General features: G+C 44.2%; 3 protein-coding genes across 3 annotated transcripts; 1 reads left to right on the top strand and 2 right to left on the bottom strand.

Moving 5' to 3' along the window:
* The first annotated feature begins 30479 nt into the window (after nt 1–30479).
* FGF23 (fibroblast growth factor 23) lies at nt 30480–40824 on the top strand. The gene is made up of 3 exons (XM_026502646.3): nt 30480–31084; nt 36956–37059; nt 38418–40824. The coding sequence occupies exons 1-3, from the start codon at nt 30688–30690 to the stop codon at nt 38853–38855; spliced, it is 939 nt and encodes a 312-aa protein (XP_026358431.3). The 5' UTR covers nt 30480–30687; the 3' UTR covers nt 38856–40824.
* A 10071-nt stretch (nt 40825–50895) lies between these two features.
* TIGAR (TP53 induced glycolysis regulatory phosphatase) lies at nt 50896–80136 on the bottom strand. Its single transcript, XM_026502647.4, has 6 exons — nt 79678–80136; nt 70314–70351; nt 66406–66524; nt 57477–57554; nt 53851–53961; nt 50896–52965 (listed from the first exon to the last, which is right to left on the bottom strand). Exons 1-6 carry the CDS (start codon nt 80124–80126, stop codon nt 52534–52536), a joined length of 1227 nt encoding a protein of 408 aa, XP_026358432.2. The 5' UTR covers nt 80127–80136; the 3' UTR covers nt 50896–52533.
* Nucleotides 80137–93644: 13508 nt separating this feature from the next.
* On the bottom strand, nt 93645–123039 carry CCND2 (cyclin D2). Its single transcript, XM_026502648.4, has 5 exons — nt 122547–123039; nt 120514–120729; nt 117715–117874; nt 108398–108546; nt 93645–99040 (listed from the first exon to the last, which is right to left on the bottom strand). Exons 1-5 carry the CDS (start codon nt 122739–122741, stop codon nt 98891–98893), a joined length of 870 nt encoding a protein of 289 aa, XP_026358433.1. The 5' UTR covers nt 122742–123039; the 3' UTR covers nt 93645–98890.
* Nucleotides 123040–144179: the final 21140 nt, after the last annotated feature.

Genomic DNA, 144179 nt, shown 5'->3' with positions numbered 1-144179 from the left:
AGATGAACATAGGGGACAGAAAAATAGAGAAAGAAAGAGAAAAGGAAGCAAAGTATAAGAGACTCTTAACTATAGAGAACAAACTGAGGATTGATGGAAGGAGGTGGGTGGGGGATGGGCTATATGGGTGATGGGTATCAAGGAAGGCACTTGTGATGAGCACTGGTGTTATATGTAAGTGATGAATCACTAAATTTTACAGCTGAAACCAATTTTACTCTATGTGTTAACTAACTAGAATTTAAATAAAAACTTGAAATTAAAAAAACAAACAAACAGTTGAGGGGTGCCTGGGTGGTTCAGTCAGTTAAGCATCTACCTTCAGCTCAGGTCATGATCTCAGGGTCCTGGGATCGAGCCCCATGTCAGGCTCCCTGCTCAGTGGGAAGTCTGCTTCTCCCTCTTGCTCTACCCTTCCACCCCGCTCATGCTCTGTATGTCTCTCTCTCCTCTCTCAATAAATAAATAAAATTAAAAAAAAAAAGTTGACCTGGCACAGCACTTTTATAAAAAGCAGGCATCCAGTAAAGATTGTTGGGTGGATACATGATTGGATGGACTAGAGAATTATTCCTGAAGGTTCCCTGTTTGCTTGGCTAACAAGTGAATTACCAAATCTTTTTAAAGCTGAGTATGCTTTCCTGCGCATGCCCCTCCCCAGACTCACAAGAAGCGTATTCATGTGTACATCCCGCATGTAAAAAAGAACTTAGGCACCAGATGCCCCAGGTTTAAATTGAGGCCCTCCAAATTTTTTAAAAAAAGCATCCTCGTCCATCCTCAGTTCTACAACATTTCTACACGATCCCTTCAGAGTTCCTTACAAACTAGAAGGAATAATTGCAATACACAGTCAGCTATCCATTGGTCAGAGCGCTAAAATCTGAATGTTACTGCTACATGAGACCACAGAGATCATCTGGGTCTGAGGTTATCAACGGGGCAACACATGAGATTCTTGTGGGGCTTTTACAGGATGCCGATGCTTAGGTTCCACATGAGTCATTCCCTCCTGAATCATTTGTCTGAGGTACAGGCTGGGCGGTTCTAGTCTACAACTACCAGGTGATACAATGTACACCTGGGTAGAAGAGAAACAATCTCTGCTGGCCCCCTCCTTTTACAGGTGACAAAATTGAGGCCCAGAGGGGATATATAATTTATGATCATTTCTAACTAACTATATGGGGACTACACTGCTTTTTAGACCTCATAAGAAATACATCTGGTTTCCATGTGTGAGCCTCTGAGGAGTGTCCTGGTGCTGCCCCCAATATTCCCTATAATTCTCATAATGAGCTTAAACTTCCTCTTTGAACTTAAAGCAGTGCCGGCACCCTCCTTCCCTTTCACTATTTTCCTCTCCATGCAGCCTCAAGCTAAATACTACCCTTAATCTTCTAGAGCCCTCTGCAAGTGGAGGGGAGGAAAGAATTAGCACCAGTCATAATTTAATAAATGCAAATAAATTGCAAGCGTTCAACATATCCCATCTTCACTGGTACAACAAATTCCATCCCAAGTGTCAAAGGTTGCAGCGAAGTGTGGTCTACAATTGCTTAGTTCAACATTTGAGGCTTTCTTAGGAGTCAGTACAGATGGTTACATGATATTTACACTTGACTATTCTTCTTAAGATGACCAGGATGACCAAATCTCTCAGAAAATGGTTAAATTGGTGGGTTATGCACAGAAGACAACTTCTTTTTTTTTTTTAAAGATTTTATTTATTTATTCGACAGAGATAGAGACAGCCAGCGAGAGAGGAAACACAAGCAGGGGAAGTGGGAGAGGAAGAAGCAGGCTCATAGCGGAGGAGCCTGATGTGGGGCTCGATCCCATAACGCCGGGATCACGCCCTGAGCCGAAGGCAGATGCTTAACCGCTGTGCCACCCAGGCACCCCCAGAAGACAACTTCTTGAACAATCTGAACTAAACCCAACAGCCCATGTTAACCAAACTCTAACAAAATGACTTTCTTTCACTCAGACCTCACTAAATTAAATGAACTGGTTCTCTTTGTTGGTCTCGATCATGTTTATTTCCGTAGAAAACCTCTTCACATCAGGAGATGTGTGCTCTAAAGAGTAACCGCTAGGATTTTCTTAAAGCATTCCCAAACTTTTGCACACAAGATTCCTCAAGTTTCTACTTTTCCATATGACCCATATCAGCCTCTCCTCATTAGCACAGAAATAGAGAATTTATAACTAGTCAAGCTTCTCAGTGTGACATTCAAGGCCTCCGGATATTGTCTCTCTTTGCTTCAATCCTCATGATTTAGGCCCTTCCGGACTTCCAAAGATTCTTGGAATCTGAACCATACTCTGGGGTACACTGCTGACGAGTAGGGGTGGGAAGAGAAGGAGAAATTTGGGGTAAGGGAAAGCGTGGGTGGTCTGCAGGCCACCTGGCCTCTGCACCTTTGCATGGTTCCGTTTCCCAGGACAATTGTATCTGTGCCTGGACAAAAACATTTTCTGAGAAATGATCATCATTGCTGTCCTCCTTCCTGGACCAACTTTGGCAAATGCTAGCCGGAAACAAGTCTTTTCTACTCTTTACCGGAATGGTATCCTTGTTGCTGTTTCTGGAATTCCCATGCTATTGATGCCTTGTCCTCTCCTTACCATAAAGAAAGGAGAGTCTCACTCATTAGACTGCATCCACTCATTTAGTCCATTCATGTAGTAAACATTCATTATGTGCCTTCTGTCTGCTCAGGCCAGTGTCATACTGCGGAGGGAATATAGTTACTGTAGAATGAGAATTAATAGAAATATGACCTATCCTCTAATGGTGATCAGCCTCAACCAGGAAGACAACACAAATGGGGAGATACAAGGGGACCACTTCCAGGAGACAACTTAGTGCAAACCAGTGTCACCCTATGTAGTAGCTATCTTCATGTAAAGTGCATCCAAAATAATTTTTGTGCCAAAAAATGTATTATAAGCACACTAAGTAAACTTTCTTTTTTAAAGTTTATGAGGAACGATGCTCAACCAATCCTAGAGAACAGTTGTATCAAATTCTGAAAGTTAAAATTCCATGATTCTTTGAAGTCACCTGAAATCTTGCCCTAAGTTTAAAGACTTAAAAAAAATATAAGAAGAAAAAGGCAAGGCTATGATATGATCAAAGCCTGCAAACTAATTCGGCATAAGTGGGGCAAATATAGACTTTATATAACAAACCTCAAAATATTAAAAATGTAAACTCCTTTCTCAAAAGTTATAAAAGTTCTAGAAAGTTATAAAATAAATAAGTGCCATCATTTTTTATGCAGATGATAAATTTATAGAACTCATTATTACCAAATGTTAATATAGACTGATATTCTGGTTAAGGTTGGGAAAGAAATTTAAATAAATGAATGCATGAATTATCATATGGGCTTATTTGGGGTTCCTGACATTTGAGGCTAACAGCCAAAAGAATAATATATCTTGGCCTAGGTTCTACTCCTTGCTGTGACTCTAATCAGCTCTGAAAATATCGACAAGTCATTTCCCCTCTGGGCCCACCTGAAAAATGAGGGACTGGACTGGATGTTCTCCAAGTCCCTTCCTTCTCCACTGTTCTGAGAAACCATCTTTTGGAGCCGCTGGAGAAAACAGGATACAGGGCTAAATGCCCATGGGTCAGATGCAACAGGGTAATTCTGGCCTACGGAAAAGACACCTATGGTAAATTCCTTTGTAACAAATTCATCTGTTATCTGTTATCTCTATATGGGTTTCTGTATGCTTGCTCATAATTGCTTTTACATATACAAGCCCTGAGAGGTTATGGAATCTGTGAGTGGTTGCAGGGACCCAGGTTAATCTAGGGGACATCATCTTTGGGATGAATCGTCTCTAAGTTTTGGAAGGTGAGCCAGGTGATGAAAACTGAGACTAGCAACATGTGCCCAGCAGTCATTCCGGTCACTGGCTGAAGCCAATGAGTACCAACACCGCCTAGGAATAGCCAGCATATGCAGCAACTTACGTGATGTGATCCAGGGTGGGTCAGAAACTACTCTGGGCTCCCCTCCTCCAATAAAAAATACCCTTCCTGCCAACCTGCTTGAAAACCGCTCTACCTGTGGACCTCTTGTTACAAGACAATAATTGCATTTTTGTTTAGGAAAATCTGAATCAAGGTTTTGTGTCACTATGTGTTGGATTTAACTTACCTCTTAGCAAACTCATGTCCAGGTTCTGTGGGATCAGAGGACCTCCTTTTTAGCCCCATTGCCCCCATAGTCCTTGGTAGTCCTGTCTGTATCACTGGGACTAGCTAGCAGTTAGTGGCTCGGTGGAGTAAAACAACCAGGTTCTAAAGTCAGAAATAATCCAGCAAGTTTATTAAACTAACTAAGCTTCAGTTTCCTCATCAGCAAAGCAGGAATTGTGATCTCGATTTTGTATGATTATTGTAAGAATTCAGTGTGATAATACAGACAAAATATCTGGTACATAGAAAGTAAGTAGTAGTATTATTGCTATACGTGGGGAGGTGTTTGCATGACCATAGAGGTCTGCTGGAGATAGATCCTTGGTATGAAAAAATGAATTTTCAAAGGCCACATCTAAGATGGCCATGGGAGCAGGTGCCCAGCTTTCTGTAACCGTAAGTTCAGAGGTGTGGGAATTGCTCTAGGGATTAAAAATATCATGGCTCTTCCTAGCCAAGACTAGGGTTTCTCGGGCAATACAGTTCCCTTAACATTTAGTAGACTCCCATCAGTTTGCTTCTGGTCAGTTCCATGCCTTATTAAATATGGGTCAAAGAATTTCTCTGGATGTGGTCTTTGAGACTCCTCATCTATGGCCTTTGTGCTCTGCCCATCACCCTGCACCAGAGTGTAAAGACCTCTGCCTGAGAGCAATCCAAATCATAGCCTCAGCCAGGGTGTCCTCACCACGAAGCTGAACTTGCCCACAACCTGTCCAGAGTGTTAGGTAAAGGAGTTTAAAGGAAGGTGTTTGGGAGAGGACCGCCCAAGAAGGTTTTTCTGGGCCTCACTATCTCCTGAAGATAAGATCCCTGCCTCATTCTCTGCTTTCAGATGGGAATAAGCAGTAAACTTGTCTCTTTCTTATAGAATTCACTAAAGGCCACAAAAAATCACTGATACACCAGTATACTGAATTTTCCCCATTCCTATGCCCTCAGGGGTCACTTACTTACTACCCCAAGGTTCTACTGAAGAGTGTCAGTTAATTCACAGCACATAGGGTCTCCAGCTTCCCAGGATGGAACAGCAAGAATCTTGATTCTCACTGCCTGTGGCCACATCTCCTCAACTCACCCATTCCTCATTTGAGGGCACCTCTACTTCCTCATGCCACATTCTGTTGATACACCATCTCTAACTCAATGCTTATCTCCCACAATGAGGGCAGACTCGACACTTGGCCCATGAGTCACCAGCTCTGTCTGCATGGTGTCCCTTGGCTACGCCATCTAACATGTACCAGCTTTCTCCTCGGGCTGGTTGAAAAATAGTTGTAGCAGGACGCCTGATTGGCTCAGTCGGTTAAGCGTCTACCTTCGGCTCAGGTCATGATCCCCGGGTTCTGGGATGGAGTCCCTCATCAGGCTTCCTGCTCAAGCAGCTTGCTTCTCCCTCTGCTTGCCTGTCCCCCTGTTTGTGTGCTCTCGCTCTCTGACAAAAAGATAAATAAAATCTTTAAAAAGAAAAGAAAAGAAAAGAAAAGAAAAGAAAAGAAAAGAAAAGAAAAGAAAAGAAAAGAAAAGAAAAGAAAAGAAAACAGTTGTAGCATTTCCTAATGCCACGTGCAGACATGTTACATTTTTCCTCTGTTGTTCTTTGGGATCAAGAATTTTCCTCAAGCCTGCCAGCAGGCTCTCCTAATGCCTCATTGGTCAAACTGGGCTCTGTTACTGGTAAGGGCAATTGGGATCACCATGGAAGCTTTCCAAGTGTGGCTGGGGTCTTCTAGGGTCCCTCAGATCCTTCTAGGGGGTCCGTGAGGCCAAAACTGTTTTCACAACAACATTGCCTTTGTCTGTCCCAGTCCCTCACAGTGGAGTTTTACAGACTCCATTCTGTAGGAGAACATGATGGACTGAATGCAGAAGCAGATATCCAGCTGTCTTTTAGTAAGCCAGACATTAAAAAGAGAGCTGCAAAAATGTGAAACAATGCCGCTCAATTTGAGATTTTTTTTTTTTTTGGTTTTGGAAAATACAGTTATTTTCATTAAAATATGCTGATTATGTTAAAGTATAATGGGCTTGTTACTATTATCTTTAATTGGAAATGGTTTTTAAATTCCTCAGTTTTAGTGTCAAAAACAATAAGTATCAATAGATAAAACCCACATAGATAAAAAAAAAACTTTTGGGGTTCCTCAATCATTTTTTAAGAGCAGAAAAGTGTCCTGAGACCAAAAAGTTTAGGAACCAGCATCCACTGAGGCTGGAATGGGGTCAGCATCCCCTGAAGGTCCAGGGCTGCACAGAGGGAGGTGCAAATGTGAACAAATTCAGAGTTGTGTCAGAAAGAAGTAAAGGGGAGAATAACCGACAGTATCCATTACAACACACAATATTTTTGAACTAAACTGACAAGACCAAGGGCTCCCCCAAGGTCACCCATAAGTTCTGCTGGAGTCTGAACATAAAACCAGGACTTCTGATCACTAGTCAGAATTAGCCGGACCTCTGAATGCTATTATTTCTGCTAAGCCCCATTACTTTCTTGCAATAGGGCAGAAAAAAGGGTGAGAAATCCTCGTGAGTTTAGAGCAAGTTGGGCACGCTCATAAAATGCCCTGTATAGCTGGTGTGGCCTTTCCTGAGAACAATTTGGAAATACTCATTAGGAGCTTTGAAAGTGTTTATACCCTTTAACCCAGTAGGAATCTACACAAAGGAAATGATCAGAAATGTGAATGGCGTCTACGTGCAAGGAGAGTCATCAAAATGTTATCTTTAATAATGGAAACAACCTGAATGTCCAACAAAATGGGAATACTTAAGTAAATTCTGATAAAGCTGCTGGCTGTTTGTAGTGGTTTACTCTCGAGGTGGGAATACTCATAAACATGAATGTTTTACAAGCATGTGTTATTTTGGTGATCATGAAAATAATACAGATAAAAAATAACTATGATTTTGAAAAACTTTTAATAACATGGGAAAACACAATATACTATTAAGGAAAAAAGCATGGCACAATACTAAATATATAATATAACAGCATTTATATATGTGTGGAAAACTGCAGGAAGGAAGCATTCCATAATGTTAACATTTGTCTTTATCTCTGGAATGTAAGATCATCAATGATTTTGCTCTCTATTTTTTCCTGAATCTTCCAAAGGTCTAGAACGAGAGCGTTTTCTTCTTTTGTAATCATGGGAGAAATTAAGATTGTTATACAAATAGATTGGTGCGGAAAGAGGAAATGAGAATGTAGCAAAGTCAAACATCACCGCTTCCCAGGCAAGGGCAAGAAGGAAGGAGCAGTCTGTGGCTCACCGATGGCAGGCACTCTTGGTTGCCTTTGCTATTGAACCCAGTTTTGCGTGGGCCAGCAATGTGCCCAGCTCCAGGCAAAATACTTGCTCAGCCTTTCTGTAGCCAGAAATGGTCATGTGACCTGTCTCCTGCCAATGAGACATGAGCAGAATTCTACCCAGGTCTGTGGGAAGCTACCCCTTCTGTTTCCCTTTTCTTCCTGCCTTGAAGATGTAAGGATGCTGGAGGTAGAGCAGCATGTCTCAAGGAGAGGAATCACAGTCATGTCAGCCCTGCTGTTGAGCTGCTGAACCATACCAGCAAACACATATCTACGGATGTCTAATGATGTGACGAGAATACCCCATTCTGTGTTGGAGCCACTGTGGTTGGGTTTTCTGTTCATTGTAGCCAAACTCATTCTTAAAACACCATGATGCAGGAATGTTGGGAAGAGTAAGCAAGACCATGTATATGAAAGTTTTTTACATCGTAAAATTCTACCACATCCCAGAAATAAGGACAACCATTGACAACAGCTAGTGAAAAAAAAAAAAAAAAACAAGAAACAAAATTCTCAGGACAGTTTTTGGGCATCTTATGAGTCAAGTATCTGAATGATTGGGTAGATTAAGTCTACTTTAAAAGTAGCTGTTTCAAGGGCGCCTGGGTGGCTCAGTCGGTTAAGCATCTGCCTTCAGCTCAAGTCATGATCCCAGTGTAGGGCTCCTTGCTCAGTGGGGAGACCCCTTCTCCCTCTCCCTCTGCCTGCTGCTCCCCCTGCTTGTGCTCTCTCGGTGTGTCAAATGAATAAATAAAATCTTTGAAAAATAAAATAATAGTAGCTGTTTCATATAAACACACCTAGTCCGTGTGCACTCCCCGCAATTGAATCTAAACATCTTGCTAACCATGTGTGTACATAAGACACTTCTTTTGGGACCATCAGTTTCTCCATCTAAAATGCCTAGATAACCACTAAAATCCCATTAGCGCTCAGGTATTTGGTTTTAATTCTGCTCCCAAATCCCTTGTACAGGCAGCCTTGGCCCAGCAGGGTCAAAGGAAGCAGCTGCACTGCAGAATGAGCACAAATTCTAGACCTTTCAGGACAGTTTCTCTCTCCCAGTAAATACGTTCAGTCAGCTCATACAGTTCAGACAATGTGTCTTGATTTCATGCTTCAAATACTGTCACCATAAACATAGGACATTTCTACAGTAACATACTGTCTTGTGCATAACTCAAATGTTAAGTGTACTATGGGTCTGTTAAAAATGCTATTATTAGAAACAGTGATGGGGGTGAAGGAGGGCACTTGCTATGATGAGCACCGGTGATGTACAGAAGTGTTGAATCACTATATTATACACCTGAAATTACTATTACACTGTGTTAACTAACTGGAACTTAAATAAAAACTTTTAAAAATGCTCTTATTAAAAACAAACGCCTTCCCAACCCCATCCCCTGCTTTCATTCTCTTTAGTATTCTGAGATAAGCCGATATTTCCAAAAAACAGTTCCTAAAAACTAATGAAGAAGAAGCTCAGGCTTTCAATTCTGCCTGAGCTGATTGCCTCCCAGATCTTGGATCCCCTGGGCCTTGCCTTATTCCACATCCTGTCTGAGACCATCTCAGGAGAGGCTCAAGAGCTGGAATGACTCCACAGCACCTTCCTGTGTCCCACCTCTCAGCTCCTGGGTGTCTCCCTGGGAACAATGTCACCCTACAGTGCACTCTTAGACCCTCCCAGGTAAATATCCTGCCATCTCCATGGCCACGTCTAAGAACAACAGCAACAATCTATATAAATAAAACTAACTTCTGCTTCTTGTTTCCACATTCTGTAAAAATGCCTGAAAAGATTTCTTTTTAACCAAATTTAGGGTGTTTGGGGATGGTATGACTTAAAATACCATACATGGGTGGCGTCTGGGTGGCTCAGTCTGTTAAGCGTCTGCCTTCAGCTCAGGTCATAATCCCAGAGTCCTGGGATCAAGCCCCGCATTGGGCTCCCTGCTCAGTGGGAAGTCTATTTCTCCCTCTCCCTCTGCCCCTCTGCCCACTTGTTCTCTCTCTCTCAAATAAATAAAGTCTTTTAAAAATTAAAAAATAAATAAAATACCATATGTGGGACTTTTCTTATTGTCCTTGAATTGTTGCTAACACCCAAAACTAAAATCAAGAGGCTCCAAGAATCCTCACACTTGAAAGAAATCTGCCAACGAATTGACGCCAAAGGTCCCCAAGCACAAGGCTTCTAAAAGGCTAGCAAAGCAGTCCTGACTCCTGCTGTCATTATCCCTTCACCTCCTCACCTGTCAACATAGCACAAAGTCAACTGGGGAGGAAGGTGTACTGGCCACCAGCCTCTCAGAGAGGGCAAGGTGCACATAGAGAGAGCAGAGGAAGACCCAGCAACTGAAGGTCCATGGAAGAGCTCATAGGTCAGTGAGGTACAGGAAACTGGGACAGCAGTTGGGCTGAGGGATGCAACCTCCTACCCAGAGAAAAGGGAGACCAGATTTATCATTGAAAGGTAAGCACTCAGGGACAGAGGTGAAGCTGACCATCATTCCAACAACCACACCTACTCCATGGAGGCCACCATGCCACTAAGTATTCTAGCAATAAACAGACCCAGAGCAAACTAGAGGAAAGTCAGGGACACCAGCCACTATCTACATGCAGCACAACACACAGGAAGACCTTTGCCCCAGGAGCTAAGAGGGCACTGAGGCACAGTTAGGAAGAAAACACAACCCAAGGAAAAGAAGGCAATCCTTCACAAGTGTTTCACACTAAAAAACAACCTAAAGAGAACATGAACTCCGTAAAAACAAGAACTTAAAGATGAGATGATATAAAGAAAAAATAGAATAAGACAAAAAGAGAAGACAAGAGATTGTAGAGCTAAGAAAACACAGAAGCAAAGCAAGATCACTGCAAAACTAATAAATAGATAAAAAACAGAACAGATAGACTACATACGGAAGTATTTGTTACTGGAAAGGCTTGAGCTGGTGTCAGTGAATAAAGAAAACAGAGATAAGAACTAACAGCAACTATAGAGAAAATAAGATACATGAAGGAAGGTGAAAGACAACTCAACATAAGACTTTCGTTGTCCCTGGGGTAGAGAAGGCAAGAAATGAAGTTGAAGTAATAAAGATACAATAGAAGAATTTTCCTTGAAGTGGTGGAAGAATCAAACCTGCAGACTGAAAGAGTACATTGATTCCAGGAAAAACTGATGCACAAACTTCAACACCAAAATATGTCCTGTCCGCTTATTAAACTTGAAGAATTCTCACACCACCTGAAGATGCTATGAAATGTTAAATTGATGGAGCATAAGAATCAACAACAGTTAAACAGTTTCTGACACTTAGAAAGTTCTTCTGAATCAAACTCCAGGCATAAAAAAACAATTCACCCACAAGGAGCAAAAAAGTTGAGCTGACCTCAGACTTCCAAGAGCAATATTTAATGCCAGAGAATAGTGGTTCAATATTTACAATGTTTGAGGAAAATAAAATGGTTTCCAAAATTATAACCTCCAAGAAGCCACTTCATATAAAGGCCAACACCCAGAATTTCTCCATCCTGATAAAACTTAGGTAGACAGGGGCGCCTGGGTGGCACAGTCGTTAAGCATCTGCCTTTGGCTCAGGGCGTGATCCTGGCGTTATGGGATCGAGCCCCACATCAAGCTCCTCCGCTGGGAGCCTGCTTCTTCCTCTCCCACTCCCCTTGCTTGTGTTCCCTCTCGCGCTGGCTGTCTCTACCTCTGTCAAATAAATAAATAAAATCTTTTTTAAAAAGAACTTAGGTAGACAGTACTCAGGAACTTCACTTGGCGGGGGGGGTGACTATTTTAATATAATTGTATATATTAAAATATTAATCCAAATAACAATTCAGGAAAGGAGAAACAGCTGAAAAAGTCCTGGAGGTAAGCAGCGAAACGGTTAGATATGAATGAAGATTAAACAATCATAGAAATGATTACACAACAAATTTGGACAATGTGAACTTTGACAAATTTTTGATAAATTTTGACAACTTAAAATTAATGATATACTTAACAAAATTAAGGAGTGATAAGGAGAGAGCAGACATGTGAGAAATACTAATTATTTTCTTATTATTCAATTTATTTTCTAGCATTTACCCAATCAAAACTAAATAAAATCAGTATCCCGAAAACACATAAGCAATATTCCAACCTCTTAATGTTTTTCATAATATACTCATAATCTATCTTCTTAAATGTGGAAGGATTTTATCAAAACAGTATCTTTTGTGCAAATGACACATTTAACTGAAGTTTACCAATGTCTTCAGTTTCACTTCCATTTCTTCTTTTTCTTCTGTTAAATCAAAGGAATATCTAATTAAAACATTTCTGCTTAAAAAATAGAATATATGGGACACCTGGGTGGTTCAGTTGGCTAAGCATCTGACTTAGGCTCAGGTTTTGATCCTGGGGTCCCAGGATCGAACTCTGTGTCAGGGTCCCTGCTCGGTGGGGAGTCTGCTTGTCCCTCTCCTCTGCCCTCCCACTCAGTTTGCAAGCCCTCTCTCTCTCTCTCTTTCTAATAAATAAATAAAATCTTTAAAAACTAGAATATATGGCATGATCCCATTTTTATAAAAGTACTTCTGCTAACAATTCTACCTACTCTTCTGTCCATAACGATTCTCATATATATGCCTGGAATAGAGTTCATTGATATCGATTGGTGGTGGGTTGTTGGTTTTTTTACTTTGTGCTTTTTACTTTATTTTCTTAAATAATTATGAGTAACTTATTTTCGCAAAACAAAAAAATCAAGAAAGATCAGAACAACACATCAAGTTGTTATCAAATAATTACTTACATTCGGAGAGATTATGGATACTTTTAAACTCCGTCCTTTTCTATAGTGTCCAAAGTTGCTCATCTTTCAGATCACAGTATAGCCATCATCACTTCCTCCTGGTTATTCACTGACCCCTCCCTATTCACTTGTCCCTGATTATTCACTGAGCCTTATTCACTGACCCATTGCCACACCTTCTCTTGGGTCTGTGCTCTATGCCCAGCGCAACATTTATCCCACTTTAATGATACAAGTAAAATTGTCTTTCTTCTCTGCCAACACTAGCTATTTGAGAGTAGATGCCACGTCTGTCATTTTTTTTACTCATAAAGTATCATATAGCAACTCCACTCAATAAATATTTGTTACATAAATTTACACCCTGAAGTTGTATCACAGAAGAAATACAAAAGGAGCACACAGCAACTGCTTTTTATATTCTAAATTGACTCCTTTGCTTTTGCCAAACTTATCAAGCTCTAAGTCACATGGACATTTTAATGAGGAAATCATTTTTTAAAGACTTCTTCTTTAGGGGCGCCTGGGTAGTGCAGTCGTTACACGTCTGCCTTCGGCTCAGGGCGTGATCCCGGCGTTCCGGGATCGAGTCCCACATCAGGCTTCTCCTCTGGAAGCCTGCTTCTTTCTCTCCCACTCCCCCTGCTTGTGTTCCCTCTCTCGCTGGCTGTCTCTCTGTCACATAAATAAATAAAATCTTAAAAAAAAAAGTTTAAAGACTTATTCTTTAGAGCAATTTTAGGTTTACACCAAAATTGAAGGAAAGGTACAGAAATTGTCCATAGATTGTTCATGATCAACTCCCCCTACGAGAGTGGTATATTTGTTACAACCGATGAATCTACATTGATACACCATAATCACCCGAAGTCCAGAGTTTACATCAGGGTTCACTCTTGGTGTTGTAGATCCCATAGGTTTGGACAAACATATCAAATGACTTATATCCATCATTATAGTATCATACAGAGTATTTTCACTGCCCTAAAAATCCTCTGTGCTCTGCCTGTTTATCCCTCTCCCTACCCGCCACCCCAAACCCTAACAATCTGAGCTTTTTACTGTCTCCCCAGGTTTGGCTTTTCCAGAATGTCATATCGTTGAAATCATACAGTATGTAGCCTTTCCAGATTGACTTCTTTCACTTAGTAAAATATATATCTAAAAGTCCCTCCATGTCTCTTCATGCCTTGATAGCACATTTATTTTTAGCATTGGCTCATAGCTCATTGCCTCGATATACCACAGTTTATCCATTCACTTATGAAGGACATCTTGGTTGCTTCCACGTTCTGGCAATTATGAATAAAGTTGCCATAGACATCCGTATGAAGGTTTTTGTGTGAACATAAGCTTTCAACACTTTTGGATAAATACCAAGGAGCATGATCACTGGATCACATGGTAAGAGTATGTTTAGTTGTGTAAGAAACCGCCAAACTGTCTTCCAACGTGGCTGTGCCATGTTGCATAAAATAAGAATTCCTGGGGCGCCTGGGTGGCACAGCAGTTAAGCGTCTGCCTTCGGCTCAGGGCGTGATCCCGGCGTTACAGGATCGAGCCCCACGGCAGGCTCCTCCACTATGAGCCTGCTTCTTCCTCTCCCCGCCCCTCTGCTTGTGTTCCCTCTCTCGCTGGCTGTCTCTCTCTCTGTCAAATAAATAAGTAAAATCTTTAAAAAAAAAAAAAAAGAATTCCTGCTCCACCACATCCTCACCAGCACTGGATGTTGTCTGAATTTTGTTCATTCTAGTAGGTGTGTAGTGGCATCTCATTGTTGTTTTAATTTGTATTTCCCTGATGATAGATGATGTGGACCATCTTATTTTTTTTAATTGTGATATAATGGACGTGTAACATTGTGTTATATATGTCAGGTATCCAACATAATGATTCGATATTTGTATACAGTACAAAATAATCACCATAATAATTCTAGTTAACATTCTTCACGGTACATTGCTACAAAAAAATTTTTTCTTTTCATGAGAACTTTTATGGAGCATCTTTTTGAATACTTATTTGCCATTTTGTATATCATCTCTGGTAATGTGTATGTTCAGGTCTTATGATCATTTTTTAAATTGTTTATTTTTTTACTAAGAAGTTTTAAGAGCTTTTCGCATATTTTGTGTAACAGTTCTTTATCAGATGGGTCTTTTACTCTTTTTTTAAATTTAAAATCAATTAATTAACATATAGTGTATTATTAGTTTTGGAGGTAGAGTTTAGGGATTCATCAGTTGCATATAACACTCAGTGCTCATTACCTCACGTGCCCTCTTTAATGCCTATCACCTAGTTACCCCATCCTCCCACCCACCTCCCCCCCAGCAACCCTCGGGTTGTTTCCTAGAGTTAAGAGTCTCTTACGGTTTGTCTCCCTCTCTGATTTTTGCCTTATTTTATTTTTCCTTTCCTTCCCCTATGTTCATCTGTTTTGTTTCTTAAATATCAGGTGTGTCTTTTGCAAATATTTTCTCCGAGTTTGTGATGCGTCTTTGTCTTTCTCAGAGCAGAATTTCGTTTTAATGAAGTTCAATTATTTCTTTTATGGATCATGCCTCTGGTGTTGTATTTAAAGTCATCACATACCCAAGGTCATCTAGATTTTCTCCTATGCTATCTTCTAGGAGTATGATAGTTTTGTAGAAGAAATAGTTTTTCAAGTTTTTTTATTTGAATATAGGTGGCACACAATGTTACATGTGTTTCAGGTGTACAACATAATGATTCAACTTCTCTCCATAATGCTCTGCTCATCACAAACATAGCTACCATCTATCACCAATAAACACCATGACAGTATCCCTAATTATATTCCCCATGCTATGCCTTTTGATTCCATGACTTATTCATTCTATACCTGGAAGGCTGTATCTCCCACTCCCCTTCACCTATTTTTCCCAGCCCCCCACCCCTCCCCCTTGGCAACCATCACTTTGTTCTCTGTATTTATAAGTCTTATTTTGTCTTCTGTTTGCTTGCTTATTCATTTGCTTTTTCAGAATCTGCACATGAATGAAATCATATATTTGTCTTTCTCAGTCTGATTTATTTCATTTAGCATAATATCCTTTAGGCCCACCCATATTGTCACAAATGTCATAATCTCATCTTTTTTAGGGCCATGTAATATTCCATTGTATGTATGCACACATATACACATATATACATACCTCATCTCCTTGATCCACTGTCTATTGATGGACATTTAAGTTGCTTCAGGCAAATTTTTTTTTCAGAAAGAGTGAGAGAGAGGGATGGGGAGGAGCAGAGGAAGAGGGAGAGAGAGAATCTTCAGTAAGCTCCATGCCCAACGCCGGGCTCTATGTCACAACCCTGAGATCATGACCTGAGCCAAAATCAAGAGTCAGCCTCTTAACAGACTGAGCCACCCAGGTGCCACAGGTAATAACTTTTAAATTGAAAATGTAGCACCTGATTTCCCATTTTCCTGATTGGAGAAGACAGTTACACACTAGCCCTAAAGTCCTCCCACAGCTGAAAGCCCTATGATTGGAGCAAATGAGACAAATGAGGATTGAATACAGTGGTATTCCTCTAAAATTTTTCTCTTTGTGATCTGATAAACACACCATTTTCCTTTTGAGTTTCTTAACTGATTAGTTCAAAACACCACCCTACATCCCTTCCTATTATTGTCTCTCTGTGCTTTAAAAGTGTCTACACTCTCTATTTTCATTTCCTGTTCCTCATACTGTCCTCATTCCATCCAGTCTGGTCTCCAATCCTACCCATTTGAAACAGCTCTTTGCAAAATCATGAATGAAAAATTGCAAAGTCTGCTCCTTTAGCTTGTGTCTCCCCTCTGCAGCATTTGACATGGTTAATCATGTCCTCTTTCTGGAACTCTTGCTTACTCTGGCTTCCCTGAGACCCCACTCTCCCATTTTTTCCCGATTCATGATAATTAAGAACACACTCTGATCTCAACAAGGAGCCTAAGACTTTCTCTTCACTTCACCCCTGGGAATGGAATCTTGGCTATAAGTCAATAACAAAATGGGCTTCCTCGAGATATTACCTTACACCTGTCAGAATGGTTAGAATCAAAAAGACAAGAAATAACACTGTTTGCGAGGATATGGAGGAAAAGGAATCCTCATGCACTGTTGGTGTAGACATACATTGGTGTTGTCACTGTGGAAAGCAGTACGGAGGTTCCTCAAAAAATTAAAAATAGAAATAATTATATGATCCAGTAATTCTACTACTGAGTATATACCCCCCCAAAATGAAAACATTAATTTGAAAAGGTATATGCACCTGTATGTTTATTGCAATAGTATTTATAATAGCCAAGATATGGAAGTAACTCAAGTGTCCATCCATAGAGGAATGAATAAGGAAATATGGTATTAATGGTACATACAATGGAATATTACTCAGCCATAAAAACGAATGAGATCTTGCCAATTGCCACAACATGGATAGATCTTAAGGCTACTATGCTAAATGAAATAAACCACAGAAAGAAAAACAAATATCATGTGATTTCACTTATATGTGGAATCTAAAAAACAAAACCAACATAAAAAAATAACTCTTAAATACAGAGAACAAGCTGGCAGTTGCAGAGGAGAGGTGGGTAGGGGGATGGGTGGAATAAATAAAGGGGGTTAAGAGGTACAAACTTCCACTGATAAAATAAATAATCACAGAGATGAAAAGTACAGCATAAGGAATATAGTCAATAATATTGTAATAATGTTGTTTGGTAACACATGGTGACTACTCTTATCAAGGTGAACACTGAGTATTGTATGGAAATATTGAATCAATATACTGTACACCTGAAATTAATATAACATTGCATGTTAATTATACTGCAGATACATACATACATACCCAAAAAATGGACTCCTTCCTTTGAGGGTACGCTGGGGTCCTGATAGTAGCAGCTGGAACTTTTTAGTAGGAGGAATAAGTAAACTATGCATGAAAGCAGCAGGGGATAAATCAAAGCAAGCCCTCTTCTCAACCACAAAGATCCCTTTTATCCCTTCTCTCTCTCTTGGCCTCCTTAGAAACCTAGGGGGCTTCAGAGTAGGGATGGAGGGAGAAGAGACTAGATCAGCTCTGCTCCAGCCCTCCAGAAAGGAGCCATCAATTCTTCCTTTTATTTTCATGTCTTAATCATTTCCTTCTTTGGGAATTAGAGAGGTAAGACCCCAAGGAACAAAAGCATGATGGAGGCTTAGAGGAAAGAGACCAAGAAGAAGCTGCCTTTGTCTGTCTGTGGTCAAGATCTCAAGTTAAAGTTAGTGATGCCCTCAGGACTCACATACTACTTGGCACAGCTCACCAGTGTGGAAGCTCTGGCTTGAAATGAAGACAGTGCATTTTCCTGTGGCATCTTCCGTACATCTTCTTTTGGGAATCCATTGCAACCAAAGCTAGTTAATCCAGGAATCAAGTACTCAGACTTCTGAACCAAAACTCTATGAATAACATTTCTTGATCTTCTTTGTGGGCTCCTCTTCCTCCACTCTCTTCTTAGCTGTCAATATTCCCCAGATACCCAGGGCCTTTCTTTGTTAGTCCATGGGGATGACACATCCCTAACATTGCATCAACTATCACTCTATGAAAACAACTCCCATTTCTCTACCACCAAACCTGATCTCTCTCCCAGGAGCCACATATCTCCTGATGCACTCAAACCAAACAAGACCAAACTCAACTCTCCTACCAAACCTATTTCTTTGTGGTATTCTCTAGCCTGGTGATGATGCCATCAGCCCTTGGAAGCACTCAACTCAGAAACCATGGATGATCTTTGACTCCTCTCTCTCTCTGACCCTTAAGTAAGTACACTCATTTATTTCTTTGAGTTCTTTCTAAATATCTCTCATCACCCTATTTTTTTCTAGCCCCAAATGGCCCCTGCTTTAGTTTGGCCTATTACTATCTCTCATCTAGAATATTTTGAAAATTTTCTAACCAGTCTCCCTACATATAGACTTGTTGCCCTCAAACTTACTCATCACACTACTACCAGAGTGATCATACCGAAACCCAGATTTGAACATGCTGATTCTTGGCTCAGAATTGCCAGGGTGCGCCGATAGGCTGAAGTTACACTCAAAATGCCTTAATATATCACAAAAGTCCATTTTTAATCCAACTGTGTCCTCCTTCTTCCCCTCATTTCCCAACACTTCACACCTCCTTTTATGTTATGACCATATTGCAATTCTTATAGCTCTCCAAAGATGTGTTCTTTCATGACTCTGCCCTTCTACGTGTGATCTCCCCGTTTAGATCACACCTTCTATCACACCTTGCCCATGGGCTAATTCTTACTCCTTCAAAACTCTGCTCAGCAGTCAACCCTTCTATGAAGTCTAACTTGGCTTTCCCCGAGCAGGTTTGAGGTTCTTCCTGCTGCATCCCAGAGTCCTTTGACTATACCTACTTCATGGCACAAATCACACTAAGTAATTTTCTCTCTAGCAGGTGCCTTTCCTCACTGTACTGTGGGCTTCTTAAAGTCAAGGATAATGTCTTTTCACCCATTTATTTCTGAATCTAGCACAATGTCTAGTGTATGTTAGTCACTTAATATATATTCATTGAATAAATGGATAAATATTCAGTTCATTTCACCTTGAAATATCTTTATGGGGTAGGAAAAGAAATGTGCATACACTTATTAGAGGCTGTTGGGAACTTTGAGGAAATAGAAGGAATGAAAGGGAATGTTGAGTACCTACTGTGGGTCAAGTACTTTGCATATGAGGTAGATAGTGTATCCTAATTTTATAGACATGTTAACTAAGCTCAGAGAGTTCAAGTAACTCATCCAAAATGATGGCCAGTAACAGGGCAGACAAAGACTGGAAACCTCATATCTACAAAACAAAAAGTCAGAGCTCCCATGCCATCTGGTCCATCAAAAAACCCTGGTAATACCACCTTGCCTTTGGGATTCCCCCTGCTGTAATGCAGAGAAGACTAAAGAACTGGGTACAAATCATTGTCTGTGAGACCTTGAATCGTCCAATAACCGTTTTCATCTCTCAATGTTCTCATCTATAAAATGGTGGTAATAACACAAAGCTAAAAGCTGAGATGAAGTCCAAGTGAGGACGTGTGGCCTTGTTTGAAGGACACCAAGGGAGTGAGAGGTGCCTAGATGGTTGCCATAAAATCATAATGAATGAATGATTTCCTCAAGAATATGAGAACAAGCCCAAAGGAAAAGGCTAACCAATGCCTCTCTACAAGGAATGTTTCAGTGATGGGTGGAACAAAGCCCTTGGGTTTGGACGAGGCTGGTGGGGATGGCTTCCTTTATGTGGTGAGTTGCCCCAGTTCTGAAGGAAGGGAGCCCCATGTTTTGAGGCAGAGAAGGGAAAAGGAAGGGAGAGACTATGACACAGCCAAGGCAAACCTCAGCTCCGGAAACACGGTACTGTAAAAGGGGGCCAAATAGAATAGTTGTGTCTCCCTGGAGTGGGAAACCTGAACTAACTGAAGATAAAGAATAATCTGCCTGGAACTGCAGAGACTCTCATTGCTTCCGAGGCAACGCCACACCCTTGCTCATCTGTCCCCACAGCCTTGGGAAGGAGATTGGGCAGGAGCCATTATCCCTATCTGACAGGAGACTGAAGGATGTTGAGAATGAGTGTCCCAGCTTACCTGCTCAGGTCACAACACTAGCCATGGGCTGAAGCTGGGATTTGAACCCACATTTTTTGTCTCATTTCTGTTTTCATTCCATGCTCAGTGTTCTTCCATCCTATCGAGCTAAGGAGGAATTCATTCCCTCATTCAGTAAAAACTTATTAAGCAAGCACCTAAAACACGCCAGGCATCAGAAAGAACTCTGAAGTAACGGTAACTCCGAATGTGCCCTGTGAGGAATTCTGACGGCAAGCGAGAGCCATGTAGGGAAGTACCCGAAGCTGTGGCAGGAGGTTGGGGTTTGGAAAAGAAACAACAGCAGCAGTAAACATTCACCATATACCAGGGAGAGCTATGTGACCACTCTATGTGAGATTATTGTATATGCCATATTATTAAATCCTCTCAACAATCTGATGAGGCAAATACAAATATTATTTCCTCTTTCCATATGAGGAAAGGGAGGCCCCATGCGGTGCAGTAACTGAACAAAAATGGCAGGTCTGGAATGGGGCATAATTGGATTTCTGATCCCACTGTCTAAGTACTTTGCATTAACTCCAACCTAGGCTGAAGACGGTGATTCGTGCCAAGGGAAGGACTGTGGAGGGCCAGAGTCCAGACAAGGGCTGGAGGTGTGAGGCTGAGCTCCCGCTCACTCTCCCGTACACACCCAACTCCTCCCCATCAGGCGGCAGGAGCATCCTGTCTGCCCCCCACCCCCACGTCTCAGCAACCATGACCTCCAGCAGGCTGAGGGGATGCCTGCCTCCGGAAGCCCCAACATCCTGCATTCTGCTGAACCCACAACGTGTCAGGTCGCTCGTCCCAGCTGCAGTACACAGACAGCCTGACCTGACAGGCTGGGGCTGAATTACAGCCCCTCAGCTAGAAATAGCCCTCTGAGAAGTGTGTGGTGGCTACGTGTCCACAGGGAGGGGAGGAGGCAGGGCAGGGGAGCCAAGGAGTCCCAGGATCCTGAGATAACACGGGTCCGGATGTGCAGAGTCCCAAACATGGTGGGCTGGCCTGGGTCATAGGCTCGAAAGAGGTGAGTGGGAACCAGGATGTCTGCTCCCCGACGTGGGCTGCGTGACAAGCCCCAGGCATCCTGAGAGGGTGGGCTGGGTTCCTCTGGGGAGCCTTTGAGCACCAATCAGATCAGGCAGACTCTGTGTGTGTGTGTGTGTGTGTGTGTGCGCGCACAAACATGCTCACAGGCGTGTGCACACACACACCACAGCTCCTCTGCAGTCCAAAGTTTCTATTGCCCCTTCCCCGGGCAGAAGCCCTACTTTAGAAGCATGACTGTCTTCCCTCTGATTTTGATCAAAGGTCCAGTGTAGGGTAACAGAAGACAGCTACTTAGCAAAGCCTTGCAGGCAGAATAACCAAGGGCTGTAGACATTGCTCCTTCTTTCCTCACCTAGAAAAAACAAATATTTTCTACTTGAATCCCTTTATTCAACAAAGAACAGAAATGAGGTCCACAAGCTGAAGATGAGCTTGCCAAAGGCACCTTTCCCAACTTCTGCCCCCAGGTCCACTCTTCCCACCACATAACATGAGTCAGTAAGGGTAAGACCAGGGCTGGAGACACAATAATTGTGCAATGAATGGTTCCAAAACTTTCACCATTAATACTAAAAGGAATTAATATCCCTGAGGTGGGGGAAAGTGAAACTATGGGAAACCAAACTCCCATCCCTGAGCCAGTGCCAGCACTATGGAGGGAAGGATAGATCCGTTTGCAAAGGGCTAATCCACTGCCCAAATGCAATTCCCTCTCTCTTCATAGCACCCCCTCTCCAAGGGCTAACACAGCTACCACACCCTTCTACACAGCACCCAATATGGCAAGTGGCATGGACGAAGCATGAGATACCTGTGCAAAGGACATGCAAAGAACCACCTCGCTACTCTAAGGCAGCCTTAGAATCCTGATCCCCTTCCACTGAGTTTATTCCAGTGAATAAATGTAGGTGTGCTGTGGTGGAAGGGAGTCTTGCTGAGGGTCAGAAGCCTGATCCAACACTGAGCTCTGCCACTAACATGGCCATGTGACCTTGGGCAAGTCACCTTCAGGCCTCAGTTTTCCTCACTGTAGAAACAGGCTATGGTGTGGCTTTCCAAGGCTCCCAACACCCATTATGAGGTTCCGTGTTTCTGTGACCCACATAAAGAGGAAAGTAAGGGGAAATAGTAGGGGAGGATGGGGAAGAAAATCATGTGGAAAAAGAATGGGTTCAGAATTCACAAAACTCTCAAGCTTAGGAAACTCCAGGTGGGCTTCTGACTGAGAAAGACACAGAGGAACTCTGTGGGGGTGCGCTGGGAGGAGAAAGCTCAGGAACTCGGTCACTCGGGCAAGAACTTCATTCCATGACAGCTGGCCCCTTAAGGGACACTTGGTCTCCTACGGACTTGTAGCAATAGACAAAGTAGGCCATTTCTGTGGGTACAAGTGAGATATACATTATGAAAGTTTTTTTTATTATCATTACAAGAGGTCTCATCTTTATTTATTTATATATATATATTTTAATGCTATGTTAGCCACTGTACAGTACATCATTAGTTTTTGGTGTAGTGTTCCATGATTCATTGTTTGCATAGGGAAGTATTTTTGAAAAGTTTAAAAGGTCTATTTAAACATGAAGTAAAAAAAAGAAGATTTTCCTTGGAGGGGAAGGAGTAATAAAGAGAAATAGAGTCAAGGAGCCCCCCGAAAGTGTGAATATGTACAGGATTTGGGGAGGGAGGGTACAAATTGACAGACTTTTCACTGAGAATCCTTCATTCAAAAGCTGTGTCTCCCGCACTCCCTGCCTACCCAAGCTACCCCATCTGACCTAGGTCTTTGGCTCTGCTCTCAGTGGAACAAACATAACCCTGTTCTTATCACCCAAAGTGAACCTTTTTTGAAATCTTTCACACAGCCTGAGCCACTCCCTGCCCGGGACACGTGTTGTCTTATCTCCCACAGTAGAGGTGGAGGCCAGGAGAGCGTTTCCAGTAAGAAGAAGGGCGGTAGCGGAAGGGAGGAGGGGTGAGGAGTGGGGAGGGAAGGAAAAGGGGCTGGAAGCTGCAACGGTTGCACTTGTCCTCTGTCCTCAGGTCTCCAGCTGTTTTCCAACCTCCAGGGCACTGGGGCTCCCCAGCGAAGGCTCTTGCACCCCCTCTGTCCTGCCACATAGCTCCTTGTTGCGGCACCAAGGGCAAGGCAGCATGGGGCGGATTCAGTACTCTTACAGAGACATCTGTATTTCATTTTGGAATGTATAATGAGGATTCTATTTAGATTTACATTTGAGTACATCTGTCAGGCTGAGGCTGCTGTTACAGTGACCTATACTATCAAATTATAAAATTTATATTATCATCTATGGGATATTGAATATTAGATTAAAAGCACTTTTCTCCCTTGAGGTTATCCTTAATCCAGTGTGGACATGGTAAGCAAGGCAGGGGGAGAGAAACAAGTCCACCACCAGAGAATTTAAGCCCTTCCCATCCCCATTCGCAGGTAGATGATCAAGTGTAGCAGGTGACAAAGCAAATAATTTGGAAAGGGGTAGGGCCTGGAAGACAAGACAATGTCCTTCCCTGGAGAAACTCTCAGACATCCCACATCCCACCTCCCCAGTTTACAGCTGGAGAAACTTAGGTGCAGAGAGAGGAAGTGATATCCCTAAGGTTGCACGTACAGATTTAAAAAGAAATGAGTTCCAATTCTGATAGGGAAGCTGCTACCTGTGACAGGGATGGCTGAACAATTTGCTTGTGTCTTATTTAAAGGAATGGAAGGTAACTAACTAGCCGTATGCATCGGAATTCTTGCTGTTTTAGCCCATATCATTGATCTGATTCTGAAATGAATCATTCCAGATAGTGATTACATTTTAAGACCTGTTGAGGCAAACACCATTGCTGGTCATTTTTTAAAATATACTTTATTTTGGGGGTGCATGGTTGGCTCCGTCGGTTGAGGGACCGACTCCTGATTTTGGCTTAGGTCATGATTTCAGGGTCGTGGGATTGAGCCCCACGTTGGGCTGCACACTCAGTAGGGAGTGTGTTTGAGATTCTCTCCCTCTCCCTGTGCCTCCCTCCCCTCTTCCCCCTCTCTCTCTCTAAAATAGATAAATCTTAAAAAATAAAATAAAATATACTTTATTTTTAGAGTTATAAGTTAACAAAAAAAAAAAATGAAGCAGAAAGTACAGGGAGTTCCCATATACTTTCCTCTCCTCTCCCCCTTCCTGCACACAATTTCCCCTATCATCAGCATCTGGCATTAGGGTGTATATTTGTTATGATTGCTGAACCAAAACTGACACATGATTATAAACCAAAGTCCATAGTTTATTTACATGAGGGTTCGCACTCTTTATGCTGTGCATTCCATGGGTTTTGGCAAGTGCATCATGTCATATACCCACCATTATGGTATCATACAGAGTAGTTTCACTGCCCAAAAGATCCCCTGTGCTCCAGTTCTTGGCTTTGTGTGCCCTCCTGGTGCCCAGCTCCCCTCACTCTGCAGGGGCTCACATAGGGTACCATGTGATTCCTACCCACAACGACAGCAAGGAGAGCCCCAGTTGTAGGTAGTCAGCTCTCGGCCCTCACAGCCTATAGGGCCCCACTCACCATGGAAAGCATTTGCTCTTGAGGGATGCTCCTTAATCCTGAAGCTTTCTTGCTTCTTCTCATCCCCAGTGTATCTTCTGTCACTGTCTATGAGATCTCTCTTCCAATTCTTCTGTCTTCAGAATTCTTATATTCAGAATGGCTATCTTATACTCAAAAAACTTCAAACCACTAAGTAAACGAGCACTCAGATATGCTTAAGGGAAGCATATTTTAAATTAGATATATGCTTATGTTTTAATTAAATACTCTCAAACATCGGCTATTCTTACAAAACACTTTCATGCTGTGTAGTTCAAAATAGGTGGTGAAATTTAATGTTATGCATTTGAAAATTGAGCCCTCCTCAAAAAGGGTTAAGTATATAGCACTCAGGCTCCTACCCTTCTCATCAACAGTCATTGCCGAACCATCAGTGTCAATATTTATACATTGACAAGACCACTGGAAGCTTGGGAGTTTCATTGGCAGGAGTGGCAGGAGTGAAAGCCATTACCATCTGAACCTTCTAGAGAAACACCTTACCATTTCCTATGGATATGAACTCTTTCCCAAGCTTTGATGTTTCACTCTTGAGTTCTAGGCTTCAGTCCTATGCTGCTTTGGCGAAGGGTCTGTCTTGAAAACATGTCTTCCCAGGTGCCTTTATTTAGGAAAGGCTACCATAATAAAAATAGGCTGGAAATTTTGTTTGGGAGGGGGAAACTGAGACAACTCATTTAGAGGGAAAGAAGGGAAGGGGAGAAGATTGACCCCATGGGACATACCAGTTCTTAACTGGTAGTTAAGTTCCTGCAGTGACCTGATGGCCCACCTCACAGGACTGTTTTGAGCATCAAATGAGGTACTGGATATGAATGTGCAGGTTATAGGTTGTGAAGTCCTGGACAAATGCACACTATATTCTGCTCAATGTATTGTAGGCTCCTTGAAGATCAGGACTATATTTTTTCCGTTCTTAGGCTTCCTTAGAGATTTTCTACAAAGCACTAGCCATAAAATTGGCTTTCTGTAAATAGTTATGTGTTGATTGAATGGATACATTAGAACAAGAGAGAATCTGCACCCTCTAGGTGCAAAGAACAGGAACTGGCTTACCTGATGCTCTCCCCTCGCCCTCTCAAGCTTCTAAGGAAGCACGTTTTAACTGTCAGGAAAACAAGATACAGGAATGGCATTTTCAGGAAGGCTGTAGTACCTCCCCCAGACAACTTTGAGAAGAGAAGAAATCACTATTTGTCTAGGATGGCTTAGAAATCCATCTGCCTGAGCCCAGGGAGTGAAGACGGTGAAACCATTACCACGATGATGGAGACAAAGTCATGAAGAGGCAGGAATAGCAAGGTAGCAGGGGTCTGCGATCCTACCATTTGTAGATGGAGCTTTTAGACAGAGTGTCAAAAAGAAAAGAAAACAGTGAGCCACCCTGGGACCCAGCTCCTGTTTTTTCCTTCACCTTGATCCCCTCCAGGTGCAAAGAGCGAGAACCAACTTACCCTGCACTCTCCCCTCACCCTCTGAAGCTTCTAAGGAGATGCCACACACACCAGGCTCTAGGAAAAGGCTGCCCAGGGGCACAGTGTACTGATTCAGTGTTCATTACTAACATCCCCTAAAGAGACCCATTTACGTCATAGACTGCACAGTTAGGCTGGAAATCCTGAAAGCAAATGAAAATTTGAGCAGGCCACTGAAGGGGAGCTTGGTTTCTGTGTACTAATTCCAGTGCATTTTGGGGACTCAAAGTGATGTTTTGGACGCATCAAGTGTATCCAGATTTAGTTCAGATTTTTGCCATTAGACTCCAACTTCATTTCCAAAATGTTGACTCCTGAATCCTGCTATATCCCCTTGAGTTCTGGAACCTGCTTCGTATTTGCAGAGAACTTGGGTCCCCTCCTCTCATCTCCCGTCACCTTCCACTGAGCACTTGAAGAGGTGTACATGGCTGGCTTTGCATGTGCATGGATCTTGCTACAGCTTTAGGGACATTTGATTCCGCACAGCAAGGCCACAGAAAATTATCCATTAATCAGTACAACAATAAGGGCAAATCATTATTCCCATAAGAAGTGTCCTTTAATTAAACAGAGACAGTGATTACTCTGTCATTCCTTTCATTTGATCTAGATTGAATCAGCTTTCATTCTTCTGTATCCTCAGTATAATTTAGATACATTCTTCTAAAGTAGAAGACCTTGTCTTTTTCAATACTCATCCCCCCTCTCACCCTAGAATCCCCTATGTGGGGAAGAGGCCCTCATTTGAATCGTAGCTAATTGATCAACTGTGGATTGTGATGCAGCTTGTCACAGACCTAATCTTTCCACTCAGCGGGGAGTCCACTTGTCCCTCTCCCTCTGCTCCCCCGCTCGTGCGTGCATGCTTTCTCTCAAATAAATAAATAAAATCTTTTTAAAAATAAATAAATAAATAAATAAAATCATTCCAGTGGCCTCGTGTTGCCAAGGAGTTCCCAACTAGCTCAATCTGCAACTGAGTGGAAATTTCAGCTCCACAGAGAGGAATCACCAACTGATAACAAACTGGGTACCTCTGAAGCCACCGGTAAACATGTTGGGTGGATGGATGCATGGATGGTTCATGTACTTGGTCAGACCCATTAAGACAACATACCTGGACAGTTTGTCTTTAGTACATTTTTCCTGAGAAGTTTTATAAGACCAGAATATTAGACAGTCAGTGTTGGAAAGAGCCCCTGAGTTCATCTATTCCAATCCTTGGTCTGATTCAGGTATCTTCCTCTTCTTTTTTTTTTTTTTAATATTTTATTTATTTATTTGAGAGAGAGAGCAAGCACGAGAGAGAGTGGCAGAGAGAGAGGGAGAACCAGGCTGCCTGCTGAGCAGGGAGCCTGACACAGGGCTCGAGCCCAGGACCCTGGGATCATGACCTGAGCTGACAGCAGACACTTAACCAACTGAGCCACCCAGGTGCCCCAGACACAGGTATCTGCTTTACAACCTCTTGTTTCTTGAAAAGTCCTTCAGTGTCATTAACATCAAGGTGGGTTCTCCCAGGTAGCTTTGGAGGAAAGTGCAAATTTAGCCTGTACATTCAGTAGGTCTAAGGTTAGTGCTGGGGTAGTTATGGTGATTCTAATGGCAGCCAGGTTTGGAATCCACTGGTAGGGAATTCAGCCGGGAGCTGGAAGTTCTGCCATCCATGCGTGCTAACGGGCAAATCCTCTCCTCCACTCAATTTTCCCATATCTCAGTGGAAAGAATTATTCTGAGATTCTGTACTCTCTTTTGCTTTCACCAAGTGGGTAATGCTTCTTCTCCCTGCCCTGCCCACATTCTCCTCAGAAGTAAACCTACTGTCCTGGACTGTCTTCTACCTTCTACCTTCAGATCCAGTTGCTAGGTGTTCAGGCCTTCTTCTTGGAGGAAAATCTGGAAGTGGATTAAGTTGGCCCATCAATTCTCTTTCTAATAAGATAAGCTGAAGCAGTCAGGGAGGTCTCCCTCCAATCACCACAGGAACAAGTGAATAACCAGGTACTCTTCCTGAGACACCTGCACTGCCTTCCCACTGTGCTCTGGCAGGTGCTAGGAAGTGCCCTTCCCTGTCCATCCTATAAGGCCCCCTCAAGTCCCGCTTCCCTCAAAGCCCTCCTTGGCCACAGCATCCACCCACTGTGCTCTCATCCTCTTCTGAATGCCATTAGCATTTCTTTCTTTAAGAGATTTTATTTATATATTTGAGAGAGCGAGAGAGAAGGAGCAGGGGCAAGGGGCAGATGGAGAGAGAGAAGCAGGGTCCCCACTGAGCAGGGAGCCCAACACAGGACTCAACCCCAGGACCCTGAGATCATGACCTGAGCCAAAGGCAGATGCTTAACCGACAGAGCAACCCAGGTGTCCCTCTGTTAGCATTTCTTACACATCCTAGGAATATAGCTCTTCTCACACAATGCTTTGTATTGAACAAGGTTTTCTTCTGCTCAGTTATAGTATAAGCCCTTCAAGGATGTTTGCTCTGCTTTTCATTCCTGGAACGCCTTCCTCCCTTCTCTCTTGCACAGAGAAGTTTCTAGATACCTGCTGATTGTTTCACAGGTACTCCCCGTCTCTACCTTTTGCAACCGGAAAACGAAATGTGGGGTTATCAACTGGCAAATGTTCCTGGATGATTTGTGTTTCAATTCTGAATGCTACGATGTGGTACTCTATTTATGGGTCATTCTGTGACCATTATTAAAGAAGACTGTCTTATATGTCCTAGATCATCTACCTAACCTAGGGAGACAGCACCCCGTATCTTAGAGTCACAGCCTGGGTGAAGGCCTGTGTTTGCTAGAGAAACACTGGAGACTACGATGCCTTGTTGCTACTTGCACTCTCTTACCGAGTTCCTGGTTCCCATCTCTTTTGCCTTAACATGTTGTGTGTATTTGTACATCTAGCTAAGTCCTTAGGAGGTCTAGGGGCCGGACTGCCCAGATTCAAATCCAACGTTAATCCACGTGTTGGCTGTACATCTTGGCGCACGTTACTTAAACCGTGTGCATCAGTTCCCTCACCTGTGGAAGGGAGGTAGCAGCATCTCCTCAAAGGGTTATTCCGACAATGAAATGAATTACTACAAGTAAAGCACTTAGTGAGCTCTCAATGAGTATTAGTTGTGGCTGTGATTTTATTGGAGAAGCAGCCTAAGGAACCAAGAGACCTTGTCCTAGCTCTCCCATTTAACTGCTTTGTGACTTTGGGCATATGAACCCGTGATTGCCATTTCTTCATATATAAAATCAAAATATTAATAATGCCTGGTGTGACTCTCTCACAGGGTTGAAGTGAGATTCAAATGAACTAAAAGATGTAAAATTAGCATTCAGAAATGCTTTATGAGCTATAAAAATTGCACCAATGTAAGATAACAAATGGCATCTTTTGTCTGCACCTGTATGATTGTACATCCCATTATGCTTTGTGCAAGGATTGCTTATCGTGTCTGCCTCCTCCATTAGCTTGCGACCTCCTTGAAGCAGAGATCACACCTCACTCTCTCTCTATCAACCACGATGTCCAGCCTGATGCCTGCATGCACTCAGTAAGCGGAAAATTGGGAGAGGAGCAGTCTCCTTGTGTGTATATTTTTCTGGTATGCATTGCAGTAGCTTGCTCCCCGTTGGACTGCAGGTACTGGCACTCTCACCCCACATCAAATGTAGGTTCCCAGAGGGCACACCTGTGAGCAGGGTCTGCAAGGAAGCGTCCAGTCCCAAGAGCCAGGCACCCTGGAGACACTAAGTGTGGGGACACCCTGACCTGCCCTCTCTGCCCCTGGGACCTTCCCAGGTTCTGATCCCCTGTGTTCAGCCACCAGCCTTCCCATCTTCATGAAGTCTCTGAATTAGTCTCCATGCTATTGGAGAGACCATAATACCAGTTTTGTTGCCTTTAGGCAGTCTGAACTAGGAAAACTGAGAAATCAAACCTCAAAATTTCATAAAGCAGTAGTGACCTCAAGGCCTGGTTTCCTTTCTTCCTATTTTGAAATCTTCCCAAGGTGGAAACTTTGGCTTTTGTACCTCTGTCTCCAGCTCGCATATCATCATGAAGAGGGATCTCAGAGGGTGCCCTCCACCCCATGGGGTCCTGTATTATTTTCTATACCTTCAAAACACCCACCTGGTGCTGTGCACCGAGAAAGCACCAGATACACAGTTGCTAATTGGAATTGAAAGGACGGAGAAAATCAAAATGAGTAGACTCAATGGGAGATTAATTGCACAGGAGTCTGTCAACTGCATGACTGAAGCTGGATTTTTTTTTTTTTTCAGAACTGCTGGCTGCCTTCACATTTCCTGGTGGAAGTGGGACAGGTCAACAGACAACCCAGAGTCGTAGATAACTTTTGCCCACACATCACTCACTTTTTGGAGCACTGGCCTGAAATTGAGGGGTGTGTTTGTGTCTGGACCGACGTGCCTTCCGTGAGCCTCAAAGGGCTCTGCGTTCTCTTCCAATGGGCTGGTTACAACACAGAGGATGTGGACAGTGGAGTTTTTCCTGTTTGATGTCACACGGCTACCCTTTAAAAGTCCAAGGGGAAAAAGGAGGGAATCCAGCCTAGGATCCTCAGGCCAGATACCCACAAAGAAGAGAAGAAAGAGGCCTGCGAGGCACAGCCAGGGAGTCAGGGAGGCAGTGTCAGGTTTCAAACTCCAGCCAGCCATTCAGAGCGCTGCGATGTCCGGGACCCGCCTTGGGCTCCTGGTCTCTGTCCTGTGCTGGGTAGTCAGAGCGTATCCCAACACCTCCCCGCTGCTCGGCTCCAGCTGGGGTGGCCTGACCCACCTGTACACAGCCAGCGCCAGGAACAGCTACCACCTGCAGATCCACAAGGACGGCCATGTGGATGGCACACCCCATCAGACCATCTACAGTGAGTAGGGGCTTCATTCAGGCTGGGAAGGATGGGGAGCTTCTCTGTCCACCCACCTCCAAGGGACCTGGGGAGGCCTTGGGCTAGACCAGAGTGCTAATCCAGCCTCCTAGCTTCTTGCCCAGAATCCACTTATTTGTGTGTGTGTGTGTGTGTGTGTGTGTGCGTGTGCATACGCCTGTGTGTTTAAACCTGGGGAAAAGATTCTGCCACCTCCCTAATTAGCATTTACTTGTTTCTCTCAACATGAAAATTTGTCTTAACTACAATCCATCTTCCCACACTAGCAGCCACCCTCACTTTGTCCTATCCAAAGAGTCCAAAAACGTACAAGGAAGTTGAGAGGGGAAAAGCCAGATAGGTCATTGACACTGATTTTGGCTCATAAACTTTGGACAAGGGTAACAATGGAGGTTATATAGAAGATTCCTGTATCAGACCAAGGATTGGAATAGATGAACTCAGGGGCTCTTTCCAACTCTGACAGTCTAATATTCTGGTCTTATAAAACTTCTCAGGAAAAATGTACTGAAGACAAGCTGTCCAGTATGTTGTCTTGATGAGTCTGACCAAGTACATGAACCATCCATGCATCCATCCACCCAACATGTTTACCGGTGGCTTCAGAGGTACCCAGTTTGTTATCAGTTGGTGATTCCTCTCTGTGGAGCTGAAATTTCCATTCAGTTGCAGATTGAGCTAGTTGGGAACTCCTTGGCAACATAAGGCCACTGGAATGATTGTAAAGATTAGGTCTGGAATGAGCTGGATCACAATCCATAGTTGGTCAATTGGCTACAATTCAAATGAGGGCCCTTTGCGTGCACCCACATAGGGGATTCTGGGGTGAGAAGGGGGATGAGTATTGAAAAAGACAAGGTCTTCTACTTTTGAAGAACGTGTCAAAATTACACTGAGGATACAGAAGAATGCAAGCTGATTCAATCTAGATCAAATGAAAGGAATGACAGTAATCAGAGTCTCTGTTTAATTATAGGACACTTCTTATGGGAATAATGATTTGCAATTATTGTTGTACTGAATTAATGGATAATTTTCTGTGGCCTTGCTGTGTGAAATCTAAGGTCCCTAAAGCTGTAGCAAGATCCATGCACATGCAAAGCCAGCCATGCACACCTCTTCAAGTGCTCAATGGAAGGTGACGGAAGATGAGAGGAGGGACCCAAGTTCTCTGCAAATACGAGGCAGGTTCCAGAACTCAAGGCAATATAGTAGGATTCAGGAGTCAACATTCTGGAAACGAATTTGGAGTCTAATGGCAAAAATCTGAACTAAATCTGGATACACTTGATGCATCCAAAGTGTTGCTCATTTTATTCAAGGGATGTTTAACAGAACCTCTCACTGAAAGGGTTCACAGACACATCCTCTGGAGCATGATGGAGACAGTGTGAGTCAGCTGTGGTGAGCTGTGTGTGGTGTCCGTGGTGCTCTGCCTACAAGCAGGCAGCCTGGGTTGTAGCACTTTTCCCTCAAATATCTACCAGCATCAGGCTCAGAGGAGGCACTCATACTAGTTGGGAGTGAATTAAAATGACTGAGAAGAAGCAAAATGAATGGAACTGATTTCAGATTTTCTTTATTAAATGTTTTTTTATTATATTATGTTAGTCACCATACAGTACATCCCTGGTTTCTGATGTAAAGTTCCATGATTCATTAGTTAACACCCAGTGCACCATGCAATACGTGCCCTCCTTACTACCCATCACCGGTCTATCCCATTCCCCCACCCCCCTCCCCTCTGAGGCCCTCAGTTTGTTTCTCAGGGTCCATAGTCTCTCATGTTTCATTCCCCCTTCTGATTACCCCCCCCGTTTCAGATTTTTTCGATAGAAATGATTTTGTTCTGCCAGATGTAGACAGTAGCTAAGCACTGTGTCTCTAGAAATTAACACAAACCTGTGGAAGGCAACTCAGCGGGAGTCAGGGTGGGAGGAGGGAAGACTTACTTGTCCTATTTTATATCACCCTTTATAATATTCAAATCAGTCATTGTGTGTATTACCCAAATAAACGTACACACAAAAAAGTTAGCAAAAAAGGAAAGAGGAAACACTGAGGCATGTGGACAAGTAGCACAAGTAATTCAGACTGGTGGAGGATTTGCTTTTACACTGATGGAAGAGGGTGTGTGGTGTTTTTTCCCTTCTAACTAATTATACATTTCTGGCGAAATCTGGTTCATTTGATCATTGTGTTTTAGTCAATTCTTGATTAATAGTTGAGTGCTCAACCCATCTTTGGGTTGTCGGTCGTTGTGAAATTACCTCCCTGTAAGATTCTATACCCTCCTTTGGGACTCACAGCACCGATGTCAGAGAGACTCTCTGACTCACCCTCCCACTCCCCACCATCCCCGCTTCACAGAAACAGCGGAAGAGATGCTAATTACCCGTAGTCAATACCACTTCTGAGTTCCTAATATTCTTCCTTCTTCCATTTTCCCTACTAGCACTTTCTTTACTTGAAGCTGAATTATCCTCAGGCTCTTTAATCTTGCAAAATATTATCTTTCTTTTGGGAAGCTCGAAGCACTTTACATCTACCATCTCGTTTATTATTTACCGGCTTGAGAATAGAACAGAGCCAATAATTTTCTAATTTTTTAAAAGATTTATTTATTTGAGAGAGAGAGAGAGAAAGAGAGAGAGATTATGGGGGGAGGGGCGGAAGAAGAGGGAAAGGGAGAGAATCCTCAAGCAGAGTCCCTGCTGAGCACGAATCCCAGGGTCCTGAGACCATGACCTGAGCTGAAATCAAGAGTTGGACACTCAACCAACTGAGCCAGATAATTTCCACTTTTTTAGCAGAGTGGAGGCAAGTGGCAATAGTAAAATTAGTAGCATTTAGAAAGTGCTTTTATTGTGGATAGAAATACATCCTCATTACATCCTCAAGATGACCAAACGAGGTAAATGAATCCACCACCTTTGAAAACAAAGGTTAAAGAACTATGCTGGCACGAGGTCACCTAGAGGACACCTTGACCCCAACCCCATGCTTCTTCCGGGATGGCATGCCAGTCCATTAAGCCCACCTGGCTGCAACAGCTTGTCGCTCCAGCAGCCAGTGTTGTGCCTTCCTTCTGCCAGATTCTGTCCCTAGAACATGCGTTGCCTGGGAAAACACGCCTTCCGCACAGGCAAAGGGAGGGCAGTCTGTCTCTTCCATTTCCTGCACTTTCTCGTTGGCTCCTGTTGGTTCGGTTCAAGGCTGTGTGTCATTTGTAGCAGCTGCTCACTCTTCCCCTCCAGGCTGTTTGCTCCTGGGACCGGCCCTGGAGCCCAGGAGCACACGTGGCTCACACACTGCCCACGTGGATCCCCCAAGCACGAGGCCCGGGTGGCTGCCGAAGTCTGGGCTTGGGCTTGTCATAAATGGCAGGCCATCCCATGCTACCTAACGCCTTTCATTCGCTCAATGTTTTTTGAAAAAGGTCACTTTTCCAAGCATGATTGCACTGGATTCTGATCGGAACCCTGTAAAGTTGGCAGCCCAGCTACTGTCATTCTCTTTACGCAGCTGAGGACCCTGAGGCTGGAATAACGACTTACCCAAGGCTACAGAGTTAGGAAGTGGCATAATTGGGACCAGAATCCAAGTCCCCTGGTTCCTGGCTCAGTGCCCCTTCCCTGACCTATGCAGAGGCAGCATGCCTTGGGGTTCTCACGGGTTGCAACATGTATCTTGGCACTTGATTTTGTCTCCTCAGGCTGAAGATGATTTTTGTTGGAGGTGAATTACTGGGTTGTGGGAAGAGGATGTTAGAGTCACTGTCCTGAGTTTGAATCCTGCTTTAGTTCCCTTTGCACATAAATTGGGATGCTGCTACCACCCATGTTAGTACTGATAAGATTAACAAGATCACAGCTGTTCTGAGAATTTAAAATATGCAAAGTACCAGAAGTGCAACCACTCTAGAAAACCCATGACTAAGTGTAATTTTTTTCCCAGTTAGACTGAAAATTCATCAGGACAGAAACTTATTTTTTACACATCCCTTTGTTTCTCTCGGCGCTCACAGAGTTAGCCATATATTTGAGACTCATAGGCAGACCTCATTATGGGGCAATTTAAATATCCTCTGCACCTCCTATACCCCACCCCATTTCCAGAAGCTTCCCTCAAGGCAAACCCTTAGCCAAACTTGGAAACAAATTAACATTTCTCCTTGGCCTTCTTGCTTTCTCTTCTTTCTGGGCTTGCTCCCACCCTCATTCTCTCTGTCCCACGTCATTCCAATTTCAGTCCATATGAAGCTCTACACTCAGCTAGTGTCTAGGTATCGTCTGCTATTCTCCTCAGAGGTCTCGGAGTCGAGCCCACACAGGCTAAAGGGGGGAGACCTAGGTGTAAGTCACCCCATGAGGCTCCCCCACTTCCTGGGCACATACGCTGGGCATTTTCAACCTCTCCATACTACATTTCTAAAATAGAAATTTAAACACCTGGGGCGCCTGGGTAGCGCAGTCGTTAAGTGTCTGCCTTCGGCTCAGGGCGTGATCCCGGCGTTCCAGGATTGAGTCCCACATCGGGCTCCTCTGCTGGGAGCCTGCTTCTTCCTCTCCCTCTCCCCTGCTGTGTTCCCTCTCTCACTGGCTGTCTCTCTGTCACATAAATAAAATAAAATCTTTAAAAAAAAAAAAAAGAAAGAAATTTGAACACCTGCCAGAGGGCTGTGAGGCCAAAGGAGATGCACAGGGAAATTCTGTGGTAAGCAAACGCAAGTGACTCCAAAGACTTAAAGAAATGCTTTTTAGCAGAAAATGTCAGGTAATTAAGCAGCATTTGGGGTGGAACTCTTGCTGAATGATACTCTTGCCACAAAACAGAAAGCTTTAGACTTTAGTCCTTGGTACAATGCACTGTAGCTGTTAAAATTGCAAGTCCCCATGAGGGCGGGTAGTTATCAGTCATTTAAAGTGTAGGTAGTACGTGTGGGTTTTAGGCCCTTGTTGGAGACTGGTTGTTGAGTGGGGACGCTGAAAGACCATGAGCGACTGCACTGGAGGGGACACCACCAAGCAAGAAAAGGACAAAGAGCAGCAATGAAGATCCAAGAAGAAGTTCTGTGCATCCATTGTATCTATTCAACACAGAAAAATAAACCCTCTGGTCCTAAGTAGCTCACTCGGGCAGGACTAGATAATGCAAACTTAGTGAAGGCCAGGTGAGTGAAATGCACGCTGTAATGAAGGTCAGGGCATTAGTTCTGATTAGAGGGTTAAGGAAAGTCTTCATACAAAGTGACATCTAGCCTGGACTGGAAGGATGAGAGACTTCAATAAGGAGCAATGCAAGGGGAAGGTCAATTCTAACAGAGTTCTTGATACATAATGGGTGTTGGGTGATGGATCACTGACCACCGTACAGATACCTGGGTAGGGCATCGGGCGCTATATGCAAGCTGGACCCTTGAAGGACATCTCAGTGTAGATTTAAAAATTGCAAAGGCCCAGAAGGCTTGCAAGAATGTGATGACCACCACAAACCTTAAGAGGTATTAGCCAGGCAACAGGGGAAGTAAAGGCAGTGCAGGCAGAGAGGGAACACGTGTCCAGCACAGGAGACGGAATGCTGGGAGTTCAGAGTGCTGCGTACAGACAAGAGGAGAGAGTAGGAGGCAAATGGGGGACGGGGTCAGGGGTGGGAGTTTGGAGGGGAGAATCAGAAGAAATGAAGCTGAACAAGTAAGTAGAACAAGTAAGTAAGTAGAAGATGAAGTGAAATCATCAGCGCCCTTAAAATCAATCTAGGGAGGTTTCAAAAAGGTGGGTTTTCGGGAAGCGCCCAAACGCAGGAGCTGGATGTGCAGCCAGTTTTTGACCTGGGTGGTTTTCTCCGTAGGTGCCCTGATGATCAGGTCAGAGGATGCCGGCTTTGTGGTGATAACAGGTGTGATGAGTAGGCGATACCTCTGTATGGACCTCAGAGGCAACATCTTTGGATCCGTGAGTTTCTTTTTTGTGCCGGTCCCATTTAAAGATAGTTCATTTCTTCGCCAGAGCATAAAATCTTAATAAAGATTCCCCTGGCAGTGCTTGGTGCTGTTTTCACTGAGTGATTCGGTCAATCTAAGTAGTAGAGGCTCAGGTTTACACAGCTGGGGCTTGAACCCATGTCGTCTGGTTCTGGAGCCCAGGCTCTCAGCCTCTAGCCTGCCTGCCTCTGGGCACCCATTTGTGTATCTACACAGCAGCTTTAGTGAGAAGCCATCAGTGTCTTCTGGATTCTTTTACTAGACCGTCTTGACCTTGGGCAGGTCCCCTTACTTCTCTCCACTTCACTTTCCTCACCTGGCTCTCCCTCCAGTTAAGGATTTCTCATGAATGATCTCTGCCCTAGCTGTGGTCGTTGGTCATTCAGGCTGGTAAGCAAAGGATGTCCCAGACCACAGGTTGCAGGCATATGCCAAAGGATTTTGAGATCATACAGTGGTAGGACTGCTCATCTCAGGAGCCTCTTACCCCAGACAGACCCACCAGAAATACCATGACAGCAGTGACTCCCTGCTTGGCCTGCTGCTGTGTCCCAGCACCGACAACAGTATCCGGCCACAAGCAGGCAACTCTCCATGGAACAAACGTAGGCATTAAATTAAAATATCTATTGACTGCATTTAGGCATATAGATATTCCTCATCTGTAAAAACACTCCGTGGAGTTCGAGGATTAACTGAAACAACGTGTGAAGGTCCTAGTACTGGATAAAACCCAGTACTAGTTAGTGGCAGAGTGAGGGCTCAAACCTAGTCAGTCATCTGTTGCTGGAGTTCCCGGCAATAAATCCCAAACGGTATTATCTCTGAGTGTGAGTACCCTCATTTATGTCTGACCCTACAAACCCCATCTCCCCACCACCACCACCACCCTTTCTCCAGGCAAGGAGACAGACCCAAGCCAACTTTCAGCCAAAGGCAGAGACGGGAAGGACCGGGTTGCGCTGAAGTTAGCCCTCCCTCCAGAAACTGGATACAAGTGCTGCCTGCCTGGCCAGCCTAGCCGAGCCAGCCCCTAAAGGGCAGGCGGGGGGCTCCAGGCAAGGGGCTTTGGGGGCCGGCCGGCTGCTCCCTGCAAGTCCCAACCCCGCTAACTACTTGGGCAACTTGGAGAGCGCTGGTCAGATCACTCCCCCAAGAAGGGAGCCAGGGGTTAGGGACGACCCCCTGATAGAGTCCAGGAGGGCGAAGCCAGGTCCAGCACCGCCCACCCCACCCCCACCCCCACCTCGGAGGGGCTGGCGGGGGTCCGGGGACGGGGCACGGGGCCAGGGGTCGGCAGAGCGCTCACCCCACCGCTCTCCCTTTCAGCACCTCTTCAGCCCGGAGAGCTGCAGGTTCCGACAGCGGACGCTGGAAAACGGCTACGACGTGTACCACTCCCCGCAGCACCGCTTCCTCGTCAGCCTGGGCCAGGCCAAGAGGACCTTCCTGCCAGGGACCAACCCGCCGCCCTACTCCCAGTTCCTGTCCCGGAGGAACGAGATCCCCCTCATCCACTTCAACACCCCCAGGCCAAGGCGGCACACGCGCAGCGCCGAGGACACGGAGCGCGACCCACTGAACGTGCTGAAGCCCAGGCCCCGCATGACCCCCGCCCCGGCCTCCTGCTCCCAGGAGCTCCCTAGCGCCGAGGACAACAGTGTGGTGGCCAGCGACCCGTTAGGGGTACTCAGAGGCAACCGGGTGAACGCGCACGCCGGGGGGATGGGCGTGGACAGGTGCCGCCCCTTCCCCAAGTTCATCTAGGGAAACCAAAAAGGAATCCTTCCCCAGCAGTCTATACTGTCTTCAGGGGTACCTGCGACCTCCACAGTCCAGGGAAAGGGAAGGTGGGGGTGAAGGGGGCAGTTAGTGGCTTCTCCCCATCCACCAGGAGGTCCCCCGAGAATGTACCTCTGAGGCCTGAGTCATGGCATTTCCACCGCCTTCCCTGTCCCACCTATACCACCTTCTGAACTTTGAAGCCCAGAAAGATAAACTAGAAGTTTCGCCTTCATTAAGAAGAGAGGGATTCCCTCCTCGACCTCCCATCCCCCAACCACCCCAAGCAGTTTCTCTTTCCCATGCCTCTCTTCTTCATCAGTCTAGCATTAAAAACCTAGCAATGGCTTAGCGAGTTCACCAGTTTGAAGGTGAAGGGAAGAGCCAACACCAGTAGCGTCCACTGCTCCTTACGCTTTTGTCACCTGCCTGGACCCTGTCGGCATTTGAGTCGGCAACCTTGACTGGGGCATTAATAGCTGACCTAGGCAAACTGATAAAAGTCCTAATCTCAAGGCTTTGCTCTTCCTTGAGCATCTCCGGAGAAGAGCTGTCAGAAAGATTGGTAGTAGTTCGGTCCAAACAGAACTAGAATGCTCAGACAACTGAGGCTAGAAATCAAACTAGAAAATTCAACCGCCCTGTGGGGTGGACCGCCCTTGCCATGCTCTCTCCCTTTCTACGCAGCCAGAGCCGGAGGGCTGAGAATGAGCCTGCCTGTTCCCAAGCGGTCCATGACATAACCTTGTCTACGGGCCCCACCTCGGGCTTTAGTGAATTTGGCTGGAGGAAGAGCTTTGGCATCGGCTCATGAAAATCTCCTCTGCTAGGAGATGGAAATAAAATTTTAAAAATGGAAATAAATTCAAATGCCCCTTGGGGGCATCTGATGAAGCCTACTTCCGGGCTGAGTAGTACCGCATTCAGGATGAATTACGAAACTGTCACAGGGAGGGAGTCTTGAGACAATGCGACTGCTCTGGGTTCAGTTTTCTGTGGACTGGCAGATTGTGTCCTTCTGTCTAAGTGAAGTGGCATCAAGGACTCAGGGGAAAAGAAGTCCAATAATCAGGGACCAAAGTGTAGGAACTACCCAAAGACAATGCTGTCAGCTCTTTACTACGCTCTCCTCACTGCTCAGTAGCACTGGCTACAGAGACAGTTCATCACTCCTGGGCTGACATGTCTGGGTCTTTGTCCACCGGCAAATTCTGGGGGCATTTCATGAAGACAGTTTGGGGTCCCAGGAAAACCAAACCTCACTTACCAAACAGCTGAGGCACCAGCCAGGTGGGCCTGACGCTCAGCCTCCCTCTACCTAGCCTTACCACCTGACTTGGAGTCTTTCTCCAAGGGCCTCCCATGTTCCTACCTCTGTTTAGATGGCCACCCACAGAGCAGAATGCTAGCAAGCAAAGCAGATTTAAACAACAGCTTCTTTGCATCACCTTGTTTTTTCCTACTGCCATCATGCACCCAGCCTTAGAAACCGACCCGTTCTTTTTACTGACGAAACATTGGGCAACTGTTTTCACCTGATGGTTTTAAGCTGAACTTGAAGGACTGGTTCCTATTCTGAAACACTAAAATTATGTATACTACTATACAGCAGTGCGTGGCAAATATTTTCTCCATAGTTTTCATTTCCCATTGGAGATACTATACTGTTTAAAAGCTTTTGGAAGCTCCCCCATTCTGATAACTAGATGTAAAATCCTAAAAGGACTTTGGCAGTAAACTAGTTGTAATCTTATAAACTCAATACCATTTATTCTTTCTTTGGCAGAGCCGGGGTAGTCCCCATAATTTCCTACATTCCTTAGCATGTGGCAATATTTATTTATTTATTTGGAAAATTTGCTTATCGCTCAATATTTATAGATATTTATAAAAGTGTAACCCCACTTTTTTTCTTTCTTCTGTTTAAAAGAAAAATAAAATTTATCTCAGCTTCCCTTGCTTTTCCCTTCTGTATTCCTACATGAAAGCATGTCAGAGTATAATAACGAAAGGGATTATGGGAGGGCAGCATTGTGAGAATCCAGAGCCAGCAAAATTGCATTGAAAAAGAGTATCAGAATTTTAAAACACTCAGTCTTTGCCATTCATAAATGGACTTGGCAATTTTGATTAATTCAGACAGAATGACTGAAAATAAGGACAATTTTTTAATCGACACTGAATTTCTGATCACTCCAGCTCAAAAGGGTTTTCTTTAAGGAGAGAATTTTGTATTTGGAAAATACCCACAGAGGTAACCACATCAATATCCCAGTGAACAGTATAACAAAAATCAGATGGGACCAACAGAAAAATGACAGACTAAATCCAATCAGATCAATAATTATATTGTACGTAAATGAAACACTACAACCAAAGGCAGGAGTGGTTAGACTGGAAAACCAGGGATGTACTGTATGGTGACTAACATAATATAATAAAAAAATATTATCGTAAAATATATAAATAAATAAATAAATAAATAAATAAATAAATAAACAAATAAATAAATAAATAAAACTACCCAACCACATGCTACTGAGTCTCACCGGGCTGCGCAGAGGGGAGCTGTCATAGGTCTGCATGTGCATTCCCTGCAGGTCTCCAGCCAAGGGCTGCGCTGCACATGCACGGGGGAACATTCCGCAAGGCCCTGCAAAGACCTTCTGCTACAGAACTGGGAGATGAGCAGGCAGTGATACCAGAGGCCATAAAATGCCAAGAAATACCAGAAGCCCAAGTAGGCCAGGGTGAAGGGGCTCACTGAGCACATCAGCATTTAACTGAGACATAGAAAGTCCACAATCTTAGAAGGAATGGGCCACAGAGGAAAGGATACACCCCAAAAATAAATTTAAACTGAAATAGACCTGCCGTAACAGAGAATCACACCATGCCTGACAAGGGCACAATGCTTGGCCGTTAATTTAACTGTCTTTCAGAACAAACTAGATGCCATTTAAAGAGAGATGACACAAACCAGACTCCACACATGGTATCATCCACACTCTGTGAGAAATAGGGGAAAATGGCCCAGAGTCAAGAGAAAATGCAATCCCTAGAAACCTAACCAGATGTTGTAATTAGCAGGCAAGAACTTTAAAGCAGCTATTATAAACACGTGTAAGGGTTTTCAAGGAAAGTATGACAACAAAGAATAAACAGATCAGTAATCTCAGGAAATGTTTTAAAAATCTAGACTTGAAAAAGAACAATGACTGAAAAGAAAAATCAAATGGGGTTAACAGCAGATTAGAGATGAAAGAATAAATAAATACCCATTTAATATTAAAAAACAGAAGGGGGAATGAAGCATGAGAGACTATGGACTCTGAGAAACAAACTGAGGGCTTCAGAGGGGAGGGCGGTGGGGGAATGGGATAGACCGGTGATGGGTAGTAAGGAGGGCACATATTGCATGGTGTGCTGGGTGTTATACGCAACTAATGAATCATGGAACTTTACATCAAAAACTAGGGATGTACTGTATGGTGACTAACATAATATAATTAAAAAAATATTATTTAAAAAAATTAGTATAAATTACCTATTCTGAACAACATGGGAAAAAATGTTTTAAAACATGACCAGAGTCTCTCTTCATAATAGGAAACAAACTGAGGCCTGCTGGAGGGGAGGTGGGTGGGGGATCGGGTAACCGGATGACAGGCATTAAGGAGGGCACGTGATGTAATGAGCACTGGGTATTATGTAAGACTGATGAATCACTGACCTCTACCTCTGAAACTACTAATACACTATATGTTCATTAATTAGATTTAAATTTTAAAAACAGGGGAAAAAATAAAATTTTTTTTAAATTAAAAAAATTAAAAATGACCAGAATCTCAGCGATCTGTGGGATAGTATCAAACTGTCCAAAATATGTGTAAGTATAATCCTAGGATAGGAGCAGAAAAAGTTGAGGAATAAGAAATACTTGAAGATACAATGGTTGAGATTTTCCCCAAACTGGTGAAAAACTAATGTACTGATAAAAGTAAGAAGCTCGGCAAGATAAACACAAAGAGAACCACTCTTGGGTATATCACAGTCAAACTGCTGAAAGACAAAGATAAAATATTGAAAGCTGGGGTAGAAATTTGACTTTACAAACTGGTGAACAACTCTAAGTACATATATGTATATGCATATATGTGTATATGGTATACCACTTTCCCTTGGTTTCTTCACCACTTAAAGCAAAAATTACAGTGCTGTACTGTGAGGTTTATAATATAGGAAGGTGAATACATACGGCAAAATTATCACACTGAATGGGAAGGGTAAACAAAACAAAATGGTTGCAACATGGTAACACTATATGTGAAAATCACACAATATGACCTCTACGTGGTAAGTTGAGAATATTGCATACTGTGACTCCTAAAGTCACACCACCACCACAACAGCAACAGTAATAATGCAAACAAGTATTGGCAAAAAGCCAACAGAAATATTAAAAATGATAATTGAAAAACAATACTCAAGGCAAGAAAGGAAGAACAGTAGAACAAAAATCAGATGGGACCAATAGAAAAATGACAAGACTAAACCCAATCAGATCAATAATTATATCATATATAAATGAAACACTACAACCAAAGGCAGGAGTGGTTAGACTGGATTAAATAAAAATACGCAACCATACGTTGTCTATAAGAGATGCACTTGTAAGAAATGGATGGAGAGGTACTGTAGGAGTTTGCTAGGGCTGACATATGAAATATCAGATCGGGGTGGCTTAAACAACAGAAATTTATTTTCTCAGAGTCCTGGAGTACAGAAATCCAAAACCAAGATGCCAGCAGGACCTCTCACTTCGGCTTAGAGCTGGCTGACTTCTCGTCCACACACGGTCCTCTCTCTGTGCACGGGCATCTCTCGGTGTCTCCACATTTCCTCTTCATTTAAGGACTCTGGTCAGACTGGATTAGGGCCCATCTTATTGGCCTCGTTTTAACTTAACTGCCTCTTTTAAAGGCCCTATCTCCAAATATACTCACATTCTGAATTAGTGGGGACTAGAGCTTCAACGAATGAGTTTGGGGAGGAAGGAAGAGGGCATGATACAGTCCATAATAGATATATATGGTAAAAAGCAGTAAGCATAAGAAAGATCTGCTTGCTACATTAATAGCATATAAAATAGACTTCAAGTTAAGGAATATTGTCATAGGTAAAAGAGGACCATTTTACAATGACAAAAGGGCCAATTCATAAGGAAGATATAAAAATCAAATGTTTAGGTCTGTAAAAACAGAGCAAGGAAACACATAAAGCAAAACTAACAAAACCAAAGGGGGAAACAGACAAGTACAATCGTAGTTGGAAATGTGAAGGACTGAGTAAGCAGGGAGGCAAAGAAAGCAGGAAGGACAGGGATGCCTGGGTGGTTCAGTCGGTCAAGCGTCTGCCTTTGGCTCAGGTTATGATCCCAGGGTCCTGGGATCAAGCCCCACGTTGGGCTCCCTGCTCAGTGGGGAATCTGCTTCTCCCTCTCCCTCTGCTGCTTCCCCTGCTTGTGTTCTCTGTCAAATAAATATTTTTTTAAAAAAATAAATCAATAAATATAGAAATATCTGAGCAACACTATTAATGAACTTCATACAATTTACATTTTTAGGACACTAAACCCAACGACTATAGAATATACACTCTTTCCAGGCCCAGGTACATACGGAATGTCCATCAAGCTAGATCATATGCTGAGCAAAAATTCAACATCTTACAGAAAAAAAAAATCAATGATTGAGTAAATAAATAAATGAGGGAAAAGAGTCCAATCTCTCAAGCAGAATTCCAAAAAAATTATGTGGCTACTCTGTCTTCAAGGAGGGGAACATTAATCCCCACTGTGCTCACTGACTTTCTCCCAAAGGGCGCAGTACAGAAAAGGGGAAAAAAGAACCACTGACCATGGAGAAAGCTCACAGACACTAGCTCCACCAGGTGATCGAGGTCAACATCAAAATCAACAGCAGTAATCAAATGAAGTAAGTCATGTTCATAGCACGTACTCTTGGTATGTGATGAAAATGGTACTTTGCCTGTGTTCTTCTCCCAAGAAATTATAACCCAACTCTAATCAGGAGAAAAACATTAAATTCCCACAGAGAGGGATCTGACAAAACCTCCAACCAATGTCCCTCAAAACTACCGAGGTGATCGAAAAACAAAGTCTGACAAACTGTCACAGCTAAGAGGGGCCTGAGGAGACCTAACAATTAAATGTAATATGATGAAAACGGGATTGGGAACAGAAAAGGATATTAGGGAAAAACTAAGGAAATCTGAATAAACGGTGTGCTTTAGTTAATAATAATGCATCGACGGTGATTCATTAATTGTAACAAACGCACTATGAGAGCGAATGGTAGCAACCACCGAGGAAACTAAGCTCAGGGTATATGGAAACTCTTGGCACTACCTTCTCAACTTTTCTGTAAACCTAAAGGCTTTTCTAAAAATAAAGGCTATCAAAAAATGTATATGGAAATACAAAGGGTGCAACATCCAAAGAAAATGAATATAGGGAAGCCAAAAATAGACCTACATTTACATGGTCAACTGATTTTTGGCAAAGGAACCAAAGCAATTCAGGAAGAAAGGAAAAGTCTTCTCCAATGCTGATGGAATAACTGGATATTCGTGTGAAAAACCACAAACCTCAACCCCTTACCCAAAAATTAATTCCAGATAGAACAAAGACCAAAATGTAAAAGGTAAAACTATAAAACTTCTAAAACAAAACAAAAGATCTCCATAATCCAGGGTTAGGCAGCGATTTCTTAGAATACAGGAAGCAATAGCCATAAAACACACACAATGGTAAATCAGTCATGAAAATTCACCACCACTCAATAAAAACACCATTTAGAAAAGTCATATTATCTGACAAGTATAAAAACTGGAATATTGGGGTGCCTGAGTGGCTCAGTTGGTTAACTGTCTGCCTTTGGTCAGGTCATGATCTCGGGGTCCTGGGATCAAGCCCTGCGTCGGGCTCCCTGCTCAGTGGGGAGTCTGCCTCTCCTTCTCCCTCTGTGATCTCTCTCACTTTCGCTCTCTCAAATAAATAAAATCTTTTAAAAAAATAAAAACTGGAATATTATGAATGCATAAAAGTGTGTATGTGCTTACACATGCACACAGATAGCTGACAAAGAACTCGTATCTCAATAATATATGAAGAATTCAAACTCAAAATTAAGAGGACAAATTTTTTTTTGCAAAGGAAGCTACATAAATAGACAATATGCATGTGATAAAGTGCTCCATATCATTAGTGAACAAGAAAGTGAAAAATTACGACCTCTGCAAGATACTACTACATATCCACCATCATGGCTAAAACAAGACTGAGGATATCACAAGTTGGTGAGAATGTGCATCACCCAGAGCTCCCATACTTCATTGGTGGGCATAAAATGATACGACCACCCTGGAGAAAGGTTGGACAAATTTTTCATAGACTAAGCACACCAGCAATTGCACTCCTAGGTGGTTATCCAAGAGGAATGAAAACATATGTCCACAAAAGACTTGTAAAAAAAAAAAAAAGTATTCTTAGCAGCATTTTCATAATAGCCCCCAAGCTGGAAATGGTCCATGTGCTCAACAACAGAATAGACTGTGGTACATTCCCACACTGGAATTCAATGCAGTAATAACAAGGAAGACCAAGGGACGCCTGGGTGGCTCAGCTGATTAAGCGTCTGCCTTCGGCTCAGCTCATGATCCCAGGAGAATCGGGCTCCTTGCTCAGCGGAGAGTCGGCTTCTCCCTCTCCCTCTGCCTCTCCCTCTGCCTGCCACTCTCGCTCACTCTCTGACAAATAAATAAATAATCTTTAAAAACAAACAAACAAGGAAGACCGAGATTAGCAATGAGCACACCTGGGCATCCAGAGCTTGGTTTCTAAACACTATTTCCACTAAAAGGAAGGAGGGTTTTGGAGAAAAAGCAGATTCCCAGGACTGGGACTGGGAAAGAATAATCTGCATCGGGAGCACCTTGCTATGCCAGAAAGTAAAGCAGTGCTTAGAGAACCATGGGAAGAAATCAACAGAGCACAAGAAACATCTTGAAAGGGCCCCCACAGGACAAATTTGGGACAATCTGAGCACAATAGAACAGTAGTACTGGATTCTGAGTCACTGAATACCCCTGAGTTCACAGTGCTATAAATAAATAGGTAGGGAAGAAGGAAACGTTCTCACTGTAGAATACCGACTAATAAATACGGAAACAAAAACAGAGTTAGAAAATAATCAGTGGAGACTAAGAGAGAGGGCAGAAATGCAACAAGGAACCACATAAATAGCAACTTCGTGGCAGACAGACTAGGAGATACATCATGGACTTCATGATGAGACAGACTCACGAAGGACACATCCTTTCTAGGGTAATTTGGACAAAAACATAACCTGAATCTAATAATAATGAGAAGCATCAGGAAAAAACAGTAAGTATATATATAATTTTTTTTTTTTAATAACAAGGTCAAGAAAGACAGAGAGGCTAAGAAACGATTCCCCATTAGAGCAGAAGGAAGAGACCTGACAGTTAAATGCAGCATGTGGTCGTAGGCTGGATGCTGGACTAGGGAAAAATTAGCCATAAGGAACATCAATGGAATAATTGGAAACATTTAGATATGGTCTGTGGATTAGATAATAGATTGTATCAATATCAAACTCTCTGATTTTGGTATTTATTCTGTGGCTTCTTATGAGAACATCTTTGCTCTTAGGAAACACACAAAGAGCACGACATCTCCACCTTACTCTCAGGTTTCAGGGGGAAAACACACACACACAGAGTGAATGACAAAGCGAATTTGATGAAAGGTAAGCAACTCGGGAATTTTGGTAAAGGATATATGGGAAGCCCTTGTATTATTCTTGCCACTTATCTGTAGGTTTGACCCATTAAGCCAAAAGGTTAGGAAACACACACACACATACATACATTACTAGAACTATTCTCCATTTAGGGTGAGCAAACAGCAGCTCAGGGGTATTGTATTAAGAGACCTGTTGAGGCACAAAACTACTACGAGCCAGGCCTAGAACTTGCCAAACACAGGTCTTCTGACCACAAATCTTTCCTGGGTCACTGACTGCTCCCATCAGACAATGATCAATCAACAAACACTCTCCATAATCCTTATTGTAGGCCACAGGGCCACCCCACCTCCCCATCCCCTGAGCCCTTCTCTGCTACCACTCTCCCAACTCCCACTGCAGGTCAAACATGCAAAACAAGATCCCTCCCTCAGGGTTCTGCATTCTCTTGGCTCCCTGCCTGGGTTGCTCTTCTCCCAGAGATCAGCAGAGCTTACTCCCACCCTTCAGAACTCTGAGAACACCTTAGAAAGCACTCTTGCACTTACCCTAAATAAAGCGGCATCCTCCCTCCTGTCTCAATTCCCCTTACCTTGCTCCATTTCTTTCTCCCACTGACCACACTCTGACATGTTACGTCTTTATCTGTCTTCCTTGACAGACTTCAGGTTCCACAAGGATGGAGACTTGGACTATTTTTTTGTTCATTGCTATATGTTTGCAGCTCTTATAATAGTTCTAATAGTTCTAATAATAGCCTGACATGTGGGTGCCATGCTTGGAAAGTATGTATTGAGTGACCAGATAAATTAACAAATGCATGGGATTCCAAATAAATTTGCAACTGAATTTTTCTGTAAACTGATTCTAAAATGTATATGGAAGACTAAAGGAGCACAAAATTAGCTAGGACAACTATAAAAATGAAACAGGAAAAATGGCACAAAAGTAGCCACATAGATCAATGCAACGGAATGGAGTCCAGAAATCAACCCACATATATACGGTCAATTAATCTACAACAAAGGAGGCAAGAACATGCCACAGGAAAAAGACAGTGTCTTCGACAAATGGTGCTGGGAAAACTGCACAGCTACATGCAAAGGAAGGAAACTGCTTTCTTACACCACACACAGAAACAAACCCGAAATGGACTGAAGACCTCAAGTGAGACCTGAAGCCATAGAACTCCTAGAAGAAAATATAGGCAGTATTTTCTTTGACATCAGCCATAGAAACATTTTTCTAGATAGGCCTCCTCAGGCAAGAGAAACAAAAGAAAAATTAAACTACGGGGATATAGCAAAATAAAAAGTTTTTGCAAAGCAAAGAAACCATCAACAGAATGATAAGGCAACCTACCGAGTGGGAGAAGATATCTGCAAATGATATATCTGATAAGGGGTGAATATCTAAGATATAAAGAACTTATACAACCGGACACCAAAAAAATAAATAATCCAATTAAAAATTGGGCAGAAAACCTCAATAGATGTTTTTCCAAAGAAGACATACAAATGGCCAACAGACACATGAAAAGATGTTCAGCATCGCTAATCATTAGGAAAATACAAATCAAAATCACGATGAGGTATCACACCTGTGAGAATGGCTAAAATAAAAAAACACAGAAAACAACAAGTGTTAGTAAGGATATAGAGAAAAAGGAACCTCTGTGCATTGTTGGTAGGGATGCAAACTGATGCAGCCACTGTGGAAAACAATTTGGAGCTTCCTCAAAAAATGAAAAGTAGAATTACCATATGATCCAGTAATTCCACTACTGGGTATTTACCCAAAGAATATGAAAACACTAAATCAAAAAGATATATGCACCCCTATGTTTACTGCAGCATTATTTACAATAGCCAAGACATGGAAGCAGCCCAGGTGTCCATCGACAGATGAATGGATAAGAAGATGCTGTATATATATACACAATGGAATACTACTCAGCCATAGAAAAAGAGATCTTGCCATTTGCAACAACATGGATGGACCTAGAGGGTATAATGCTAAGTGAACTAAGTCAGACAAAGACAAATACCATATGATTTCACTCATATGTGAAATTCAAGAAACAAAACAAATGAACAAAGAAAAAAGAGACAAACAAAAAAACAGACTCTTAAGTATAGAGAACAAACAGATGGTTACCAGAGGGGAGGTGGGTGGGGGGATGGGGGAAATAGGTAAAGGGGATTATGAGTACACTTATCATGCTGAACACTGAGTAACTGTTGAATCACTATACTGTATACCTGAAACTAATAAAATACTATTATACTTCCATTTAAAAAAAAAAGAAAAAAGAAAATGAAACAAGAGGAGTTATGTACTCTACAGGATACCCAGTTACAAAGCTACAACTAAGTATGATACTGTTATGGGAATACATAGCTCACTAAAACAGAACCAAGCCCACCCACTCCAGCAAATATGGGCCCATGGAGGTATGAAGAGAGTAGAATCACAAATCAGTTGGAGAGACTCCTAATAATGACATTGGGGTAACTTTTTTACCACAAGGAAAAAATAAACAAAATTGAATTCTGATTGTATACCATACAAAAATAATCTCCAGATAATCTAAAGATCTAGCATTCAAAAAATAGTTTAAAAATATAAGAAAGTAGGAAGCCATTTTATGACCTCCTAGTAGGACATGATGATGGACACAATACAATGATCTGACTTAACAACAAAAAACATTTATATGGAAAAAATGCTTAATAAACATCATGTAAAAAGGCAAAACAAACTGGAAGATATTTGCAATGTTACCTCTGCAGCTCACTAAGGAAAAGCCAGAGTCCAACAGCAAAGAAGGCAAAGAGCACATACCAGTGATTCACCAGTGAGGGGATCCTGTCAATACACATGAGACAAATGCCCAGACTCGTCAGGAATCACGTACAAGCTCATGAAAACAATGACATTACACTTTTCACTCATCAGGTTCACATAATGTCATCAGACAGCATCAAGTGTTGACAGAAATGTAAAAATAGGAACTTTAGAATATTGCTAGTGAGACCGAAAACCAGGCCGGCGACTTTGAAAATCCATTTGACTCTTGTCAAACTGGAGATGCACATTTTTTATGCCACGCTACCAAGAGAGATACAGAAGGCTGTTCCCTGAATATACCCAAATGTCTACTACAGGAGACCAAATGAACAAATGTGCCACATTTATTTAATAGAATACAGTGATAGTAAGTACATCCGTACATAGCAACATAGATAGAACCCCATGATAGAGTACGTGAAAATACAGAATACAGATTGGTGGTATTTATGTACATTTGAAAAAACACCGAAGCAATACCGCTTCCTTAGGATCCTAGGAAATGGCCAGGAACGGATGAAAGTACGCACAGACGCACGCCGTGGTGGCCTCTGAGAGTACAAGAGGGCACGGCACTGCGGGGGCTGGATAAAGGAACTGCACTTACATCTCAGTGTGTTACTTCTTAAAAGAGTAAAAAGGAAGAAGGGGGAAGTTAGGACTCCTGGATGGTGAGAATGCGGACATTTGTTATTATTCGTCCTTTCGATTGCCTTTTCAAGTTCTCACTTGTGGAGTCCTCCTTCTAGTGCTCAACCGCGTGCCCTCTTCCAACCTGGCAGGAGAGGAGCAGGGATGGACCCGATGAGAACACTGTTAACACTGAACTTTACACAGGACTTAACAAGCTGTCCACAGTAAATTTGGACTATATGTGATTTTGGCCTTAAACTGACAAACTTTAGTATTAATACTCTTGTAAGGGGAGATTCACAGCGTTCACCAGCATTATAACTTAAAAGCAAACCACATGGAAAACACTCATTCTGGTGAGGATTTTTGAGGGACCAATCTTGTGTACAAAATTCAGTTAACCCAAATCCCTTTGCTCCAGTGCCATCTGGTGGAAAAAAGAGGCAACTGTACCTTCCACAAAACCCCACAGTTGCGGTTACCCGAGCAACATTCTTTCCAAGAAAGCATCCCCCTTCCTTCTGAGGTTACTGTGTAGTATGCTAGGAACCATTTACACTCATCAGAGCCTTCCCCAAACTAAATTCTTCAGCCTGTAAGTTAGATGAGAAAGACCTGCTCTTCTATCTTCTTTTGCTCAGAGATTCCTTCTTCAATGTTTCTTAGTCAAATGATGCTTTCCATTCTTCCTCACCAATCTGCAACCATAATCTCCATTCATCCACATTTCAAACCCTCTACCATAAAAAATTCTAACAGTTGATTCCTATATTTAAAAATTTTAGTGTCATTTTGCTTTATAGAAAACTGAGGATGGTTAAGAATTTTTAATTTAAAGGACTTTCAAAACACCATTATGTTCTCACTATAAATATGCAATAGGAATTATAAACAGCTCCTTCTTTTAAGCACTGGATGATATAGTAAAAAACATAGAGTATCTTACCAAGAGCCAATAAAACAGGCTGGATTTTTCAGATATTAAAGAAAAATAACAACATAAATGAAAAACAACAACATGGTTACAAGGTCATGAATCCCTCAATTTGCAATACTGAATTCCTTGATTCATTTACAATCCAGAGATGTAACGGAACAGGGTGGTAAATTACTTTGGAAAACGCCAACTGTACTCAAGACAAAAATAAGTCAATCCTAAATGCTTTTCCATTAGTGTTCTCTGGGGCCATGATTCCATTCAAGCTTTATAACCTACTGTAACAGCTTTTTAACTGTTTCCAAATCAGCACTAGCAGAGGATGGAAACAAATAAAGCCAAAGGCACTCCCTCAGAAGTTCAAAATCACTAGATTTTGATGTAGATTTAAATTTTAGCGAGTTTCAGTCCCTCCATTCAGATGATCCTGAAGGTACATACAAACACACTGAATTGTTGGCTTCACTTCTCTTCCTTTCTCAAAGTTTACGATAAAGAGACTAATCCCTGTGTTGGGACTGACTGACATAAATTCGGATTTGTTCAGAGTTGAGGGTAAGGAACACTTCAGGTCAGTCAGAAAATAATTGAACAGGCTTTTCATGTAAGCACCATGACTCACAACTAAGACACTGGCGACTAATCCTGGTATGCCGCTGTCTGAATTCGATTCAGAGCCACAGGTTTTTCCTAAAGGAAATATCTCAGCCAGAGAAGTTTCCAGACAGTTGCTTGGAGCTCCTTGGGAAAACTGTTCATTCTGACCTGCTTCTTGCAGGATCAGCTGACAAAGAATATCAAAAAAGTCTTTCCCACGCATTTTCACCTACAGGAAAAGAAATTAAAATATTAAGCGGCATTAATAATTGTCTTAAACATAATATAAAATATTTGACTGATTGGATTTTTCTACTATGTCAACATAAGTATTACACAAGCAGATGAAACTCTCTTTCTATTCATTTGACCAGCAGTAAATGCCTACCATACTTCTGGAATGATGGAAGCACAATGTCACCGTAAGCTATAATTTCTAATGCCTTACTTCCAAGCGCTTACAATCTAGTCAGGGCGATTCACAAGTAAAAACAAACCCAGGCAAGTGTTACCTAGGGAACTACATCTACAGCACATCGGTTCGGTTAAAGCAACCACCAACAAGGACACAAAATCTTGCCTTTACTAAACTAGTAGAAAGTCTTTCCAAGAAAATTATGAAAACAAAAAAAATAGGGGAAACTCCCCCCATAATGCCATTCAAAAGCGGAACACTCCAAAGAAAGGCAAGCGTGATGATGGGGTCACTTACAGGGCTAGAGACGCAGGAGGAGAGGCTTGAGGATTGCGAGCCTTGAATTATTTTGCCTCGACTGTTTCGCCTACCACTCGCCTTGAACAGCACTGCACTTGCTCTCCTGCCTACTACTACCACTGCTGAAGTTACTGGTGCAGGTTCAAAGACTTTTCTTCAAGTACCATCTAATAACACACGTCCTTTAAATCCAGTGTTGGCAATGACTGTCAACAGTATATAAGAAACACAGCTTAAAAAGGAAAAACAAACACTGCGCAGAGTTGTTTTATGAACCAAACAACTTTCAAACTGCTTAGCTAAGATTTAAAGACATCTCATTTACAAAAGAAACCCAATTTTAGCTACTTTGATGCTGGCAAGTTCATCCACGTGGGAACCTGCCCCAGGGCTACGTACCTGGTCTAAGGTCTCTCCTCCGGGTGGTGTGAACATAGGGCATTCTTCCCCAGCTGCTTTGGCCATTGCCCTTAGCTCACTTAGGGCCCGGCCTTCTGCAACCCCATATTTCTGCAATGGTCCAATAGACAAAAATGCCTCAAATGAATTTGTGATACAATGATTAAATACATGCTTGCAGCAAACTTGGAACAATCATTCTGCCAAGAAGTTTGGTTTCCTTCCACTTACTTTATTATATCTTTTAAACTGATAATGCGAACATACTCAGCAGAGGCTGCAAACCCTAGAACATACAGTTGACACCTTGAATGGGTTACATGGAACAACACACTCAAGGAAACAGTGGGGCTTTACTGGACAAATAGAGACTTGCACAGAGTCCAGGCCAAGAGACTAACATATGAGGTGCACCAAGTCAGCCACCTCACATCCACACGTACTTTCTCATTTGAGCCTAATAATAGCACTAGGAGATGGGTACTTTCATCTCCATATTATAAAGCTGAGTTTCAGAAAGGTTAAGCAACTGGCCTGTATTCCCACAGCCAATAATCAGCAAAGCTGAAATTCAAACACAGATCTGTGTGTTTTCAAAGGTCATTAGCTCTTTAGATTTGTAAAGAAGGAGCCGTATCAAAGGACAAAGAAGTCACAAAAGAAAGACAAATGACCAAGAAACACAGGAGATCTACCTCACCAGGAATCCATAATGTAAAAATTAAAATGGCACCTTTCAGAAGCAACTAAATTAGGACACCAAATGGACTACCAATTGCCAGTGTTTATGTAAGAAAAACTTTCTCCTACATCATTCATGGAAGTATAAACTGGCACAGCTTTTCTAGAAGGAAATTTAGCAATATGTATAAAAGGCTTTAAAAAAAGTACACCCTCAACAATTCCACTCCTAGGAAATGTATTAGGTATGTGTATAAAGAACTACAAAGAGGTTTATTTTAACATTATTTACATCAGTGGAAAATCTAGTCACAACCTAGATGTCCACCAGCAGTAGCTATGCAATATCCGTATATTGGAATAACATAGTCACTAATTAGATGATCATATCCATGTGCATTTATTAGCACTGAAAAACAGGGAGAAAAGCTAGCTAAAAAACAACACATATAGGGGCACCTGGGTTGAGCATCTGACCCTTGATTTCCGCTCAGGTCATGATCTCGGGGTCATGAGACAAAGTAAGCCCCGTGTGAGGCTCCCCACTCAGTGGTGAGTCTGCTTTGAGATTCTCTCCCTCTCCCTCTTGCTCTGCCCCTCCCTCCACTTGCGCTCACTCCCCATCTCTCTAAAATAAATAAATAAATAAATCTTTAAAAAAAAAAAAACACCACATACAGTAGGGATACATTTAGAAAAATGCATACACGATCGGATAGACTGACAGACAAACACGAAAAAAAGTCAAGAGCACACATACCAAAATGTTCACAGTATTTGCGCATGGTAGAAATTTTAACTGTATTTTCCCCCCAAACTGTTCTTACTTTTAATTCCCTACAATGATAACACATTACTTGCATAATAAAATATTTAATAAAAAATTTAGAGATAAATCACTGTTTATGGTTTACACTGATGATGCCCAAAAACTCTAACATCACCATCAGACAGAAGTCCAACAACTAAATGTTCTTTTTTTATAAGACCATATGCACAATTGTCAGGTGCTCTTCAAATTCCCAAGTTCAAATTCTTACAACCTCAATTATAACTGGAACAACCTCTATTACAAAGGAGAACATTAAGAATCATTACTTGGTTTGTTTTTTCAAGAATGGGAACATCCACTCATTAAATATTCCAAATGCTATGCCGAAAAATGTCAGGCAATGAGGCCAGAGTGGTGAAAAGACCAGGAGGGACACACAGCTCCCCGCTCCTGCTGAGACTGCACTGTGGTGGGGTACTGAGCTAGAACAGTAGGGGGACAGCGCCATGATGGAAGGAACTACCGGACGCGGACACACCCAGCAGAGATGGCTAAGCTGCATTTGCGGGGCTGCAGACGGCCAAAGCCTTGGGGTGAATGGAAGTTGGCCAGGTTTGGAGAGCATGTATCCCAGGCAGAGGGGAGTACAGATTCAGAAGTTCAGTGAGGAAAGAGCACAGGATGTCTGGACAATGCTGAGAAGATCCACTAGAGGCCTATCACCACTGGTCCAGAACATGGAATCCAGGGCCAGGTGGCCTCAATTTGAATCTGAGCTGTGCCACACACACGCTCTATGACACTGGGCACAGACTTGACCTCTGTGCGCCTTGCTTTCTGCAACTGTAAAAATGAGGTTTTCAAATCTTCACAACATGGGAGTGTTGTGAAGATTAACAAACCTGCAGGGCTTGGAGCAGGGCCAGAGTGTGGGGAGCACCACGCAAATGCTCGCTAATATTATGAAGGCTGGGCACAGAGCACAAGGAAGAGGAAGGAGGCAGATGGAGGCAACAGATCATATCCTACAACACGCTGACAAGCCAGGCTGCAGCTTGGACGGCCTCCCAAAGGTACAACAGAAACAGTGAACTGTTCTACACAGGTGCGCAGCAACCACGTTTTCCAGACTACTCTGGCTACAGCATGGAGGCTAGCTTAGAAAAGCGAGCGCAAGTCGGAAGACAGGAGAGTCGCTGTTCCCGGTGAGCTAGGAGACGGAGGACGCTGCATGCAGCAGAACGGCAGCAGTGGGTTCGAACAGGGATGAGGCACTCCGGAGCTACTACACAGCAGAACTGACACGATGACGGTAGGATGTGCATGTGGGAGGCAAGTTCAAGTCAAGAACGTGTGGTAAAGCAGGGGCCGGGTAGAGAAAAGCAGTGCATTCCACTGAGCTGTGGGGCACACACTCAGGAGGAGAGGAGAGACTGAGAAGAGACAGCCCAGCCTATGATCACGCTCTCCCTACTGTGGGATGACAGGAGGCCTCACTCAGCGTTCCACTGAACTCACAATGCTTGTTTAGCACTGGGGCGCGGGTTCTCAGGCACAGAGCAAGCCTTTCCAAGCAGTAGCTCTGAGGAAGTTCCAGTGTATATTTTGGACGAGAACAGAGAACACACGCAAGTTATGAAAAGTAATTCTTTAGAGATGCCTCAGCCATTCAACATTTCTGTCCAGGTACAGAAGACATCACAAGGCTGCCAGGGACACTGGCCTGCTTACAGGCCTGTTATTAAAAAGCAAAAATTGCTGCTCTAGGAGATGTGGGGTCAAATCTCAGATCTGAAACTGAGGTGTGGCTTTAGCTAAATCACCACTGCAGCAAGATTCATTTCTGGTATAGAAAAGGGCATAAGAGAGTCTATTGAAGCTGGAAATTGGGAAGCAGGATGGGTAGGCTGAGAAGAGAACTTTGCCCTTTTACCTCAAACTCTTCTGTTCTAGTTCTTATGAGCAGACTTTGCTTTCATAATTTAGGATGCCTACCTCACACAAATTTAATATTTAAATAAGATACTACGTATGAGCGTATGTAACAGCCACGGTCACACAGCAGGTTCTTAACATATGTTAGCTGATTCCACATCCCCATCAAGAATGCATCAGATAAACTCAGGTGGTTTACTGATAATTTATGGTGAGGAACAATATGTAAGTTACTTACTCTTTCTCGAAGTCTTGAATCATACTTTACTGTCAAATCTTTGCAAACTTTGCTCTTCTCCAAAATGCCATGCACCGTCTGAAAATGGAAAAACAACACTTGCTTTTCTCATAGAAACAGTCATTCTGGCCAAAATGTCAAAGTACATCATAGTAAAATCAAAAAGAATTAGAGGGGCTCCTGGGGGCTCAGTTGGTTAATTGACTGCTTTCAGCTCAGGTCATGATCTTAGGGTCCTGGGATCAAGCCCCACATCGGGCTCCCTGCTCAGCAGGGAGTCTGCTTCTCCCTATCCCTCTGCCCGCTCTCTCCCTCACTCTCCCTCTCAAATAAATAAATAAAATCTTTAAAAAAAATAAAAGAACTAGAAATAATTATCCTTTGTGAAAGTTGCCTCTCTTCTGTACTGCTCACCCTTCGTCTCTTCACACAAATCTGGATATTTCCTTCTGAGTGATCTTCTAGTTCAGAGGTCAGCAAACTATAGCCCAAATCTAGACTGCGGCTTGTTGTTGTGAATGAAGACCTACAGAACACAACCACTTACATGTTGTCTGTGGCTGCTCTCACAGTACAACAGCAGAGTTGAACAGGTGTGACAGAGAGCATACAGCCCATAAAACTTAATATGTACTATCTGCCCCTTTATGGAAAAGGTTCCAGTTTATTAATTCTCCATTCAGGTGTGCCTAAATTGCTGTTAAACCCATCTACTGAGTCTTAATTTCAGTTACATTTTCGGTTCTAGAATTCTCAGCTTGGTTCTTGTACATCGTTTCCAGTTCTCTGCTGAAATTCTCAATATCATTTTTTGGTCTGTGCATTCAATGGTTAAAGTCTATGTCTGGTAACCAGTTATCAAAGAAGTCCTGCAGCTGTTTCTGTTGTCTTTTGTTTGGGTTCAAGTTTGTTCACATTCCTTTCTCTCCTGGTGTGCCTGGTCATTTTTGATCGACAAGACAAGACATTGTATTTGCAAAACAAATTTAAATCCACAACCTGCCTTTTTAGTCCCCTCCCCACAAATTAAACATTGTCATCATTATGGTTCTATATTATCAATATTTGTTTACCTTTACCTTTACCAATGTCTTTGCTCACCAATCTTTTCTGAAACTCAGACCTCCCTTCTGGCATTTTCCTTCTTCAATTACCCTTTCAAAGTTTCTTGATAGCCGAAATGTCTTCATTATCACCTACTCTAGAAAACGTTTTACTGGGTATAAAACTCTAAGTTAGTCTTTATTATCACTCAGTGCATTAAAAAAAAATTATTACTGACACAACTTTATTGATAGTCTAATACTGGCCATTAGTGGATGATGTCTGTCCTTCTTATTCTTTGGAGTTTTGTAATTTTGTTATTGTAAGCGTAGATATGGGTTTCTTTTTATTTATCTTGACTAGAATTTGTCACACTTTCTAGGTCTGTTATTTTTCAACAGTTCTATAAAACTATCAACTTGTGACTCCTTTGACCCCTTTCCCATTTTAATACCTCCTTCTGAAAGACACTAGACCTCATCATGTTCTTGATTTCCTATAAACTCTCGTATTTTTAATCTGTTTACTACATTGTGCTACATTTCAGTTACTATCTTACATTTATCTATGAGCTCATGATTATTTCACCCATGTTTAATCTATAATTTAGTACATCCACTGCGGTTCTCATTTTTTATTTATTAACTTGCTCTCTATTTGTAAACCAATTTTATTGAGATAATTTACAACAAAAAATATACCTATTTCTAAGTGTACAGTTCACCGAGTTTTAAAAAATGTATACACCTTTCTCAATACCACCAAAATCAAGATATGGAAGAATTCTGTCACCCAAAAAGATTCCTTTGTGTCCTTCCTAGTCAATTCCTCCCACTCCTGGCCCCTGGCAACCATGGATCTCTTTTATGTAACTGAAGATTAGATCTGTCTTTTCTAGAGTCTCCCATAAATGGAATCCTACAATATGTACTCTTCTGTGCTTCTTTTGTTCAGCATGTTTTTTTGGGACTCTTCCACGTTGTTGCTGAGCTGTTCCACCGTGTGAATGCATCACTGCTCATTTATCCATTCACCTACTGATGAACACAGGTGATCGATTCTTTGCTTATTATAAACAAAGGTGTTAAAAAAATTATATACAAGGCTTTCTGTAAACATATGTCATTTCTCTTAGATAAATTCTTAGGACGGAAATTGCTGGATCATATAATTAATGTATGGTAAACTTCAACTGTTTTCCAAAGTAGCTGTTCCAATTTACATTCTCACTAGCAATGTAGGAGTTCTAGTTGTTCCACATTCTGTTATCTTTTTTTTTAAGATGTTTTATTTATTTATTTGAGAGAGAGAGAGAGAGAGAGAGAGAACATGAGAGGGGAGGGTCAGAGGGAGAAGCAGACTCCCTGCTGGGACTCCAGGATCATGACCTGAGCCTAAGGGCAGTTGCTTAACCAACTGAGCCACCCAGGGGCCCCTACATTCTTTTGTCTTTTTAATTTTTGGCGGTTTCAAATGTTTGTGTAGTAGTAGCTTAGCGTGGTTTTAATTTGCATTTCCATTAAGATCATTTCTGCTAAGCATCTTTTCATCTGCTTCCTGATCTTCCATATTCTCTTCTTTTGTAAAGTGCCTAGTCAAATTCAAATCTTCTGCTCATTTTGAAGTGGGTGTTAGTCTAATTACTAAGTTGAAAAAAATTTAGATAAAAAAATAATCCAGAGAATTTGCCAGATATATACACACACATACATTATATATGTAATATACACATTTATAATCTTCTCCCAATCTGCATCTTGTTTATGCTTTGTACTAAGAAACCTTTATGAAGACTTTTCTCTGTGTTTTCTAATAGAAGATATATAGATTTAGCTTTTAGATTTGTGCTAAGATCAACTATAAGTTAATTTTTGTGTTATAGGAGGTAAAGGCCAAAGTTCATGTTTTTCCATATGGACAGCCCATTGTTTCAGCACATTTTATTGAAAGGAATACCTTTCAAGTGCTGAATAACCTGGGCACCTTTGTCAAAACCCAATTGATTAAAAAAAAAATCTGACTTTCAAGGAAGATGGTAGAGTAGGAGGGACCTAACTAGGCTCACCTCCTCCCACGGATACAACTAGGTAACATTCACATCAGTTTAAGTAACCCAGAAAATGACCGAAAGACTGGCAGAACAAAATCACCAACAAAAGGTAGGGAAGGGGCCACACTGAGACGGGAGGAAGGGCAGAGACATGATGGGGAGTTAATCCGACCCACCCACGGGCCACCCACAGGAGGGAGAGAGCCAAAGGCCTGGAGAAGGAAGAGAAACAGTCACATCTGGAAGCCCACATGGGGAAGACAAATCCCTCATAACATTTGGCTTTGAAAACCAGAGGGTCCGAATTCTGTGAGTTCTTACAACCAGTGGGACTTAAAACCTGGAATTTTAAAAATCAACAGGATGGGCTCTGGGAGAACACGGAGGGCAAGAGGAAGCTGAATCCAAGCCTTTAAAGAGAGAGCACAACAAACTGCCCAACCAGATAAAGCACAGAAGCAGCAGTTTGAAAACCGTCTGGGGCATACAGGCAGGGGAGTTATTTACTAATCTCAGAACAAGTCCAGAGGGGCAGCAGTCACAAGGAGACACCTCCAGGAACAAAGGAGCTGACATGCACCATCTCCCTCCCCTGCCCTGCAGCATACACACGTGGCTGCCTGTGGGAACCAGCGAGGCAGACACTCACTACTTAACTTGCTAACATGGCCACCTCACCCTCCAGCACCTTATGGATCCACCACCTCCAGTACACTGTTGGCCCAGCCCATCCAGGGTGGTGCCACAGGCCTGTCAGTGTGTAAGTAGCCCCTACAGTGGCCAGCACCACTCCAAAGTGACTCCTGCCCTGTGGAGAGGGAAAGATAACCGCACACACCAGTCAGACTGTGGCCCCAGGAGTGGGCTGAAGGCAGACAACTAGTCTGACTGCAGGCCCTGCCCACCAATGAAAGCTTCTTGGAGGACAACACAGGGAAAGCACCCTGCAGCCTGGTGCTACCACAGCTCTGGCAAATGCCTGGTCTGACTCAGCTCAAGCCCACGGCAGCCCCGACTGGCCCACCAACAACACAAGGACCGAACCCTGCCCACAACAGACAAAGGGAACCTCTGCACATGACTGCACCGAAAGCAAAGGCGGCTCAGCCACCACAGCAGGGTGCCCACAGCACATAGGAGACACCCCTGAAGTGCCAGATGCTGGGCAACAGGGGATGTTGCACTACAGGGTACGACAGGACTCCTTTATAAGGCCACTACTTTCCACAGCAGGAGACATAGCTGACTTTCCTAACACATAGAAACAGACACAGAGAGTTACACAAAATGAAGAGACAGGGATGTGCCCCAAATGAAAGAAATCACAGCAAGAGACCTAAGTGAGATGGAGATAAGTAATATGCCTGATAGAGAATTTAAAATAATGCTCATAGAGATACTAACTGGAGTTGGGAAAAAAGTGGAGGACATCAGTAAGACCCTTAACACAGAGATAAAAAAAGAACCAATCAGAAATGAAGAACACACAAAATGAACTACTGGGACTTCATCAAAAAAACTTCTGCAAAGCAAACAGTCAACAAAACTAAAAGGGAGCCTACAAAATGGGAGAAGAGATTTGCAAATGACATATCTGATAAAGGGTTAGGATCCAAAATCTACAAAGAACTTATCAAACTCAACACCCAAAAAACAACCCAGTTAAGAAAAGGGCAAAAGCATGAACAGACACTTTTCCAAAAAAGACATGCAGATGGCCAAGAGAACACAAAAAGATGCTCATCATCACTCATCATCCGGGAACTACAAAGCAAAACCATGATGAGACACCATCTCACACACATTAGGATAGCTAAAATTAACATCAGAAACAAGTGTTGGTGAAGATGCAGAGAAAGGGGAACCCTCTTGCACTGTTGGTGGAAATGCAAACTGGTGCAGCCACTCTGGAGAAGAATATGGAGGTTCCTCAAAATGTTAAAAATAGAACTACCCTATGATCCAGCAACTGTACTACTAGGTACTTACCCAGAGGATACAAAAATACAGATTCAAAGGGGTACATGCACCCCAGTATAGCAGCATTATCCATAACAGCCAAATTATGAAGAGAGCCCAAATGTCCACTGACTGAAGAATGGACAAAGAAGATGTGGTATATACAATATAGATATTACTCAGCCATCAAAAAGAATGAAATCTTGACATTTGCAATGAAACCGATGGAGCTACAGTGTACTATGCTAAGTGAAATAAATCAGTCAGAGAAAGACAAATATCATATGATCTCACTCATATGTGGATAATTAAAGAAAGAAAACAGATAAACATATGGCAAGGGAGGAAAGAAAAAAGGAAAGAGAGAAACAAGCCATAAAGGACTCTTAAAGAGGGATGCCTGGGTGGCTCAGTCAGTTAAACATCTGCCTTCAGCTCAGGTCATGATCTCAGGGTCCTGGGATGGAGCCCTGCATCAGGCTCCCTGCTCATGGGGAGTCTGCTTCTCCCTCGCCTTCTGACCCTCCTCCCTGCTTGTGTTCTCTCTCAAATAAATAAAATCTTTAAGAGAGAACAAACTGAGGGTTTATGGAGGAAGATGGGCAGGGATGGGCTAGATGGGTGATGAGTATAGGGCACTTGTTGTGAGGAGCACTGGGTGTTGTATGTAAGTGATGAATCACTGAATTCTACTCCAGAAACCAATATTGCACTGTATGTTAACTACCTAAAATTTTTTAAAAAGAAAAAAATGAAGAACACAATAAATGAAATTTAAAATACACTAGATGGAATAAATAGTAGGCTAGAGGAAGCAGAAGAACAAATCAGTGACCTGGAAGACAGAGTAATGGAAAGTAATCGAGCTGAGCAGGTGAGAGAAAAAAATACACAAAATAAGAACAGACTTGGGGAACTCAGTGACACCATCAAGCATAATAACATTTGCATTATAATGCCAGAAGGAGATGAGAGAGAAAGGGGGTTAGAAAATGTATTTGAAGAAACAATAGCTGAAAACTTCCTGAATCTGGGGAAGGAAACAGAAATCCAGATCCAAGAGGCACAGAGATGTCCCCACCAATATTAACCCAAGGAAGTCCACACCAAGATACACAGTAATTAAAATGGCAAAAAGTACTGACAAGAGAGAAACTTAAAAGCAGCAAGGAAAGCAGTTACTTACAAGGGAAATCCCATAAGGCTATCAGCTGACTCTTTAGCAGAAAGTTTACAGGTCAGAAGGGAGAGGCATGATATATTCAAAGTGCTGAAATGAAAAAAATCTGCATCCAAGAATCTCTATCCATCAAGACTATCATTCAGAATAGAAGGAGAGATAAACAGATTCCTAGAAAAACAAAAGTTAAAGGAATACATGATCATTTTACCAGCCCTATGAGAAATGTTGAAGGGGACTCAGAGTGGAAAGGATAGACCATAAGTAAGAGTAAGAAAAGTAGGAAGCACAGCAGCAGTAAAAATAAGTATATCTACAAAAATCAGTCAAGGGATTCACAAAATGAAAGGATACAAAGTATGACACCATACACCCAAAACATGGGGAGGAGAGGAGTAAAGAATGGGTTCAAACTTAAGTGACCCTCAAGTTAATATGGACTGCTACATGCAGAAGATGTTATATACAAACCTAATGGTAACCACACATCAAAAACCAGTAACAGCTATGCAAAAAATAAAGAGAAAGGAATTCAAGTAAATCCTACAGAAAGTCAACTAATCATAAGAGAAGAGAAAGGGAAGAAAGGACCACCAAAACAAACATAAAACAAGTAACAAACTGGCAATATCTATCAATAATTACCTATCAGTAATTATTTATCAATAATTAGTTTGAAAGTAAACAGACTAAATGCTCCAATCAAAAGAAATATGGTGACAGAATACATAAAAAAACAAAACCCATCTATAAGCTGTCCACAAGAGACTCATTTCAGATGTAAAGACACATGCAGTTTGGAAGTGAGGGGATGGAGAAACATTTATCATGCAAATGGATGTCAAAAGAAAGCTGGAGTGCATACTTACATTGGACAAAATAGACTTTGAAACAAAAACTGTAACAAGAGACAAAGAAGAATACTATATAATAATAAACAGAACAATCCAATGGGAAGATATAACTATTGTAAATATTTAGGCACCCAACATGGGAGCACCCAAATACATAAAGGAGTTAATAGCAAACATAAAGGAAATAATTGATAGGAATACAATAATAGCTGGGGACTTTAACATCCCACTTACATCAATGCACAGAGCTTCTAAACAGAAAATCAACAAGGAAACAGTGGCTTTGAATGACACACTGGACCAGATGGATTTAACAGATATATTCACAACATTTTATCCTAAAACAGCAGACTACACATCCTTTTCAAGTGTACATGGAACTCTCTCCAGAAAAGATCACATATTAGGGCACAAAACCAGTCTCGACAAATTCAGAAAGATCAAAGTCCTAATCCCTGCTGAGTGTGGTGCCTGACATGGGGCTCAATCCCACAACCCATGAGATCATGACCTGAACCCAAATCATGAGTCAGACACTTAACCAACTGAGCTACCCAGGCGCCCCCATTTTTCCGTTTTTAGTCTTTCTTCCTTAATTTTGGAATGTTCTGTTTCTATGACTTCATGTTCACTGACCTCTTCTTTAACAGTGTCTAAACTTCTAGTAATCCCCTCCTGTGAAATTTTCATTTCAGAATATTGTATTTTTTTTATCTCAAAAAGATGAATTTGGTTCTTTTTTTATCTTCTATTTCCTTCCTCATTATGTTCCTCTGAGCACAGATCAGCCTCACTATTAAGGTGTGATCTTTCTGAAGTTTCCACTATATGCTTGATGTATTTAACAAAATCTCTCCACTCTGGGTGGTAGGAACTCAAATCATTCCCAACCTGTGGGAGCTCTTGACATTGTCTGGCTTCTGGCTCCCCAGCAACTGTTCTCTCCCTAGCAGTTATGTTTTACACCAGGCCTCATACAATTTCACCTACGCACATGCAGACTCTAGTCCACCAAGGATTTCAGGGAATCCCTACCCATATTTCTAGAGTTCTTTCTCCGTGCAGCTCCCTCTTCCAGTACTCCGCCCCACAATCTTAGTTATTTAATATCCCCAAATTCCAAGCATTGTCTCCTCAACTCACTGAGGCCACTGGCTCTATCTGGATTCTCCTACCAGCATCGGTAAATTGCGTCAGGTGGAACACCAGGACAATCCAAGCACCCACCTCATTTGTTTCACTTCATTTGGGGATCACAGGCCCATACTGTCTGAAGTCCAATGTCTGCAAACAGCTGCTTCACAAATTTTGTCCTGTTTCTCTAGTTGCTTATGCAGGGAGACTATATTCCAACCCTGTTATTCCCTCATGGGGAATTACTGTCTCCATGGAGTCCTTAGACATTTATTTGGTTCCTTTTTAATTCTCTGGGTTCATTTTTATAGTAATCTGTTCCCTAAAGATATTCCAATCATGTCTTTTATTTCTTTACAGTAATATAGTTGTTTTCTTTTTTAACTGTGTCTGGATTCCAATATTTGATGTCTTTGTGGGTTAAATTCTCCCGTCTGGTGTTTCTGCTGGCTCTCTCTCATAAACCCTGTCTTTTTAAAGATATTTTGTTAGACATTTTCCCCAACCTACTTTAACTTAAAAATTACCAAAATAAAATATAGTACAAAAGTAAAATAAAAAGAAAGAAGTTCTGTTGGTGGGGGAAGCAGAGGATTGGGGATGGTATCTGCGTGTGACTGAATTCCCTACAGACTCCCAAAGCAGTTTTCAAGGTTGTAATTATTGAGACTCTTGACTCATCAGGCTAAACCTTGACTTTAAACTTACCTGTTTTGTCCTCATGAGGTCACTGGAGAAAACATGAGTAAACTTCACATTATTAAGAAATACACCAGCAGCAGCTGCTTGTTTAAATCCAGTTTCTGAAAGAGGCTCATCTACTTGTCCTGTGGTAGTCAGAGGAGGAACAATAACATTCAAATATAAATATAACAGATGTAAATAAATCACATGTAAGAAAACATAAACAGAATTTATCTACATTTTATTAAAAGATTTCCTTGGGTACTTTTCTATATAACTTTTCAGAGAACGAAAAAAGCAAGTAAAATTAAGCTATAATCCAATAAAGGCTCACATATTCAAATGTTTCCCGAAAGAATGTCTGCCTAATGGGAATCAGATGATGATGAGAATTCAGTTGTCTCTAGTTCTCCCCTCTCTCGTGTCTGCCCATCACTTCGTTAGCTGTATTTTATTAATGCTGGGTCTGATCTTATGTTCTCAACCCAGTTGTATTTGAAAGGTAGGACCCTCCCCTAAAAGGTTTCCCTTCTTTACCTGCACTGCCCAAATGTTCAATATTGTATTATTTCCTCTCACCCTTGTTCCCTTCCTCCTTCCTTCCTTCCTTTTCCTTTAAAAAAAACTTTGGAAACTTCATTTCCAGGAGATGGGCTGATTAAACACTCTGAAGGGTCCTCCTACTGCAAAAGAACTAAATGGGTGTGTGTGTGTGTGTGTGTGTGCGTGCGCTGCTCACAGGATCTAAGGAAAATCTCTAAAAGGAAATGCAAAGCAACCAAAATACCCTGAGCTGAAATCTGAATATTAACATTAGGATATCAGCACAAGCAAGGGGGCAGCTGGGGGACGGAGCCTGCTGCATGGCACAGAAAGGTAGGAGGACTGAACTCAGCATTCCTGGAAGCCAGAGATCCTACAAGGAAGCTAGTGTAGTCTCAGGTCAATAGTTAAATCAAATGCAAATACGCCTCAGAGCAAATCTGACTGAATAAAGGCTAACAAGTTTCCTACTAAGTTAGAGCAAATAATAGTTCAGTCAATAACTTAACATACAAGAAAATAATCCATCATGACTGAAAGCAGAAACAACAAAAAACAGAATCAGAATCATTTATACTTCGGACATTGAAATCAGCAGATATAGACTACAAACTGTGAATAAAACATAAAGACGTCAATCACAAAAATAAGCAAGTAACAGAAGCCATCAAAAACAACCAGACAGCTTTCCAAAAGAACCAGACAGATCTTTTAATACTGAAAAATATTATGAATTGCTGAGGAGGGAAACAATCCTTCAATGGATAAAGGGAGATTCAGTAACAGAAAGGCTTAATGAACTCAAAGACAGTGCTGAGGTATGACCCCACATGCAGGACAGACAAAGGACATGAAACACATCTCACATCTATTAGAGACATGAAGGGCAGAATGATATCCCCTAACATATATCTGACTGGAACTCCAGAAAGAAAATGGAAGAGAGAAAATATGAAGAGATAATGGCTGTGAATTTTCCAGAAATGACAGAAAACATAAATCTACAGATAAAGGAAACACAAAGCAGGATAAATTAAAAGAAAAAAAAATCCCCCCTAGATATATTAAGGGAAACTACAGAATACCAAAATCAAACAAACCATTTTAAAAGCAGTTGCAGAGAAAGACTGATTGCCTACTATGGAATATGATTTGGCTGAGAAAGACTTCTTAACAGGAGCAATGGAAGCCAAAAAAACCAGCACAATAATATCTTCTAAGTGCTAAGAGAACTGTGAGTCTAAATTATCTAGGCTAAGAAAGGTTGAATAGAATAAAAATAGAATTGTCTGGAATAGAAACAATTAAAACTATCTTTACCACCAACCAATCTGCCTAGGGGACCTTTCAAAGAAGATACTTCAGGGATGAAGGTCTGAGATGCAAAAGAAATGAGGAGGAGCGAAACTGGTAAATATATATGTAAATCTAAACAAACATTGTCTAAATAACAAATCAAATAATAATGCCTATGTTGTGCGATTAAACAAGGATAGGACTAAGATACTAAGCAATAGTCATATAAGTTCCTTATATTTTAGGGGGAAAGGAGATATTGATACTATACGTCATTAGATATGAATGGTAAAAATTTAAAGGTAACCATTGAAAGAATGGAAATAGTTTATCATTCCAAAGCCCGTAGGGAAGGGGAGGAGGGGGAGGAAATGGAGGTGGAGGGAACAGAACCAAAATCACCTACATAGTATTTATGAGGTAACACTTAAGACATCAGCACCCAGAAAGGCTGAAAGGAAAGCAAGAGAAAAACATATACCGGGCAAATTCCAAACCCAAAACAGCTGGAGAAACTACATTACACTCTGAAATGCAAGACTTTATGACAAAAGTCTTAGGATTGTAAGGATACTATAAATAATCAATGATCCAATTCACTAGGAAGAAAGAACAATTTTTAAACTTGTATATGTGCCTAATAAAATAGTCTCTAACTAAATAAGAGCAGAACACATAAAGCACAAATTGACAGCATGTCAGGTACTAAATTATAAGTTGGCCATCACAATGGGAAATTCCACTCACCCATAAATTGGTATTTTGGTCATGCAGGCAAATTAGTAAATTTACAAATTAGCAAAGCATAGGAGATTTGAACAACAAAACAGAGGTTAATCATTTGACATATAACTCCAAACCCAACAATCAGAAAACACAGATTTTTCTCAAGCATACAATGGTGGGTTTATAAACACTGAGCATGTTAACAGATTTCAAAGAAGTATCATCAAATAAGCCATCTTGTCAGAATACAAAATGTAATTGGAAGCCAATCATAAAAGATGAAGAGCAAAAACAAAAGGCCCAGTCATCTGGAAATTTGCAAAATAGTTCTAAATAATTCATGGGTCACTGAAGAAATCATAGTGGAAATTTAAGACACCTGGTGCTGAATACCTATGAAATGACTACATATCAAAACTATAGTTATGCAACAAAAATGGTACTTGGAAATATATAAGCCTTGAATGCTTTAACTTAAAGAACCTAATAAGCATCGAACTGACACAAAACAAATGTCAAAACCAGGTGTGATCACAAAAACTTGCATTCCTGCTCCATTGTCAGCGTCTAATGAAATGAGACAGGTGAGCAGTACTAAAGGACAGGGTGGTAAGGGACAGAAGTACAGAGGCTAATTTGGGTGGGGCACATGTCACTGGAAAACAAAGGTTCATTTAATTATCAGACTAGTTTTCAGAAGAGGGAGTGGGGCCCACTGGGTATGAAAATCAGGTTCTGCAAACTCCAGATGTCCCTAACCAAAAAAATAAAACTAAATGCTTTTATAATCACAGCACAGAAATAGCCCGTCTGGCTAAGAGTTTACCCAAGATATTCTTTAAAAGCTAGACTTGCTGGATCATAGGGAGATTAAAAGATCTGAACCCAAATTAGCAGAACAAGGGAGGAAGAATCTGTTCAGAATAAAGTAACAATCCTGTGTGAGAACAGGAATTCTCATTTTAAACCTCTTCTTTGTTACCACTAAAAATAATATGACTATCTTAGCAGAAAAATACCATTAACACCAGCCAGCAAACTTCATGTTTCCAAATATGAAATCATTTTAAATCACAGCAGTTATATTTTAAGACCACTAGACTCAACATAACTCCTGAATCAGCTGACTGGGCCACTTGAAACTATCTATAAACAACTTAGGATCCTATTCTTTACGTTGGGTTCACTTAAGAGACTTATTCCTCTTGGTGACCATCTGCTCTGATCATATTTCTATGGCTATGACACTTTCTCTAATGCTATTCACAATACAGAGCTGCCCCCTGTCTACCCTTCCCCTCCCAAATCGGATTAACTCACATATCACATTAACACTAAAGGAGACAGCTAAAATAGAGTATACTAACCTTGAATTATTTTCTCCTTGTTAAATCTTGTTTCTCCACTAAAATAGAGAGGGTAGGGGGGAAAAAATAAACCTTTATTACCAAATTAGGTTATTTTTGAAATGAGAAAAAAAATCATCAATGAAAGGTAATGATATTCACCAACGTAGCATATAAACCCTGTAGTGTACTTCATAATCTAACCTGTAAACATAAAACTCGTTCTAAACTGCTATTTGCAATGGTCTACTCTAACGTATCTAGTTGATGAGCTCAGAACTTCATACTACCCCAAATTAAAACGTATATTAAGTCATGACCCAATCATAAGTAAACTGTAAGTAGAAAATTCTATTAAAATACATACATAATTTTTATTAAATTATCTTATGAAAATAAATATGTTGACTAAAGCTCTTTTTACAAGTAGTAGGAGGAAACCCTGAGTCCGTCTGTGGCTTGACGGAATAAGCAAGTGCAAGGGAACCTGAATTCAGTGGGAAAGAGGTCCCCAAGCCTTCAGACATGCTGGCTTCTCCCAGTTCCTAGATCTCAAGCTGTTCCTTCTTGTAATGCTGACAACTATCTTGCAGACCATGCTGAAAAACTGAGGTTTGGGTACTATGCTTTGAAGAATTCAAAAACCAAACCAAACCAATTTTGAAGCCACCAGAAGAGGGAATGGACTGGGAACTTTATCACAAAATAACCACCAATTGAGGCTGAAGGGGAAAGAAAGTGGAGGGGGGTGTGCTGCCTGGACCAGACCAGATGGCAGGGTATATCCGAAACAAAAGCAAACAAATACATGAAAAGCTATCAAGAACTGAGTGGAAGGGGTGCCTGGGTGGCTCAGTCATTAAGCGTCTGCCTTCGGCTCAGGGCATGATCCTGGTGTTCTGGGATCAAGCCCCATGTCAGGCTCTTCTGCTGGGAGCCTGCTTCTTCCTCTCCCACTCCCCCTGCTTGTGTTCCCTCTCTCGCTGGCTGTCTCTCTGTCTGTCGAAGGAATAAATAAAATCTTAAAAAAAAAAAAAAAAGAACTGAGTGGAAGATTCTTTGAGGCCTTTTTAGGTGCTAAGTACAGAGCCAGGCACTGGAAAAAGAGACACAAAGGACCGGTGGCAGACTGGGAGAGAGGAGTTGGCTTATTCTGTGTGGACACTGGACACAGAATTGGAAATGGTAGGTAAAAACAGTAGGTTTCTTCAGATCAAGCTGTTTCCTCATTTGGTATCAAATGCCCACATATTTATATATTTCAATGCCAATGAGAGGTGAAAGTCTTTTAAAGTAAACCTCATTGCCATATAGCAGGCTGAGGAACAAAACCACTCTGGCTGTATCCTCAGGAGCTTGAGTGCCTCTGTTCTTTGTCTGTAAAATGGGGACGATAAGAGCCCTATTTAAACAGGACTCTAGGGGGATCTGGGTGGCTCTGTTGGTTAAGTGTCCAACTCTTGATTTTGGCTCAGATCATCTCAGGGTTGTGGCATCGAGCCCACACTGGGCTCCCACTCAGGGGGTTGTCTGTTTGAGATTCTCTCTCTCCCTCTGCCCCTCCCTGCCCTCCTCACCTGTGTGCATGCTCTATGTCTCTCTCTAAAAATAAATAAATAAATCTTTAAACAGGACTCTTGGGGTAACTGAATGAATACAGGCCAGACAAACTGTTTATCGCAGGTAAAGTGTTCAAACACTGCTCAGCTTTTAGTAAGCACTCAACAGTTCTGTTTATAGGTCATTCTTGGACAGAGCTACACAGAAATCAAAGATTCAACAACACATTTTAAATCTTGTAAAAATTGTGAAATAAACAAATAACATACCTAAAGCCAACATTCAGGAGACCCCACCCAAGGTAAAAGATCACCGCCAGCCTCCTAGACCTTGTCTCTTTCTGATCACAATGTCCTCCCACCCCCAGTGGATCCACTACCTGGACATTTAGATCCCCACTTGCTTCGCCTTTCTTCACAGCTTTCCCAGCCATGTATAGCATAGATTAGTTCCCCTGTCATTGACCTTTATAATGAATTGCTTCTTACTGTATGTAGCCCTCTGTGTTGCTTCTGTTCTTTAACACTGTTTGCTAGATACATCAATGTTGTTGAGGGTGGCATACTTCTTACATTCTCATTATTGTGTAATATGCTTAAGAGCTTACCACAATGTATTTTTATGTTCTACTGTCGATATTTACATTGTTTCCAGTTTAGAGCTAAGCTGCTGTGAATATCTTTGTACAGAGTGCATCAAATTCTCTAGGGCAGTGGTTCTCAAAGTGTGGCCTCTGGATCAGCATCACTGGCATTGCCTGCAGATTTTTGGAAATGCAAATTCACAGGCCCCACCCCAGACCCCTGAATCAGAAACTCAGAGGTTGGGGTCCAGTTAATCTGTGTTTTAATAAATCCACCAGGTGATTCTGATGCACATTCATGTTTGAGAACCACTCAAGGACTGAGAAATGACTCTTTTTGTAAACAGTTATATTGGAATACAGTCACCCATGTGTTTCTATGTTGTTTATGGCTTCTTGCACACTATAATAGTAGGATTGGGCAGTTCAGACAGAGTGCATGGCTTGTAAAGCCTAAACTACTTCCTACCCTTTAATTAAAAGTTTGCTAACCCACACCTAGTGATATAGGCCTAGCATTAGAACTGCTGAGCCACAGAGTATGCAAACATTCAGCTTTACTAGGTATTACCGAAGTGGTCAGAGCAATTTACATCCCCCAGCAGCGTTCCACATCCTCTCCAACATTTAGTAATGTCAGAGTTTCCCATTTGTGCCAATTTGGCACTAGAACAGTTTATCTCAGTTTGATCTGAATTTGTATTTCCCTGATTACTGTGAAGGCTCATCACCCTTGTTCTTTTTTTTTTAAATAAGGCACTAGTTAAAAAACAAAACAAAACAAAAGCCCTCACATAGGGTTGATTTACACAAATCCAGAAAGCAACTCCATCAGACCTTAGAGTCAGAATCACAAACCCAGGCCTCTGCCTGGAACCCTGTCCCTTGTTTACAAAAACAGTTGTTTGCCAACCTCCGCCTAGAGCAGTGGTTTTCAAACTTGATCATGTATCAGAATCCCCAGGAGAGCTTATTAAAACATAGACTGCTGGACCAGGCCAATACGTTCTCATTCTTCAAGACCAAACACAGAGAGCCAGCTCTCTGTGGGAGCCTTCCCTTCCCAGCACATTTCCCCACCTACCTATTCCATTTAAACACCCCAATGCTATACTTCTGTTTTACCCAGGACCCTTGTAAGTTACCACCTGTATGCTAATTAACTTTTTTAGTTGTGTGTCATCCCTGGTTCCAGCTCCTTAAAGGCACAGCCAGAGGTTGCCTCGCCCTAACATACTCATGACCTGGAGAAAGTCCTGGGAAATAACAGAACCTCAGTGTATGTACTCTGCCGATGGAAGGCCAGCCATCTGGAAATACCTATCAAAACAACAAATCTGGGGCGCCTGGATGGCACAGGGGATAAGCGTCTGCCTTCGGCTCAGGGCGTGATCCCGGCGTTATGGGATCGAGCCCCACATCGGGCTCCTCTGCTGTGAGCCTGCTTCTTCCTCTCCCACTCCCCCTGCTTGCGTTCCCTCTCTCGCTGGCTGTCTCTATCTCTGTCGAATAAATAAAATCTTTAAAAAAACAAAACAAAACAAATCTGTTTGCCCTTTGATCCAGCAACCCTGTTACTGGGAATACTTGCATTCATTTTAAAACACTACCTGCCACAATATTATTTCTAATTCAAAAGATGGTAAATAACCTAAACGTCCGTTAATAGGGAACTGGTTACATTAACAAATAAATGGTGGTATAGCTACATAATGGAATACTATGTAACTGTGTCCCCTAAAAAGAGTGTGATTTATGTAAAGATATGGAAAAATCTCCAAAATACATTAAGAAGAAAAAGCAAGGTGCAGGTTAATAAAAAAAAAAAATGTTACCTTTTTAGAAAGGCGGGAAATAAGAATAAACATTTGGACCTGCACACACAAAACAAAGAAAACACTGGAAGGATACATAAGAAATGACTAAATATGGGGCGCCTGGGTGGCACAGCGGTTAAGCGTCTGCCTTCGGCTCAGGGCGTGATCCTGGAGTTCTGGGATCGAGCCCCACATCAGGTTCCTCTGCTAGGAGCCTGCTTCTTCCTCTCCCGCTCCCCTGCTTCTGTTCCCACTCTCGTTGGCTGTCTCTATCTCTGTCGAATAAATAAATAAAATCTTAAAAAAAAAAAAAAAGAAATGACTAAATATGATCATCTAAGGGGTGAAAGAAGAACAGGTTAAGAGTAGGGAGAATTGTTTTGATTTCTAAATATATGGATGCAGCTTTAAAAAAACGTATGACAGAGGTGCCTGGGTGGCTCGGTTGGTTGTGTCTGCGTTGGGCTCAGGTCGTGATCTCCAGGTCCTTGGATAGAGACCTACATCAGGCTCCCTCTCCCCCACCCCTGCTCATGCTCTCTCGCTCTCTCTCTCTCAAAAATATAAAATCTTTTTAAAAAAAAGTATGACAAATAAATGAAATTTCTCATAACTATTTACCAATTTGCCATTATTATCATTGCTGTGGTTAATATTAATGTCTTATACTCTAAAATTTATTCAGAATCATACAAAATCAATGTGAAAGAGGATATTATCTCTACCATTCAGACAGATAAAGCATCCAGGGCGAGGATGAAGAATTTGTTATTTTAATACAGAAAATGGTTGCCAGGGGCGCCTGGGTGGCTCAGTCATTAAGCATCTGCCTTCAGCTCAGGATCCCAGGGTCCTGGGATCGAGCCCCACATCAGGCTCCTCCACTGGGAGCCTCCTTCTTCCTCTCCCACTCCCCCTACTTGTGCTCCCTCTCGCTGCCTGTCTGTCTCTCTGTCAAATACATAAATAAAATCTTAAAAAAAAAAAAAAAAAGAAAATGGTTCCCAAACATTGGATTCACTCAGCCTCATAATCTTGCTGACATCAAGAATAATAAAAGAACTGTTGTTATATACAAGTAATATCCTCTTAAGACAGTAGCTTTATAGCCAATTCAATTTCCAGCAAAATTCAAAGAACCCTTCCTATGCCATGTCTACTTCTATACAGGAACCTCAAAAGCTTTTGCCTACTTTATGCCAATCACAAGCTCTCCTGCTCATTTTATAAATTTAAAATCAAGGATGAGGAGAAATTTAATAATTTTGCTAGTCCAGGTTTTTACAAATCATACAAATTCAGCAGATGATAACTTTTTGTATGCTTGCTAAAAAGACAGCTCATGATTTTAGTTCAATCTCAATAGCTGATTTGATAAGATGCAGAATATAAAAGATTCTATTATCAAAATGTCATACTTTTAAAAAAATGGAATCTCAGTACTTCCTGACAGTTTTGTAATGGTACTGCCACACCATCCAACTATTTCTGACAAAGGGAGAAGAAAATAGCAATGATATAATGAAGGATTTTATTTAGCTATAAGTCAACAGAGACTGCTGCTGACATTAATTATTGTATATTTACAATCACTGGCATTCTGCTGGGCATTTTTTGCCTTTAAATCACTTTATAAAAATTACAGAGCAGGAAACCTAGAAATAGAATTTTTTCCCCAAAACTTTCATAAATATTTAGTTTTACAGCTTTTACCAGCTTTATCAAGAGGTTTGTATAAATCCTGAAGGCAACTGTTTAAAGTCTGTTTTGGGAGTGGGAAAGAAAAGTAGATGGCTAAAATAGTTTTACTATTAATCTACTTCCCTTAACTAAAGTTTGGCTTGTGATAGCAGTACAGAAGGTAGAGGAAGCTGAAAGGTCAGAGGGATATATTTTGAAGGAGTCAGGATAACACCACTCATTTTCAAAATCTGCGGTGTGATCCATTTCCAAAACGGAACACCCGACTCTGCAAGAATCCAAATCCTTATGCCAAGAAGTTAAGTCTTATGACTGGCCATTTATAGGCCCTACAAATATGCATCATTCATTTTGTAGGTTATTACACTATTCTTCACTTCAAAAGATATCTTATTTTGTTAGCTCTGGTTTAGATTCTCTGGCATTTCTTTAGAAGTCATTTATAAAGCTTAATTTCCCAATCATATCCTTTAAATAATTCAAATTCAATCAACAAGTACTGTTTGCCACAAGACGGAGACAAATCATAGGAAATTGGTACAGTCGGGGGCCTATTTTCAAAATAGGTATGCTTTAGTGTACATGGAAATGCAAAGCCTCAGCTGATATTTAATCATGAATACAGCTTTATCTAATTCCTCTCTACCAATTAATCCATTCAAAAATATGGAAGATTTCAAGGGCTAACATAACACAGAGACTTTCACTAGATAAGTTGGGGGGAAAAAATGTAACACACCCAACTCATGATATGTTCTTGTTTATAAAGAAGCTAGTCTTAGTTGTAAACACTCTCCCAAATGATCAACCGTGTTCTCAGAAAAAAAATACCACAGTAACATAACAATCACATAGATGTTTATAAAAGCTTACAGGTGACCTAATATTTATTGTGCTTGCTTTATTAATGACCAGAACAATTACTGGCATTCAACAAAAAGTAACTGCCAATAGAGGTAGCGTAAGAAAAACAAACCGGTTCTGCTATCAATAACTTCACTAATTTATCATCTTTAAGTCAATAAAAGTAAATTTAATTTAGTTTGTAAAAAAATTTTTTTTTTTATTTCAAGAGCTAGCTAAAAATGGAAATAAAGTGGGATGGTTTTGCCGGCAACTAATTGCAAACACACACAAATAATATTTCAAGGGAACTGGGGCCTTTCAATGGGTCGTGTAGGTGATGGAAATGCCAACCTACATATATTGGGGTTTTCAACAATGCTGTGCTACAAGATCATAAGAAGTTACAGTTTAATAATATTAAAAGACTTCAAATTTGAAATCTTGGATATTCTATTCCAAAAAGGATACATACCCAGAAGTATGATGAAGACAAACACACATGTAGTAACAGCACAAGATTCATAAAGGATTTGGTTGAACTTAAAGAAATTGCATTTCAAAAGTTTTCTGGCATTATCTGAAGAGGCACCGTTCAATAACATCATCCATCTCCTAAAAAACACTGATCATGCCATCAGTTTCAAAGCATTTGACTATCTTAGTTATACAGCATCAGGTAACAGAAAAGGCTAGTGCTATTCCCAATAGTATGCTAAATGACCCCATCTTTGTGGATTCCAATAAGAGTCATCGTATTTCACTATGGTGACTATTATTAACCAAGTTTGAAATTGTTTCTTTTCCTGAAAGAATCTTCAATTCTTAGCTTGGAGAACTCAGAAGGGGAAAGAGGGATGATCCAAACAGAGTTAACCATAACCCTACCAATTATTTCAACACTTTAACTCCACTTTCCTACAAACAAAACAGAACAAAGCAAACTATTCTTATCACTCTTCACAATTATATTAGCGGAAATAAAAAGCAGCCACTAAAACGGTTGGTGATATTTCAGCAATCTACAAACACGAGGTTTTAACTCAATAAAATAGAAGGCAGAAAAGTACAGTGGTTGAGAGGATGGGCTGCAGAGTCATGCTCCTTTGGTTCAAAGGACCCCCATCTAGCCATTTGACGTCAAGCAAGTTACATGCCCTCTGCATCCCTTCTTCCCTCACCTGCTAAGTGAGGGGCAGTCCTCTCCTCACTGGATTGTTGTCAGAACTTAATTACAACAGTGCCTAGCACATAGTAATTTATAAAGACTTATTTCTAAATTGATTCTTCATTGGATTTAAGGCATCAATTTTTAAAATCAAGCCCTTTTTAAGAAGCAGGGAAGGGACAAAATCCAAATTCATATAACTACTGTCCAATAAGAATCAAAGGAGACATCACCTTACTTTTCAAGGGATGGTTTAATTCAGATTTCCTACAACTTCTGTCAGGCACTGTGCTGCCTGAATCAAGGCATCCAGAAAGTGTTGTAACACTGGAAAAATGAGGGCTCTATTTCCTGCTCTTCTACCAGTAAGCTATATGGCCTTAAGTAGGTCATAAAATGGTCATAAAGCATTCTATAAAATGGAGGGGTGGAGAAAGAAGAGACAGAGAGAAACTCGACTTCTGGTTTAGTCATCAAAATCCTGTGAGTCCTAAAGGGATAATTCTGAATTACTCACAAGATTATCCTCCTATAAAGGAAGAACAGGACCAAAAAAAAAAAAAAGATAGCAGTCAAAGTCAGCTTGACCAAGTTAAGTCCTATCAGTATTCCTTTTGAGCTCTGGAAAGTTAAAAATGGTATCTTATTTATCTGTATAACCCAGCATACTGGCACGCAGTGTTCAAAATGCTATACATAAAATCATACAAAACTATACAAAACATAAATATTGAGGATTAACTACATTTTTATTAGAGATGTCCTTAGAGAATCAGAAGTTATCTAATTCTTGAAATATATTTCTTCCCCTCCTGTGCGCTACACACTTTGCCTTCGACTCATTTAATTCTTACACTAGCCCAGTGAGGTAGGTATTACCATTACCCCATTTCATATATCAGGAACTTGAGGTCGTAAAGATTACGTCGGTTAACGGAAGCCCTGGTTACAAGGCTCCTCCTAGCCAGAGCCCGGATTCTAACCCAGGTCTATCTTGCTTGAAAAATCTGTGCCCTTAATCACCCTGAACTGCACGTCCATTAACACCCGGCCAACGAGCGTTCAGAAGGAAAAAGATAAGAGACATAAAGACATATCTGCCTTTAGCTCCACCATGTAATGTTATGATAAAAATATTTGTTCGGGGTGATGCGGTCGGCAGAGACGAGGGCGGAGGCCCTCTTCCTCTGCCAGCAATGTAATCTCCGGAGGGAAGAAATAAATCTCAGATCTGTGCCTGCGGCTGCCCTGGCAAGCGAGGGGGAACAGCAGATACGGAGAGAGTGGACAGCGGAAGGCAGCCGGCACAAAAATATCTGCCTTGGACGAGCCATCCCGCGAATTCTTTAGAATCCGCTGGGGAGCAGAAAGCGGCGCACAGCGACGTCCAGAGTCAAGGCTGTCTTTCTTCAGTTTTAACTCCGCCAAGTGGCTGCGAACCTTGACCGTTGACTCCTCCAGACCTCAGTGTGCTCATCTGTAACGCGGGACTCACGACACTTAGGACCTGCCTTCCTCGCTCAGCGGTGCTAGCGGGGGAAGAGGGGACCAAGGGAGACGGCCCTGGACAAAACACCTACGAAACAGCCGGGTCCAAGCCAGCCCTCCGACGGTACAGCAAGCAGGGGAGCGGGGGGGAGACAGATCAGCGGGCTCTTCATCACTCCAGAACTCACTGACCAGAAGGCAAGAAGGGCGCCCTGCCATACTCACTGCCGGACAACGGTCAGAGCGAAGCGCGTCATCTTCCCGGCGCCCGGAGGGAAGGAAAGTGGTGGCCCCAGCTCGGCTCGCGCGCCCAGCAGCCTCCGGCGCGCCGCTTCTCCGCACTGCGGGACACCTCGCCCACACCACTTCCGCCAAGCCCCGCCGGCCGGCCGGCTCCGCCGCCATAGGCCGAGGCGGCCGTATACGTCATCCCTGGAAGGCCAGTCACGGCGGCGGGACGCCGGCAGGACCGCGGAGACTGGTGAGCGATGAGGCCCCGCCCAGGGCCGTGGCGCTTGCGCCCCTGCGCGCAGGCCTGCGATTGGCGCGAGGCAGGTGCGTGCGGGGCCCGCCCAGGAGTCCGTAGTGGAGGCGATTCTTGCCCGGGCAAGTTTGGATCCCGGAGATTCCGGGTAGATAAGGGAACCAGCGCAAGGTTTTGGGGCTGATTTCATTTGAAGCTGTAATGCAGCTAGTAGTCTTATCTCAGCGGTGTACAGCGTCAGACACATTGGGTCCTATGAGGTTTTACTGTTAACCCCTAACCCTGGGGATGTAGGGTCAGCAAAGGCTGGGGACTTAGACCCACCCAATTTCGGTCCGCGCGCGCGCCTTGAGAGACACACGCCGGCAGCAAACTTTAGTCAGGTTTGTTTTGAGCGATTTCTAGACCAGGCCTCATTCTTGGCCTGCTGAGCCCGGTTTCACCAAAGACCCCTGCGGAGCTAATTTATCGAGAATCCCCTCACCTTTCCTTATCTAATCAAGCTCCTCTTCCTCTACCCTTATTTAATGGAGCTCCCCTTCCTCCATTCTTGGTTTCAAGTTCCTCTTCCCCCTCTCCTTTGACACCTAACTAACTTCCTCTTAGTTTCCATTCCCTCCCCTCACCCAGCCCCCTGTCTGTAAACCTCCGTTGGTCTCTGCCGTATTTGGAGTTGAATTCAGCCTTTCCTCCACATTGCAATAGTCTTGAGCCCAGTTGCAATTGACTTAAGTAAAGTCTTCCCCCCGCCATTTTTTAAGGAGCATCTGGTGAATAATGTTTCTTTAACAGCTTTCAGGGCCTTGAGAGAGTTAATTAACCTCTCTGTAACATGATAAGTAAAATGGGGTAACAGGTGAAGCTTACTCGTGCTAACTTTACAATGACAGAGCTTGATAATGTTAACCTTTACATTGTTTTCCATCCATTTTTACTTAAATTCTCCTATTTGATAACGCATCCCCCCATTATATATGCCAAGACGGCTTTAGAGAAGTGATGCATGGGATTTATAGGCACTCATTTCAAAACAGCTTCACATGTGTGATCACATTTGGCCCTCAGAACAAGTCTGAGGTAGACAGGTATCTTCACTTAAGATACGAAGAATCTGGCCTAGAGAGAAACTAAGCAATTATTCTAGGCTCACAGCTGGTCTGTGATGACGCAGGACTGGTTCAGTGATTCTCAAACCTACCCACACATTGGAACCACCTAGGACCTTTTGAGTGCCAGGCCACACCTCAGAAAAATTAAATCTGAATCTCTGCAGGAGGGATCCAGACATCAGTAATTTTTTTTTAATCCCCAGCTCTTTCCAATGCACGGTCAGGTTTGAGAACTAGAGGCTTATAAGGCAGTGCTTCTCCAACTTGAACAGGTGTACAAATCAGTTGGGGATCTAGTCAAAGTGATTCTGATTTAGTAGATCAGGAGTGGGGGCCAAATTCAGCATCTCTAACAAGCATCCAGGGAAACAGGCATTTTCGGAATGACGGTGGAGGGATAATTCAGAGGGTTCTAAAAGGAGGCCCAAATTACCATGGGAGTACAGTGCCTACACATAGTAGATAGTTCATATAAATATTTTGAACGCCTGAATGAATGAATCAGTCCAATAGATTCTCCTGGAAGTTTGAACTGGAAAGGGGAAATTAATTAGGTAGTTATATGTGAGGGCTAAAGAGAAAAAGCATCAAGAGAAACCGTAAGATCGAGCAATGAGGAGCATGCAGACTGAAGCTGTGAAGAAACAGAAACCACAAATAATATAAGCTTGAGAACAGATTTACAGAGTAGGGAGTAAGAACAAGCAAAGATAATGTAAGGAATCAATAAATACACAGAAAGAAGCAGACACAAGTGTGTAATACAGAGACTACCCGGTCCCTAGTCCCTCCAGGTGCCATAATACCAGATACTTTGTAGGTTCTGTTTTACAATAAATCCTCTTTCTCTCTAAGGTAGTCTGAGTACATTTCTAAAGCTTAACTAAAAACAGACTTCCGCTTTGTCTCATTTAACACTCACAATAACTCTGCAAGGTATGAATTATTATTTTAATTTTATTTTTTTAAGATTTTATTTATTTGAGAGAGAGACAGAGAGAGAGATGGAGCATGATCAGTGGAGAGGGGCAGAGGGAGAGGGAAAGGCAGACTCCCCACTGAGCAGGGAACCCCATGTGGGGCTCCATCCCAAGACTCTGGGATCATGACCTAAGCTGAAGACAGCCGCTTAACCAACTGAACCACCCTGGCTCCCCTATTTTTATTTTACAGTTGAAGAAATAAAGGCACAGAACAGCTAACTAATTTCCCATCTCTCAAGATCTCAAAACTGAGTTTGACCCCAGGTAAGTATGCTCCAGGTGGTATCAAAACTTTAACTATGAAGAAAAGTACTGGCTCTGTTTCATTATTTCCCTGGCTCCTATCAAAATGTTTAAAAAACAGTAGGGACTCAATTAAAATTTGTTAAATGCATGAATGAGGAATATTTGTTATGATCAATTTCTCAAATGAATCAACATCTAAAAACTTATCTGATAAAATGGGAGATTATTAATTTAGGAGAAATTTAGAAAATTATAAAGCACCAGTATTAACTTAAAGAATTATGCAAGAAATATGTATAAAAAGAGTGTTTTTGGGGCGCCTGGGTGGCACAGCGGTTAAGCGTCTGCCTTCGGCTCAGGGCGTGATCCCGGTGTTATGGGATCGAGCCCCACATCAGGCTCCTCCGCTATGAGCCTGCTTCTTCCTCTCCCACTCCCCCTGCTTGTGTTCCCTCTCTCGCTGGCTGTCTCTGTCTCTGTCGAATAAATAAATAAAATCTTTAAAAAAAAAAAAAAAGGAGTGTTTTCATTAACTTTAAGAATAAAAAAGAAAACCAGTTGAGAAATGAAGGATCTTTGAAAGAATGGACATAATCTTGCATTATTCACTCAACAGTTCCAAGATTGCTCTTCAGCTTCTAAAATGAACAGGGAGTTGGTTTAAACTTTGTTTAGATAGAAGCTAGGAATAACCACTGATAGACTTTTGTTGACAACCTATCAAATCACATATGCCCTTTTTTAAAAAAATGAAGAATAGTGCTTTGTTGTGGTATGCCATATGATAGAATTCTGAATTAGTTAGGATGGGCCAAGTTATGCTGAGGTAACAAATTAACCCTGAAGTTTTCCACAGCTTAACACATAAAAGTTTCTCTCTCGTGTAACATGTCTGACACGGATCAGAAAGGGGCTTTGCTCAGGGATTAGGGTTGACAGACATATCAACTGAAACACATAGATTCATGATTCCTGAGGCAGGAGAGGAGAACAATTGAATGTCTGGAACCAGTTCTTGGGGGCTTCCTCCATGCATTGTCCAGAGCTATTGGCATGGCCCTATTTAACTGCAAATGTAATGGGAAACATGGGCAACACATACATGTTTAGTGAATGGACAATGCCATATGGTGCATTTTGGAGTATCCTAGGATTCTGCCCTTAGCTCTCTTCTTCACTTCATGCATTCACCTAGGTGATCCTATCCAGTGTATAGATGTTTATATTGCCAGTCCACAATTTTCTAATCTCTTCTTTCATTTGTCCAGTTACCTACCCAGCATCTTCACTTGGATCTCCAGTGAGCATCCCAGGCTAACTTTGTCCACACAAAATCTTTTATTTTTACCTCCTAAGACTGCTCACTCCTCCTCAAGTCTTTCTCATCTCATGGCAATACCTCCTACCTAGTTGCCCACGTAATCCTAGATTCTTTACCTTAACCCAATGCTCTTCATCAGATTCGTCACAAATTTCTGTAGGCTAAATAATGCAGTGAGTGCTGGACTTTTAGTCATGTTTTCAAATAAAGGTTTAATTATAGTCTTCACTGAAAATGAGCCAAGGGTGAAAATGCTTGATCTACTCAGGATGTGGGATCAGGGAGGAGAGCGTGGGTTGGCATCAATTTCCAAATACTTTCAACAATAGCATTAAGGGTGAAATTAATTGGTACCAAATGCTGGCCTGCTGGTTAATTGGAGTTAGTGAAATTTCTATCCTTGTTTATAATTTTTTTTCACTATAGAGGTTTTTTTCTTATTCTGAGATTAAGACTGAAATAGTAATAGACTTAAATCTATAGGACTTCAAAGATCTTTAAATATATACATCTTTGAAATTTGTGGATATTCATTTTGTCAACTCATCCATGGTTGTTTTGTATAAATGCCTCATGTGTGCTTGGGAAGAATGTAGGTTCAGAACTCTATGTATGTCTGAATTGAGCTTATTTATTATGTTGTTCAAATCTTCATCAATCAATCAATAAATCTAAAAGCTAAAAAAAATTTTTTTTCTGGGTGCTGTATCACCGAGTTATGTGTTGAGTCCATCACTCTTCCTTGTGACCTTACTAGCTCCTATCCTAAGCTCCATCATCTTGTCTGGATGACTGTGGGAGTCTGTGCTCTTGTACACTATACACCGTCTCCTACTCAGCTACCAAGGAATATCTTTATAATCACATTGTGCCAGCCCCTTGCTGGAAGATTCTCTAATGGAGTCTCACAGCCACCAGAATAAATTCCCAACTCCTTACCCAGCTCCTACAAGGCCTACGTGACTTGGGCCCCCTGTAGGTCTCCAGTCTCTTTTCTCTGTTCACTCCCCTTCTTCACTAAGCCCTAGCTATAATGCTTCTTTCTTTTCCTAGACCATGACATGCTCATTCCTGTCTCAGGGTCTTTGCATTTTTTGTTCCTTCTGCTTACAAAGCCCTTTCCCAAGACCTTTGAGTGGTTATGTCCTTCTCAGCTTTCAGATCCTAACTCAAGGAACCTCCTCAAGAGGTCTTCCCTCAAGCAAAGTAGCCTGCCCAGTCACCATCTATCATCCTATTTTATCTGAAACTACACCACTTATTTACTGTTTTTACAGGTTTATCACCCATCTCTGCTAGAATGTAAATTCCTTGAGGCTAAGGATGACCTTGTTCTCTTTCATGTCTTCAGTGCCTAGAATAGTGCCAGACGCTTCGTAGGAACTCACTCAGTATTTGCCACCATTGGAAATCATGTTCCTAAAAAATATCTAATGATATGGTAACATGATACGAGATTAAATAGGGGGAAAAAAAGGTAGGATAGAAAACTATTCACTGTAAGCCTGATATTATAAGAAAAAATACAGACATTTGAAAAAAGACAAGAAGAAACATGTTATTTGTGTCCAAGATTTCTGTAGGCAATATTTATAATGTTAAAAATGTTTATGCTGTTTGTATTACTAAAGGACTTTTTCCATAAATATATGCAAGATGCCCTTCACAAAGAAAACTATTCAGAGAGTAGATGAGAGAGAATGTATATAGTGTTCTCTGTGCAGCCACTCGCACATGCTAAGGCAAGCCAACTTAGTATTATTACCATTTAATACAGTAGAACTGAATAATTCAAAAAGAAATCTGAGTTGATGAGTATGTGCATTCTCAGTATTCTGTTTACTTTTACGGAGTTTGACTCTGATTATGCCACTTTATGATTCTAAGATAAAGCTCTATAAGACCAGAATGGAGACAAGAACATTTTAAGACTAAATATGGACAGACGAAACTGACAGCAGATACCGGTACAAACTGAGAGACCCCAGGGCCAACTAAGAATTGTGGGTTTGCGACTACCCAAGTTATTTCTAACAACACAACTTTGCTTTTTCCCCTCTATTGCTCTTAAGTTGGAAATTATAGTGGCTTATGCAAATTTAATAATAAAAGAGAAAGTCTCGGACTTTTACTGGCAGGGATTTCCTTGCCCCACCCACTGTCATAATTGATTACATGCTGTACCCTGATGGAAAAACAGAATTTCTAGGCCAAAAGAAAATCACAAATACATGGTAAACCATCTGCTTTGTCCGGTGACTGAGAAATAATAATGTGACCGATGATCCGCACGAGAAGGGGCTGCCAGTCCAACTGTGCCCAGTCCTCCATCAGCTTGCTGTCTGAAGGTGGAGGGAGATTTGTTTTGGCAGCCACTCTGCCAACATCTGACATCTGTCATCCATGGTTCTCCATTATTGCTCGTTCCAAAAAAATCATATCTGTCCGTCAAATAGCTTTTCTACTGATGGACAGTCGAAGGATGCCTTCTCAGCCTGACGTGCTTCTGGGGAACTCCCCTTTATGTGAATACATGTATCCACTAATCCCTTTTCATGCCTTGCCTTTGAGCCTGCCACTTAGTGGGAAAAAGAACTCTCCCCAAGCCCCAGTTCATTGCTGTTTGGAAGAATGGCAGCAGCATGGAGAGGCTACTATGAAAGTTTTAAATGCTTACGGTTTTACTGCCATGGTATCAAGAGTGGTCTCCTCCATCAGGATCCACAGAGAAACGACATCCCCTTCCACCCCCGGCCTTTTGGGAAATTAACATGTGCATATATAACACCTTTAAAAACAATCCATACAGCATTGACATGTTTGCGTGTATTCAGATTGGCTGATTCTTGTTCTTCCTATGTAGTACACTTGACATAGACTACCTCACTTAATCCTCGTAATCCAGCGAGGTTTCCCGTTTTATAGAAGAACAAGCGAACTCAGAGCTCTCACTGCTCATCAGTGGAAGCCCTGGGATTCAAACGCAGATCTTCTTGCTTCAGTGAGACCCCTTCCGCTACAGCACCCAGACTCTCCCTGTCACAATACCTGTGACAGCTTTTATGAAACATACAAATGTATGGTACAGTCCGTAATACTCCAGGCAGATAGCAAGCACTGGGGGGTAGCGAGTGGGAAGGCCTAGGTTCTTGCTTTTGCCACAGCCCTGACAGAATGCTAAGGAAAAAAGAAGACCTTTAGGACCCTAAAATCTTGGCCTCTTGGCCCTAGGATCTGGAAAGACTTAGAGTATGAAGCAAGGAAGGCAGTAAGAAATGCCATATCAAAGCAAATCTTCCATAATGGCTTCATTTTGATTTTATGGAGACATATGGAAAATATAAGTGAATGATTGCTCTTGCTTTTTTTTCCAAAAAAAAAAAAATGTTGTAACTTCTACATCCAATGTGGGGCTCTAACTCATGACCTGAGATCAAGAGTCACATGCTCTTCCAACTGAGCCACCCAGGCGTCCCTGAATGATTGCTTTGAGGCTATCTAAGGCATCAAGACTTCCCAGGAACTAAGCCATGAATGGAAAGCTGCAGAAACACTAGTTCTCAGACCACCTCAATGTCTCCACTGCGGGGCGATCCTAACCTCAGAATGGCATGCACTCTTGCAGGGCTGCTGGCTACTGCATTCCTGGTAGGGTAATACTTTTTGAAATAGTACTCAGTGTTTTTCCTCCAGTATTTTTCCCCCGTATTTTTTGGTCCTGTATCCTGTGTCTCCTTTTTCAGGGAAGGGAATGTGACAAGGAAGAGCCTAGGAAAAGAATCTCTGTCCCTGGAGGATAATGAAAGTAATCTTGACATAAACCAAGTCTTAAGTGACTGCTGAGAAGGCTCCTGCCCTGGATTAGAAAGGTTCTCCTAGCTGAGGGGAAGGGAGGGAGTATCAGGGGGTCCCCGAGAAACAAGGACAAACCAGTGATGCAGTTTTTTTTAAATGACATAAATTTTGGGGTTTGGGGAGGAGAGAGGAGGGGCTTCCCGTGGAGGTGAAGAGACCCCAGAAGAGGAGCAGCTGTGTAGCGCCCTGGACAGTCTTTTGGTTCCCATCCCCCAGCTTGGTGTGGGAACAGCAAAATATTTCTTTTACATTCCAGAGTAGCAGAAACGTCACCGAGAAAGGCCCAGTAGCAATGTTGGCAATTTTCTTGAAATCTTTCAGAATATGCAGCCTCTGCTGGTGATTCACATAAGCTAAGACCCAAATGCTACAAGCGTTCTTAGTTGGCTCCAGCTGCTAAAACAGGATACCATCGTCAGCTTAAACAGCTGACATTTGTTTCTCACAGGTCTGGAGGCTACAAGTCCAGGACTGGGTGCCAGCACGGTCAGGTGCTGGTGAGAGCCCTCTTCCGGGTGGCCGACTGCCCGCTTCTCTTCATATCCTCACGAGGTGGACAGAGAGAGCTGGCTAGCCCTCTGGCTTCTTCTTGTAAGGGCCCTAATCCTATTCGTGACCCAGTCACCTCCCAAAGTCCCCACCTCCAAATGGGATTACGTTTCAACCAATGAACTGGGGGCAGGGGGGGGGCACACAAACATTCAGGCCATAACACATCCCAAATCAAGGATGAACAATCTAAGGGTGGTCCAGAGGTGTCCTAATCAGTAGAACCATAATCCACAAGAACTTCAGTTACCTGTATCTCAATTGATCACCAATACTTAGTTTCCTGAATTTCAGAAATGAGGATGTATTGGTGAAAATAGCAGCCTGTCAGTTATAACAATGCAAGTTAGTTCTGGGCCTCATTGAAATCGTGATAGGTATTTGGCTTACTGAAGCCATCTCAGAGACACTCCTCACCTCTGAATAAACAGGGGTACTGGCCCGCACCTCCTATCTTAAACAGCCCTGGGTCTGGCCATAGGATTAGGAGGCCTGTTGACTGCTTGTTGCTGACTCTAAAGATAAGAGACTCCTACCTTTGGAATATTTACCTGGAGGAATAAAAGCTTCATGCAGGTGGTAGAGACAGAGCCCTGTGCTGTTACAGCACTGGGGGGACAGAAGGTGTGAAGCATTTAGGGCCTGCTGTGTCTGCAACAGTCTGTATGGATGAGCTGCAAAATTTAGTCCAAGCTTTGCTTTCAATGTAAGTTGATGGCAAGGTTGCGAGGGAGTGGCCAATGCTCACACACTTCGAATTTTTTAGTGGCTACAAATATCAACCAAGAGACTTTAAGAATGTACTTACATCAGTATGCAAAGTCATTGATCCCAAAGGAGCTCTGCAGGCTTGAACTGGAGGCCTGAGGATCACATTTCCACCCCGCCCCTCCATCCCGCCCTGAATGCTGGGGCTAGGCAAACCTGATGGAGAATGGCCTGAGAGGCAGATTCTTCCAGTCAAAACTAGTTTTAGGGGAAAACAATTGCATTCCTGCATGTGTGAGTTCGGGCTGACAATCATAGTGGCTCCACATTCACAAACCACATATACTGAGAGGAACCTACCTGAACAGAACCACTGCCTCTCCATTGAGAGGCAAGGCAAAAATGCTGGGAAAGAAAATGCCACTTCCAGAGTATAAATCCACCAAAAACTTCTCCTTAGACTTCAGGCCCTTTTCTTTCTTCTTGGACTTTCCATCTGGTGATTTCAACCAGCAGCATCATCCAACCCACCCCACCCCGGCTGAAAGTCTCACTCTCTCAGCTCAATCCTCAGGAAATACAAATACATCAAGCAGCCCAGCGCGGCGGGAAATACCTAACACACCTGGGTTCCAGTCCTACTCTGATAATTTCCGGTGAGCTGTACGACCCTGCAGTCACTTAGCTACAAGACCAAGTATCCGATGCGTAGCGGGTTGTGCGCATTACATAGGGCACATGGGAAGCGCTCTTTCAAAACCACAAAATGCACTCAGCTGCTAACGATCTAAAACGTCTCCCTTAGCTCAGTGCCTAAGCTGGCTGGGTTGAGTAGCTAAACAACTGGTACCTGTCGGCGACGTTCATTTTTAAAAAGACGGAATTAGGTGCCTATCTCCCATGCCACCTCAGCCTGAGGACCGCTACCGTTCATCAGGCTCTGGCTGTGTGCCAGGCACACGGAAGTGCTCCAATGAATTCACTCAGGAGGTACTACTATCATTTCACCCCATTTCAGAGATGAAGGAACTGGCTCACTAAGGGGAGAAGTGACGTGCCCCAGGCCACAAAGCTAGTGGGTGGACTGACGGGGATTCCAGGGCAGGCAGCCCACGAGAGCACTGTGTTCTTTGCCACCATACTCAGTAGCAGGCGTCCTGTGACTTGTCTGTTTCTGCCATTAGCCACTGAGACCAAGCAGAGCAGGGACGTCATCGTTCCTGGAAAAGCAGGTGCCGAAGAAACAATTGTTGAAGGAGGTGTTTGGTGCAGAATGCCTGGCATCTGACCAGCCCTAGATGGTCTGTCGGAAGAACGAGCAGGGCCCAGGAGCCCTACGTGTCATTTTAATGGACGGGCTCACTGAAACAGCCATGTTGTACTTTGTCAACAGATCTCAAAATCTCACAGGTGCATCTTCTCGTGGGGACACTGAGGTACCATGAGAACAACAAGTGGCTACAAAAAAAACAGAAAGCTTATCTTGAACCCTGTCCGCTGGCCCACCTGCAGATCTCAGTGTGGACTGAGCACTGGGGTCTCGAAGGAATTTCAAAAATTTGGCCCGGCCCCCAGGTGTCTGATAACTAAAAACCCATCAAGAGAGAAAGGGGCTTATGAAGCCTCAGGAGCAGCAGGGGTCTCTCTTTGGGGCAGAAAAGTGGAGGGAGAGTCCCAGGCCTGTTCTGCTCCACCTGAGGCATACAGGGGTCCTACTTCACAGCAGACAGGTAAGGCAGACGCATTTCTGCAGCCGAGCTGCAGATGCAATAGGCGACATGCAGGTGGCGTCAAGGAGTGAATCTGGTTCAGTGGGTGCTGGGGGGCAGAGAAGGGGTCAGACCACCCTCAGCTGCAGCCCCGACTGCCCCTCAGGCTTGTGGTTGCCAGGACGCGGATTTACCAAGAGTAGTGAAAATCCCGACTTTAATGTGAAAGCTCTCATCTCACATTGGCAAGTAAGTCCAAGGCAATTTAAATCCTGGTGGGAGTTCAACTAAATATTAAATATGTCTGCAGGCTGCCAGTTTGCCATCACAGAGAAGAATCAGAAGTCATGAATCCCACCAGCCACTCCCAGATGGAGTCAGAATGTAACAGTAACCTATACAACTGGTAAGGGGTTATTCTCTCTCTCTCTCTCTCTCTTTTTTTTTTTTGCCTTTTCATTTTGTTGGTTTCCTTCACTGTGCAAACCCTTTTTTGGGTTGATGTAGTCTCATTTGTTTATTTTCACTTTTGTTGCCCTTTCCTGAAGAAACAGATCAAAAAAATATATTGTTAAGACCGCGAGAGTAGTAGTAGTAACCAAGAGAGAAGCAGGTGAGGGAACTGCTGGTCCCTCTGGTGGCCAGAGAGAGGGGTTCGTTCTGGGCAAGTCATTCTACACCTGGCTGCCGAAGGGTCTTTTTGGACGTTGTTCCCGTCTGTGGTGTTAGCGCCACCTAGTGGACTTCCCAGGAAGCACCTCATGTTTAGACCTCTAAGTTGACTCCTGACTCCTACGATGGCCAGCGGGTAGCCAGGGCTGGGGGTGACAAGTAAAAGCCAGAGCCAAAGCTAAAGCAAATCACCACAAATGAAATGGAAGCCATGTTTTGGATAAAGCAGAAACTCAAGGCTCCAGTGGGATGCTGAGGTGGGTTTAGAGGGGACAGCAGAGGTCTTGTCTTGCTGTCCTCCCAGGCCACCCAGTGCTGCTTGACTGAGCCTGCAGTCAGAGCTGATCGACTCTGCTCCTCCTCCATGCGGGGGAGGCCCCCAGAGCCCAGAGTGTGAAAGCCACCAGTCATCATCTCGAAAGTGCCAGCCTCAGTTCTTTGAGTCTAGGAGAAATTAGGTAGGTGGGAATCCCAAATTAGTGTTCGTGGCTGAGTTCATCCTGTTTCATGAGGATGATGTCTGTGTTTATGGCATTTCAAATTCATTATATCATGTGTGTTCCTCAAGCTATTTGAATATTTTCCCTTCATTTTTAATTTGCATTACCCATTCACTTCCCGCCCCTTTATTTTTGGAAAAGGTCAAACTGTTTCCACCGTAGTTTCCCAACTGTGCTGCATCTTACGGAAATGCTTTCCTAAAACCCATTTGCTTAAGAAAACCTGTCCTCTGTCTCCTCAGAAAGTGTGCCCTCCCACCCTTGGGTATCAGTTTACTCCATAGGCGTTGGCATTTGCTGTTAGAGCTCCATGCAATCTTGTAGGCGGTGTGCTTTGTTTCCCCCATTGAAAGCTCCTTAACCACGGGACACAGGTTTTGTCTTTTTGGCTTTTCCTTGAAGGCCCAGCATAGACCCTGCACACACGGGTGTTGGCTGTGGATGCCCAGCTTTTCCTGATAGGCTGAACCCTCACATCTATGGTCCCAAGCACTTTTGCTGTCGTTATTGCTATAAGAGCAGGGGAGGAAAAAAATCTGGTGCAATATTCAGTTTTGAATACTCGCTTCATGGCAGCATGTTGGGAATATTACTAAGCCAACTGGAACGTTGTGTTGGTGTTACCTCTGTGTGCTGCATAACAGTTCCAGATCTTTGGGAAGCCGTAAGAAATAGAAAAGTAGTCACTAGGAGCACAAAAGACCTGGGATTTCTAGTTCTTCACTCCATCATTAACTTCCACTTTCAGAAAGGGCGCTTTTGTCTCGGGTTTGAGATTTCGAGTGTAGGATGAGATGGCTCTGAGAGCACGTAAGGGGGCCCTTAGATTATCACCGGTCAGCTGTGTGGCATGGAGCGCCTGCTGTGAGCTCTCCCTTCCCACCCTTAAGCACTCGCAGTTCTGAATGGCAGAAGCCTGTGGTGTTACTGGATGGCATTTGGAAAAAGGAGCGGTGTTGCAGTGTTAGTAACAGATAGGCACCGATACTGCAGGGCAGACGGGGAGTAGGGGGGAGGCAGGGACCCGGCTGTACAACAGGTCATGCAGAAGAGCATTCCAAGGATGGTTAAGAGTGGCAACCAGGGCCCTTGGAAACTCCCAAGAGGCCTCACAGACTCCACTAGGCAGAAACCCAAGAAAAAAAGCTATCCCTGCTTCTCTCCAAGAATGGTGACTGTCGGGGGGGGGGGGGGGGTGGAGACAAAGGGAAATTTCTAGGGTCCTTGTAAGATTAGAAATCCTGTTAAGTGGAGTTAGTTGAGAGTAACAGGCAATGTCTTAATCTGGACTTTCCCAAAGACCAGTATTAATCTTACCGTTGCAGCTCAGGTCAGAATTAAACTAGGAAACAGCCTCCAGTGGCTTTGAGAGAGACAAGGAACGATAGAGAGCACGAATGTTTATAGCAACATCAAAATGGCTGTGAAGCCATTGCCCTTTGCATTACCCAACGCTTTTGTGAAAGAGGCTGGTCTGAGGAGCTGAGGCCCAGAAGCAGCTAGGACAAGGGCCTGGCAATTCATTTAAGTGTGGACTCTTCCACCCCTTCCTAGGCTCTGCCTCACCACCCCTCCCCCAAGGGTAGTTATGGCCCAGTCCTCACAGGAGAGTTATAGACGGGGTCAGGAATCAGGTGGGAGCTGAGAGGAGCAGCAGACTGGAGCCAAGACACCTACAGAGGTGGAGTTCTCCAGAGACTGGAGATGGCACCCAGGGCCTCTGGCACCTCCCAAGGCAGGAGATACAACAAGAGTGAATAGCTGGCAATAATCAGGAACCAATAAGCCCAGTCACGATAGCAGGGACTTGCCCACGTCAGGAAGTTGGGCTGACGCTTCTGGTTTAATAGATGGCTCCCCGGGGGACCCAAAAGGGAGAAAAAAAGTCATCAACTATTGGTATTGTAATAACACAGATACACACGTAGAGTACCTTTCGGGTTAGGAGTTGTGTTTTATGCCACTACCAATTGTTGCCTACAGAGTTCTGACATGAGAAAGACGCGTTCTATTCTGGGGGATGCTGGTCTACAAATAAGTCAAAGTGGCCAGAGGATTTAGGTCAAGGTGAGTTTATTGTCCAAATAGCATAACCTAATTGCATCCAAAACCATTTGCAAATCCATCTTTAAGCTGGTCAGAATAACAGGCCATTATTTTTTAAAATCACTTAACACTGAACAGACAGGACCTCTTAAAAGGCAGCTGACTATACCATGTCACCATCATAACCAATAAAACATTTTTTCCATACTTCCTAAAAACCTTTTTTTTATACTGATCATGCTACTTTAGCACTTGCTAGCATCCCGACCAAATAAACACCCACACCTCTTATAGAGTACATGGTGAGAGAATAACATGGGCTCGATATGGCATCACACTCATTTTAAAGCAAAAAAAAATTATAATAATAATAAAAGAAGTCCAAGACGAGAAACTGTAACTGAGAGAGAAAGAGATCTGAGGTACATGGTACAAGGGAAACATAATGGAAAAAATCCAATGGCCCAGTGATTTGCTGGGGACTTAAGAGTTGGCCAACAGTGAGAAACAAAAACCAATCAAAAAAACAAAACGAAAACTTTTTTTTTCTTTTTTTTTTTTTAAGGACAGGCACCTGTCAAAATACATTGGATACTGTAATGGCTACAGTCAGTAAGGCACTTTTTTCCCCAAAGTAGGCTGCAGGCAAAGGAATCAACGTTGCAGCTACAGCGTGCATGTGTACATTTGCTGATGGCTTCTTGAAACCTGAGCCAAGAATCGGGTCTGATAGTCCAGCCAAGTCTAAAAGCAGAGACACACAAATGTAGGAGAATAGCTTCTGGCTGAAAGGACTGTTCTGGGTTGTTTAGAATCCAGAATCATGAAAAGCCACGTGGTATGAGAAAGTCATAAACCTCCTCCTGAATCTTCCTGCCCTATTTTGTACAAACGGACGACAGCATGAGCGGCTCTTCGAAACTGCTCCGAGCCCACGCCGATAGAAGCCTGCGCTCGTTCTATAGCTACAGTTTGTCGGCTGAAGGGGACTTTACTGTCTCAGCACTAATTTCCCTTTTAAAGCTATTCTCAGGGTTGGACTGTCTCAAAGATAAACAAAGAGGAATCCTTTTGGCTTAGAAGCCAACTGGCTTACTCAGACTTCCTCCCCATTCCTACCTCCCATTCCCACACTACCAATATTATCTTCTTGAACTAGAAAATCATTATTTACAGGATATAAGGTGCAAGTCTATTTCTTCTCCCAGCCCTGCCCTCTGCGGCCCATGGAGAGAAACTTCCCCCGCCCTCTTGTGAGCAATCATCCAGTCCTGCCTCATGCTCTTCACCTCTGTCCATCCTAGAGCTCCCCTGGGGCAGTGTGGAAAGGCCCGGAGGGTGCCAGACCACAGGAAAGCTACAACTGCTTCTGAAGAGAAGCCCATCCTGCTGGCAAAGGGCAGCCTCCTCTGAGCCACGCACGGCCCTGACCTGCCTGGGCAAAGCACAAGAGCCTCCTGTACAGAGCGTGTAGACCAAAGGGGATCTGGCTGCTGAGACCCAGTGAGCTCTTCAGTGGGGTCCTGGGGCAGTTCCAGAATAAAGCCTCCTCTGAGACAAGCCCCTTTCTCTGAGGAGCCCTCCTCTCAACACAGGAAGACATTCTACGGAGGGACCTGTCCCCTGCTCCCACCTGCAGGCTTCTTGGCTAATAGGAACCTGCATGGAATTGAATTATGCTTAGCATATATTTTTGGCATACTAGGACTTTCCCCCCTGGGATTTGGCCAAAATAGGGGAAGGAATAAAATTTGGCAGGCTTAGGGGAACAATTTAGCCCCCACTGATGGAGAAAAACAGTAACAACAATGACCCAAAAAACCAAAAACCAAAAACACAGAGAGGAGGAAGAACAGAGAGACAACAAAGTAGAAAAAGACCAGAGTAAGTCTGGAACCCCATTTGGGGGAGGTGAGACAAAGAAAAAATCCGTGGGGGGAGAGCTGAACTCCCTCTCACACAAGAACTCCTACCAAGGAAACCAAGATCTAAGGAGAGGGCATCAGCTACTCTAACCAATCCAAGCTTCCTTCTTTTAAGGAGGGAGTAGGCAGAAAAGCCAAACAACCTAGCACCTTCCCCATCAGCAACACCACACCTCCCATCACACCAGGCCCCGAGGACAAGAAGGAGAAAAGGTCAGAAGGCACCCAGGGCTCCTAGAAAACTGGGAAGTTACAGACTGCAGGGAGAGCCTGTAGGCCTGTTCCCTTCCTTTTCCGTCAGTTCTGTTTGAGCTTAGGGACAGTCACTGTTAAGTGACTTTGGACCTTGCTTTCTTCAGGCTCCAAGACTCCCAAGGACTTAGGGACCACACCTCCTTCCATTCCGTGCTACTCCTCAAGGGCCTGAGAGAGTGTCCTATGCAAAGTGAGCTCTTGACAAAACCCTGGCTGCTCATCTTTCCTCTCCAAAACTGCAGAATTCACCACCCACTGTCCTACCAGAAACTCCCTAGAATTTTAGGGTTGTGCTAACTCACCAAATCCTGAACCCTTCCGAGCATACTTCAAGAGAGACTGACTCATCCGGAATGGCATCCCTGCAGAGCTGCAGCCTCTCCACCTCCCTCCCACTCCCACTCCAGTACTCATCTGACCTATTTTCCCCATCATGCCAATTCAATGCCATTTAAAACCTGAAAACCACTGAGTGCCGCTTAGCAGAGGGGCTGGCCCGCCGCGGTCCGAGACAGGTGGGAGAAGGCACCCTTGTGATCCCGCGTGCTGCAGATTCATATGCCCAGATTCAGATGTAGAAAAGCCTCTGAGATGCTCTTAAACTGGGGATGGCCATGTCAGGGAAGGGGAAAGAGAGACAAGCAGATGAAAGCCCTGCTTTAAGAAAGAACCACAAGGGTCTCCAAATAGCCTGCCGGAATTCTTTCCAATCTGTCTCCTGATACCTGGTACCTAAGTGCAAATTATGACTTCCTAGTTCACTGCGTAAATGTTTGTGCTGAACGTCTGCCCTGGGGGGGGTGGGGGGAGGGGAAATCCCTTGGTTCAATTGTATTTTTTCCATCATGGTGAGGATACCGGAGTCAAAATGGAAGCCTAATGACCTTCATGACTGAAAAGGTCCTTGGGTGTCAGACCCAAGGGCCAAACCCACCCCACCCTCCACCTGAGAGGGGCTTGTGGCCTCCTCACCAACTTCTCCTTTCCCCGCACTAACGGCTCCCAAGCAGAAACTATGTGGTTGTGAGGTATTATGAAAACAAAAATGTGAAACGTTTTCTTTTGTAGCTATTGATTTTGTCCAGTAAACCTGAGGTAAAGAATGCTCTGTCTTTGAAGAATGTGATGGGGGGGGGGGAGAAAAAAAACCAAAAGGAAAAAACAAAAAACAAAACCAAAAAAAAAAAAACCCATGAATACGCTACCAGAAGAAAAACTATGGAAGGGCTTTTCCAGTACGAAGAACTCCTATCTCAACCATCTACTTCAGGACTTGGAATTTAAGCAGTAAAATAATATATTATAAAAATGTTTATAAAATAGCAGCACACTCTGTGAAACATTACAGCTAGGTACTGTTAATGTGAATAGGATGAATGATCTTAGCTTCTTAGCAGCGCAAAAAAAAAATAATCATAAAAAACTGAACACAATAAAATGAAAAATAAGAGACCCTTAGATTTTTCTCCATCTTCAACCCTCATACTACGAAACAAGGCAGAATCTGTGTATAAAATAATTCTTCAAAGCAGCCCTGTTCTGGTTTTTCTAACTTAAAAAGGCAAATATTTTAATAGCTTCATTACCTGTCAATTATAATTGTGCAAAAAAAAAAAAAAAGTTGTTGCTCCAACCTCTTTGCTAACTGAATGCCTCTAAGAAGTGGAGAGGAAAAAAATTCAAGTACGCTGAATACAACTTTGCAATGAAATTAACGAAAAACGGAAAAGGGAACAAAATGCCACACTCTGATATTCAGCTGTCTGTCTGCACCAGCAATAACTTTTGTTTCCATGTCCAAAGGAGAAGTATAGAGGTGGGAATTAAGATCGTTCTTTGCCATCAAAATGGTAACAGATCTTTGTCTGTAGGCTTTTTGGAGGAATGTTGTGATGGGAATGTCAGTGGAAAGGGGTGTCTCTTGAGTCCTGGTAGGGATACCAGAACTGTGTACCAAAGAATGTCAGATACCAGAAGTGAAGAGTCACCCGACGTGGGGCAGGAAGGGAGGAGCACAGGAGAAGAAGGGAGGAGTCTATTCAGCATGAGTTGCATAAACCATCCCATCTATCCCTCGGGAACAATTTTTCAAAGTGCTTTTCGAATGGAATGGTTTATAACAATGCTAAACTGTGGACCAGACATGCCAATCAGCACCAAAAATCAGTTTTTTAATAAAGGATGCCAAGGTCACATTACCCTCTTGAATACATTAAGAGAAAAGATTCCATTCCAGATCCCACCCTTGGTCTCCATCTGCCTCCATTTCATGTGAGTTTTGGTTATGGCCCAAAGCTAGATTGCCCCTTTTGATAAAAATATGGTGGTGTCTGCAATGAACCATGTTTGGAAGAAGAAGCAAGATGTCAAAAACACATGAAACCCAGAATCCAATCACCTGTGTCCAACTGGCAAAATAAAACATCTCTTTTAGGTAGCAGCTACTGTAGACAGCAAGAGTTCATAACTAGAGATTCAGCTATGCTCCGGACTGAGTAACAAACAGGTGGTCGAGAGCAAAGGTGCTTCTACATCCAAAATGGTTCAATCAGGTTGAGAGATTGTTTTGTACTCCCTCCCCATCATGTCCCTTATTTCTAATTCTTTCTTGAGTTCATTGCTTTGCAATCTAATTATGCCATAAATGGCGTACGCAAGTTCCTTGAAATTATCCTACAAGGGGTGTGTACATGCTAGTTCATAACATGAAAAAAAAAAAAGCCTCCTCTAATTTGTTCCCGTATTTGCAGGCGTACATTTTCTCTAGCTACTCTGCAGGTTTTCCTGTAAGCATTTTACTATTACTTTTAACATAACCAAACAATAACTGTTCGCATATACAAGGGATTCCCTTCTGTTGTACTTCAAATAGGCACCAAACGCTTTTAGTTATCCCGTTTTTATAGGACCTTTTTCTCTCACTTCTAAAAGATCTTTCAATATGATCTAGGTGGGGGCAGAATTTTTTTTTGTTTGTTTTTAAAGTTTCATCCTAAAACATAAAGAACAAAACACAACCAGAGAGAAGGAGAGAGCAGATGTGAACGCGTCTCTCCCATTCGGCCCGACTGCGTCCTCACAGGTCAATATCCCGCACGTCCGTAGGGGTGCTGGCCTGGTCCAGTTCATCCTCCGACTTGGACCCGTCCCCCTGGTCCTGACGGAACTGCTGCAGGCTGTTGAGCAGCACCACCTCAATCTGCTCCTGGCAGGCTTTGAGGCAGTCCTAGAAGGAGAACGGGTCAGACCAGAGCTGTTAGCAAGATCAACAGTGTGCAGAGCATCGATGAAGAAAATATACGCGATTTCAGCCTCGCGGGCTACGTGTGGGTTTCCCAGTAGAAAGATGTGCTCTGGCAGTGCCGTGGGACCACACTGCTCTAAGTGGGCACCCCCTGGTTGAAAAGGCAGAATCCCGGCCCATTCCAGATCAGTCGAAACAGAATCAGTACTTTAGCAGCAGCCCAGCTGAGACGAATGCACATGAGAATCTGGCCAAGACGCTGAGCCGTTTACGGACACGCAGCACCAGGTAATCAAAGTGCCAACTGGGGGCTTTCTGCTTTGGACACTGGGAGGTGACAGAGAAAAAGCGAAGGCCAGCACCACAGACAGAGCTACAAAGCCAGGCAAGTGTAGACCTGAGGGATGGATAAGAAGAGAATGCATTGACGTGTACTCACAGAAACTGCCTAAGTTCTTAACAAGAAAAACTCCCATTTTTCGGCTTATCACCCTCAATTCTCGCAGAACTACAACACGGAATGTTGACAGAACTCTGGACGTTTGAGCTGTCCAATTTGGAATAAGTAAGAATTTGCAGCATTGTCTGATAGCCTATATTTGGTAGGGAAAATTCAGAGTAAGTTGGCCCCAGGCAGAAGCTTCTGTTAGCGGGGCGCCATGGAATGCACAGCAATTCACGGGTGTCGCTAGGGAGGGGCTGGCTCCTAGCAGCAAGGGGGTTGCGGGCTAGGGCTAAAGAAAATGGCTCGTAGCAGATATGCTCCCCCTGCCACCTCGGCAAGGCTACGTTTCTACACTCAAGCGGCATACACATGTGCAAAGTATGTTAAATCGACTCGGCTGCGGTCTTCCCACAGCTTAACCTAGGCTTCCCTTTTGTTTGTTTCACGGTGCAATTTTCACTGCCTGGAGGCTACCGTTCGCCAAGCACAAAAGCATCACCTCTATTTTCCGAAGATCTGAAGTGAAGCTGGACTAACTACTCAGGGACACAGTTTCCAAGCCCCCAAATGTTCTATTCCTTCCATTCCACGTTTCAAACTACAGCTTTCTACAAAGCTGAAGATTAGGAACCGCAGCTGCCCGATGGCTAAGGGTAGAGACGGAGCATCCCCCAGAATGTAAGACACATGAAAAAAGGGAGGGTAGTATTTGCGACCGGCCCACCCTACTTACAGGCAGCAATGAAGTGAGTTTCCTCCACTTCTCGGAACTGTCCCCCAACTTGTAAAATAAGGATGAGTAACACCCATAGGGCAAAGGTCAACTCTTGACCTGAGATAATATATATAAGGTGCTAAATTCAATAAATGAATGCCATTTCTTGTGAATAACAATAAACCCATCCTGGAGTCTGAAAGAATTCTTTCGGTTTCTTTAAGATGAGGTATGGATAAGCATTTGTTCCCAATTGGTGAAGGCAGCACTGTGCATCTGGCTGGGGGGGGGGGGGGCGGGGGGGGTTGGAGCATGGAATAAGACAGACAGAACCCAGCCACAGGGATCTCCCCGCCACCTGGAGCAGTCGGCGACTGGCACCATCTCTCAAACTTCTGTGGCATGCCCTGGTCACGTCCTCTACCCTGTCCGATCTCCTAACTATTGACTGGAAACCCTCCCTGTGCTCCTCCTCCAAAGTCCACACCCAGGGCTGGGCTCCCAGGTCACTCACCACTCGCCCCACAAGCTCGGGGTGAAGGCTAAAGGCATCATGTTTCTAAGGGCACTTCCATTTCAATAGAGGACATCGGAAAACCCGAAAGCCTTACGATCTAAAGAGAACTGATCTGAAATAAAGATAAAGCTGGTGTAGGCAAACAAGGCAAAGACCATAGGCAAACGACTCTCGACCGACTTCCTTGGGAAGGTCATGCATCAGAGGTGGACGGTAGGGCCCACTGTCAGTTCTCCTTCCAAAGCCGGAATAGGTGGCTTGTTCTCCATTTGAGTGTCATCAGAAGAAGCCAGCTTGTTCTGAGAGCCCACGCTGGTGGCATTAACACTATCCCCAAACACCCCATCTCACGTCTTGGGTGCCCTCCGCCCTGCCTCATTCCCCTGAACGCCTCACTGAGAAATGAGGGACTGCAGAATTTAAATGAATATTAGTTTCCTCTTTCTTTTTTCTCGCAGAGAAGAATGAGTTGAATCCAGCCAGTTGTGACGGGATGCCCCTCCGCTACAGAGGTCCTTCAGGAGCTGTTGAAGGCCGTGTTTAAAAGGTTTTTTCTCGGAGGCAGGGGGATGGTAACTCCACGCTTGCCTCCATGGATGACAAATCCTATCCAAAGCATAGGGCGTGAAGAGCTTCCCCCACTGACCCCCGAAGTATAATTAACATACGTGTTATGTTAGTTTCAGGTGTGGCATAAAGGGGTTTTGTTCTCTAAAGAGGATGGCAGGAGTCCCAGCTGATTGAGGGACTGTGTGTGTGTGTGTGTGTAGGGAAGGGACAGACAATAGCTCTGAACCACTAAATTAAAAAAGAAATGCCAGTCAGGTGTCAGCAATGAGGCCTCTTTAACAAGAGGGTTTCCTGTGGCACAGCCATTTGGGGAAGACTCCCTGATGTGAAGGTGAAGGTTGTGTGGAAGACCCTGTCCCCCCAACGAGAAGCCTAGTGCCTTGAGGAGGTCATCAAGGTCAGCCACCTTCCACCCCAAAACTATGACCAACTCGGGACCGCATGATTATCGCTGCATTAGCCACACCAGCATCCCTGAGAAAGATTGCCCTCCACGAGTAGACAGAGCTCAAGTAAGAGAAAGAACCTGATCGGGGACCGTATTAGAGTCTTTGCTTTTGGGTCGCCAACGATTCTGTTCCTGGCATCCAGCCTTCCCTTCCAAGAGCCTGAAACCTCAAAGAATAGTTCTGGAAAAAGTCCTACAGGGAAGGCTGGGACATTGGGCAGTCATCTCCACTGGACTTTCAGAGCCATGGGACTCAAGAGACGATGCCTCAAGTGTCACATTTATGTAAATTCCAGCCAAGAACACGTGTACTGGCTTCCCTGAATAAAGTGATGGATGGTTCCATATAGAACACTTTCCTTGGCCCCGTTTTCATTTCAATCTAAACAGTGACTGATGATGGCCTGCTCTTGATCTTTGATACCTCCTACTTTAAGAGATAAATAACTACAGCAGTTACCCCAGAAATGACCCTGAACCCCACCCCCTGCTCTCTTCTAGAGTCATCTGGGACCGAGCAGGAAGCTAAACCTCTCTGGGGTCAATCATGTCCCTCGCTCCTGGAAAGCTCTCTGGGGCCTCTGCCTAACAACCCTCCTTCAGGTTCCCCTTCTCCACAGCTCTGCTATTATCAGCTTGAGTTTTAAGTGCAGATCGCCCATCCTTAACTGGATAAAAAACTTAAGGGCAAGCACCTGTCTTGTAAGAACAATGTCAAACAGTCTACTCTGTGATGGTGGAGACAGAGAGACCAGCACCCCCTACCTTGAGACTAAACTCACTGTATTTTAATACCCTCCTTTAGCATCCTTAGGAACCATTCTTGGACTTGCAAAGAGCACTCGAGTTTTCTGTGAGCTGATGGAAAGTGAAGGGGCAGGGAAATGTGTGGCGGTGCTATTACCTGCAACCAGACATGCCCACCTGACACAGCTCCACTCCCGCCCAAGGAGTTCCCACTCTGCTGAGCAGCAGGGCAGGACAGCGCACGGGACTGGGGTGCGGGGAGCAGTGACCTGGAGAGAGGAGGAACCCTGCCTCAGACCCAGCGGGGCTGCTAGTGCTGGAAGGTCAAGCTAAGAGAAGGAAATAAAAGAGGGAGGCAAGTTCAAAGGCCCAAAATGAAGAGGAGGCAAAGCTGGAGAAGAGCAGAATCATAGTATTTCCAAAGGGCAGAATCACAAGACTCGACACAGAGGCAATTACAGAATCGGGGGATTTGGGGGTCCGAGGGCGTCTGGAGCTCAAACAGCCACACGCCCGCATTATACAGCTAGAGAACGGAACTAAAGCCTACTTGTCTCGCGGTTACATCGAGTTAAAAGCTGAGCCTGGCTTTAAACGGGCAAGCCTCCAGCTTCAGAACTCCTTCCCCTGAGACCCTCTGGTTCTTCCCAGCTCTAAGGAAAGACAGACAGGGCAGAGAATCTCCAAGAAAGGGAGACGTAGCCCTAGGGGCTGGGGGGCAGGGGGGGGCGGAATGACAGCTCGTCCCCTGAAAAGATGCTACGTGCATGCAAAGTGCATGGGCTCTGGGACCTCTGCTTTCCGGCAGCCTCCGAAAGCACCAGTCATTGTGTTAAGATGCCCCAAATTAAGCTGATTAAAAGGAAAGCCATAATGCTCGTCTGTCAGCCCGGACAGGTGGCACTCCACAGTGCTGGAGGTCGGGCAAACCTCCAACTCTGATGATGATAGGCTCCCTCCCTGGCCCCTGCCCCCCAGCCCCGGAGCCCTGACAGCAGTGTTTGTGATCTCCAGCTCGTTACACGGGCCTCCGACTTCCTCTGCGTGCTGGCTCAGGCTCTGCGCCCTGCACCCTCCTCGGCCTCCATGAATGGGCTGACGGAACTCCTACCATTAGCCCTCAGTGTAACTGCATCACGCCATTGTCACCACACACGCACTGCACTCAACAGGGGGACAAAGGGCTGAATGAGCCCCAGACCCGCGGCCAACTCAGGCAGAGACAACTTAGGAAACTATCTCATTCTTCCTTTCTTCACAGGCTGTTTGGCTTATTTCCTTGCATACCAAATGAAGCCCGCAGAAGAAATAAGACAGGAGAGGGAAGCATGAGCCTCCAGTTCTATTCCGTCCCCCAGCCCGCCCCCAGCCTCCCCTCCGGCCACTCTTCACAAGGTTCTTGACCACAGGCCCCGTCAGGTCCACAAAGGACAGCCCCAGCCGTATAGAGGCCCTTGGGAGAAGGTGTGCCAGGAGGAGGTGGGTGCTTCTCACTAAGGAGGACAAAGACACAGTGCTGGGGACCAGGACCAGAGCATGGAGTCAAAATCCAGACTTCTCCCCCTGCACAGCGAATGGGTTTATAACAGCTCCCTGACAACCAAGATCCTAACATGCCAGGATGACCCCAAGGCAGGGGTATCCTGGAATCTTCTCTGGGCGATATTTAAGAACGGGACAGAGTTCTGATGTAACCCAGGTAGAAAAGGATGAACATAGGGACCGGGTGACTAGCGTCTGCTTCTGCTGAATTATCTCCCAATAGCTTCACAGCATCGTCACAGCCTGTGAGCCTGACTTCTGCATTTTTATTAGTCAGTTTGTAAAACCGTATCACGTGAAGGTGATGTGTTTTGCTCAGGCCCCTGGCATGTAATTAAGGATAAGAAATATAGGGCTTTCCAAAAGACCTGGGGAGACCAAAGACTTAGAAACACACTCTAAGCCCATCTGCCTGGCCTTTGTGTCCTCCGTTCCTTCCTTCCTGCTTCCCTCCCTCTTCAGCATCATTCCCAAGGCTCTGCCAGGGGCTCTGGATAAAGAGCGCAGTAAAAGTTGGGTCTTGTTCAAGAGGCTCTATAGACAAGTGACCAGTGAGATAAACGCTGGCACAAAGCACGAGCCGAGTGCCGAGGGGACGGAAGAGGAACCCCGACTCTGCCCGGCGAAGCACGGAAGGTTCACCGGGGAACCAGGACGCTCGATCACTCCTCTCAAACTCACCCTTGGCAACGGAAGCCCCGGTAGAAGTTTCCCCAAAGCCAGAACCGCCTCGCTGGCTGGCGTCTGTTTTTAGCAACACTTATGACTGGAAGGAAAAAGTACTTAAAATATACCACCCTCTGAGACTTTTATTCCCTGTAAAACTGTCAGGCTTCTCACTCAGCTTTCTCTTTGGAATGAAGCGTTCCGGTTTATTTTGGCAACCAGAGGGAGCAACAAAGACCGACTTTCTCAGAGCCGCATGGGTCCCTCCTATCAAAGCTATCTGCCGCTGGCTAGGGAGCCAGAGAAACTTGTCTGCCTGTCCCAGAGGAAGCAAGGGGACCCTCTTTCCCCAGTCTGATCCCTGACAAGGCATGGACAGAGAACACCGTGAGCTTGAGGAGATCACGAATAACCAGGTGCATGGTGCAGGCACAGAACTACAGGGACTCCAGGTCCTGGTTCCCATTTGCCCTATTCCTCCGGAGCCAGTGTGGCAGAACGTGGTCCTGTGCACCTGACTTCTCCATGGGAGAAGGACTCAGGACCCTGTGAGCATTTTGGAGTGTGGGTCTGAGAGCACTGTGTGTGTGTGTTTTAATTGTGGCAAAATAAACTAAACATAACATCTATGTAACCATTTTTAAGTGTACAGTGGCATTAAGTATATTCACTTCGTCATGCAACCATCTCCACGATCCATCTCCAGAACGTTCTCATCATCCCAAAGTGAAACTCCATACCCATTAAAGAACTCCCCGTTCCTCCCACCCCCTGGCCCTGGTAACCCTCATTTTACTTTCTGTCTCCATGAACTTGACTATGCGAAGAATCTGGCTTCTTTCACTTAGCATGTTTTCAAGACTCATCCATGTTGTAGCGCGTGTCAGGAGTTCACTTCCTTTTTAAGGCGACCTAATATTCCACTGCACATACATACCGCGTTTTATTTCTCCATTCCAAGGACCTTTTCTATCGCCAAGTGCCCTCTGCCAGGAGGCGTGCATCTCACGTTAGGCCTAGTGAGCTCCTTCCTCTGGGCTGCTTTCCTCCTGCATTTGGACTTCATAACACCTCAGCAATCATTTGCTGATGATCTTTATTTGCTAGGATTCTGCATGCTTTACTTGTGATTTGCCCTACAGTCGCCGAGCTCCTTAAGTCAGGAACATCATCTCCTATTTTCCATACATGGCCCACCCGTCCCAATTCCTGCGTTGGTTCCATCCACGCCTTGCTCATTGTGCAAGTCTGCAACAAGTGAGCCTTTAAGAAATACTTCCAGAAATAAATGGAGAGCTAAGTGCTCGCAACACACCACTTCTTGACTCACGAAATGGTAAATGGGCTCAGGAAGCAAAAGTTGCCTCCCTCCAGAAACTAATGCTTTCTGAATTCCAGTCCTTTTCTTTTTGTTCACGCTGAGCCTCCATACTTCAGAGAACATGGCCTGATGGATGGGAGGAGACCTACAGCACTTGGAAGTCAGGCACAAGTGGCCAGCCTAGCCCAATGTTGCTCAAGCCTTTTTACTAAGAACATTCCTGGGGGGCAGTGAGCAAGCCTCTGGGGCCCAGGGGCAAGCTTAGAACTCACAGAGGTCTCAAACTGTTGTCTGAAAAAGTGCTGTGTGGAGTTTCCATCCTCCTCTGTTCATGCTTGGTTGTTAATATTAAAATGCTGAACCGGAAGCCCACTGGTAAGAATGAGGCACACATGCATCTCCAGTTCCACAGCTGGGACGTACGAGACCTCTTTTACCCCAGTCTGCAGCTACCTTGGATGCACTGGCTACATGGTGTCTGAAAGGGGCAAGTGGTTTCTCCTGTGTAAGATGAGAAATCGGTTTGCAGTCCTAAAAAGCGGCCGAAGAGACTCGGTGGCACCTCAGGAGTGACCTCTGTCCATTTGAAACCAGTAAGGGGTGATAAACGGACATGTGGGAGAAGGCCAGAGACCCGTGGGGGCCACCAGCCAATCAGGGCAGGGCTATAAATATCTGAAAGAGGTTACAGTGCCTGGGGGTCAAACTGCTGTCGCAGGCTTTTTTGTCTCTGGGGGTCGAAGAAGAACCAACCCTAAGCTGGTTGCTGTTGGGGGTGCTTTTTGTAAGGCAGCCTTAATAGGAGATATTCGGAAAAGGAAGGAAGCTTATCATTTCTATAAATGTTAAGTTCTGTCCCAGATTTGCCTCTGGAGGATTAGACAAGCCCTCTTCACATGAAGCACGCTGGAGGGGTCTTCTCGATTTATATTTTGGATACCATGTAGTACGTGGTAGTACAGGCCTTTGTGAAAAGCCTATGTTTTGGACCTAGAATTTTCAAAGCATATCTAAGAACTCCTTCAGAATAGGACCCTGAGTTTGTTCCATGAGGCCCTTCAACACCTCCCTGCACTATTTGCTTGAGATGGTAATAAAGGCCAAGGCAAAATACAGATGGGGAGGTGAGAAAGCCAGCAAGCTGCAGCCGCGGGCTCTCCGAGTGGTCAACCTTCTGTTCAGCATCCCCGACGGGGCATCAGCCACAGGCCTGTAAGCCACGGTATCTCTTAACTCAATCTATTCCCACAGCGGGGCCTTCGGAATCTCCCTGGAACATCCAGAGGGGGGCACGGGGAAGTTCCCCTACATCTTGAGCTTCTCCATGGTGACACATGAGGGCCTCCCAGCTGCCAGACCTCTCAGCTGCCCTTAAAGCAGAGGCCTTTCTCAAACAAAAAGATTCGGGAGCTCCAGCAAGTGTGCAGTGTGAGTTCCTGGGGGAGGTGGGGGGTTGTCAGAGCTTCCAGGTTCTGGTCCCAGCTCTGGTACTGCCCTCCCCCTCCCCCAGCAGGTTACCTCAGCCCTCTCTACACCTCCCATGGAAAGCCTCCACTGGAAGAGGCAGGAGCCGCCTCTCTGACCTCTCAGAGCCTCCCTGGCTCAGACCTTCTAAGGACTGCCATTTCCTACCAGCTGAATCAGAGCCTCACTTGACCCTGGTCTCTCAAGACCTTTCTTCTACAGAGCTTCAAAATCTGGCAAGCAGAATTACAGCCTCTGGGCAGTCCACGGGGCACAAGAATGGAAAAATCTATAGCTAATAATAGTTCCTTGAATTACTATGACTCTTTATTCTTTTAGAAGTACTTCTTAATCCATTACCACATTAAACAAAAGGGAAGTGAGAGGCAGGTGGGGTTGAGAGGTGTGTCAAGGCCAGACACCGTCCTCGAGGGGGGGCACCTCTTGGATCCCCACCGCCCCCAGCGCCACAGAGCCAGGCTCCAGCCCTCTCTCCACTGTGTCTCCGCCTGAGTGGGTGTAAGCAGAGCGCGACACTGTGGGGGAGAAGCAGCCTGAGGACATGTACATAAATGGAAATGAAGCAACATTTCAGACCCACGGGGAAGCCCACACCACAAAGGAAAATTAGTAAACAGCCCTCCTCCCACCTTGTATCTGCTTGCCAGGTTCTTTTCTCTATTTTATGGCACACAGGCTTTCAAAACCATCGGAGGAAGCCTCATCTATTGAATTTTGTACTACCTTGGATGCTGATCTTGGAAAACAGAAACCACCACCACCAAAAAAGAAAAAAACAAAAACAAAAAACACCTCCAACACAGCATCATCAAGCCAAGTGTCTTTTTCCCTGAGCTGAGAAAAGAGACATCTGGTTTTAACCAAGAAGACGCCGTCCACCTACCACATCCGTGTTGGTGATCTTGGCCAGCAGATCGACCAGGGCATCGCCAGTGAGCGAGCTCACATCCTCATCCTGCTGGAGCCCACAGATGGCAGCTCCCACACTTCCAGTTGCAATCATCGATGGCGGGTACATGGCGAACTTAAAATCTGCGAGAACGAGAGGCAGAAGGTCAAGATCTGGGGGCTCCCCAGCCTGAAGATATTCCAGAAATAGGATGGTGAAAGGTCAGCTGCACAGGTGACCCTTCACCCTACAGACACATCCCCTCCTGAGTCGTCCTTCACAAGACACCCTTTATTTATTTGCCATCACTGTGGTGGGTCCAGAACTAAAATGGGGAGACTGAGACAGAGAAGGTGGAGAGCCTATCTGAGGGCACACAGTAAATTCTCAGGCAGGGGACTCAGGTCCCACAATCGTGTCTGGGGTTAGCACGTGCAAGGGGCAGGAAGGTGAGTGAGATATATTCTCCTCTGAGGGTCATGGTGGGAGCAGAGCAGGGAGGTCTGAGATGAGTCCAGAAGGTAACATATGTGCCATACAAATGAGACAGAACAAGGGATCTAGATGGTGGAAGGCGGAAAAGTATAAGCAGGTAAAATTTTATGAAGAACAATAATCCTGATGTGATCTTGCCCTATTATTTTGTGGACCGTCAAGGACTAATATGGCCAAAAACAAAGGATGATTTTATTTACAAAAAAAAAAAAAAAAAAAAGGCAAGTGGGAGAAGCAGTAATGGAGGGGATGAAGGCCAAGTTTCACACAATCCCCAACTTCTAGCCCAATACCAAGGATCCTTAGAACACGAAGAGAAAGCAGGTACCCAGTATTAACCTAATCAGATGGATGACTTGGTTTAGATTTTATGGCTCTTGGGCCCAAAGGTCCCATTTTCTTGCTGGAAAAAAAGAGTGGTTTGCCACTCTTCCCTCATCCACTTTCATTTCTCCAAAAGCAAGCAGAGGGGATGTTCCCATGCTCCTACGCTCCTGTGAGGGCTCAGCTTGGGAGACTAAACACCTCAGTTTCCTCTGAGTGCTCCCACAAAGAGGCTGGGTAACCAAGATCACCTACTTTCCCAGTTATCAGGAGAAGAACACCACACCTGACTCCTGTATGCTTCTAATAGCGAATGACCCAGACGTACGGTCCCGTCCACGCTCTATGCCAGTTAATCCTTACATCCACCATACAAGCTGCACGTGGTGGATGAGAAAGGGCAGGCTTCTGCGAGCTGAAAGCGCCCTTCCCCTTGCCTTGTGCTGATATGGTAAAGACGTTACGCCCTCACTCACTTTGGTCAGTCCTGGAGTGGAGCAAATCCTCCACAGTGAACCTCTGGTTCTAGCTTTACTGCAGAATTTACTGCCTATAGCTGTACAAGGGGGTGGACATGGGAGGGAGATACACGGGGGGGACATGGGTCACACTTCCAATTCCAGCATCACCATGAGGTTGACCTATAAAAACAGTGTGACCTAATATTTCCCTTTCTTGCTGTCCAATGCCCTATTAAGCCACACATTCCATTAAAGCACTTTTATAGGTGACCCCATTGTCCAGCATCAAGTTGCTGGTGTTCTTAGCAACACTGCTGATTCACTGAACCATGCACACACCTCCCATCTTGGCCGAATCCCATGAATAGAGCAAGCCTGGCCTTCTGTCAGTCTGTCTTTCTCCTTGGCTTTCTCTCCTGAGCCCACTCACCATTTCGACCTCTTCAGGGATGTGTATTACAGCGTTCTGCCCCAAGCCTGCTGTCCACTAACTCCTCCCGAGCCTTCTCTCTCCTCATGGATGCTGCCAAAGGCAGCCTCCCTGCCTCCTGCTCTGCTGTAGGTCTCCTCCACATGGGCTCACAGGAGTGTTTCTCTGCCCAATAACCTCGTTAGCTCCCCCCTGTGACATTCACAATGCAGACGAGGCAGCCAGCCCATGGCCTTGGGCCCACAAAGGCCCTGGGTGGGAGCATCTGGCAGGGAGCGACAGGAGGATATCCCTGGCCCTCCCTTTCCTCTGCCCCAGGCCTCCGACCAGGAAGCACACCTCACACATGCCTATCTTTTGTTGTCCCATTGCACGCAAAACTGACTCCTAATTTTAGCAAACTAATTAACTTCTGGAAGCCAGGGGGTATATACGGGTGGTCCCAGGCTGCAGCAGGTGCTAAAGTTGCCAGAAGGACTGTACCTCCCCCCTCTCGTTTTGCTAGGAAAATGCTGAGGAGCATCCTCCTGGGGATACTGTCCCCTGCCTCCCAGAAGTGGGGAGCACCGTGTACAAGAACCTAGCTGCCTCTTGGCAGCTCACACTGGGTAGTGCTCCCCCTGCCAGGGAAGAGCTGCGGGAACCCGGGCGGCGGCAGCACTGCCGCTCTGCCACACACTGCAGTAGCAAACCAGGGTCTTCCTCGAGATTCCGGAGCAACTGCTAGGCTCTCCTCCAGGTAAGTCCAAAGGAGGTGACATTAGCACTACAAGCCAGGTCCAGACTGTGGGACCTTGGGTGAGTCACTTCCTCCCCCAGCCCCTGACATTCCATTTGTCTAATAAAGGGTGGGGTTGGATCAGTGTTTTTCTGACTTCCAGTTGCAGCTCACTGTTGGGTCATGAAACCCATCTGTGGGTTGTTTTTGTTGCTGTTTAACTGAACAGAACAGGATAGATAGTATCAGGAAGTAATCACGTAGTAAGAATAAATACTGTCTTGAGAAACTTTTGTAGCAGTCTGATGTCCATTTATGTGTATCCTGAGTTGTGTTATAAAATGTATTTCTTTCTTCAAGGTTTAGGTCAAAAAGTCAAAGACCGTGGGCTGACTAATCCCCCAGGTGCCTTCCGGCTCTATTTTGCTTTTCCTTAAGGATCTAGAATGAGAACCACTCCCAAGAAAAGAAGAAGCAAGCATCCATAGAACAGAGCATGGCTTCCACTGGCCTGCAAAGTCACAAGGCATCTCTCCCCACAGAGAGAAGTACCAGTTCCGCAAGACCTCGGGGGCTGCCCCGGAACCCTGCTCAGGGACACCCCCCTTTCTGTTGGTAGGGGAAACAACAGAAAAACACCAGAATAAAACATCTGAAGGGTCATGTCCTTGTACTAGCTCTAGTTACCTAACCTCTGTACTCACCCGTGGAAAGTTTCGCCCAACCCACTCAGCCACTCCTGGAAACCTTACTTTGGCTATGTAACTGGATTGAAAAGTGTTCAAATTTATCCACTTGGGCAGGGGGAGTGGGCAGAAAAATCAAATGTCATGACCAAGATTACAACCTTCCAGAAATATATGAATAAATGTTATGTAAACGTTCCCACTGTGGAGATGGAAGAAATACAAGTAATTTTGTAAAACTTTCTCCTAATATTATTTTATTTCAGCAAAAATAAAATACCAAGTAAAAATCCCTCAGAAATCTCTACATCTCTTGGTCAAAAATACCAACAAGCTCTATCTTGGTGCAAAAAGCATATTCAGGAGCGAGGGCCTATCTCTACCCTCCATTGCCCACCTGGAATGATAAGAGGTGACTTCCTGAAACCCCTCCTTCCTCTGCAGCAGAGCGAGAGGCAATTAACTGACCAGTGATCCATTCCAACAGAGTCATCACCAAGTGTTCCTCCCTGTTCCAGGCAGCATGGATTCATCCCCACCCCCCACCCCAGATGTAAAAACGTAGTAAGAGAACACACCACAGTGCATTCTAATTGGCTAGGTGCATACCATATGGGGAGCCGATAAAGAAACTTTTCAAAAGAAAGGGGGTGCTCAGGGGAACAGGAGCATGAAGATACTTGGGAGGACTCTCTGAGGACATGGGAAGAATGGCCAAGCACCTCCAAGAACTGGAAGGTAGAGTATGGGGAGGCAGATGTCCTACCACCAACCAGCTGTGTGAAGACGGGCAAGTTACCTGACCTCTCTGAGCCACCATCTTCTTACAAGCACATCAGAATAAGTGTACCCGACTCCGAGGGTTGTTCTGAGGAAAGGACTAAAATAATCCATGTAAAAACACAGTGCCTGGCTCCTGGTAAGCAAGCAGGGTCCTACCACTATTCTGACCATGGGAACCTTCTATGGGACTGTGAAGGGTAATCCTGACGGCTGGGAGATGCTGTTCAGCATCGGCAGGCGTGAGGAGGAAGGTGCCCCGCATCCCTGGGCTACAGGCGGATGCTGACAGCAGGCCAAGCATGCCGAGACTGCCAGGAAGAATGAGGGCTCTGTGCTGCCTGGAGAATCTTTCACTATCACTTGTGTTCTGTGTCCCAGAAATGACCTCATCAAGTCCCCGAAGCCTCATGCTGGTTTGCCAGGAGTGGGAGAAACTGAGGGCCCCCATACCATGAATGGAAGACAGAAGTCGGCCACTCCCTTCCTAATGTCCCCATATTCCCTCAGGTGTGGTTCGCCCAGAGCCAAGGAACAATGCCCACATACTAGAAGCTTGTGACACGACCTCCTCCCTCCTGGGGAGGTGGTAGAGGCAAGGGGCACACCTTAGGGGAATCCCAGCTCTATTGGTTGCTTACTCATCCAAGTAGTCGTGGTGAGGTATTAATAAAAACCAATGTAAAACACATAGGTTTCAAAACACTTCCTTTTACAAGTGAAGTCAATGAATTCTTTTTCTTTTTCTTGGGAGGAGGAGAGAGTGTGTGAGTGTAAGTAGGGAGAGGGGCAAGAGGGGGCAGAGAAAGAGGGAGAGAGAATCTTAAGCAGGCTCCACACCCAGCATGGAGCCCAACCTGAGGTCATAACCTGAGCCCAAATCAAGAGTCAGACACTTCACCGACTGAGCCACCCAGGCGCTCTGAATCAATGAATTCTTGCCTTATTTAATGCCGAATCCTGGGCCTGGGGTTAAGGTCGAGACCTTTGGACTGTGGACCCAGTGCTTTTTATAACTTACCAAAATGTGAAGAGCTCCTCAAGGCCGCCTCCCACCTCCCATGAAGGAATACAGGGTGATTTTCCTAACAGAAGTGCAAGAAAAGCCCCCAAAAGCAAGCCCCGGCTCAGGAGTCAGAGAGATAGGTGGTAGCCAAGCTGTGTGACTTGCACAGCCCACCTAACTTCCCAAGACCGCCACAGGCACTCCTGGGGCCCCACTGGGCTCCTTAATCTGGGCAAGGGCAGCGAGGGCCCCATATTCATCAACTTGGTATCTGCACGCCTTGGTAAGATTTCACTGAAGGAAGAGCTCTGAGCTAAGCTGGTTTGAAACCACAGATTAGATGGCCCTGCACATAAATTTAGCGCGGATTGTTTTGGCTATATGGTGACGGAGACCTTGAAGTCCAAGACTGACCGCTTTGCTTTGGATCACCACTAGGGGGCAAGAGAGACTTGCTCTAAGGCTGAAGAGAAACAGGGAAGCCACAGTCTCCCATTTCCCCTCACCTCTCCCCTTCCTCCAACCTGCAGCAAGGTGAAAGTTAAAAAGGCCAGGATCCCAGTTGCTCATTGGCCAACCAATGATGTGGGCAGCACACACGTCATCTACCACCCCCAGAAGAGGATCCGCACATGGGGCAGGACTGCCACGCCTAGCTGATGCCAATGTAATGCCAAAGGGCTCGGTGGGAGGAGGAGGGGAGGGAAGCAAGCAGCCTGCTCCTTGGCCATATGGGAAGTGAGAGAACCCTGTCCCACTGCCTGTCCCCACAGGGTGCACTTGCCGGCTTGCCGGAGAACGGCCACTTCCCCTTCCCCTCGGCTCCCCGCCCTGTCAGGGGCAGAGCCAGTGCAGGGGCGTAGAGATGGGAAGGTGGGTTAAATTCTTCCCACCTGGCAACCACCAGGGCACACCTTCCTTTTTGAATAAGGGGTCGAGTCACCTACCCTCTCTGGGTCCCGGCTATGATTATACCTCATGATGGAAGGTCATGAAGCATCTTCAGGGAAAGCCAGGAAGACAAGGAACACAAGAGTTATCATCATTTCTGGGGCTCGGGCCTTGGGGTCGGGGCCCTAGGCAAAAAGAGGGACATGTAGGGTGCCACGGGTCGGGAGGTTAAGCACCTCCACCCCACCCCCACACCAAGTTCAAAACTCAATGTCACTGGCTTTTCTAGAGTAACTGGAATCATCTGTTGAGCATGATATCATGCATCAAGAATCTTCCAGTGCCAGAGTGCGATCCTGAGTCATCTTCCGTGGTCCTCTTCTTTCCTCATCTGCACACTCTACCATCAGAGCTACTACCAGGGGCACACTAAGGATCAGTTCTGCTTCCCCAGGATCCAAAGCTCCAGGAAAGGGGACGCCAGGGGCTGGCAGTTACGAAGGTCTGCTTCTCACCCCAGTGCCTCCACAGACCACAACTGGCCCTGACAGGGACACCGGGCAGTTTGAGGCGGTCTCTCCCACCAGAAGCCATTTTGAGCTGAGGAGGGAGGCGGAAGGAGGGCACCTCTCCGCCTGGCCATCTTACCCTCTAGCTGGTAAGGAAAACTGCGGCTTAACTCCCCTTCTCACGGCCCCTCTCTGCTCTCCTGCCCTCTCTCTCTTCCCCTTTCACACACACACATGCACTCCCCACACAGACTAGGGAAATACTGCCAGCTCTTTCACAACCAACTTTTCCCATAAACTAGCCATACAGCTTCAAGGTTTGGCTACCACCTCCTTGGGACCCACTACAGGCCTGAAAGACCCCGGCTACAGGTGCTCTTCGGCTTCAGGGCAGAACATTCAGGGCTGGGGAACCGGGAAGGAGCTGTGAGGTGCACAGAGCAGCCGGGACGGTCTCAGTGTCACCACCTACCTTTGGTTCTCCCTTACCTTGAGCCCCCTGCTTGCCAGACGGTCCTAGGCACTCAACAATCTGCCACACCCTGGCCCCAAAGTGCAGCATCTCCTCTAACTGGAAGATGTTTCCTCCAAGAAAAGCAGCCCTTGGCTTTTATACTGTCGGGCCAACTGCTATAAAACTCCACACAGTGAAAACGCTATGCAACCCAGTCATTCATACAGACTTAAGCACAGATCGAGAAAGAAAAGCCTTGTGAGACACCCATCCTTCCCAGCCTCAGGAAACTTCTGAGAACCCCCCTCTGCTCTGACCAGTCTACACCTAAGGCTTAGTATTGGGCTTGTGGTTTTCATTCGGTTGGAGTTATTCCTTCTATCTTTCCTCACTTCCTGTCCAAGGCTGGCTCAAGTCTCCCAAAAGGCAGTCTTTGTGACTTCCCATGCCACCCCTCAGACCTCTGTCCTCAGGGCCCGAGTCCCAGGCTCCTTACTTTGGCCCCAAAGTTGGCAGCCACCCCAAGGATCTAGGCAACAAGTCCAGAAGTGGGGGATGGGATCCCCAATTTTAGAGAGTGGGCCTTTACAGAATATGGGGATCTATCCATGCCTGGGTAATTCCACCCACCAACTCTACCCCAGTCAGAGATGAGAATGGAGGGAATGGGTGGAGAGACCCCAAAAGATCTGTCAGTCAAGAGACAAGGTCAGAGCAGAACTCTGGCTAACAGCTGGGCAATGGGGGAGCTCAGGGTCAGGGGGTCAGCTGTCCTAGGGCCAGAGAAAAAAGGACTGGTTGACCCCTCCCCCGCAGTGAATCATGACAATGGAAAGGAAGGGACAGCCGGGCCTGGGAGACAAAATGACAAGTCAATGAGGGGCTGACCTCTAGGGCCCCAGGCCAGACAGCAGGAGAAGAGAGGAAGCAAAAGAATGGCTACTGTCTAAAAGGCAACAAGGTATCCATGGGGGGCTCCGAAGAATGGCCCCCTCGGGGCTGCGGGAAGGAAGGGCAGTTTACTCTCCCACAAAGGGGCACAGGGCACATACACACACCATGGGACGGGTCTGGATCTGGAAGGGCAGGACTACAGAAAACCAGGACAAAACCTGTGCCCGAGAACTAAATGTGGGTGTCTGGGAATCTTACATTTAAGCCAGTGAAGGCAGAGCAAGGGGTCCTGCTGGATTTGGATGAAGCTGCAAGTGGGAGACGGTGGCATTTTCAATTAGTACCACAACACACTGCCTACCCATTCCTTGGTTCACAAAGTAACTCCATGCACAGCCTCTCTTTCTGATTTTGGTTTTCCTAACCACCCTGAAAGGCTGTTAAGATCATGTATCCACAGGCGTGTTTTGCAGATGGAAGCTGAGGTTCAGAGAGGTTAAGCAGCCTATCCAAGGTCATCCAGTGAGAAGTAGCAAAGCCTGACCTTTTGACTGAGAACAGAGCACATACACTCTTGCATACTGTGTGACCCATCTGTACTTACGCATGAATACCATGTAACAAGGTATTGAAAGAAGTTAACCCCCCGAGTCCCAACTATAAAATTCAACAACTCTTGGCAAACTGGGGCTGAGCCCTCTGCACCCCAGCCCTCCCCATTCCCCCACCAACCTCGCACCCCCAAACCAAAGATCTGCCCAGATGGCCAGTTCTTTACCTACGATGTCTCTCTCCTGGATGATTAAGGTTCCAGGGTCTCTCCCATGGCCACTACCAAGAAAAAAAATGGTAGAAACTGGCCAAGGTTCAGTTTAATGAGACAGTGTCAAAAGCACTGCCTTTAGTTTATTAGGGAAACGCAAAGCAAATGGGCCAATAAGAACTATGTATCAATTGTGGGATCAACAGCATGGGTGGAAAGCTTTTAACATGAAAAAAAACAGTGTGATTGCTATGTTAAAGCTTGCAACCAAATTCAAAACACCCTCACTTGAAGCGAAGGCACCAGAATTTAGGGCTTAGAACGTGAGTCCTTGCTGAGAGCCAGCCAGGTTTACTCCCCCATCCAGCAGAGGGAACAGCTACTCCTATGTGCCCTACAGTAAAAAGAACTCCTTTGGCCTCCCTTACTGCTTATCAGGGCAAGCCACCTATTTATCTTGACAGTGTTCCTTTAACCTATATTTGCCCCCACCCCCCAAATTTCCTCTTGGGCTTATCTCCAAGCCATCCTTTTCCTCAAAAGATTAAAGATTTAAACACAACCAGAGAGCAGTATATATAATCTTCAAAGAGCACTTTAGACATCATAAAGAACTATTTTAACAGGCACTATTTTTTTTCCCTTACCACACCTGTCCTCATAAACCATTTATGAGTTTAGCAGAGAAAAAAGAACGTACCAGCTCAGATAAAGTCAGGAAAACACAGGCAGGGCATGAAACCTGGTACTCTAGGTTACCTGGGTCCACTCATCTCCTAAAACCCTCAGGCCCATGCCTGCTAGTACGCCCATCTGCCTCCCCTTGACCACCCCCCCAAAGGGCTCTTCAGCCTGTGTCCGCCCCTCCCAAGGCCCCCTCCAGCTCCAGCCTGCTCCTACCAGTGGCACACAGAGCAATGAAGGTCTGCGCGTGCTTGCGGATCAGAGACAGCTTCTCGCTCGGCTGGGGCAGCTTACGAAGGATGTGCTCGATGAAGTCGTGAGGAGTGACGGCCGCCAGGTTCCACTTCAATTTCCCCAGCACCACCAGCTCCCACTCCTGGGGAGGAAGGGAGGGAGGAAGAGTATAAAACCTAAAGACTGAGCTGGTGTCCAGGACAGGGGGGTTGGGATCCAGACCCGTTTTAAGGATGCTCATGAGGACGCTGCTGGATGGGAAAACGGGCCCACTTGTCCAAGTGCCCCCCCAAAGCTTGGAAGTTGTTGACGTCTCTTCTTAGGCTTCCAATGGCAGGAGCGACCGACAATAGTGAGAGCCCATGTAGCTGTTGCCAAGAATCTACTTTCTCCTATTTCTTTTCCTGTTGGTCTCCCCCATCCTCCACCAACCCTGACTTGCAGGCAGTGCTGTTGCCTGCCCACCCAGAAAGCTGCACCTACAAAAAGATACCGCCAAGGTCACCGTGGCCCTTAGGTAGTAATTTATTGTCTATGTCTCTATCACTGGATTAATAGTCTTTTTAATCCCCATGGAAAAATGATGCACACAGATAAAGCTCAAAATAAGGTTCCGGGGCCCAGCTCCTTGGCAACCAATTAGCTGACTTGTAGTTGGTGCCAAAAAGTGCCATTTTTCTCTGCTTTAAAACTTTCCCCTCCACACAAAATGCAGAAGTCTTGGGGAAAGGACACTCAGCCACAGAGTGCCCTTTCACCTAAATGTTTCACAGGCCTTTGTCATCGTGACTGAAGGACCCACTGGATGGTGAGTAGCAACCCCATGGTGCAGGGGGAGGTGATTGGGGCAAAGTGAAGTGCTTGTGCATGGTCAACGGAATCCCTCCGTTCAATGCCAAGGAGGGACAATGCAACCCTGTCTCTCATGGGCTTCTCACCACCAGCCCACCTCATGAGAAACAACTTCTCTCCCTTACCGGAATACCTTTGGGGACTTGTGCTCAAAATAAAACAAGCCAGAAAGGAAACCTTAAAAGTATGTGCAATCAGAGGGAAATCAGGCCTAACAACGGTCTTCAGGAGGAGGAGAGGCAGAGGCCAGGGTGCCTGTGCACCCTGCTCCCTCATTCACTCTAAGAACCCCCAGGCTCTTTTCCATTTGCTAAGCCAGCAACCAGAGCCCCAACCCCTCTCCTGTAGCACCAAGTGGCTATGTGATCTGGGGTGACTCCCTTCCCCTAGCTGGGCCTCAGCTTTCTCTGATGTAAAACAGGACTCATCCAGATCCCAGCTTCTGGGATCAAGAGATACGGAGTGGAAAAGAGGCAGGGTTTTTACAGAGCAATATTCATTAGCTTGGCAGGTCCTGGATAAAATTGGGGTGTCCTGAAGAACACCATGGTCCACCATCATCACGCTGAAACAAATGAACCACATAGAAGATTCATTTTCTTGGTCTCCCATGAGAAAAACAAACTGGTAACGAATTCTAACAATTTTTCCTTTACATGCTTTAAAGTCTGCCTTGGCTTTTTACAGAGGGTTGGGATGAGAAAAAAAAAAAAAAAGACAAAATTACTAAATAACCAGTGTCTTCTAAGATGGCTTGAAATTCCAGCCCTTTCTTCTCACAGGGGAATGTGAGTATAAACCTCTCGTCTTGTACTATTATTAAAGGAAGCAGATCTCCCAGAAGAAAGCACCTTTCTGGGCCTCCCGGACCAAACCAGAAGCAGCTGAAATCTGGCAGCGGTTCAAAGGTGAAGTCATTCATGCCCCTCTCGACATTCCCCGCAATTCCTCCCCCATCCTTGCACATGTCTGCCACTAGATGGCAGCACAGCCCCAGAAAGGAAGGCCTCTCACAAAGAGCTCAGTTCAAACAGCCAGTCCTAGCCCTGTGGACTTTGTGCAGGCCTTGCCAGTAAGGAGGGGGAAGGGCGGGGGGGGGGGGGGGCTTTTCCAAACAGCGCAGAGAAAGGTGTACAGACCACGGAAGGTGGGCCTGGCAACCACTCTACCATTCCACACTGCTGCAACATGGACGCCTTAAGTGTGAGGCTGCAGGGTAAAAGAGTTAGGTTGGGTGGGAAAAAGGCTTGCTAGCAGAATAACAGAGTCAAGACAGGACCCCTGTCATCAGATAGAGGTCACAGCCCCACTGGAGCTAGGAACCCAGGCCTCAGATTCCTCCAATAAAAGGCCAAATTTTAGCTTGGCTCAAAAGTCAATGAGCTGATATTTAGTGAACAGCTACTATGTACAGGTATCTTGAGAGTTTATAGATAGTACCTTTGAACTCTAGATTCTTAGGAGACACGTCACAACACACTCCTCTATCATGTGAAGACATTCCTACCATGTGAGAAGTCCAACTATTTTCTCAGAATTCAGTGGTTGAAAATTTGGAATTTAATTAAAATGTTATCACTGTGTTCCAGGTCTCCCCTACACACACACACCCCCCCCACACACACACACACACGCATGCACGCTCACGCACACACAACTGTAAATGAATTTCACCGCCACAAATGTCTTGGAGGATCTTATGCATGAATGTAGCCTCAGTGCTTAGCACAGTGCCTGGCACACAGTAGGAACACAAAAAATTTTCATATTAAAAGCGCTGTCTCCCAGAAGTGTGGAAATTCCAGCGGTGTGGTAATTTGGGATCCAAAGGATTTGTTTGGGGAGCACTGGGTGGAAGCTTATCAGGCCTGGAGAGAGCAAAGAGGGAAGGACAAACAGAAAGGGGGGAAGAAAGGAGAGGATTATTACCAGCAGCTCCTGAGGCTTGATGGAGTTGTCAGTATAAATGCACAACTTCTCTGCGGTCAGAGGGATGGTCTCTTTGAGCTTGGAGGCCAGGAACATGCAGACAGCACCCAGGAGCTGCAGATGGGTCTTAGGAGTTGGGACCCCAGCCAAGAAGCGGTCCAGGTAATTCATGGCCAAAGGGAAGACCTCCTCCTCGCACTTCTGTTCCTCGCAGACCTACAATGGGAGCGGGAAAGGGTTGGGGTGGGGGGGAATAGTATCAGGAAAAGACAAAAAAAAAAAATGAAAAGGCATAACCTATGGAAACAAGCAAAAATATTTAATTTTTTAGTGGGGAGGGGGAGGGGAGTAGAATATGTGATAAGAATAAAGATGAGGAAAACGGGGTAAATCTAAATAGTCCATCCGTGCTGGGTAATCCCCAGGAACGTAAAAAAAGAGGTAAATTGAAGATCCGAACCCGGGAGGCAAACAAATACGCAGTAGCCGCCCGGCTCGGCGACGCTCCCTTTGGCTACTGACTTCTTTGCTCACTCTAACTCACTCACACTCTCTTTTTTGGATTTCGTCATCTTTTCAAAAAATCAATAAAAATATTCTGGAAGCTCCGGGGGTCTTCTTCTTGGTCTCATTCGGACCCTCGAACCCTGCTCTATCATTCCCGACAATTGGAAAAAATGTCCGGGGGGGTCCCTGCGGCCCAGGCGCCGCTATTGGGGGGGTGGGTGGGGAGAGGTGGGGAAGAGAGGGGGAGGGAGGAGAGGAGGAAGAGCCGCAGCCTCGGCGGCTGGACTCGGAGCATGGGGAGACGGTTTCAAAAAATAATTAAAAATCGAGGAAATATCCTAGAAAAGCCCTTTTGGCGTGAAAACCCCAAAGAGGATCCAGACTTCCCGAAACGGAGGTTTCGAGTGCCGGAAAGGTCTGTATCTCGACCCCTGGGGCTTTGGATCCCGAGGGGAAACTTGGAGGGGTGACCGCCGCGGCGGGAGTGTCCGGCTGCGGCCCACAAGGGCAGAAACTGGGGATCGTGGAGACGAGCTGGGGGAAAGCCGAGGAACGGGGAGCCGCCGGAGAGAGGCACGGGGGACTCTGACCTCTCCTTTAGGGGTGCCCCGACATCCCCCCCTACACACACCTCCTCCCCCCTTCCTACCCCACCCAAATCTCCGCACCGAGGAAACTGGAAAGCCAAACTGTAAGTAACCTTCGTGAAGTGGGGGTTGGGGGAGAGGGCACTATTACAAGTGGGGTGGCCGGGATAATGGGGTGCGAGGGGGGAGCGGGCGACGTTTTCCAGCCTTTCCAACCGGAGTTTGCAAAGCAACATGGCGAAACCACGGCAGGTCCAGAGCTGTGCATACGTGGGCACACGGCTTGCTCGGCAAAGATTTGGAGCAAGGGTAAAGAAGTGGTTCTTTTGGGTTCCCCTAAAACACAGGTTTCTTCATTGCGACTTCCGGGGCTCCTGAATTCTCCGTTTCTCTCCTCCTCCCTCCTCCCCCTCCCTCTCCCCCCCCCCCCTTAAGTGCCAACGCGGAGTCGCGACCGCATGCGGGGACCTAAGGCTAGGACGAATTTGCTCTGGCCTTTGGGGGGCTGCTTTTTTTTTTTTTTTTTTTTTTTTTTACTTTGGGGCCCCGATTTCACACTCCTACCCCCTTCTTCACTGCACCGAAAGCAGCCGCAGCTTCGCAAAAGACAGGTCGGGATGGGGGTGGGAAGAAGAGGCAGCCACATGCAGGCACACGCGCGCGGGATGCTCCCCCACCCCCGCCCCAGGACAGCCTCATTTCTCCCAGATTTTCCTCCTCCCTCTCCTTTCACCCTCCCCTCCCCCACTTAGTCTGGCATCCTGCAGGGAACAGAAATGAAGCCACGCGTCTCGCCAAAGGGCGCGGGGTAACCTCGCGCACGGGATCGGGGAGGCGAGCGCGGAGCCTGCCCTCTCCCAGTTTTAGGGTCCCTGCGCTGGGGGCGGGGGGTGACCGAGTATCCGGATGGGGACAGACGGAGTCTGTCTGCAGACCTACCTCCAGCATCCAGGTGGCCACCATCCTACGCATGTAGGGCTGGATGTCCTTCTGCACGCATTTGAAGTAGGAGCACTGGGGAAGGTAGCGCTCCTCGATGGTGAGCAAGTTCTGCAAAACGCGGTCATCGTAGAGCAGGTTGGCGTCTGGCACGGCCCTGCGGACCGGGTCCACCTCGCAGCACAGCAACTCCATGGCCAGCCGGGTGCCCGCTCGCTCCCCTGCTTTCTCCGGACTGGAAAAGTTGGGGGTTTTTTGGAGGGGGGAGGGGAGAGGGTTCCCCTCACCTCCTTCCTTTGGCTAAATAGGGGGTTTTCTAGAGAAAAGTTATGGGACAGAGAGAGAGGCTGGGGGAGAAGAGAGGAAAGGGTTGGGCGGTGGGAGAGGAGAGCCTCGGGGGCTGCTAACTCTGCCTGCCCTCCCCTTCAAACTTGTCTCGCTCTCCCCTGCTCGCTCTTCTCTGCTCTGCGAGGCAGTGACGCAAACTGGCTGGGCAGTTAGTTCTCCTCCCTCTCGCCTCGCTCCCCTCTCCGGTTCCTCCTCCCCTTCCCTCCCCTCCCGTCCCTCCCCTCCTCCTTTCAATCTCTCCCTCCCTCCCTCCTTTCCCCTCTTGTTATTAAGGAGAACAGCAGCTGGCCCGACCTAACTTCAAACGCGGTCCCCCGCCCCCCCACCCCTCTCCTTAGCTCTCCGAGGCCCTCTCCCTCCATCCAGCCCTGCATGCCAGGGGCCCCGGCTAGGGGAACCCACAAAAAAACGCACCGATTCCTATTTATTCCCTCTAATTTCGCACATTCTGTGGGTGTAGCATGCCAAAATACGACCCTCCAACTTTGGCTTTCTCAAAATTGATCTTTCCACTCCTGCCCATGTATGTAAGATCCGAGAATGACGGGCAGATCGCTTGGAGATGGGGTCGGCTCATGCAATTTAGAAACAGATCCCTTAAGCGAAGACTAAGGAGGGCGATTTTAGAAAATAGCAACCTTGGATTTCCAGAGATAAAGGCTCTGTCCCGGACTTTTGAGTTCCTGATCACTTCGAGGCTGTTTGAAAAGCCCGATTAAAGGGGCCAGAACAACGTCCCCCCCCACCCCCCACCCCCGCATGTGTGTGTGGAAAGGAAGAAGAGGAAGGGGTGGGTGTTAGGAGGGAGGGGGCGGCTTCTCCGACGTGATAGAATGTGACCCTAGAACAGAAACCCTCCCCTTATTGGGGGCGCTACGGGCGCCACGGGGAGCAGCAGAGAGGCGCCCAGGGCTGCCGCAGGCCGGGGGGCAGGGCTACCATAGGTTCCTCCGCGGCCCGCGGCCACGCAGGAAAAACCCGCTTCCTCGCCCCTGCATCTGCTGACAAGCCGCCCGAGGTGTCTGCGCCGAGCGTGGCCACACTGATACAGCTTTCTAGGAAATAGCCCGGGAGGGGGAGGGGAGGGGGGCGAGGGAGGGATTAGGTTTGGCTCCCCCTCTCTCCCCCTGCGCAAACAACACCACCCCTTCCTTTCCCCGGAGGCCCAAGACTTCCACCCTGTGTCCTTCGCTCGAATCCTCGCCGACCCCTCCGGGTTCACGCCTCACCCGCCAGCCAGCGCTTTCTCCCCGGGAGCGGGATTGCAGTGGAGACGCTGCCAGCGCAGTCGGCTCTGACATGTGCTCAAATGCATCCCCGGGTCAAGGCTGCTTTTACAGGGGATATGGTGGCGTTTCCTCACCTCCTTCCTCCCTCCACCCCACCCCTCAACTTTCAGTGTTATTTCACTTTGGGGGGAAGGCGAGAGGGCCCAGGGCCCCCCAGCAAGTTGGCCGAGCTGGCACGTGCAGGGAGCATGGCGTGGGTCAGGGCTCGGGACACACCGTGGTCAACCGAGCACCTCCTTCATCGAGAAAGGGGGCCCGAACCGGGGCGAGGAGAGCTAGCGGGGAGGGGGGGCGGGCTGGGTGAGCTGTACACTCGGTTCCCTGAAGGGGGGGGAGAGTGGAATAGAGAAGGCGGGGAGTGAATAAACCAGAGGTGCTAGCGATTAACTCAGGCCCTGGGGCCAGCCCCTTTAAACGAGGGTGGGGCGGAAGGGGTGGGGGGAGGGAAAGGGGGGGATATCGCTTTAAAAGGGTGAGTAAGAGTTTGGGGCGCCGTCTCCCCTCCCTCTATTTGCATAGCCAATAGCTCTGGGGCTCCTGCTACTGCGCGCTGATTGTTACCGGGCAGATTACTTTTTTCTTTTTTTTTTTTTTCTTTTTTTCTTTTTTTTTTTTTTTTTTTCTTTTTTTTTTTAGTAGGACGCGTTCCCCGCTACATCAAAAGGAAGCCAAGGGAGGGCGGAGGGAGAGCGGGGACTGGGGAGGGCGAGGGCTGGGGAGAGGCCGGGGCGCCTGCGACCTTATCAATAGCCGAGGGAATTAGTATCCAATCTACCGTAGGTAAAGAAAGGGGAGGGAAGGGGGAGGGGGAGGAAAATGTCTAATTGCTGTGGAAGCCATTAGCTTTCGGGAAGAAAAAAGCTCACTGAGGAACCCAAGTTGCAACTCAAAATGAAACAGTCCTGCGCAGCGGATGACACTCAGGCTGAGCACGGTGTTCCTCGGAATAGAGTCGGTCCCTAACAATTACCTATTGATTTTAGTCAACTTGGACTTCCCGACTCAAGCTTGAGTCACTCCGGATAAATATATTAACTTATATTTTAAGACCCCATAAAGGAATTACTCAAACTTCACCTCAGCCACCTATGAGCGGTTCAAAGAAAGCTGCTGGGGAGGGGGGGGGCGGTGGGAGTGAGAGAGGTATTTTTAAAGTATAAATCTAGCCCGACAGGCAAGGACAGAAGTCGGCGAAGGCTTCCAGCCTCTTGACATCACTTGATAACTAACCCTGCACGGTCTTCTCTCCACCTCCCTGCAGGGAAAGCATCCCCAGCTCTGGGGCTCCAGAAGTGGGGAGGAGGGGGGAGGGGAAGAGGCGGGTGGTCGTCCTCCGGGCCTGGCCCACCCTGGGGAGAGAGCCTGGGTGGCGACGTCTCAAATCTCAGAAGCGAGCCGAGGGCCCTCTGGCCCCTTCCCTCCCCTATACCCCCACCCCTACCCCCGTCTGGCTTCCCGGAGAAATTCCGGCGGGGCGAGGGACTGGGGGAGCTGTAGCCGCGAAGGGGAGGGGCGCGGGCGGGTGCCCCCTCTCCCCGCGGCCTCTCCATTCACCCAGACCCACGAGTGCGGATGCTTCCCGCGTGGCAGGCTCGCCTCTTCAAGTTCCCCCATTCACTTCCCCTTCCTATTACGGACTGTTCCCGAACACTAACCTCGCATCGAATCCGTCCCCTAGTCGGGTTTCAGTCTCCAATGCATGGGGTGGGGCGTGAGAGGGTGCGGAGGTTGGCAGGAATGTCTCCGGGAGGCTTGGACTGGAAACTGAGTTTTCCCTTTTGGTCGCCACTCCGACCATGTGTTAAAACCTTAATTTTGCTTGTTAAAAAGTACTGCGCCTAGCACGCGGGAAAAGGCACGTTGCCTTCTGGGCAAACGTGTGCATTTTCTTTGAGTATAGACTCAGGTTTAGAGAAAAAAAACCCAAGGTCCTGTGCTCTGACTTTTAAGACAAAACTGGTCACTGTGGAAAAAAAGGGGAAAAAATAATGTTGGTTCTTCCTTATCCCCTTTCCACCCTCAAGGGGAAAAAAAGTCCTGTCCTTTATAGGATCAGTGATAAACTAAAGTGAACTAAGTTTTATTGGACTTTTATTCCCTTCCGTGCCGGCTCCCCACCCCCTATTCCCCGCGTTTTGGAGTTTCGGTTGGAAAGTGTACAACACCCTGTAGGTGTAGGGTGCAGCAGGGTGTTGGGTGTTTATAGGCACATTTCTGCAGGAACCTGCAAACGCTAAGCACACATACTCCCAAGCTCACCTGGCAGATGCCGGCGGGCCAGGTGATCACGCTGTCGGCTCAAAGCTTCAGAGCCGCACGAGTTCGAGCCCCATGCCTCGGCGCAGGGGCGCTCTGGCCGGGGTGGGGGAAGGGGAGTGAGTTCAGGCTCGGGAATGGAGACCACCGCCCTCCCCCTAAGTCTTCCAAAGAGTTGGGCTGTGTCTCTGTTTCTCCACTGAGGGATGATCAGACAATGAAAATCAAAAACCCGACGGTTACTTAAAAGTAGGTGGCAAATGCCCTACTCTCAGCTCCTGGCTCTCCGGACACCAGAAAAGAACTAGAGAAGGTACAGAAAGAGAAATGGCGGGGGGGGGGGGGGGAGAGGGGGGTCACAGGAAGGAGTGAAAGCCAACTGGAAAAACTTGCGAAAGGAAGAGGACAGGTCGGGATGGAGGGCGTAAGGCAAGGAAGGTGGGTGGGGACGATCCGACGGAAGGCTTCCCAACGCCCGGGCCCTGGGACTGCAGGTGTGAATACGCTTCCGGGACCCTGTCGCCGCCCCCCGCCCCCCACTGGTGGCCTCTCTGGGTCTCTCCCGATCCAGCGGGGGGCAGCGTCGGGCCCTGCCTGTGTATTAAGACTGCCTTTTCGGTGTGTTTCAGCTCGGACTGGGGCTGTGTGCCTGAGGCAGCAGATGCGATAGGCGTGGGTCAGGAAGGCTTGCGCCTGCCGTCTGTTCACCCACCTAGCATCTCACTCCCCTCCCTTGGAAAAAAAAAATAAAAAAATAAAAAGACCCGAACTTCCCCCTCTTCCTGTCTGATTCAGCTGCAAGACACGCCTCACGAGGCCGAAAATAGCTCTGGAAATGCATTAGCTTTCTAAAAGTGAATCTTCCAATAAGATTTGGGGCGGGGGGCGCCTGGCTCGCGGCGTCTGCGGGGCCCTGCTTCCCCGGAGGAAAAGGAATCGGCAGTCTCGGTGCTTCGCCCTCCCCCCGGCGCGCCCGGGAGGGGGCCGCTGGGCGGCGGAATCGTGCCTCCGCTCGGGGAGCCACCACGCGGCTTTTTCGCGGAATTTTGACGTCACCCACACGTGGGGGGAAGGGGCTGGGAGAGCGAGAGGAAGCGGCGGGGGAGGGGGCCGGCGGGCGGGGAAGCGGCGCGGGGCGGCGGCTGTATGTCCGGCACCTCGCGGTGGGGGCGCGAGCCGCGGGGCAGGTCCCCGGGCCACTGTCGGCCCGAGGGGTAGGAGAGGCGGTGCGGCCTGCCGGTGGGCCGGGGCAGCGACCCTCCTTCCGCACCCTCCCCTCCCCGCGCGCCCGCCGCCGCCGCCTGCCACCCCCTTGGAGTTTATTTTTTCACTTCGAAATCGGGAGCAGCTCTTGGCTGCCGAAAAGGCTCATTTCTGAGGGTCGTGGTCCAGCTATCGACTCCATATCGACATCAGACTGAATATCGCGATTGCTGGCCGCGACGCACAGCGGCTCAGCTCTCCACCCTGTCTCCAGTGAAGGAGACGGGAATGCGCTTTTTTGTTCGGGTCATGAGTTCTGCGTTTACTTTCACACCAGGAATTTTTTCACGCGCGACATATTCCTCCCCGCCCCCCGCCCCATTCATTATTTAAACACCGGCTGGGTTGGCTGATGCTCTAATAATTACATGTAAGATCTATCTCCCGAAGATGAACGTGAGCGATATTGGATGAATATTACCGTGCGAGGAGAAAATACGTCTAGAAATCTGCTTGTCCAAAGAGTTCCACAAATAGACGGGCAAAAGTACAGGGCGACTCCCCTCCCACTCGCTGGGTACCCATGTGGTGTCGGTACTCATGAAGAACCTTCTAGACTGCAGGGGCTGGGAGCTGCAACTGCAGAGAGAGCCCATGCACCTTCAGTTTCCCCTGAATTTGGGCAAAGTCCTTTTAATCTTTCAGTCGGGGGTGGGAGTGATATCTAAAATATGTCATTTTCTGAACCCACAGTGACAATTCTGGTTATATGCTGAAATTTACAAGAAGCTGTAGTGGGAATATTTGGGAGAAAAAGAATAAACGTGAACCAGCTTTTCCCTCAATGAGGTAGACTGTTGAAGGAATCAGATGCAGAAAGCTGGGGGCTTCTTTGAAAATGTGGATTTGAGGTGGAATTATTTGTTTCAAATGTAAAGGAGAAGCTTTCTGTTCCAATCAGTTGTGAAGTGTTTAAGTGTTTCTTTTGTAAGATGACAGCGTTTGATTTTGAGTATTACTTTCTTCATTCGTTTTAGTGCATTCCCTCTATTGTTAACTAATTATTTATTCTTTTTCGTTTAATGGTTGCTGATCTGACCCAAGACACTCTGTTTTGTTTCTTTTGAAGAAAAAAAAAGAGTTAAAATTAGTGATAATGTTAATACTTGCTGTTGAAGCTCAGTCTGAGTGAACTGTATTTGAGAGGGCTTGCTTTTTGGTGCCTGATGTGATGGGCACTTGGTTTGTGTATACAAAGGTAAAAAAATAGAATAAATTATTGGGGAAAGAAAAAAAGGAAAGAGCCAAGGGAAGTGTTTTAAAAACTTAAAAGATGAATGTCCTTTAAATTTTGCTGCTGCTTAATTTCAGACACCTAAGTTGTGGGAGGTCAAGTTAAGCACTTTGCAAATCTAAATTCTTAGTAAAATGTCAAGACTACCCCCAACTGAATTTTTTTTTGAGCAATAGTCATTTTTATTTGTTTTCTAAATACTTCAATTTTGTCCAAGTTCATTCATTGCCCTTTAAAATGTTCACTTCCCGGGTGCGATTGAATATTCTTTTGATTTCATGGTTTTATTCAGCTGTGTATCAGTTACAACCAAATTGAAGTGGTATAAAATATTTCTAATAAATATCCCTTATTTCATATTTTATTTTGCAATCTTTAAACACAAGGATTGCCAGCATCCGTTAGTACAGTTTATAACATACTTCTACAACATGCTAAGTTCATATTCTCCAAACTTTTATGAACTAATTAGTAAAAACCGGAGAAATAGTTTTCTTGTTGAGCCTTTTTGGGGTTGTTTTGTTGTTGTTGTTGTTGTTGTTGTTTTTGTTGTGGTTTTTTTTTTTTGTTTGTTTTGTTTTGTTTTTTGCTGGTGGCACATTTCAAGAGGCAGATTGAAAATTTTTCTAAACTTATTTTCTTGGTGGTCCTTTTGTTGGCATAAAAAGGAATGAGTTTTAAAATGTGAAACAGGTTGTTTTTTAAATTTTGTAATCTTCAAAATGTGTACCTCTGGAGAGAGATATTCTTTCTATTTTAGGGTTGACCTGAAAGCAAGCAGTTTGTATAAGTGTGCTAGACAATCCAAGTTAGGTTGGATTTAGACTCAGGAGGAATGCATTTCCTCTTTGCTCAGCCTTAAGTAAGGGCATCTGCTTTTACATGAACTTGAAACAAAGTCCGTGCCTATGCATTATGTCAACAACTTAGAAAAGCACAAATCCAGAGCAGAGGGGTTTATGTGGAAGGTGAAATTAGAGCAGAAAATCCTAATTTATTTCTGCTGTTAGTCATCTCAGATCACACTTTCATTGTGGTCCCATTAACTATAAACCAAATATGTCTTTCTTTGTGGTGTACAGAGGTGAGTTCCTTCAAGCCCTATTTAGTGATGATGATGATGATGATAATTCTGTCTCCTTTCAGTGAGTGTGTGTGAACCTTTACATTCTTTTTCTTTAAAAATTGTCATCAAATTGTAAGACAAAAATTATGAATACTATGTTAAGTTTTTGTCCTGGACATTCAATATTGCACTTTTGAAAATAAAAAGTCAAAAAATAAATAAATAAATAAATAAAATTTACTCTACCTATTGCTTAGAGGGAGAGAAAACCACACAAGATTAAAAAGGAATAAGAAAATTCTTTTGCCTAACTTCCAAATGCTTTCCTTCATCGTGCCCACATATGTTTCCGTTTTTGAGACCAGCCAGTCAGTCCGTCAGGCAAATGCAAAGACCCAGGACCAAAAAACTCTTTCCTGGTGTCAAGAAAGATGTCCTGAAGCAAATGGTTTGGGTTAGTTTACATAAGGTTTCAAATGAAATGTCTTACATATGGCCACCAATTATTTCAAGATCATGAAACATCATTTTTAAAAAAAATATTTTGAGAGTAGGGAGTCTAGACCTGGTGTACAGGCCATTTTGTGTGGGGGTCTTCCTGAAGTCATTTAAACTCAGGAAATTTAGTTGTATCAGGTAGCAGTGCATGAGATCTCTACTGTGTCATTCTAATAAACTGGGCGAATAGTTTTTTTACCCCCCACTTCTAAATACATATTCTTCTAATTTTTCTCTTTTTAAATAAAATGGTATATCTAATTGTAAATTTCCCTAACCAAGTACTGTATAAGGCTCAAATTTACTTGCCTTTATACAAGAAAAGTTCGTATAAATAGTCTGTGGTGTAATTACCAGCAATTTGTTGTCGTCTAGCAGATGACTTTAGTAAATCAGTAATGGCACTCCGGTGAAATCGGCTACATTTGGGATGAAAATCACACGTACCTCAAGAAATCAAAGTCGTACCTTCCATTTAGATACTTAAGAGTTTACCTAGGCTGTCTGAATGTTTCACTGAGTGGAAATCTTTCAGCTTTAGGAAAGCCTTGTTCTCTACTATAGTTTAGATGCTCGGTCTTACTTGGACACAGAGGAATATCCTGTAGGACCTCATGACATTTTGTCCAATCACAGAATACGCCTCTGTGTTTAGGAGTCTGCGATTGCAATTCTATGTAGTATTCACGCTGAGCAATCACATATGTGTTAAACTGATAACATCACAAGTCTGTGCACAGATGTATCAAAGCAGATCGGGGGGTGTGCTTCAAATTTGTAAGGTAGAATTTTAATGGTTTCAATGGAGGAGTCAAATAGGCGGAGATTTCTGTGCTTTGGAGAATGCCTTTAGCGTTTGTGATTTATTCCTTCATTTTTAAAAGTAAAAACTGAGTTCTTACCATGTGCCAAAGAGTGTGCTAGGCATCGGAAATGTCGTGGGCATAATAGTTAGACACTCAATGAATATTTTGGAAGGCAGGCAGTAGGGAAAAAGAGTTGAAGAATAAGGTTCCTAACCCTGAAAATCACATTTTCTAGTGATTAAGCATGAGAAATGAGTGCTTTAAACATAATAAAACTATAGAACAAAAGGCACAGAATGAGATGCCGTGTTTTTACCCATCTTACACAACCTATCTGAGGCAGGGACGTGGAATTTATCTTCTCTTTTAAACTCGGTCCAATCAAGTAGTTATTACTTGAATTGCCCGGTGTTTTTTACAATGTTCTTAAATTATTCTCAAATTATGTTCTTAATTTGTTTACACTCTGTTGGGACTAGTTGGTTGGATGTCTGGATTACATGTTCGGGGTTTGGTTAGTCCTTTTAAAGTTGCCAAAGATGGAGCTGCTTTCTTGGTCCATTTGAGAGCATTCCTTTCTTTGAGTAGCTGTATTTCCCAGAGCATCTGTTTCTCGTCTGAATGAATCCTCTCTGAATCCGACAGGGCATCGATTAGTGTTTCACTCCTTTGGTTAGGAAGTGGAGGTCAGAGTAGATCATTTACTTGTCCCAAGTACCCCAGACGTTGACAGAGCAGAATATAGACCTCTACTTAGTAGCCTGGGTGTCTTCTAAAATTGATGCAGAAAATATTGTCCTTGCCACAGCATCATGCTGGTGAAATGGCACCAGGCTAGAATTCAGAATATTTGCACTCTGGTTCCTACTTTACCACCAAGCAGCACTGTGACCTGCAGATGCCTTAAATGTTTCTATTTCTCAAGTTCCTCATCTACAAACTTAGCTAGCTGTAGTAAATGATCACTAAGTTCCCTTTCGGCATTAAATGTTGGTTATGTCCCCATGGCTTTATCATCATCATCACCGTCATCAATAGGAATTTTATCTTATAGCATCTTTTATATATTTTATGTTTTATATAACAATTCTTAAATTGTGAATTGAGGTATAGTCTCACTCCCCACGTATCTTGGGAGATGTTAACTCATCCCAGATTGGAACCTTTTAAATTCAGTTCCCTATATAGGTGGGCACTTCGATGCATGTTGTCAGCCGATAGAGAATGATGTTTTCCTAATCCTAAATTGATAGAATAGGATGGCAGTCTTCATATATATATGAAATGTAGGGGCGCCTGGGTGGCTCAGTTGGTTAAGCAGCCGACTCTTGATCTCAGCTCCGCTCTTGATCTCAGGGTCATCAGTTCTAGCCCTGCAATGGGCTGCGTGCTGGGTGTGGAGCCGACTTCAAATATATATGTGTGTGCACCGTGCACACATAATGTAAAAATATATGGGGAATGTAAAATATATGGAATATATACCAGAGTGCTTAAGGAAATCCCAGCACATGGGTTAAACTAACCAAATGCTTTATTCCTACAACTCAAACACAGACTCCATTCGAGCATATATAAACATATAGTTTTGAATGGACCCTAACGTGCATGTCCTTCTTTAGGTGGCTACGTGACAGCTCAGAACCTTATGGGCATCTTTAAATAAAGCATATCCTGAGCTACATGGAGCTCAGGTGCCTCAGGTGGCTACTTTGGTGAAAAGGGAATACAGCAAATTTCCAGAGTTGCCGTCTTGACACAGGACATCCCTCCTTGCTTTCTGGCATGTCCTAATAAACTAGGAATAAGCAAGTAAAACTTTCTGCTGTGTTCCACTTTTCTTCATCACTTTTCATTGCTTTGAACATGTGAGGGACTTCATTCATTGGGATTCTTTGTACTCCAATGAAATCTACTTAGACTTAAATTATTTGCGTTATAACATTATGTGTTTATAGACATGTTTCCTTCTTAAAATGTGGCTACTGAGAAAGAGAAACTTGTAACGAATAAACAATTACACTTGGAGGGGCGCCTGGGTGGCACAGTGGTTAAGCGTCTGCCTTCGGCTCAGGGCGTGATCCCGGCATTGTGGGATCGAGTCCCACATCAGGCTAATTTGGAGTTTAGGATGGACCAGTTTGTGATGTTGGCAGCCACCACTGAGTAACTGATCCATGGTGGTGGTAAAAAGTGGGTCGAGACACCCCAGAGCTGAGATCTGGTATAGAAATGTTCATGATTTCATAGAGCATATGAAATACATTAATAATCCCATGTACTAGAGCTGAGCCAATTCTGAGAGAATATGACCAGTGGTGGCTGCCAACATCACAAACTGGTGCATCCTAAACGCCAAATTATCTTGTCCTTAGAGAGACACATACTAAGAGGTAATCTTCCAACCTGAACAGAAAGGACAGGGGAAAACCCATCCAGACAATCGCAGAAGCGGAAAGAACCTTACACATCAAGTCCATTGTCTACCAAAGTAAGGTAGTTGGTACATGGAAGAGCATAGTGTATTTTAATGGCTTGATATTTATTTTAATGAGTATTAAAAGAAAATGTAACATATCAAACTCATAATTTGGCAAAAACAATAGTAGTATTTAGAAAAAGGATCAATTATTTATTTATTTTTATTTATTTTTTTTTTTTTAAGATTTTATATATTTATTTGACAGAGAGAGAGACAGCCAGCGAGAGAGGGAACACAAGCAGGGGGAGTGGGAGAGGAAGAAGCAGTCTCCCAGCGGAGGAGCCTGATGTGGGACTCGATCCCATAATGCCGGGATCACGTCCTGAGCCGAAGGCAGACGCTTAACCGCTGTGCCACCCAGGCGCCCCAAGGATCAATTTTTTAAAAATTAACGAAGTGATATATAGATATGGGGGTTTAAAAATCAGAAAAGTTGTATACAAAAATTAAAATTTGGGAAACGAACTCCAAACTGCAGTTCTTCCTTGGAAAACTAAGGGATAGCAGTTCAGTTACACCTACAATCACAGAGCATATTAGTGACAGTGCTGGGACTAAGGTAGCAACCCTCACTTTAAAAACTAAAGAAGTATGCATGGATCTTTTCATTTAAGCTATATCATTACAATTCCCCTCATCTTCTTGTTTCTTCTGTCAGTATTTTATTGTGTTTCCAAATTTATTCTGTTCTCTAACTGGCTTTAGATACTTACTGCTCATTTTATTTTTAAAGCTATTCCCTACTTTGAACTTTTGAACTGGGTGCCTTGCTTTTTACCAGACCATACTGCCTATGACTTTTGCCTCTCCAGGTAGGTTTTTCTTTTGTCCTGTCACCTTTTCAAACTTCTCTGCCTTTAAAGGCAGAGAAATGTTATTATTTGACTTATTTAGCAGTTCTCTGGGAAAGCTCCAATCTCAGGGTTTGTCGCTATTTGACCTGACTCAGAGCTTGCTCTCCATGAACTGCCTTGTTCCCAGCATGTTTGTCCAAAACAATCAGTGGCAGTTGTTTAACATTCCAACCACTCGAGGTGGCAATACCCATTGGGGTTAATAAGAGGCTGGCTAAAAATATTAAAAGGAAACACTGGAACATGTGCTGTCCCTAGGGACTTTGAAAAGCTCTGAATGTTCTTGGGAATCTAGAAGGCCACATTCATGTGTATGGCTTTGCATATGCCCAGGAAAGACCTGAGAAAGCCCTAATTACTTGCCACCAGGTGATCTTGAGCCTCTGTGCAAACAGAAAGTGATAGCTAAGGTAGAGTTTTAAACTGCCTGCCAGATTGTTGAAGGTGTGCCCATACATACACTAGAGTTCCTTGGTAAAGGCTCAGAGACATATTGGTTCAAACTGGTTCAAGGCATTTAAGGAAATCTCTATCTAATCATTATTTGACCATGAAGCAAGCTAAACAGAGACATCCATGTTTGGGCATGACCAAGAATACAGATTTTACAGAATTAGTCCAGGAAAGTCACTAAGTAAACAAACAGCAACAAAAACAATAAACCTAGTAGTGCGTGTGTGGGAGTGGTGGTGGGAGTATCTGACTTGCTGAGTTGCTACCTTATATTATTTGAAATGTCTAGTTTTCAGTAAAAAAAATTATGAGACTCTCATCTATGGAACATAAGAACTAGGATGATCGGTAGGGGAAGAAAGGGATAAAGAAAGGGGGGGTAATCAGAAGGGGGAATGAAACATGAGAGACTATGGACTATGAGAAACAAACTGAGGGCCTCAGAGGGGAGGGGAGTGGGGGAATGGGATAGGCTGGTGATGGGTAGTAAGGAGGGCACGTATTGCATAGTGCACTGGGTGTTATACACAACTAATGAATCATCGAGCCTTACATCGGAAACCGGGGATGTACTGTATGGTGACTAACATAATATAATAAAAAATCATTAAAAAAAATTATGAGACACAGAAAAACAGGAAAATACGGCCAATATGCAGGGTAAGAACCAATCAATAGAAACCATTCCTGAGGCAATTAATTAATTCCTGAGGCTATTAATATTAATAACCAGATATTACATTTATTAGACAAAGATATTAAATCAGTTATTTAAAATATAAATATGTTCAAAGCGCTAAAAGAAACCATCTCTAAAGAGGTAAAGTATAAAAAATAGAAAATATCAATAAAGAGAAAAATTATTAAAAAGAACCAAATATAAATTCTGGAGTTGAAAAGTATAATAACTAAACTGAAAAATTCACTAGGTGGCTCAAGCTACAGATTTGAACTAATGGAAGACGGAACCAGCAACTTTGAAAATAAGTCAATTGAGATTACCCAGTCTGGGAAACAGAAAGAAAAGGAAGAAAAATGAGCAGTCCCAAAGACCTGTGGGGTATCACTAAATATACCAACATACACATAATGGGAGTCCCAGAAGGAGAGGAAAGGGGCAGAAAAAAATATTTGGAGAAATAGTGGCTGAACATTTCCCAAATTTATTTTAAAACATTAATCGGGGGTGGGGGTGCCTGGGTGGCTCAGTCGTTAAGCTTCTGCGTTTAGCTCAGGGCATGATCCCAGGGTCCTGGGATCCAGCCCCACATTGGGCTCCCTGCTCCTCTGGGAGCCTGCTTCTTCCTCTACAACTCCCCCTGCTTGTGTTCCCTCTCTCACTGGCTGTCTCTCTCTCTCCGTCAAATGAATAAATAAAATCTTAAAAAAAAAATTAATCTAGGGATGCCTGAGTGGCTCAGTCAGTTAAGTGTCTGCCTTTGGCTCAGGTTATGATCCCAGGGTCCTGGGATCAAGTCCCACATTGGGATCCTTACTCAACAGAGAGCCTGCTTCTCCCTCTGCCTTCTGCTCCCCCTGCTTGTGCTTTCTCTCATTTTCTCTCTCTGACAAATAAATAAATAAAATCTTAAAAAAAAAAACCCAAAACATTAATCTACACATCCAAGAAGCTCAACAAACTCTAAGTAGAATAAACTTAAGGATAATCACACTTACACACATCATAGTCAAATTTTCAAGACAAAGAAAGAATCTTGAAAACAGCAAGAAAATAGCAATTCATCATATACAAGGGCGCCTCAATAAGTTTAACAGCTGACTTCTTATCAGAAACCATGAAGGCCAGAGGCAGTGGGAGAACATGTTCATGGTGCTAAGAGAAAGACTGTTAACCAAGAATTCTCTATCTGGCAAACCTATCTTTCCAAAATAAAGGAACGGTTAAGATATTTTCAAATAAACAAAAACAGAGAGTTTGTTGCTAGCAGAACTTCTGTACAAGAAATATTTAAGGGAGTTCTTGTGGTTTAAATGAAAGGACACTAGATAGTAACTCAAATCCACACAAATAAATAAAAAGCACTGGTGAATGTAACCACATAGGTAAATATAAGAGACAATATAGAAGTAGTTGTGTTTTTTTGTAACAACTTTCTTCTACCTAATTTAAAAGCCAGCTGCATAAAGTAATAATTATAAAAGTGTGCTGATAGGCTTATAATGTATAAAGATGTAATTTGTATGATGATAATAGCACAAAGGAGCAAAAGGGAACAGCCTATATTGGAGTAAAATTTTTGTGTACTATTGAAATTAAGTTGATATTAATCCAAACCACATTCTTTTAAATTAAAATGTTAATTGTAATCTCTAAGACACCCACTAAGAAAAGAATTTTTAAAAAGGAAATGAAAGAAAAATGAAACAAAAGAATTTTAAATAGCACACTAGATAATACATTTTTATACAAAAGAAGACATCAGTGGGAAAATAGAAGAATAAAAAAGGCATAATACATATAAAAAACAAATAACAAAATGGCAGATATAAATCTGACCTTATCAGTAATTACATTAAATGTAAATGTACTAAACACTCCAATCAAAAGGAAATCATTGGCAGAATAGATAAAGAAACATGATCCAACTATATGCTCTCTATGAGAGACAAACTTCAGCTGCAAAGACACAAATAAGTTTAAAGTAAAAAGATGGAAAAATATACAGCAAACACTAACCAAAAGACAGCTGAAGTCGCTGTACTAATACCTGAAAAAATAGACTTTGAGACAAAAATTGTTAGTACACCACACAAAAAAAGAACAATTTATAATGATAAAAGGGACAATTCATCCAAAGACCTAACAATTATAAATATATGTGCACCTAATATAAGAGCCCCCAAAATACATGGAAAAAAATCTCTTTTGTATTAAGCAGAAAACTGCTCCCATTGCTTTTATTCCTCAGTCTTATTTCTGCTCTCTGGAGCCTCACACAAAGTAGATCTAATCCCTATGTGACTTGAGAGTTTTTCAGATGTTTAAAGCCAACTCTCATGTCTTTTCTCACTTTTAATTTTGTAATGTGACCTTTATACTATATATATGTCATATTTATATCATATATATACATATACAGATATAGATAGATATATATGTATATATACATATATATTTTTTTACAATTTGGTTATGTTCTCTAATAAGGCAAGTTACTGCCATGTTAAGAGTGGAACCCACTTTCATAGAATTTCAGAGTTGGAAGGAAACTAAGATTATTTTTTCCAAACCTCTAATTTTATAGATGAGTAAATGGAAGCCCAAGCTGGTTAGATCATTGAACTGGTTAATGGCAGACCAACATCCATAATCTTGATTTCCAAACTCCTCATCTAGTGCTTATTCCAACATTTTCCTCATATGATTGCTTTCCCCACTTTGGATACTAAGAAGGGTTGCTGGCTCTGGGTGAGTGAGCAACTAACTTTTCTTTCTTCCCTCTTCTTTCAGTGGAATTTGGCATCCTTCATCTCAAATTTGCTGTAGAAGAAAAAAAAAGCTAAGAGTAATGGAAGGAACTACACTGGGTATTAAGAGACGTGGATGCTCATGTGTTTTTGGTCACTAACCAACTTCTGAGACCTTGGTTAAGTCACTTCAAAAAATAATAAGAACTATTATCTATTCAGCACTATTTACCAGGCACTGTGCTAGGCACTTTATCCACAAGTCTCTCTCTATGTAAGTGTTCAAATGTGTCTCCTGTCTTGTCGGTAAAATAAACAGGTTGTATTACATGTTGTTCACTGTCTCATCCAGTTCCAGAATTGAGCGATTGTGAGGAGGTATTTTATTAGGATAATCTTCTAGCTCCTGAGGCCCCACCTTTCTCCCCCTCCTTCTCGTTTCCCAGCTGACAGTGTAAGGTCACCATTGAATAAATGCTCTAGACTTGTCACTATAGTGATTCCCTGGGTTGTGGCTTCTCACGCTCTACTCTTCCAGAGGACTTTACATTTTCCACAGGAATTGGCTTTACTCTCACTGGTCCCTTTCAGGGTTTTTAGGATTGTATTTTCGGCCCCCTTCTCTCTTTGGATTCTCCTCATTGGCCTTTGATTCAATCTGGTGGCTTCTTATTTCACCTGTGGGCCAGAGAAGTCAACTTGGAAAAGGTGACTCAGCTTCTATAGAAGTAGCAGACTTGACCCACAGCTGTCTGATGTCATTGCCTTTGCCATCTCTGCTATGATTCCTGTCTCTAAAAGTGCATTTGATCTAGGGGCGCCTGGGTGACTCAGTCATTTAAGTGTCCAACTCTTGATCTCAGTTCAGGTCATGGTCTCGGGGTTGTGAGATTGAGCCCCTGCCCATGTCAGGCTCCATGCTGCTTAAGATTCTCTCTCTCCCTCTCTCTCTGCCCTCCTCCCCACCAATTAAATACATCAATCAATCAATCAATCTTCGCTTGATCTAATTTTTTTGCATTTGCTTAAGAACTAACTCAAACCCTATTTTTTCTATCATCACCTCACTCTGGCCAAATGCTCTTCCCTCTCAATTTAGCTGGCATGTGTTATCTGCACCACAGCAGGGGCCACCTTGGGACTTATGCCTTGGGAGACTCTATGGCTTAGTGGATATGAAGGTGGAGTCTGGAATCAGTGGGCCAAACTATGAATCCTGGCCCTACTACTTATTTGCTGTACAACCTGAGGAAAATTAGTTAACTTCTCTGGACTTCAGTTTCCTCAACTACAAACTGGAGATGCTGGTAGCACCTACGTCATAGGGCTCTTGTGCAGATAAATGTATAAAGACAAGTAGAATGGTGCCTAACGCAGGAAAGAAGTACTCAAGTTGACTCCATCACCAGATGTAGGGATGAACCCTCACTGGCTTGAGCTGATCAACATAATCCCGTCTGTCTTGCCAGAGTGATTGAGCCCAGACGAACATCCAGGACTGTACTTTGATGATGTGGTCTCAGATGTGAGAGTGGAATTGCTGGGGCCATTTTTTTTCTACTAACAGGAAGCCAGCCGGAGAACAAAGCTGACACATACAGTACAGCAGCACTGAGAAAGTCGAAGAGAACTGGGCTCACAGCTCTAATCAAGTATCTCCTGAAGTGCCTCAACCTCTTGAATTTTCCATTGCTCCAGCCAATTAGGTATTTAGGCTACTTTATTAGTGTTTTATTTTTTTTTTTAAAGATTTTATTTATTTATTTGACAGAGATAGAGACAGCCAGCGAGAGAGGGAACACAAGCAGGGGGAGTGGGAGAGGAAGAAACAGGCTCATAGTGGAGGAGCCTGATGTGGGGCTCGATCCCAGAACGCCGGGATCACACCCTGAGCCGAAGGCAGATGCTTAACCGCTGTGCCACCCAGGTGCCCCTAGTGTTTTATTTTTAAAAATCATTTGCAACTAAAAATATCCTAATTGGTACTCCACATTATTATTAGTAGTAGTAGTATTACCTTCCTGTGTGTATTCAACCCTTTGTCATTAGATTGTAATGGCCTTTGAAACAGGAACTAACTTACTAAGCACTGTGTTGCCATGCCACTTAGCATGGTGCTGGCACATTGCAGGTTCTCATTCACCTACGGTTCATGCCACGGTATTCATTCCCCTGATATTTATGGACTTTGAGCATCTATAAGGCAGAAAGAGAAGGTGGCCAGAGTCCCAGGTAGAGTGATTCCCTGTTGCTTCTTCATCTTCTTACTGCATCATAATAAGAAGAAAGTAAAATACTTCATAGATTAGCTAAACCTTACTAAGCTCTAGGCATAGTACACACAGAATGATCTTTTTTCCTCTTGGTCACCTATGGCTACTATTATTATGCCTTGTTACTGATGCTTGGGGAGGTTTGGAGAGAGACTCTATCCATGTCTTTAAGTTCTCATTCCAACTTAGAGCAAACAAAACTAGAAATTGTAGATGATGCATTATGATGTGGCTTACACAGAAAAGATGATGTAGAGCTCTGTATCACACCCATGCTAAAAAAGAGGCTTAGGACTGGGGTACCTGGCTGGCTCAGTCAGTAGAGATTACAACTCTTGATCTCAGGGTCAGGAGTTCAAGTCCCATGTTGGGTGCTGAGCCTACTTAAAAAAAAAAAAACAGAAAAAAACAAAAAACTTGGGACTGATATCAAGAGATTGGTAAATAAATGCACATTAACTACAAAGAAATATTTAGTGTACATATGATTCATTTTTTTAATGATTTCTCCCAGCATTTTCAGAGAACCCATTACCTGCTCAATTGCATCACAGAGATCTTTACTTTTTGGGTGTTTTTTTTTTCTCTTGAGTAAGAGTTTAAAACCTAAATAAGATCATGCCAAACATACTATTCAGTAACTTGATTTTTTTCAGTTAACAATAATCTCTTGGAGTCTTTTTATGCCAGTCCATATAGATCTACTTCATTCATTGTAAAGATATTTTTTTTATTATTCATTTGAGAGAGACAGAGAGACAGAGCACAAGCAGAGGGAGAAGGAGAAGCAAACTCCCTTCTGAGCAGGGAGCCCAACGTGGGGCTCCATCCCAGGACCTGTGGATCACGACCTGAGCCAAAGGCAGATGCTTAATCATCTGAGCCACCCAGTGCCCCAACTTCATTCATTGTAAATGCAGAATGGTTTTCAACAGTAAGAATGTATCATAACGTAACTACTGACAATCAATAGGCATTCAGGCACCCTCTCTCACCAATTTTGCCTTTATAAAGAATGTTCTATCCAGCATCGTTGTACTCGGCTTCTTTGACATTCAAGTGTCCATAGGAGAATAAAAATCTTGGGGTCTTAATTCTATAAATTAAGTGGTCTGAGATAGAAAGTGAACATCTTAAAGTTCCTATCTTCAGCAACCTTACAGTCTACAGGGGATCAGACACATACACACATAGTTTTCACATTAATATAAGGGAGAGGGAGAGGCGATCACCTCCATGTTATGGGAGTGCAGGAAGAGAGAGAGGAAGGGGTTCAGTTGAGTGGAGGAATGACAAGGCTTCATGGAGGAGGTGGCACTTGAGTCTGGGCTTGGCGGATGAGAAGGCTCTGATGTTTGGTCTGCTTATCTTCTTATCATTGCCTGGCGATGTGCCTGTTATTCATCTGGACTCTTTGTTAGACCATTTGGTTGGATAGTGGCAGAGATGGAAGGGAAGGATACTCTGGAGGAAGGAGACAAAGCTCAGGAACAAAAGTGGGAAAAGGCACAGCATGCTCAGAGGGCTAAGAGCCAGCTGGTGGGGCTAGAGCATCTGGAGAACTGGTCACATCGGGGGAGTGAGGGGATGGAGAGATATCAAAGGCATGGACTAAAAAGCACTCAAGAGGGATTTAGATTTGCCTGGAAGAAATTTTTCTCCAGGGTGTGTGATGAAGGTTGGGTAGAGAATTTAAGGACAGAGCAGACAGCTTTCTGATTGGGGTGATAGGAGCCAGATAGATGGATCCATGCTGTTCCAGGTAATCCAGAAGCTCCAGGTTTTACTGAATCTGTTAGTATGGGAGTCTTCATGCTTCACGTTTGGGGATTAGTCCATGCCTTTGATATCTCTCCATCCCCTCACTCCCCCGAGGTGACCAGTTCTCCAGATGCTCTAGTCCCACCAGCTGGCTCTTAGCCCTCTGAGCACACCATGCATTTTCCCACTTTGGGGATTGTTTCTGCTTTGCATTGAAGTAAAATAGCTATGTGGAAGAAAAACTGCAAAGTTTTAGAAAAAAGAAAGAAAGAAAGAAGAAAGAAAGAAAGAAAGAAAGAAAGAAAGAAAGAAGAAAGAAAGAAAGAAAGAAAGAAAGACCCCACCTACTTTTAGCTGCCACCATGTCCACATCCATAAAAATCCTCTCTCTGCCCGTGGATTTCAAAATGCACTTTATCTCATTTGTTCCATAAAACATCAGATGCGACTTTAATGGCCTAACCCCAAAAAGGTAACTTGACAGCCCTCAAACATTCAGCAGCATTCCAAATAACCTTTTGCTGGAGCCAGCCTTCTCCGGGGCCATGTGGATGTCAGACACACACAACGTGAGTCACGCTGACATAGCTGGGATGCCTGGATTGCGATGGAATCTCAGAGGTACCAATCGCAGGCCAGAGAGACGCCATTGGCTGGAAGAAACAATGCCAGAGTGTTCACATCTCTGCAGAAGGAGGGGTGTTGATGGTGTTGGGAATGATGATTGCAGCCAGAGGAGGAGGATGGCCCTGAAACAGGATGGGCACAGGCTGGTAACGCTAGCCCACTGGGCAGATGAATTCCAGAGGCTCAGGCCATGGTCATGCCCTTCTTTCCCTGACCCCTCCACCCCAACCAGAAAAATGAAGAAGGTACAGATTTTCCTTAAAATGACTTCCTGAACCAAATGCCCTGATGTCTTCTGCATTTTAGAAATCCAGAGTTGATAACCACCGCCAGAATGTATGAAGCACCCCATCTACCAGGCACCCTGCTAAGGCATCTTACACATAACTCATTTAATTCTCACAACTCCATGGTGAGATAACTTTCACCTTTCCCATTTTACCAAGAAGGAAACTGAGGCTAGGGAGGATTAGACATTAACCCGAATCCCAGAGTCAGTAACTGGCAGGCTCAGGACTTGAACCACAGTTTTTAAAAAGCAGAGGCCTGAGCTTCTGGCCACAGCATTCAAAGCCACGTGGCCGGTCCCTGTGATCTGTGTCATCCACAGCAACTACTTTCCCAGATGGTGGAGCTCTGAGTGTGGGAAAGCAAGAAAAGTTCTAAAGGGGATTCTTTTTACTCCCCTGGTTTCCTGGGGGGTCGAATAGGCGTGTTTACACATGCTGTTCATTCAGCACTTCAGTTCCGTGGCTGAGCTGTGCGAGGAGACCCCGGGCAAGGCACGGTGAGGGAGGGCAAGGATGTCCCGGATGTGGCCGCTCTCCGGAAGGGTTGCAGACTGCAGGCAACGTGGCAGGCGCCTGCCCTGGGCAGGCGGGGTTGCGGGGATTCTTCTATCCACAGTGAGTTTGGTCATCACTTTTCTAGCCAAGGTCTGTCTGTATTTGTCTTTCTTCAAAGATTTTTTTTCTTTATGGTGTAAGCCTTTTCC

The sequence above is a fragment of the Ursus arctos genome, unplaced genomic scaffold, assembly GCF_023065955.2.
Source record: "Ursus arctos isolate Adak ecotype North America unplaced genomic scaffold, UrsArc2.0 scaffold_26, whole genome shotgun sequence".
NCBI classification, from domain to species: Eukaryota; Metazoa; Chordata; class Mammalia; order Carnivora; family Ursidae; genus Ursus; species Ursus arctos.
Note: the sequence above shows the minus strand (reverse complement) of the source record. Positions and strands in the feature narration are given on the sequence as shown.

Bases quoted from the DNA above. Each gene is read 5' to 3' on its own strand.
- FGF23 (XM_026502646.3), top strand. From the start codon at position 30,688: ATGTGGACAGTGGAGTTTTTCCTGTTTGATGTCACACGGCTACCCTTT. The intron at 31,085-36,955 runs GTGAGTAGGGGC...TTTTCTCCGTAG, and splicing joins ACCCCATCAGACCATCTACA to GTGCCCTGATGATCAGGTCA. The intron at 37,060-38,417 runs GTGAGTTTCTTT...TCTCCCTTTCAG, and splicing joins GAGGCAACATCTTTGGATCC to CACCTCTTCAGCCCGGAGAG.
- TIGAR (XM_026502647.4), bottom strand. From the start codon at position 80,126: ATGAAATCAGCCCCAAAACCTTGCGCTGGTTCCCTTATCTACCCGGAA. The intron at 53,962-57,476 runs GTAAGTAACTTA...GGACCATTGCAG, and splicing joins ATTCAAGACTTCGAGAAAGA to AAATATGGGGTTGCAGAAGG. The intron at 52,966-53,850 runs GTACGTAGCCCT...CTTTTCCTGTAG, and splicing joins GAGGAGAGACCTTAGACCAG to GTGAAAATGCGTGGGAAAGA.
- CCND2 (XM_026502648.4), bottom strand. From the start codon at position 122,741: ATGGAGTTGCTGTGCTGCGAGGTGGACCCGGTCCGCAGGGCCGTGCCA. The intron at 120,730-122,546 runs GTAGGTCTGCAG...CTCCCATTGTAG, and splicing joins TGGCCACCTGGATGCTGGAG to GTCTGCGAGGAACAGAAGTG. The intron at 117,875-120,513 runs GTAATAATCCTC...CTTCCTCCCCAG, and splicing joins TCAAGCCTCAGGAGCTGCTG to GAGTGGGAGCTGGTGGTGCT.